This window comes from Crocodylus siamensis, chromosome 5 (genome assembly GCF_052110815.1).
Source record: "Crocodylus siamensis isolate JL-2025a chromosome 5, ASM5211081v1, whole genome shotgun sequence".
NCBI classification, from domain to species: Eukaryota; Metazoa; Chordata; order Crocodylia; family Crocodylidae; genus Crocodylus; species Crocodylus siamensis.
In genome coordinates this window covers 31,621,306-31,751,221 of record NC_143399.1, presented here as the reverse complement: position 1 = coordinate 31,751,221, position 129,916 = coordinate 31,621,306, and the positions used below count along the sequence as shown (strand labels likewise).

General features: G+C 42.3%; 1 protein-coding gene across 1 annotated transcript; it reads left to right on the top strand.

Annotated features, from left to right (window-relative positions):
- The first annotated feature begins 37,892 nt into the window (after window positions 1–37,892).
- Window positions 37,893–110,347, top strand: HFM1 (helicase for meiosis 1). The gene is made up of 40 exons (XM_090048596.1): window positions 37,893–40,676; window positions 41,813–41,873; window positions 42,250–42,351; window positions 42,738–42,850; window positions 46,979–47,225; window positions 48,024–48,292; window positions 50,337–50,384; window positions 52,150–52,220; window positions 53,782–53,914; window positions 55,214–55,365; window positions 55,718–55,795; window positions 55,945–56,106; window positions 61,395–61,595; window positions 61,674–61,762; window positions 63,502–63,545; window positions 63,635–63,736; window positions 64,723–64,868; window positions 65,906–66,000; window positions 68,514–68,647; window positions 71,764–71,811; window positions 74,279–74,359; window positions 74,852–74,943; window positions 75,822–75,928; window positions 76,016–76,063; window positions 76,303–76,400; window positions 76,481–76,612; window positions 81,211–81,296; window positions 85,613–85,696; window positions 88,147–88,304; window positions 91,370–91,473; window positions 94,413–94,568; window positions 95,424–95,522; window positions 95,894–96,012; window positions 98,708–98,790; window positions 98,958–99,064; window positions 100,403–100,639; window positions 105,724–105,814; window positions 106,109–106,220; window positions 107,483–107,637; window positions 109,762–110,347. Exons 3-40 carry the CDS (start codon window positions 42,281–42,283, stop codon window positions 109,826–109,828), a joined length of 4,419 nt encoding a protein of 1,472 aa, XP_089904722.1. The 5' UTR covers window positions 37,893–40,676; window positions 41,813–41,873; window positions 42,250–42,280; the 3' UTR covers window positions 109,829–110,347.
- Window positions 110,348–129,916: the final 19,569 nt, after the last annotated feature.

Here is a 129,916-nt window from a genome sequence, read left to right as displayed (position 1 = left end):
GAAAGATGTGGGGACATGTGGCTTTTCCCTTGCAGGGTGACAGAGTTCCAGCCTGTGAGGGGCTACTTGGGGGCCCCCCCATACCCTACCCCCTGCCTCACACACAAGGGGCAGGGGACAGTGGTTCAGGAGTGAGGTCACTGGGTCAGGACTGGCTATCAATGTTTACAAATGGGTCCTGAAACAAAGGTTGAAAACCACTCTAAAGGGAAAAAATGAAGTTTCTGAAGTGTGATTGTGTGAGGCGAGTCAAAAAAAGAGTGCAGGTTCCCTGCTTGTGAAGTACACAGGCCTGAAATCACCTAAATAGATTTTCCATGAAAAAAGATTATAGTTGGGAGCATAGGCGATGTGTAGCGGGGGGTAGTGTGCCCCCCACCCCCAGTTGGCCCTTGCTGGCTGGGGAGTAGGGGGTGATGGTTGGTGCCCCCTACCCCTCGAGATTGTGGGAGCACTAAGAGAAGTGCTGGCAGCACTTCCAGTTTTGCCACCTGCACTTCCAGTTGGTGATCGGCTGCTGATGCCCCCCTCCCCAATATCAGGAGCTACCAGTCACCTATGGTTGGGAGATAGTTGACAAACTTATCTGTCATTGGCAGAGGTATAGGAGCCTTATTTCCTTCCTATATTGTCTGGAACACCTGGCCATATGTTATTGCTTTGGCAGTATGTCAAAGGTGTTATATCTATGAAAATACACTTCAGTGATTAATAAGTGACATTATTCATCATCCATCAGCCTAAAACTAAAATATAACAAGGACACTTTGGTATGTGTTTATATTTTTGTTTGTTGTTTGGAACTACTGTCTAGTGACAAGTCTAGCCCATCTTTAACAGCAGCTTCAGGCAAATCTCAGTCATGCAAAACTCACGCCTAAAAATTAGATTGGTTTAAAAGCCATTAGAGTTTTTTTAAAAATGGTTTGCCTTGTAATTTGTTTCATATTTTTCTCAGTGCAAATGTGGGCTAGGTATTTATTTAAATTAAATCCGAGATTGTCAAGTACAGGCTTCCCTCACCAACCATGGGGGTTAGGTTCCTGAAGGTTCCTGTGGTTGGGAAGACTGGCAGGGCTGGAGGAACAGGGGCTGTGGGTGGGGGGAATGAGAGGCATGAGTAGGGCCAGTGTGGCCATAGGGGGGATTTTCCAAATGGTACCCCTCCACACTGCCTTCTCTAAAGCGTGGATACTCAAGACATGGTTGACAAAGCTGTGGTTGGCAAGGAAAACCTGTATTTCCTTGCATCTGGGAATCTGTGCTTTAAGAAAAACAGCAAGCATCATAAGATTCACAATAAATTCAGTAAAGTTGTCAGTAGGCCCTAAAATAATACATACTCAGGTGTAGATGTGATTATATGGACCATCATTTTTCCAGTCTGTGTGTTACTATCCCCAGCTAGGTAATAAGGTAATGATGTCACAGGAAAATTACCAAAACTCAGCATCCTTTATGACTTAGGTGGAATGAATTAGGGGAAACAAGGTTATATGGAGCAATCATATATTTGATATGCTGTGCCTATTCAAAATTTGTTTTAATAAAAGCAATTTCAGTAAGTTTATAGAGGGGTCATAATGGACAAACATCTGCAGGCAAGTGCTGTGCAATTATGTAATAATGATGGCTATTGCAATCCTTGGCTATGTAAAGAGGATAGCCCAGAGCAGGGGTAGGCAACCCCTGCACAGGTGTCAGTGTGTGGCTCTCAAAGGCATTTTGCTTGGCATGCATGCCTCAGGGTGAATGGCATGGAAGGGGCCAGGGCTGTGCTGCCACAGTAAGGATTGGGCCCTTCACAGCTTCCCCACTGTCCACCCCTGGCATGCCACCATCTTAGAAGTTGAGGTTGCAGGTGCTTTTGGCACCCTGCCCAAAACCATTGCTGACCCCTGATTCAGACTATGATTTGTGAAATTGTTTGTTCTCTGTATATGACATTAAAGAGGCCAATATAGAAATACTCCATACAGTTTTGGAATTTCTCTTTCCCTTGCTTGTTTTATTTGAGGTTGTTCTTTGAGCCTACAGAGCTGCAGTTTTCTTTCTTTATTCTCCAAATTTTTCCTAGTTTGTCATTTTTTTCCCCCTTGCCAACCTTCAATTTCTATTCCCCTAATGGGTACGTGGATAGCTTTTAGTTCTTGGTTCAATATATGACATGAGGTTGAATCTAGTAACCTTATTTACTTGGCAATTTCACTATCAGTGGGATTATTAACATGTGCAAAATGAGCAGGATTTGGCCCCTCAGTTATATATTTTATAATAAAAGATAAAATGAGATTTTAGGAAGCTGCAACTTATGGCCTTAATATTTATGACAGTGTCAGGATTGCTCTGTAAAAATTCATATGATTTAATTCTCCACTCTGACACTAAAGCATCATTTCATTTATATGCAAATAAAACTGTACTCTACTGCTGATTCTCTACTATAGAAACAGTTTGAATTATTCACATTTTATTACCAAAGCTTCATAAATAAGTATTTTTCCGCTCAATTGGTAGTGGCCAGAGGAAGAGAATCTATTTATCAGACCTATGAGCTTCATAACAAAATATGATGATTTATGGAGTATGTAATTAGTTGTTCTGTGGTTATAATGTAATGGAAACATTAAGTTATCCAGACAAACTATTCTTTGTAGAGGTGTTTTTTGGAAAATGGGCTAAAAATGTAACAACATTCTTCAAACTGTGTTTTGAAAGAAATTTTACCATCTACAACAATATATGATGACATAATTTTATATGACCTGTCTTTCAGTCTGTGGGTTTGATTTTCAAATATAAATCTGATGGCTACCACTCTAGCTTACCCCATAGCAAAAACCCTCAGAGCTGAAGGCATGATTACAGCTTAAGTCAGGCTCTCAAGCTGATGGCTGCCTCAGATCTATCTTCAACAGAACAGTTTCTTAAGACGCGCTCACCAGGGGTTACCTTAAAAAGATACTCGAGTCCTGTATTCTTGCCCTTCAGTTGGCAGTTAGGAATACACAGTAAACATTTGGGCTAGTGCAACCAGGATGAGATGGGTGTCTTAGATATCCTAGACAACAATCATATTTTGGGATAGTTTGCAAAGCTCTGATGTTATAAAGGAATTAGATGTAATGTAATTGAAGTTTTTTGAAAAGTGCTTTTGTATATTGTGTGCCTTCATGATCTGCAAGAACCTAGCACAGCTGGTTTCTGGCTCAAGTATTATTCCAGGACATTCTCTAGGTCTTCTTGTTGGGATGGGTTCAATAATAAAGATGTATAATTTTAATGTCCTGATCATCAATATTTCCTCCAAACTAATATCTAAGCTTTTCCTCATTCTTTTTGGTATCATAGACCACTTTTTGTGGCCCACCCTTCGATACTGAAGGAGTGAGGCAGAAGGGATTTTTAGTTCAGCCTCTGTCTGGGACATTATTAGTGGCTAAATGTATAGTGGAATAGCATAATTGTGTCCACAGCCAATAAAGAGTAGCAGGTGGATGGCTAATTATGAGTAACTGATTAGGTCAAAAGGGTTTTATCATCCAAATCATACTAATTTGATGTGGTTCTACCACACAGAGCTTTCTTCTTGCTATCTCTGAAATCCAAAGCAATGAAGTGGTATAAGTTGGGAATGGTGTCCTAAACCAGACTGGTTAAGCATGGAAACAGACTAGATTATGTCTCACTGTGAAATCTGGATAAGACCAATTGGGTATTCACTGATTTGAATGTATCTACAGGAGTGAAGGTGGCAGAAAACTTTCAACAACTCCCAGTCTTTAGAGAATAAGAAATGAAGTTTTAGGGTACTAACATTCTGATTGTATAAATATTACTTTTCAGAGTAAAATTATTTTTATACCAACTTTTTAAAATGAAATAAGGCATGCAATTCTGCAAGCAGCTGAGTACTCTGGCTCTGATCAAATTTAGCACTTAAGTATGCATTTAACTTTAAACATGCATGTAACCTTGTTGAAGATGCTGAACTAGCCTGTGCACTGCTGTCAGCAGCAAGTGCTAGCAGGGACATGGTACATTTGCACAGAAGAGCAGAAAAGAACATTCCACACTGATATTATAGAGCCTCCACTTTGAAGAATCCTATGCTGCCTGCAGAATTATTGTAGCAGAGGATGTTGTGGAAAGTTTCAGTTACACAAAGGCACATTATATGCATCTATTTTATGCTCATCAGATAGAACAGACTGTCCTTTCTGGTTGTAAGATAATGTAGAATTTATTAACAGATATTTAGAACTCTGAAGTCCTTTAAAAACAGTGACTGTCCTTGTAGTTTATATAACTGCATATTTGTTTATTTACAGGTATTTAATTTATTTTGGTAACACTGAACATACAAGCGCTTGTTTTGGAGTAACACTCTTTACTAGTCTTACTTGCATTTCCAAATTTCATTTAAAGAATGTAAAAACAAGTTCAGTGCTAGTTTGTTTCTGGAAACTCTTTCATGCATGTACGAGGAGAACAAGTGGAATCCACTGTCAACAAAAGAAGACTGCTGCTGTTATCTTGTGGGTGAGTACCTATTGCACTCCATGTGATCTATACAGAATAGATTGAGATTGAAACACAAAATGGAAATATATATATTTCTTTGGGATGTCTCTTAACAGCATTATACTATAAAATGGCCACCATTTACATTTTAGAAAATATTTATTATGGCATAAGTTGTGTTTGATTATAGATTTGGGTTCCAAATATTATAACATTTATGATGCTTTCCTTGGCAGAAAGGCACTAATGTTATGGTTTAAAGATAAACAACACCATAAAAGCATGAGGGATCCGAGAAATGTAACAAAGTATATTTGAAGAGCATATCAAATATGGTCGTCTTAATTCTGCTTGGCTGAAAGTGGAATAAAAGAAACAAACTTTCAATCATCTAGAAAAAAATGTTGCAGATGGTTTTACAGTGTCCCAGCAAATAATTGGCATTACAGGTTAGAAGAAATTCAGAAAATATACACATTCTGTAGTTCCATAATTTGACTAACAGAAATAGCTAGAGTAAATCTAGAATCTTGAGGCAACTAGTTTGTTCTATATGTTAAAGTTTTTAGGGAACTACTAGTATTTATTGAACATGAACTATGTAATAATTTTTTTTCTTGGTAAATGCCAGCAGCTAATATTTTTTCTTTGAAATCAGTGGGAATTTTGCATGGAAATTTGCACTTGATATATGTATCCAGTAGGATGAATCAGGGATATTCTTTTTTTGTTGTTGTTGCTACTATAGAAAATATTTCTTTAGAACATACAACTGCTTTTTGTGACGTGGGCGAATCTTTTAAGGCTGTTATGAAAGACAGAACCAAGACATGATAGTTAGGGACCTACTTAATTCGCAACAAGACAAAGGTTACAGTTTGGTCATGTCACAAACAGCCAATTTCATGGGCATTTCCTGGTTACCCTATGCCTCCCTGCTGACTGGCAGAGAGGCCGGGGGCAGAAGGCATGAGGGGGCAGACACCATCTTGGCTGCCGGCTGCCCTTTGTGTGGCCCCACCCCTTGCTGCTGATTGGAGGAAAGGCAGGATGGGGGGATTAGGAAAAAGGGGGTGACCATTGTCTTGACTGCTAGCTGCCCTTCATGCTACCCTGACAGCCAGCACCTTCCCTTCCTGAGTGGGCTGTGAGGCAGCATTTTATTTCTATTAAGTTTTTTTTAAGTTGACTTTGTGGACAGTCTCAGATTTCACAGTTTCCACAAAATCTGCAAAATCACAAATTAAATAGGTCCCTAGTCATAGTCTTAACTCTCCTTTGTTTTCTGTTCTTTACATGCTGGATGCACACCTGACACGGGTGGTTCAAGCAAGGAGGCGTTTGATCTATACCTTTCTGCACAGACAGGGCTAGTAAGGGATTGTCTGAGGGGAGAACAGAAATTGTATCTGGTCTTTAGGTAGAAAGTGCAAGGTTGAGGAGAGCTTTTTGGCTGTAATATCTTTCTCTCCCTGTTAAGTCATCTTTTGTTTCTGCATTACTATGATGTAGCAGAGCCCTAGGGTGCTTGCTACTGGTAATAGTAATAAAGGCAGCACAGGTGTGGGTTGCCGGGGCAACCAATTGTGGTCAGCTGGCCCGAAGGGGGCAGGGCCTGGCCTTTATAAGCAACCAGGCTGAGGCCAGAGGGGGTTCCCTTCTGGCAGCCTGAGGAGCAGGAGCTCTGCTGCAGAGCCGAGCCGAGCCACCTGACCTGCTGCATGATGATACGGGGTAGAGAGAACCCTAAAGGAGGTATGATGAAGAGCCAGCGTAGCGCGGAGTTTGTACTATAGCCAGGAGGCTTATCTTGCGTTATAGCCGGTTGGCGCATGGCTTTATGTTTCTCTTTGGTTGTTTGTGTAATACCGGGGAACCGGGTGAGGCTGTAGGGGTTGGAGGAGGCCTCGGGGGAGCTCCCCAGTAGCATGGGAGGTTCCTGCTGCCCTGGGAGGGCACAGTAAGCTGGTGCCAAAGAGGGCACAGCAGTTTGTGCGCTGGAGAGTGGCACTGCGTTTTGGGGTGTCCCGACCCCAGCCCAGTATGGGTGACATCGGGAGGAGCTAGTGGGGTGTCCCGACCCCAGCCCAGCAGGGCAGTATCGGGAGTAAAGCCCAAGCAGGGCATAAGACCCCTAAGGAGGGTCAGGGGGCCAGGCACGGCTACAGCCACCTGAGCCCCGACCACGGGAAGCGCGGGAGCTAGGCCCCAGTGTGGGCGGGGAGTGCGAGAAGTGCGAGCAAAGCCCCAGGGTGGGCGAGCATATTGGGAAAGCCCCAGGGGAAAGGGGTGAGCTTATTGGGAAAGCCCCAGGAAGAGGCAAGCATGTTGAACAGGCCTGAGAGGGCTAGTGAGTAGAGGGGCACTAGTCAAGGCACCAGTGAGGGGCGCCGGTTGCGTGACAAGCCCCAGGGGCGCCAGTCAGGGTGCAGAAAGAAAACTGACCAGTCAACATCCGGTACATCTGCGAGGCTTGGGGCGTGCTACAGGGGAGGTTGGAGGCATGCATAGCTCATAAGGCTGGGGTGCACCAGTCACCCCATACAGAACAGGGGACAGGATAAACATAGCACCGTGTCCAAGGGGACCAAAGGCAGCCTCCCTTATAAAATTAGACAACATCAAAGACATGGTGGGCGAGAACGAGGGTGCTGGATTGTCTACTTGGCACGGTAGGGGGCGTTAGAGAGATCACGGCCACTCCCAGGTCCCCACGCCGTGACATATGACTTTATAAATAAATTGGGCCTTGCTTCTCTTTGTAGCAAAATTATCAGGAAAGGTCATAATCTGTAGTAATATAATACAAATACAGAATGCACAAATGTCAATTAAAGTACTATTAATTATCAATCATACATGGCGTGCCGCCGCTATTCAGGGAAAAAACAGTAATGACAGATAGCATCTGTGGTTAGAAAATGCATGTTGTATAGAGTTCAGAAGAGCATGTTCCCTGAGCCAAATGATTGTTCCAGTGGAGAAATCTACAGCTAGAGAATGAACCTTCTGGAATATGTGGTAGCTACCTGGCAAGGTTCCTTTCCCATTGTCCCCTTTGAGAGGTTCTGAAGGTTGGGTTTCTGTAGCTGAGAACTCGCATGGCAACCAAGAGAGCGCAGGTAAATAGAGAGTGGCTCCTCCATGGATCATACTTTCTCCTTCATCTGCTTCCGCTGCCCCGCAAAGGCCAACTACAAAGTATGCATGCAGAACAGGTTTTGTGGAGAATAGAGTATAAGTGGAGACACTGCACCCTTGACTTCGATGCTGCACTTCCATTTTTCATTTTCTCTAGCCCCCTGTTGCTTGCACTGGCAATCAGACACATCTGCTCCCTCACTGAGGCAAACCAGAAACAGTATACAGTTACATGCATGGCCACATCAGAGCAAAGGGCAAGAACATTTTAAAATATTACTTCTAAGTAGATTTCTCAGAAAAATCCACTAAAAAACTATTATGCCCAGATTGAGATACCTAGTTCCTGTGGCTTCAAGCAGAAATAGGCATCTATTTTCTGTAGTAGTTTTTTTTTTTTTCAGGGTGGCATGTTGTACATTGGCTTTTCCTACATTCCACCCACATTTCCTTTAACCACAACACCATTTTAGGAGTTTGAGGATCTCATTCATATCCTCTGTAGGGAAACATTTTACTGCTGTAATTTGGTATGGCAGCATTCCAAGTAGAAGGTTTTGGCTTGCACATGAGCTTTCCAGGCAAGATTTGTATTAAGTTCTGATAGTTTCTTTACTCTGTGGTATACAAATGATTACAGAATATGGCACAAACTGTATAAATCTGTGAACTGTTTGTACAACCACTTTTCATTATAGAGATAAATACAAAAATGATAAATAAATTGAAGGTGATAGAGACTAGGATCAAGAATAATGTAATTATTCAAGAAAGCAACAAACAGACAACTATCTGTGAAAACTGAAATGTTACTGATACACATTTCCAAGATACTGGATTTAAAGGCAAATAAAAGAAATTAATATTTCCTAATTTCTAAACATATTTAATAAATAACCTAGAAAAGGTACTGTTATTGTTATGCCTTATTGGAAAAGGATTTCCAAGGAGTAGGTTTGAAAGCTGAGTGATTCTGACCCTGAAGTTTTAGTTTTAGATTATGAGAGGAGTAGGCCATCTAGTGGTAAGCATATCTGTTTTCTGAAATGGAGATTCTGAAACATTACCAGTTATTTGGCTGTGGAGTTGATAGATATGTCCTGACATATTAGTTCAGGGTACCTTTGTTACATAACTGTCTACTTTAACTTTCTTTTCTATAACTGTGGCTTAGCCATTCCTTTGCTACTGGTCATGTCTCCATCCAAAGCTTACCAGCCTGGCAACAGTGCCTTCAAGCATGCTATGATGCTTGGGCAGGCGGTTTCCTAAACTGAAAGAAATGTAGCTACATCTCTTTAGCACTTCAGTTAGGCTAACTAGCAGAGAGTACCAATTAGTTAGCTCCTATGCTAATTAGCTTGCCTCTAATGGCATGCAGATAGAGCATCTGGTTTAGGAGGCAGACCACATGAAGAGGTACAGCATGCTTAAGGGCATTGCTGTCAGGCATGTTTATCAAGCAGATATTGCTTTTCATGTTGCCTTACTTCTCACTGACTCACTCCAGAATGACCCCTGAGCATACAGGGTTCAGGGGTATTCAGAAGGGATGGAGCTTATGACTACAATGTGGTCCCTTTGTGACGAAGCAGCCAAGGGGGCCTAATTTTCTACTGGCTTGAACTTTGTGCAGTTATTTACATTAGTGGTAAGGTGTAAAATACATTTATTTGCACTAGTGTAAATATTTACACAAGGTGCAGGGAAATGGAAAATTGGGTGTTAGGATGATGAGACACGATGGGGGTCATGGAGGTGAGAAGGACCATTTTGAACTTAAATTAACAGAGCTAGTAGATAAGTTTGAGCATGCCAATTGTTTTGTACTGTAGATTCTTTTAAAAAAATGGTAATTCACTTTAAAGTGGCTAGTCTATATATTAAGAAGTATTCATGTTAAACATTTTAAAAGAGGGAAATGAGCAGCTGTAAGAAGGTTATGACAGAAATAGAACCCCAGAGGAGAACTTACCTGGGGGGAAAGATGAGTGGAGCCAGCGCAAAGCCACACCCAGCTGAAGGAGCGATGGGTGCGGAGCAGCAGGTCAGGAGAATGCTGTGCCAGATGGAAAAAAAATGCAAAAAGCAGCCAACCTGGGAGGAGCTGGGACCAGCCCTTGCGCCAGCGTAGGTGCATTTTATGGCCATGTGCCAGCACCAATTCACCCGCTGGCCCATTGAAAAGGGAATAAAAACCTTGCCAGACAGAAGGTAGGGGGAACTGGAAGTGGGTTCCCTGGCGGGCAATAAGCAACCCAGAGCGGAGCAAAGCCCCACTGAGGGAAAGTGGTGGCAGCCCCAGGAAGGGGCTTTTGGAGATAATTCAAGCCCAGAAGAGCTATATTACTTACCTGAAGCAGACCTGTGGACTCCTGACATCTCCCAACTTCATTGGAGCCACCAGGAACCTGCGGAGAGAAGAAAAGGCAGCTGTGCACACCACAGCAACTACAAGGAGAGTGGAACTGACACAGAGAGATAAGGGAGATTAACAGCAAATAGGTAGAACCCTTTTCTCTCCAGCACCACCTGGGGTGACAAGGAACAATGGTAATAAGCTGATGGAGAATAGGTTTAGGTTAAAGATCAGAAGGCAATTTTTTACAGTTAGCATGGCCAGAATCTGGAACCGACTTCCCAGGGAAGTGGTCCTCTCCCCTACTTTGGGCAAATTCAAGAGGAGGTTGGATGATCACCTGTCTGGGGTCTTGTGAACCCAGCATTCATTCCTGCCTGTGGCAGGGGGTCAGGCTAGATGATCTGTTCAGGTCCCTCCTGACTCTAGCTACTATGAAACCTGGAGTCTCAGGAAGAGGCTCGGCCAGTCCCACTATGGCCTAAGTAGAGCGGGACGAACTGACATCCGTATATGTGTCTTGGCCTTCTGAATCGGTATAAACGTATAACAATACCCTAACCAAGCCCAGAAGACCGGAACTGAACTTCATTGGTTGGTGTTAGTTGGGGTGTAGGGGAGGCAGAGCCCCAGAACGGGAAGATGGACAGGAAGATCGAAGGAGGGGACCAGGAGGGATGGAACATACATTTTCCTTCCTACTAAATACATTTATTACAGCAAAGACATGGCAGGAAAGAACCCCTGAGGATCCTCTGGAATCTGACTCAATAGTAGTCCATCTTTTCCTCGAGCAACAGCGACAACTGAAAAGCCTGTACAAACCAGATGCACTGGTGAACAGCACGGCCAATTACAGGTTCATGAATATTCAGATACATTTACAGTCTATCCGCTCTTTTAAACAAAATGTATATGTATAAAATGTCCCATTACTTAATTCATAAAAGAAGATTTCAGTGGAGATGGAGTCAAGGCACTGGGATAGACAGACAAAGCAGCAGGCATGGTGATGTGTAGATTTGTGGTACCTAGAGGTGTAAAAAGGGAAGGAAATTTCAGGGGTAAAGATGTAGTCAATCCTATGGACAATGGAAACAATGTTGAAAATCAGGACACATAATAAATTTGATTGTATGGATGAATTCTGATCCCATTTATATCCATGCAGCCTCTTTGGCAGTGTTTAACATAAACATCACTTTTAATATGACCTATCAGTGTACATGCTGTTTCTTATTTAAATGTTCCATTCTATTATATGGTTTTTAAACATTTATAATTTGACTGTTACAGTTATGTCCTCTTTGACCCTGATCCTGAACTTTCTTCTCTTCCATATCTTTTGTATCTGAAAATAAGCCAGTTTCATTTCTACAACATCTCTAAGGAAAAATATTCACTTCTCCTAGTTAAGGTTATTCTCCAAGTTAAAGTTTTTAATGAAATGTGGTATTTTACACAATATTATGTGGGAAAATATGATGTTTTACATACACATTTAAGGAGTTGTATAAATTATGAGGGAATTTTTACCTACTTCTCTTGACTGCTCATTTTTAATTTTTTCAATGTTTTTTAATGATAATGTTAAAATAATCCATATTTTAACTTCAGTGGCATAAAAAGGAGTAGTGAGTCGAGAATCAGCTCTATTATGTCAGTAAGCTGCAAAATTGACGGCTAGAAAGCTACTTCTTATAAAAACCTTTTAACTCTCAGTTTAACATTGTTTTCTTTGAAATTGCTCATTGCAATGACAAAATTACTTTGAAGCATCAGACTTTTTGTAGCATAGATAAGCCAAGCTGCTACCATTTTATGTATGTATCCATGTGTGTAGAAAGGTGTTTACCTTGAAGAGCAGGGGAAGTTAGGTGTTTACATTTTAAATTGCTAGCATGTTTTCTTATTATTGCTTGGCAAAAACTAATTTATGCACCATTTTTCAAATAGATGAAAACTAATGATAAACATTTCTAAACCATCTATACATTTCAGAAATGCTAAAACACATTACAAAGGCCTTAGTAGTTACACACTGTTCTTTTTCTTTTCACCCATAAGAAATTGCGTATCTTGCTTACAAACAGCTAAAAATGTGATATTTCACTTAAACTTACTATACAACCACTGACTTTGTTATTCTCTTATTTAAATAGATCTTACATCTGTTTAACCCCACTGACTTCAGTGAATTTACTCCCTTTTTATACCAGTGTAAGCAACAGCAGGATTAGGCTGTCTTCACTCATTAGACAGATGCAGCAAAGAGCAATAAAGGCACGATAGCTGTTGTTTTCAGTTTGTCTGCCATACTTTCAGTTCTAAAGAGCTACCAACAAAAGAACAAAGAATTAGAGTTCATAAGAAAACTGCTTCATACCCCTATACAAAAGAACAAAGAAATATATACAAAGAAAATTGTGCCTTACCCCCAACTCCAACAGGCCTAGCTGAGGTGTACCGAAGTCCCAGCAGGCTGAGGGAAGCGGTTATGGTGCCCCAAGCAGACAGTAATGTTGGGGCCCTGAGACAAAAGCAGTCCATCAAAGACAGAAATTTTGTACTGAAAGGAAAGTAATACACATATCACTTAAGGCATCTGGCTTAAAATATTAAAAAGGAGGACAGCGCAACAGAAAGGGGTTTTCTTTTAGAAAATTGCCTGTGGACTATATATTAATGTTCTGAAGCCGCTCCCTGAAGCTACTTTATACAATACCCAGTTTTCTCCTGTTTCAGAAGTACTAATGATTCAATGGATGCCGAATCACAGAAAGCTCCTGGACTCTGCTTATACCCCCCTCTACTCCCTTGAAGTCCTATTTCCAGCAACTGACTTAGAACTATATAATATTAAAAAGGAAAATAAAGACTCTAAAGTATTAACTGATACTTTATAAGGGTTTCATTTTAAACAAGATAAATTGGCTGCATTTGATTTAAATATTTTGTCTCTTAGAATTGGTTGAATACTAACTAGCTACCTGTCTTAATGTAATTGTCATAGTCATCTAATTTTTTTGTCTTTGTACCTGGTATCTATCCTCTGCTTTTACCATAGCCCTCACTTGTTATATTGCTATTTCTTGGATTTGCTTTTTATTGTTTAAAATAACTAACTAAGGAAGTGTTGAATACCTGATTTAGATTATCCAAAAAAAAAGTTTTAATAAAGAAATTTTAATTTACTTGGACAAAGCTTCCTAAAGCCTTTCCAAAGATATGGAAAACAATCCCCGTTGTAATTTAAAAATGTAATGGGCAAATGCAGTCTCATGCACATTGCAACAAAATCAAACTCTGTACATGCATACTATATTCTGTCAATGCACATAAATCATCATGGAAAAGATTGCTTGTTTATGACAGCAGAAAATAATATTGCCCAAATATCCATTAATATAAATAAAACTTCAAAAAAAAGTTGGTAATGCAAAAACAAAACAAAAACAAAACCTGGAATTACAAAAGAAAATGTACATTTGCAAGGTATTAGTTTAGCATCTTACTCTTTTCAAGAACCTGTTCAATGGAGACTAGAGTTTCTCAAAAATTGTGGCAGAATAATTTTCTCTTGGCAAACAGAGTTTTATCATAAGCAAAATATTCCACAGGATGGTGCCAATTTCAACAGCATTTTAATGGAAAAGTGTTGAATTGTTTTGACTTCCTTTTTTTCCCAGTGAAGTTGCAATATTTAGTTTTGATAAGGTACAAACATTTGTGTAGACTTTATTTTGCATTTTATTTTGATGTGTATATTATAATACTAATTTTAACACTTTTGTATTGTTTTAATGGGCTGACATAATCAAAATGTAAAGTTTTTAGTATCAATGAATCTAGGTCAGAATATCCAAAAATAGTATCCTAATTATGTCCACAGGATCGATCGATTTAGGTTATGTTTGTATCTACTTCCTGAGCCAGATGTTGGGCAGTCAGTGGAAGCCCTGCTCATTGGACATAGTAACTTGCAGATTCCTATGGTCTTAGCTAGGTGCCTGTCTGATTTTCAAAAATGCTGTAGACTCAGCAGTTGACAGTGAAGCCAGCATAGCAACTTTAACTGATGAAAACCAGGTAGGTACATATAGGAATCTAATTTTTTAGCCACTTTCTTTAAAAGCCTAGGCGTGTTGTAAAATCAGCAATATGATTGTTAGCTATAATGGAGAGGGAACCAGTGAGGCAGCAACTGTGTCTATCGGAGTTGTGCTGAGCAAGGGGATATATAGCAGGCAGTGGAGAAAATGTACTTGGAGGAACATAGGAAGGCATCTGGTACCTGTTCCCCTGTCTTTCCCCTCTTCTGTCTTCACTGGGTTCAAAGACAGCGGGAAACCTTGATCTATTGCTGATGCTAGTAAATGCTAGGTCACTAACTATTTAAAACAGCAGTCATCTTCAGCCTCATTCAAGATATAGTCACTGACCTTGCATGCATTACTGAGACCTGGCTGGACTTGGGCTGGTGGTTTTCCAGTTGGATACTCGGTACAGAATCAGCCTTGGAATGGAGGATGGAGAGGCAAACTGGCACTGGCCTTCAGGAAAATCTGACTCATAAAAGGTATCCAATTGCCCAGTTTGTCGAGCATCTTCCTTATGCTCAAAGGTAGGGATAGACTGGAGATTCTGCTGATATACCAACTGCCCTGCTGCATAGCAGATTCCCTGACTGAATTGGCCTCTGAGGTGATGTTGAGGATGCCCATACTTACTGTCTTGGGGAACTTCAACATCCATGCTCAGGCTGGCTTTTCAGGGCTGGAGCAAGACTTCATGGTATCTATGTCAATCATGGAGCTATCCCAGATAGTAACTGGGCTGATCCATGAAGTGGGACATATGCTGGACTTTAATGTTTTGTACCTGCCTAGATACAGGGGCTCTGAGTATCAAGGATGGTGTCAAAAAACCTCTGTCACAGTCAGACCACTGCCTTCTAACAGATCTCTGTTCTCTGTCACTGCCCCCCGACCCCCAACCCCAGCAGACTCATGGATCAAATGGGATTCCAGAATTCTCTGGAGGACATTCCTACTGACCTTGACAGCTACGCTGTTGACCTGACTGATCTGTGGAATAGCGCACTGACTTGGCCATAGACAGAGTGGCATCCAAGCATCTGCTCCTACTGCTGCAGTGGTACTGGACCTCCTGGTATGCAGAGGAACTGAGGCAGTTTGAGCGGGAAAGTAGGCAGCTGGAGGGCAAGTGGCTCTCAACCTATGCCAAAGCCAACTGATTGTGGCACAGAACTTTCTTAAAGGACTATGGTGTAGTAATGGCAGCAGCAAAGCTTTTCTTCTCTACTGCCATTAATTACATCTGGAAGGTGTTATCTAATAGGGCTGCATGAAATTTCAATGGTTGTTTCATTTCAAAGCTGTTTCGACTTGTTTCGAGCTTAAAACAGCAAAATCAAAATGAAACAAAAGGCTTTGAAACAGCTTCGAAACAAAACAAGGGCACTCAAAATGTTTCAAAAGTTTTGAGACAGTTTGTGTTTTGAAGCTGGCTTGCTTGCAGCTAAACAAACTAAGGAGATGGAGAGGGGAAGGACTGATCTGATATTGACATCTAGCTTCCAGTTCAATTCCCCAGCTCTCTGATCATTTCCCCAGCTCTTCCGGGGGGGGGGGGGGCGTGCAGGCCCCCAGTCTGTGTTGGGTTTCAGCAGGCTGCTGCTGCAGGCTGGGACCAGCGGCAGCTTCTGAAACCTGGTGCGCAGATCCGGGGGCCTGCACCCCCTGGGAAGAGCTAGGGGAATGATCAGAGAGCTGGGGGAAAGTTCAGGTCCCTGAACATTCTCCCAGTTCCCAGTTCAGTTCCCCAGCTCTCTGATAACTTCCCCCAGCTCTTCCCAGCTGCAGGCCCCCAGATGATGCAGGATAACAGCAGGCTGCTGCTGTCACCTGGGGATGGAGGCGGCTCTGGGCTATTTTTCCCCAGCCGGCAGCAGCAGTCTGCTGAAAGACCGTGCACAGATCTGGGGCTCGCGCCTCCTGGGAACAGCTGGAGGAAGTGATCAGAGAGCTGGGGAATCGAACTGGGAACTCTGACTGACACATGGAGCCGCCCCAGCTCCAGGACAGTGTGCGGCACCAAGTCGCACTGCACCTGTGCAATGGTGCAGCTGCTGTGTGGGCATTGGCGATGCGTAGGGGGGTGCAAACAAGTGCACATGCACCCCCTGGAAGCACCAAGTGCAAAACCCAAGTACCACTGGAAGTGCACTTCCAGTTTTGCCCGTTTCACCGCTGGCTTGGCGATCAGCCACTGGGGGACCCTGCCCACCCCATCAGTGATCAGGTACCTCCTCAGACTCTGGAGACACCATTCACCCATGCTTGTAGGTGCCAGGCAGGGAAATGGGGGGCAATCCCCACTGCCGTGTGCTGCATGGTGGGGATGAGCCCTCAGAGGCCCCAATCACCAGGCGCCAGGAATAACCCAGTGCTGGTACTGGTCCCAACAGGCAGCCTGCTGTCATCCCACATGCAGATCCAGGGGTCCATGCCCTGCCAGGGAGGGCTGTGGGGCTGTGCCAGACTCCTCCCAGGGGGAGTTGGCCCCCAGATCGGCGTGCAGGATGACAGCAAGCTGCCGGCACCAGCAAATGATATTAGTTTTGCTTTGAACAGTTTGAGGTGCAGTTTGACAAACCCCACTGCTTCTATTTCCTTAGAACTTGGCAGGCTTCATGCCCTCATAAAGGGCTACCATCCTTGCAGTTTGCATATGAATCAGGCAAGAAATGACAAAGTTATAGGCATTTTCATGATTCTCCATTATAGCCTATGGGCGAAACTATCAAAACAGAGAAACAGTTTTGACTAAACAAAATGGAACAGTGCTTCAAAACAGTGAAATGAAACACTGTCCCTGTGAAACAGAAGTCGAAATGAAATGGTGCTGTTTTGTACAACCCAGGACTCTTCTACGCGGTAAATGTCTTCCTTGTCTCTACCTCGAGACTTAGTCTTTTTCAGTTAACTGTGACGAGCTTTTTACCTGCTTTGTAAATAAAATCTCCCATCTCTGGCATGGCTTGGGGACTGCTTTTGCTGCAGAGTCAGAGTTTGGGGTTGAGAGCTCAGTCTTGTCCTGTTTATATGTATCATTGTAAATTGCTATCACTCACTGATGCTGAAGATGTGCTTGGAGGGATGTGGGCAACCAGCTGTGAACTGGTAGGGCTGTGCAAAGCTTTGACTTAATATTCAATTTGACATATTCGACCTTGAAAAGTGAAAGTCGAGTTGAATAGCAGCTGGTCGAATAGCTGTCAAATCAAATACTGGAAGTCAAATACTAACAGCACGGGTCGAATATTCGACTTGCCTAAACTGGATTGCCTGTGTGGGGGGAAAAGAAAAAAGGAAAGTAAGGGGATGGAGGGGGAGAGGGGGAAGGAGTGTTTTTATGACTGACATGTGTGGCTGGCCAGTGACCTGTCACCATTCTCTGAGGTCCTTTCCAATCTCAGTGCTCTGGGGGAGGGCCAGAGAAAATGCATAAAAGGCAGCAGTTTTTCAGCTCCCCTGATTTCTGCCTTGGGGTCAGTTTCTGAGCTGCTGGTGTTCTCCAGCACCTCTGTGTTCAGACCACAATGGCTGGAAGCCCTGATCTTCAACAGATTCCCTGCTTGCAACGCTAGCAACAGGGATTTCTGAGAACTTGGTGCTTTTATTTTATAACTACTTTTCATATTAGTTTATATTGGATATTAGTTTATATTGGATAGGGTTAGTAGTAGCCTAGGATCTATTCTATATATAGGAATTTAGTTTATATATATATTTTTTTATACATCATTCATTCTTTCCACCACACCAACGCTTCTCAATATATTATCTACACACACAAACACATTTACATAACATCCAGAAATCTAATCCATGGCACACAGAACACTTAGAGGTTCCAATTTACATACGAAGGAACACATGAAGTGGGGTGGAAAGGCAGGTGGCCACACTGGCGAGCCTGCACAAAGGGGAGCAAGGGGGGTTGTGAGCGGGAGAGCTGCAGTTTCTCCCCCCACCAAACTCAGACACAGCCTCTTTCTTCCTGCTACAAGGGATGAGGTTGCTACAGGCAGTAAAGAGAGGGGAGCAGCAGTGCCACCTGAGCCACTGCCTGTGCCTGAGACTCTCTCATGTCCAGACACAGCAGCCACAACCTCAGAAGAGGTTGCCAGAAGAAGAGCTGGCGCTGGATCTGGATCTCAGTGCCCTGGCAAGGGAAGTTCTGGGGAAGGAGGAGGAATCAGTCAAGTTTGTGCTCGACACCCCTCAGGTTTTTTCCTTTCAAGTCACGAGGTCTTTCCCAGAAAGCACTTCAGAAGGTGCCTGTGTACAGGTGAAGGCAAGCGGCTCAGCTGAGTCTGCTCTTTCTCTTGCTGTGCCTCTGACTGCTGAAGAGGGGGAGAGTTCAGCAGCATCCACAGATGCACCAGAGGGGGAGAGCCCAGTACCAGCATGGTCTGGGATCATTATGAGCTAGCAGATGATCCCGTGTTTGCTATCTGCGTGCACTGCCAAGCCAAAATCAGCAGGGGCAAGGGAACAAAGCGCATGACCACCTTGGGGATGCTGAATCATTTCTGCAGGTACCACCCCTTTGCCACAGGAATGCCCCCGCTCGCTCCACAGCCCCCATCCCCTCACAGCAGAGGCAGGGCACCCTGGAACATTGGGGGCAAAAGGGACCAGTTGCAAATGCAAGCAAGGTCACCCAGACCACTGGGGAGATGCTTGCTCTGGATGGCCAGCCCTTCACTTTTGTTAAGCAGCCAGGGTTCAGGCAGCTCCTGGCACTGCTGCCTCCAACCTACCAGATGCCCGCATGCAGCACCTTCAGCAGGATGGTGGTGCCCTCCCTATGTGAAGCATGCAGGGAGCACTTGAGGGAGGAGCTGCACAAGGCAGGTCTGCAAGTGACTGTACACTTCACCTCGGACATCTGGAGCAGCCGGGGCAGAGATCATGCATACCTCTCCCTCACAGGGCACTGGTGTGTGGCCAGTCAGGCTGTCGGTGGGCTCTCCTTCATGCCAAGGTGATAGATGAGTCCCACACAGCAGCAGAGATAAGGGGGGCCATGAACTGCATGGTGCAGGGGTGGCTGGGCGTTGGGCAGGCTGAGCTCACCTGTGGCTTCAAGGTCACTGACAATGGAGCCAATCTGGTCAAGGTAGTCCGTGATGCCAACTTTGCTGGTATTTGCTGTGTGGCACACAATTTACATCTGATTGGGAGGGATGCCTTGGAGGGGGACAGGGCTGCCAGTGATGGTGCCAGCAACACCAGCAGGCTCATTTCCAGATACAGGAAGGTGGCAGGCTACTTCCACTGGAGCATCAAGGGGGGCAAGATGCTACGGGAAATGTCCCACAGCACAGAATCATGCAGGATGTGGAGACTTGGTGGAACTCTGCATACCTGATGCTCAAGAGGCTGGTGGAGCAACAGAAGGCCATCCATGAGCTGGCCTTGCTCGGGGAGATTGGGATCAGCGGCCCCCTGACCAAAGCTGAATGGGATGCCTTCTCCCAGATCTTGCTGGTCCTCAAGCCCTTCCTTGAGGCCACTGAGACCCTCAGTGTTGCTGATGCCTTCCTCAGCCAGGTGGTCCCCATAGTGAAGGAGCTCCGCAGCCAAATGGAGAGCTTCCTGGGGGCCAATGTTCCTGGCTGGGGCAGGCCGCTTTCACCAGATGTGCAGGCACTGGTGAGGCGGCTGAAGGAGAGCCTTAGGAAAAGGCTTGAACCCTTGGGGTCCAACACAGTGCATATGCTGGCTGCCCTTTGTGACCCAAGGGTGAAGGGCACCATATGTGGCAGCAAGACACTGAGTCACTGGAGGGAGGTACTTATTAAGAAAGTGACAGAGGTGGAACAGCAGAGGCAGGGGGAAGTGGAACAGGGGGATCCACTGCCTGAACCCAGCCTGCCATCCACGAACCAGTCTTCCCCTCCACCACAGGTGCTGCCAATATGGGCTAAGGCCATGGCAAACATTAGGGGGTCCAGACCTACCAGACCCCAGGATCAGGCAGACAGCCCTTACACCGTGGTGTCTGCCTATCTTGCCGAGGCCATGAAGCCCCTAGACTGCAACCCCTTGGCCTACTGGGCAACCCGCAGCCCAGTGTGGTCAGATCTGGCCACAGTTACTTGGGAATACCTGTCCTGTCCACCGACCAGTGTGCCAAGTGAGAGGGTGTTCAGCATGGCTATGGATGTTGTGACACCCCACCGTACCTGCCTGAATCGTGGTTTGGTGGAATATTACTTGCTCTGCACAGCCCTATGAACTGGACCTGTGGGCATCTGGGCTATAAAACCCAGCCAGGAGAGACTGAGGCCGCTGCTGGTGGGGGTTGTCATCAGTGCCTCTCTTTAGAATGGCAGGGTACCAGACACTTAAGTCTACGCTTGTCTGGCCCCTGCTCAAGAAGCCATCACTTGATGCTGATTCCCCACCCAGTTACTGCCCTGTCTCCAACCTCCCTTTTTTAGGGGGGAAGATCACTGAATGGGTCCCAACAGTTCCAGGTGCGTTTAGATGTCATTGGTTTCCTAGACCCTTGTCAATCTGGTTTTCCTCCTAGCTATAACACTTGTGGCCTCAGTTGATGGGTCTTTGTCTAGAGATCAACATGGGAAATTGTGCCCTGCTGATCTTGATCTTTCATTAGCCTTTGATACAATTGACCATGAGGTCCTGATAAAGCATTTGCGTGACCTGCAGGATATTCACAGAACAGCTCTAAATTGGTTTTGCCCTTTTCAACAGGGAAGTCCCAGAGGGTGGTGATGGCTCTCAGGGATTCTGGTTTTCTCTGTTTAAAAATGGCAAATTCCTTGATAAAAATCATAAATTATCTGATAAAAACCCTAAAATCCACAATTAAAATGAAATGTCACTATATATATATATATATATAGGTATCAATTGAACACATAGGTATCAATTGAACACAGTGTTTTAGTGATATATTGACAAAGTTAAACCAATTTGGAAACCTACCAGTGCCTCAATCACTATAATAAAATTAATTCTATACTTATACATTTTGGTATATATAGAATATCAAATATTTGATTTCGGGTTTTTTATCATGGAAAATCAGAGCGTCCCCTGCCCCCTTCACTGACCAAGACACAGGTACAGGCCCCTAACTCCCCACCCACAGTCCCCTGGCCCTGCTGGTGCCCCTTACCCCCCCACTTACAGCCCTCTGTCCCCCCCAGTCCTGTCGGAGGCAGCCCCCAGCAGCCAGGGACCCTGGGCCCACAGTGCCTGAGCCCTGCCTGTTGCCCACAGGAGGCAGTGGCTGCTGCAGCACAGCAGAGCACAGAGTCCAGCTCCCTTCACTGTGGGTGGTGTGGCCAAAGTGGAGCCCGTGATGGGCACAGGTGTGGGCTGCCCACTGTGGGCTCGGGCTCCCCATCCTGCTGTCTTCCCCCTGGGGCCTCTGCAGCCTAGTGGGTGGGACCTGGTGTGGCAGGGCAGAATGGAGCTGGACAAGGAAGTTTTCTGCCACTGCAAACGCCACATCACCATGGCGAGGCACCTCCCACCCAGCAGCAGTGAGGGGCACAACTCCACACCACCAGCCCTACTGCTGGGCAGACAGGGGGCACTTTGCCAGGGCAGTGTGGGGCTTGCAGTGGGTAGGAGCTTCCCCACCTGGTCCTGCTCTGCTCTCCGGGCCGTGTCCCACCTGCTGGGCTGCAGAGGCCCTGCAGGGAGAGCAGCAGGGTGGGGAGTCTGAGCCTGCAGCAGAAAGCCCACCCCTACCCTATGCACAATATGCACACATGCCCCCCATGCACAAATATGAGGGGGGGGTGTCCCCCTTCCCCCCCCCTTGGAAGTGCACACCATAGCAGGAAGCCAACTGCACCCCACCAGTGAGTCACCGTCCTGCTCCACCCCAGGTCCTGCAGCCACACATTCCAGCCCTGGGCCCCAAGCCCCATGCACCACCTGGCTGGGCAAGAGTCCCAGCCCCTGCCCTACCCAATTCACTCCCTACTTCCCTCTCTATGGGGCCTCAGTCCTCCCTCCCTCCTCCACCCCCGCCAGACTTACCTGCACATGCACATGGTACCCCCTGCCTAACCTCCCTCCTCCCATTCAGCAGCCCCTTGCAGGCTGGAACTCTGCCGGCCTACAGAGAGCTCTTTGCAAAAGTGGAAAATCCATGCGTTTCTCCATTAAAATGAGAAATCATGTTTTTCTCAGTTAAAAGGGGAAATCCATGGGGGGGGCGCGGGATTGGTTTCTGTTTTTTCTGTGGGAAGTGGAAAACTCAGATCCCTGCTCATCATCCCATTGGGGCCTTCCTTGTGGATTCCCCCAGGGCTCCATCTTGTTGCCTCTTCTGTTTAATACATTTATGAAGCTTCTGGGTGAGATTGTGTAGAGATCTGGGGTGAAGTGCTATCAGTATGCTGATGACACCCAGCACTACCTTTTCTTGTTCTTCAGACCCTGGGCCTGCAATCTCAGTTCTTTCCCAATGCTGGGCTGCAACTGGGGACTCAGTACCAGTGAACCATTTGAAACTGGATCCAGACAAGAGGATGGTGGTAGTGGTGGTGGTGAATCCAGACAAAGTGATGGTGGTGGGCAGACCACATGATTTAGTGGGGACTGGGACACCTATCATTGATGGAGTGCAGCCTCTGTTGTCAGTCAGGTTCTCAGCATTGGGGTGCTCCTGGATCCCTTGATGCATCTGGATCTTTACGTGGAAGCTGTGGCTTGCTTTGCCTTTCATCATCTCATCTGGTAAGAAGGCTGCAACTTTTTTTTCAGCCTCTGATCTGGCCACAATAATCCACGCCATTATAACCTCAAAGCTAGATTACTGCAATGTGCTGTACAGCAGCCTGCCTTCTGATAGGGGTGGGTCACCAGAAGCACATAACTCCAGTGCTCCAGAGTCTCCACTGACTCCCAATAGCTTTCTGGGTGCAATTCAAAGTGATGACTTTGACCTATAAGGACCTGAACAGTTTGGGCCCTATGTATATAAGGGATCACCTTTATCCCCTATCGTGATCCCTAAAGTCAGCTAAGAGCAATGTCCTACAAGCCTGCTTGGCAAAAACGCACGAGAGGATTTTCTCTCCAGTTGCTTCTCAGCTGTGGAGCTTTCTTTGTTTTCAGCCTTGCTAGAACCCAAGCCTAGATATCTTTCAGAACTGCTGTAAGACCTTCCTATCTGGGCAAGCATTCACCAAACAACTCGCTTGAGATATTGTTTATTGGTCTATTTTATCTTGATGTCCTTTTAAAGATGTTTTGGTCCTCTTGTCACCCTCCTGTTTTTAATTTATTCTGTTTATTTTTGTAAGCTGCTCTGAGCCTTTGTTGGGAAGGATAGCATATACATTAATAAATAAATAAACAAACAATGCCTTTTCAAACTACATACACACAAAGAGTTAATTATAAACATCACACATTTGCATTAAATTATTTTCATGCTGGAAGGTGGTTTCTTGTCTGTACAGGTAAGCACTGCTATTTCCTTGTTCCTAGAACTATTCACTGAAAAATATTTCGTTTTAAAGGTGTGCATACATTAAAAAAAAATTGAAATTAACATAGGTGAACTATACTTTTTTTTGTCTGTATTTATTGTCAGAACTGTTTCTATTCTGTGTCTGATAGGAAGAATCAGATTGTATCAGATGGTGTGTCTGCTACATCTTCAACCTTTTGAAACATTTCTATCAAAAAAGCCCATGGGGCTGCTTCAAAGATGATAAGCAATAAGCCTTTCTGAAAAACATTACCAAATTTAGTAATCATTTCCCCAAGCTCAACAGTAGTGATTCAGTCTGGGGAAATGCATATTGTCTACTTCTGAAATATGAAACACTTATGAGTAGGGACCTACCTAAATCATGGCGAATGTGCGCTGCACAGTGGCTCTTTTAATCTTGCTGGTTTTGCTGCTGAGAGCCTCTGGTGGCCCCACCATTTGCTGCTCGCTGCTGATGGGCCAAGAAGCAAAAGCCACAGTTTTAAATATGTCGCACTTTTTGCTTCCTGGCTGATCAGCAGCAAGCATGGGGGAACTGGGGTCCCTCAGCCAATCAGTAGTGGGGTGAAAGGGACATGTGGTGAAAAGAGCAAGATTAAAGGAACCATATCTAAAATCACAATTTTTGCCTCCCAACTGATCAGCAGCAGGACAGCCAGGGCCCCTTGGCCAATCAGTGGCGGGGTGGCAGGGACATGCAGTGAAAAGAGCAAGATTAAAGGAGCCTTTGTGCAGCACACTTCTGCTGAGACTTAAGTGGCTCCTTACCTATGATCCATTAAGGGTCTTGGCATTAGAAACTTTTATGGGTATGGGCTTAAATGGGTTCTGTCACATGGTCAAGAAGTGCAGGGTAGTTTGGCATTTGTTCCGTGTTACCTCCAGGTAACATTTCTACTTTTTTCTTCTGTTACCCTTCTGCTGAGCACCTGTCAGCAGCAACAAGGGCCAGATTCAATTTTGGGGATACTAAATATATTTTATCTTGGCTCAAGCCCCTTCCCCCCCCAGTCTACCTGGGAAACACTAAATCACTAGGGTGTCTAAGAAAACCAACAAACCTTCCCTCACAAGCAGTATGAACAGAAACCCTGTTCAAGCAAAACAAATACACTGTCCTGGTTCAAAATATACCCAGGATCACCCCTACCCCTACTGGGGAGACTTTGACCCCAAGCTTGGCAGTTTGAGTGGGGAAGTCTCGATGCAAAAGAGGTTAGTCCCTGGGAATTTGGGTGTATCATCTCCCTTGCCATTGCTGTCTGCTGTGGGTGCTGGTCCCTCTACCTTGTAAAGGGCTCTTTGGTGAGTTGATGTAGCTCCACCGAGATTCTCAGGCAGGGGTGGGCAACATTTTTTGGCTGCACTGCCCTGCTGTCTGCCCTGAGGTGTGTGTGCAGTCACTGCCAGCACGGAGCTGATGCTGGGGCTGCGGAGCCCAGCGCAGCTTTCTGCAGCCTGCCTGCTGCTTGCTGCAGCTGCCCAGAGCCTAGGTTGGCTACAAATAGCTGTGCCAGGCTCCAGAGCCCAGTCACCAGCTCTGTGCTGACAGTGGGGGAGAGAAAGGGGTTGTGCTGCCTCAGGCTCCTCCAAAGCACGTGTGAATTCACGGGTACAGAGCTGATGCTGGGGCTCTGGAGCCTGGCACAGCTGTTTGTGGCCTCTCTGCTGTAGCCGGCCCTGGCTCTGGGTAGCTGCTGCCAGCTGGGAGCCCAGGCTGCTCCCAGCAGGCAGCTGGGACACTGCCAGCCCTGCTGGGAGCAGCCTGTGCTCCATTGCTGGTAGCAGCTACCCAGAGCTGGGGCTGGTCATGGCATGCCAAGCAAAATGGCCTCACTTGCCATGCTCAGCCTGTGTGTGGGGGATTGCCGACCCCTGTGCTAGGGAGTGCCAATCTCTGCTCCTGCCCTGGATTCCCGTTGATGTGACTCCACCAAGCTACTGTGGAGAGCTAATCTCTGCTCCTACCTGAATGGCTGTGGGGGTGAGCTACCAGCTCCTGCCCTGGACTCCCAGTCCAAATCCCACATGGCTACTGAATTTGAAACCCTGGCTCTCTGTACCACATGGCCTCGGGATCCAGCAAACATTCCAGTGTTCCTCCTCCGCTCCACAGGGGACCCAGAAGAAAAACAGAGAGTGAGCCTCTGAGCCCAGGTGGCCTGAACCTTAAATAATTTTTCCAACCTCATCACAGGGCCCCAGTCAAGGGGCAGCCTCACTGGAACACTGCTAATGCAGACCAATCAGTTCAAAGCAGGTCAGCACATTTGGCTGGTCACTAAACTGTTTTTACAGGTTCTGTTGAGGAATCTTAAGACAATGGTCTGGGTGGGATGGGGGTGGGGGTGAGGGGGTGGAGATGGGAGGTGGTCCTCTCCAGTCCTAGAGAATGCATAGTGTACAACAATCACACAGAAAACATGATTATGCTTTACAGCCAAATAAGATACACAGTGACATGAAACACACTTCATAGCATGAAATAACTTGCATATTGTGGGTGTGCTACACTTAGAAATGCTCCCATTTCTGTCTAATGACCATTGTTATATATTATGGCCACTATAATGATGATATAGTGCCTATTTCATGGCTTTTGAAAGATATTGTAGAGCATGAACTGAGGAACAGCAGACCTTGTTAGACTATGACAACAGATTGGGAACCATATAAATATATGCTATAAAATGCACAAACATTGAGCTTTGACTTGATGGTTATTTACTAAATTTTCCTTACTTGGTTCCTTATTTTCTATTGCTGCTGAAAGTGCAAACTCCATCTGCCAGATTGATGTTTAAGTTTGAAACTTCTCTGCATGCTGTATTTTATTCACAGAGGAATACATTTATTATCCATAGGCATTTAGTAGCTAGAAGGAACAGTTTGGCATCATGATTTTTCAGAAGAGATTTATCTTAACACTTTGTTTTCTCTGATTCTCCTGCTGTTGCCACTTCTGTTGCCCAAGGGAATGTTGCTGTCTTAAAACCCTCCTCAACTAAAGGCTCTGCACATACTTAGAATATAGGCCAAAGATCACCCTTTGGATAGGAGAAGAAGCAATGGAGAGAATAGGATACATGACTAAACACAATAAAGAGGTAACCTGATGCAACTTACTAACTTATTATATACAGGAGTCCTGATTAGATGAGGACTTGCCCTTCCTGGGGGGACAAGAGATGGTTGGCCCCCTTCTGGGGGGAAATTAGAGATGCTTGTCCCTTCTGGGCTTAAACTCTCTGACTGTGAAGGGAGGACAATACAAAATATTTTAAAGTCAAAGAAAGTGATCTGTCCTAACAGCAGACGGAATGCTGAAAATATCAGTCATTTTTGTTTTCAGGTGATATATTTTCTGGCTAATCAGTGACACTACACTCTAGAATTTTTTACTTAAAAATCCAGCAACCTTTTTAAATGAATGTAAACAATTAATAGATTCTAATAAACACATTTTAAAACAATTGCATTTTCTGGGTAATATATCATGGTAGTGCTTATAGTGATACTATAATAAAGGTTGAGCTAGCCATTATCTTCTAACCTGCTTTTTAGTTGTTAATACCATTAGTAAAAACATGCAATTAAGGTCATATAAAATATGAATATTCCTTGAAGTTAAAATGTATTCCACTAGTATTCAGTTATTTAAGCTTGCATAAACTGTGGTTTCCACTTGAAAATACGTTTCAACTTTGTTGGCTCTCCTTTAAAGTCTGACCCAAATTGTACTGAAATCACTAAAAAGACTTCCATTGGTGGGATGGTAGTTTGACTGGGCTCCTAGAAACAAATGAACTGAGTTTCCCCCATCCACAATTGGAGTGATTTTTTGTCAATTGACTTGAATGGGATTGCTTATCTAAGGATGCAAGATCGGGCCTTTTTTCATTAAATGTAAATGGAATTATTTTGTAATGTGAGCAGCAACAATGAATGAATCAGACATACACATAAGGCAATACTTCTAAGCTCTTGTGTTGAGTAAGCTATGAGTTACAATAACTATGTTGCTGATACTATACTTTTCAAGCTAAGCAGAAAAAGGGTTAATTAGTGACTTCTATTGAATATGCAAATCACAAAGTTTTTCTTCATGATTTCATATGAAAAAATGTTTAATAACTTGATCAATGTCACAGATGTCAGCCAGCATTTCTCTGTGAAATCCTGAAACTGTTCTTTCATCTAGGTTGTAAACACATCAACAAGTATGTAGAATGTCTTGACTGTGAAATGCTGTCACCTACTTTCTACATGGTTGTCAGCAGTCAGCTTGTTATAAAAATGTTTCGTTTTCAACTCTGTTCCTTTTGGTAGTGTGTCGACATACCACATTCTTCAGTTGTGTTCCTTGCAGCTTGCTCCGTTTTTATCAAAAATTTAGTATGACAGAACTTTCTCTCTTTCTCTGCAACATGTTGATATCTCAGGTTCTTTGCTGTCACCAAGGCAGTTGTGTTACTTTGAGGATAAGTTGAGAGTGTGTAAACTATCTTCAGCATTTTGTGCCAAAAGCACAGCAGGAAAGTGAACTCAAATGTTTATTTGATGATAAGAGGTCCCTAAGCTTCAGTCAGGTTCAGTCACTGGTTTTGCCTTTTAATTTGGAATGTTTCCAGAACATGCTTAATCTAATACTATGCTGATTCCTTACATATTTGCAACATGGAGTCCACTTCTTGTTGGAACTTGCACACCTGGTGACAGACAATTTCTGCAATGTGTGGGTACTCATGCCACTAAATCTGCTCCTTTTGTGGTAGCTTTTTCTCTTCATTTGAAGACTATGTGTCAGAAACCTGTACAATGCCTCAAGTGTCCCAGTTAACAGCTGAATGTCTGTGTGTAAGATGCAACAATAACTATTTTCAGCTTTAGATTATATTTGCCTCATAAGGATATTCAGTTCAGAAATGCAAGCAGACATTAAGTTGACACCAGTATACATTTGACTAAAACAGAAGGAAATACTTTGCTCAAATGCTCCCAAGATTTTACAGTTGAATTTCTTAAGTTTATAGGTGCTGATCAGTGCAACTCATGATTCATTAAAGTACATTCATTAACTGATCACATTTTGCTTGTATTGTATTAAAAACATCTTGTTGCAGTTGAAAGAGGGGTTCTGACTTCCAGGGTACATAACTGTAGTTGGATAGCTTGTAATGTTGATTTATAAACACCTAATCATAGCATTCCTTTTACTTTATTCAGAACAGCACCAGGTTTGTGTAGCTCTCTAGAAATTCACAGCTGTCCATCATGTTTTAAGCTAAATCAACTACTGGAGATGAAAATTGCATCTGTGTTACTGGAGGCCACTATGCCCTCTGCATTTTGCTAGGTGAGGGCAGCTTTTCCTTACTGTTTCTTATAGTTCTTTACAGTTCCTGATAAGCCCTGCTTCAGATACTCTCTGGGGGATAAAATGATATGACTCACCTCCCAGCTACCCTAACTACATGCTGGCCCTAGCCAGCACTAAACAGGCTTGCAGATCTGCTGGTCAGTAGGTGGTATCTGGGTAGGGAGGTGTTTTGGGCAATTGATATTAGGACTGTGCAAAGCTTTGGTCACTGATTCAATGTGGCAGAAATCTGGCCTGATTCGGTGGCCAAATCTCAAAATCTGAATCAGATCAGGAGACCCTTTAATCTCTCAGAATCGAATCAGAACCCTCCAAATCAATTCAGAGAGATTCGGAAAGATTCAACGATTCAGACATAGACACAGCTTTAAATGTTTTTTCTACATACCTCAAGGTACCAGGCAGCACATGAATGCTGAGATGTTGGGATAGATGGAGTGTGGGGCAGCAGACCTAGAAGTGGACCAGAAGCACTTCCAGTCCACTTCTGGGTCCGCCAGGGAGTGTGCAGGGCCCCCCCCCGGCTGATCACCGAGATAGGTAGTAACAGGGACCGCCCCCCCCCCCCGTGGGACGCTCTATCTGCCCCACCATCACAGCATTCACGAGCCGCACTGGTACCTCAAGGTATGTAGAAAAAACATTTAAAGCTGTGTCTATGGCTGAATCGCTGATTCTCCGAATCAGCATCGAATCTTCAGATTTGGATTCGGCTGAATGGAATCAGGGAAAGTGATCCAAATGAACTAATTGAATCACTGTCCCCGATTCAGGCCAAATCGGAATCCGAATTGAATACAGCCCATTTTGCACATCCCTAATTGGTATTATTTATTTTGAACAGACTTTATCTGTGGCAGTTTCAGGGTTAATCAAAACTCATGATGCCCATGCAGAAAATGGTGCATATTATTAAGAATTTTCTCCCTATCTAGTTGGAGGGGAAAAAGTCATAGTGCAAACAGTAGCCAATTTCCTAGAAGGGCCCCTGTCATGATAGCTTCTTGTATCAGTAGAATCCAAGTATACAGAAATATTAGGTGATTCTTTTAATATATGATGTGGAATCATGAGAACTGAATATTGCAATATTCAACATGTTTCATCTTACCCACCAGGATAAGAAATGTTTTCAATGATTATCATTATATTATTTGAATTGCAAATGTACCAAAAGGTCCTTACAAGGACTAAAACATATTGTAGTAGATTTAGTGTAGTATCTGTCCTATTATAAGCTTATGAAACATGTAAAACTATTATATTAGCAAGTTCCAAATGTTTTATTGATAATTATTAGATTAAAAGCAAGCAGCCCAGGAAATTGTTCTTTGTGTTCACAGACAATATGGTTCATAAGCAGGGAAGAAAATAATGCTTCATATTATATCACATGCTTCATATTATAGTAAGGTAAAAAGAAACCTCTTCATTTCTGCTAACGGACCACCAGGAGAAATCTTTCTTTCTTGTACCAGCGTTGATTACATTTCTCATAACTAACATATAGAAATATTCTCTAGTTACACAGTATGTTTCAAAACCAGCCTGACATGAATCAGAGATCAAACAAAATCTGTATACATGGACCTACTTTGAGAAAGCTACGGATCTGCAGGGTAGTCAGATCATACAGGCTATAAAAATTTAATTGGCACATTGTTGCTGTTTACCTCACACCTCACAGCACAGCTATATTGCTGAACTCTAGTGACAATAGCAGATTTAAGTTGTCTGTCTTCATGAGTAGGAAGGTTAACATTATCTGTTATCTCTAGAATAAATCCACAAATTGAGGTTAGCTGCATTAAACCTTTAGTAATGTTTCTTGTGCTTTTGTAAAATTCAGTTTAAACTTAGATTATGCTAACTCACTTAAGCAAGCTTTGTATGGCCAAAGCAGACATTCTGCCTTGTTTAAATTTGGAAACTCTGTACTAACCTCTATCTACTCTACCATATTCTATGACTAAATCAAGTTTAAGAAGATTTAAAATAGTTCATCTGATATCTTCATAGGGTTCATGGGCAGAAACCAATCATTAGACTAAGTTATAGATAGAAGATAAGTTAATGAACTGATGTTCAGTTCTAAAAGCAACCTGGAAGTGAATAGGCAATGAAAGGAGGATGAAAGTGAACAAAGATGTAACAATATGTATGCATCAGCCGAGCTCTAAAAGTTTTCCAATGGAAGCTGAACCAGGAGCTGGAAGGTCCAGGTAGCAAGATTGTAGCTGATGATATTCTTGGCATGGGAGAAGGGGATGATAAGGAAGAGGCGATCCATGACCATGATACGAAACTGCAACAACTCCTTAACAGATGCCAGGGGAGGAACATTAAACTGAATGCTGACAAAATACAGCTGAGAAGAACAGAAGTACCCTACATTGGACATCTGCTGACTTTGGAAGGACTACGGCCAGACCCGGAGAGGTGAGAGCCATTATGGAGATGCCCAGGCCACAGAATGTCAAAGGAGTCCAGCACCTTATTGGGATGGTTAACTATCTGTCCAAATTTTGTGCACACTTGTCTACTGCTTGTGAGCCCCTCAGGTTGCTAACACACAATGATGCAGCCTGGGAATAGGCACAGACCCAAGAAGAGGGATTCAAAAGAATTAAAAACTCATCAGCGAGACCCCAACACAACACTAAAGTACTACAACACAGCTGAGCAACTAGTACTAGTGTGGTGCATCAGAAGGAGGTCTGGGGCCCATAGCTTTTGCTAGTAGAACAATGACTGAAACCGAAAGGAGGTACACACAGATAGAAAAGGAGTTACTAGTGGTGCTGTTTGGCCTGGAATTATTCCATCAGTTCACCTTTGGACAGAGAGTAGATGTGCAATCAGATCACAAAGCATTAGAGATCATAATCACAAACCCTTGTTGAGTGCTCCTAAGAGACTTCAATGCATACTGGTAAGACTCCAGGCCTCTGATGTGAGTATAAAGTACTACCCGGGGAAGTTCCTACAAGTGGCAGATGCACTAAGTAGAGCATACCTTCCAGAGTGCAGCACAGATGGAACAGAAGATAAGAAAACAGAAGAACAGAAGATAAGAGTCTGTTAATATGGTACAAGACTTACCCATCTCCAAAAGCAGTCTCAAAGCACTACAACAGAGCATGGTACACAATGGTGTGCTACAAGCAGTTAAGTGAACCATCCTAGAGGGTTGGCCACAGCACAAGGCACAAATACCACCAGAAGTTGCCACATACCACCAATGGAGGGATGGACTATGTACTCAGGATGGAATTCTGTTCAAGGGAGACAGGGTAGTGACCCCAGTACCTCTGTGGCGAGACATCATGAAGTGACTCCATGATTCACACATGGGAATAGAATCATGCCTGAGGAGAGCACGGGAGTGCATCTACTGGCCAGGCGTGAATGTCCACTTGAGAACATACATGGAGGAGTGTGAGGTGTGCACAAACAGCAAAAAGAGACATTGAACCCTCATGACATCCCCTCTTGGCCCTGGGAGAAGGTAGGGACTGACTTGTTCAATGTCAGTGACAAAAACTATATGTTCACCATAGATTACTATTCCAATTTTTGGGAGGGGGATCACCTCAAAGACACTCAGGCAGGAATGGCGATCAGGAAGCTAAAGGCTCATTTTGCGCAGTGTGGGATACCTGACACTTTGTTCTCAGACACTGGCCCACAATACACCTCAAGAGAATTCAAACAGTTCTGCACTAGATGGGAATCCCAGCACAAAACATCATCCCCTGAGTACCCACAAAGCAATGGGAAGGCTGAATCAGTAGTAAAGACAGCCAAGAGACACTTGTTGAAGGCAAATAAGACTGCAGTGGATCCCTACCTGGCTCTACTGGACCATTGCAACACACCCTCCCAAGGAACAGACAGTAGCCCAACCCGAAGATTAATGGGCCAGAGAACTGAGACATTACTCCCCATGACAGACTGTTTGCTACAACCCCAGCGGGGGGAAGGGGCAACCGTACAGAGAAGCAGCTAAAAAAGCAACAAGCAAGTATCACAGTATAACAAAGGAGCCAGGGACCTGAGACCGTTGTGAAGAGGAGAGAAGGTCTGGGTACAACCAGTAAGTCCACATATGAAAGAATTGTAAAAGGCCACCATTGAGGGTGCAGTTGGAGATAGATCCTATGACATTTTCACAGATAGTGGACAGTGACTGAGACATAATCGGAAGCAGCTGTGGAGTGCTGGCAGAGCGGAAATACAACTGAGCAAGAGACTCCAGGATCAGGCCCAGGACAACTTTGACAACTGGTCAGTCATCAGTGAGCCCCAGATAGAGGAGAAAGATGCCATGGACTCCACAAAGGAAAGAGATACACAAGCAGAGGCCAGCCCCCAAAACAAAGACATGGACAGAGCAGAAGCAGGCGTAGCACCCAAAAAATCACACAAACAAGAAGTGGGAGGCTGGTACAATAACCAGCATACCTGGATGACTATGAGCTCTAAAGAACACAGCAAACCAGCAGTAAAGGCTCGGTCTCCATGGTGGGCTATGTGCTAGCAACCACTGTCCCAACCAGGGGAATAATTTAATAGATTTCAATAGACATTACGGCTGAAAGAGACCTCGGAAGATCACCAAGTCCAGCACCCTGCCCCAGGGGCAGGAAGTCAACTATTATACACATCACCTGCCAAAGTATTTCATCACTTATCAGAGCATTAACTCAGGCAGTGAGGCAACGGAAGGACATGTAAGGAAGAATGTACTGTAAAAGGTAGTATTATTTTAGGACTGTACACAAATCTTTGAGATTTTCATCAGTCATTTGAACAGATAGATGTCTGAGAGATTTTAAATCTTCTATAACAGTGAGCTTTTCATGTAGCTTTCCAGTACCAGAAAAATTATTTCCTAAAAATTTCACTTCCCAGCCTATTCTGTAACCTTTGCTTTTTAAACTGGCACTTCCTTTTTTGCTGCAGTGAATGGAAGCAGCAGTCTGACAAAGAAAATACTATTCAAATACTTGAAATCAGTTAGACTATAGATTTGATTAAGGAATATTCATATGAATAAGGATTTCAAGGATCAGGCACTTCTAGTTTTTGTGACAATCTGACAGTCCACCCTTGACTCTATAGGATCTTTGAAAGACAATAAGGATGGAATTAAATAATTAGTCAAACCTGGATACAACATGAAATTGATATACATGTATAATTTTAAAAGGTGGGCAAAAAGGTTGTTTCCATCCAGAGGCTATATACAGGTATATTTTGTAAACAAGAAGGCATAATAAGCTTGTGTCCCCTGTGCCTGTCCAGAGCATACTGAAGAATTATGGTCTCTAAAAGTACTTCATATTAGCTAAATTGTTGGAATTCCTCACAACTTAGTGAAGTATTAGAGGAAAAAGTTGTGTAAACCTATATTAATTCTGCAGATTTTATACTGCATATTTATGTAAAGTTTTAAATGTGGCTTTTCTATTTTGAAGGTTTCAAAAGAATTCTACCTATAACACTTGAATTATAATTTCCAATGTGAAACGAGAGATATTTACAGGGAAAACTTAACAAGTTGAATGAACCCTCATAGCATCTGGAATCCAAATGTCAGCCATCTAATACAGTTCCATAAAGTACATAAGATTCTAGCAGAGAAAGTAATAATTAATAAAGTGGAACACCATTTTGTTGCATGGTGCTTTTTAATACCTCTGTGAAAACTGGAACTCAGTAAAATATTTCTAGTTATAAGATACTTACAAACAGTACCGTAGCAAGGGAGGGGCAAGTGGGGTGACTACCCTGGGCTGGGTAGCGCACAGGACAGAACAGTGAGCTTCTTGTTTGGGGAGGGGATGGGGCAGCTACTGTGTGCACCCCCAGGGCAAGCATGGGCAGGGAGCATGTGCCCCCCTGGATCTATGCATGGGGCGAGGGCAGGCTGCAGTTGTGGGCTTGTCCTGGGCATCAAACTTCCTTGCTACAGCACTGCTTACAAACATTGCAAGTCATTCAGATACAGAATTGATTATATCACTAAACACTGAGCAATAAAGTAACATGCACTTTAATACTTGAGCATGATGAGAAATGTTAAGAATGGAAGCCTAATGCGAATACAGAAAGTTCTTGCTTTGTGCCTTTTGTTAGGATATTATTATCCAATATCATATTGATTTTATAAAAAAGCATTCCATAATGAACAGTGGCTATTCTGTTGAACAGCTCAAAGCAAAAATTCACAGTCACATATAAGACAGAATATGGCTGATACAGCAAAAAGAAAAAACCCCCGTAAAAATATATATAAAACTAGAATTACCCAGACCCTCAGGAAGAAGTGAACATTAACTCACATGCATTTATCTCAGACCAGCCATTTAGAAATCAGAGTTTAGGACCTGAGCTGCCTGGGTAGGTACTGGTTATGTTGCAGAAGCAGCAGGCTAGCTTAGCCCCTGGAGAAGAGTGCTTCGCATTACTTCTGGGAGATTCCCTCTGGCTGACATGCAGAGTGGTAGTGACAGGTTCCAGAGGGATCTGTGTTTAGCTCTCTTAAGACCTCTTACTCTTGCAAATACTTATGCACGTGAGTAACTTCAACTTGCATGAATAAGGTTAAGTTTTTCCAGGGTTTGTGAGATGTCAGGCCTCTCGTTGTCAATGCTTGTAACCATAAAATTGGAAGAACTCTCCCACGCTGCACCCTTCTTCTTCCAAAATGTATAATCTAATTGGATGAACATTTGCCAATATCTCGACTAGATTTTCTAATACTTTAAAATAATTTCCATCATGTATAAGAAGGCAGAGGTAATTTATTTCTCAGAAATCATAGGAGACGGAGGGAGCATACCTATGAGTCATCCTAATTCCATCTTGGTGCTTTTCTGCATCTAAAAACTGCTTTGCTCAATTTGTAACTTTCACAGAACTTCTGATGCTTTTAACAGTTTTATATTTGGTACAGCTATATATTATTCTACTGTTATATGGATCACTGACCAATGACTTTCTGGTGTTCTTGATTTTCTAGTCACATTGCTCCAGAACATGCAAGTTTATCACTTAGTATGTGATCTCTATGAGCTGGAAAGATTCAAAACATATGGCAGATCAGATGTTGGGCTTGGGGGAAATCAAAAATTAAACTGTCTCTGAGCTGTTGAGAGGCTCCTTTGGTATATATTTTATGTGATTTGTGTGTATGTGTTGAGGGAAATGCCACCTAGGGAAGGGAATCTAAGAAAAAATAGCTTTAAAAGTGAACTGTTTGTATTATTGCTTTAAACTTTCAAGTCTGGTCAGCTAAAAACAGATGTTGCAAACTATGATGGAAACTTGCCTGAGGCCAGAAAAACTGGATAAGGCGTTCTCTAATAGTAAAAAAGAAAACATTCTTTCTGAAATGAGAATGTATTATAAGCATAAAGTTGATATCCTTTAACTTGGTTTTCTATTCCTTGAATATTTAGATCACTGAGTAAATAATGATTTTAGTCTCAGAATTTGATTTTATGATTCATTAGCAATTTTGAGTGGATTTCTACCAACTTACCATAAAAATCTTTTGTGGTATTTTTTGGTGTCCAGTATCATATAAACATCATATTGGAATAGGAAGTATGAATGAGCTGAATTTTATCCTTGGCTACCTGCTCAGTTTTTATAGAGGTAGATGTGAGTGTGTGTGAAAACATGGTGTAGATTTTGGCATAATTTCACACAATACCATTTTGATGCAATGAGTACGTTCAGGGCTGAAGTTCCTATGAAGAAAATTATGAGAAATCTATGCAGGCATTTGGAAAATGGGTGTAACTTTTAATGTATTTTTTAATTTCACCAGTCCTCTAAAGTATCTAAGGATATGGTTAAATTACATGTACAAATATTTGTAAAGAATTTTAAATAGAAAGTAACGTATTAAACAATATTTTTAAGAAGGTGAAAAGAAAAAAATTGGATGATAAAAATTATTTGTGGTGAAATCATCAATCAGTATTTAAGAAAATCTTCAGTCACTTTTTTCATCTATTTATGTATGAGGCAATGTATGCTTACGGTATCTCCCTTGGTGTTATTTGTTGGATGTTAGATAGGTCCAAATCAGTTAAAAATATAGTTACCTTTGACAGTATTGCAATTAATTTTCCAGTTTACTATTTGGTATATAAAAAAAGCAATGCCCCAAGAGGAAGTGCAATCCACAGTATCTAATTAAGGAGGGAGGGAGGATCTGTTTTCATATCAGGTAAGATATTTTACCTGATATTGCTTAAATTTCATTAGAAAATTCAGAGGCTTTTTTTCCCTTTCACTTTCAGCAGCAACAAGAAAAAAATATATATATATACAATGCATGTTTTGTATTTTATATGGTATGTGATCTCTAGGAACTGGGAAGATTCAAAACAAATTCCCGAGTGATGTCCTATGTACCAATCTAATATAATCTATCCATCTTTTGATCACATCTGTAACCTATCCATCTTTTGATCAATGACGCTAAATAATGAACATCGTTGACCTAGTCTAACTTCATTTACAGGTGAGGAGAACCGGTCAGAGCCGGGCCGGGCCACGCCTGAACTGAGGCCTGAGCACCGTGTAGACCGGCCCGGCCCGGGGTGCCGGGGACCGAAATGGACACCAGCTTTACCTCAGCCCAACTCAACGGAAGCATCTGGTCCTCCGTACCTGTGTGATGGTACCGTCTCCCTGCTTTGTGCACGTGTCTTTTGGTTGGTCGTATCTTGTTCGCTGACTGTTGAGTCGGGCATTGTTTTTCAGGCCCCGGGCACAGGTATTTTTGCACAAAGGTGGATTTTAGACTTTGGTTGGGAAGGGAAAAGGGCGAGATATGAGGGCTACCCGGAGGCAGGGAGCTTTGCCTCCAGGCCCTCGGCAGCCCAGTCAGGCCGGCTCCGGCTAAACACCCGAGGCGCGAATCTGCAAAGCCTGAGGAACCGGCCACGGTCGCGGCCACGTGTCGCCTCAGCTCAGCCGCCCCTGGGCCACACCTAGCGCGGCGCTGCCGGCCGCCATCTTGTGCGGCGCGGGGGCGCCTGTTTCCGCAGGCTGCGCGCGGGGCGAGCCCGACCTGAGGTGACCGAGGTGCAGGAGCGGGCGGCGCTGCCAGGGCCGAGGCCGGGGCCGGGGTTGCCCTTGCAGCGCGGAGGCGCGGGCACCACCTGCGTCTTCGCGAAGGAAGCTAGACATCAAGCAGCCCTGAAACACGATTTCGCTGCGGATCCAAGCCTGGCCACTCCTCCTGCCGTCTTCCCCCCGTTGCTTTTCCTCTGCCGCAGGCAGGGCACGGGGAAGTGTCTGCCCTTCCGACCTAACCTAGGGCTGGCTGCCTTTCGTGCGTCCCCTGCAGTGTTCAGCCTATAAACGTCTTCCCTCCGAGTACAGTTTGGTAAGGGGGATCTTTGCTTCATCTTTAGCCTTCTTCTGCTCACCCAGCGGCAGACCTGTGTGTGGGCATGACAGGGTTGCACATCAAGATGAACTGGTTCAGAAGCATGAGTTTTCCTAGGCTTTGTTTTTGGCTTTGTGTGCAACCCAGGCTCCCAATGTTTCAGTGGGGCTGCTCCTGGGAGTGTAGTTAAGTAGAGAAGTATTTGCATCCAAAGGCCCATGTACTTTACAGTAAAATGTTGATATGGAACTTCATTTAACCAGAAGATTTTATACTGTGCTAACCAAAACAAATGTTATTTTTTCTTTTCTTCCCTGCCCCCGCATCCCCTGGACAAGCCTCCTGCACCTCCATCCTGCACCCCACCACCGCTGCCCTGGCTGTGCAGCACTTGCCTGTGCCCCAGCTCCACTCCCTCCCTCACCATGGGGGCTTCAATCTGCGCCCCATGCACCCTTTTACCCCAACAGACTTACCAGCCAGAGGCTGGTCTCCAAGCTGCCTGGCTGCATATCAGCAATCGGATTGGTATCAGCTGACATGGCTGGTCAACTATATCAGCCATTGGTATTGGCCCAAAAAATCTTTATCTGTGCACCCCTACTTGTTAGCAAGACAACTGTTTATTACACGGTGCTTTGAAATTTTAAAATGCCACAGTAATTTAAGTGGAGTGTGACAGTTACGCATTTAATCGTGGAACCAAAATAAAGGCATGTTTCTGTCTGAAGCAAAAAAGTTGAGATTATAGAGAAGCTAAAGAAAGAGGCGTAAGCCTTAAAACTGTCAGATGAGTACAACGTCCGTCTTTTAACAGTTTGACAGAAAGCAGTGCATCCGTTATAAACTCTGTCAGTCATGGACAGTGAAGGAGGATGTGAAGTGAGGAAATACATGAAAGGACAGAGAATGCTACACTGGAAGATGCAGTTCATACATGATTTATTCAAAAGAGTTTAGGGGGGAACCAATACCTGTGCCACTTTTGTGTGACAAAGCCCTTGAGCTAAATCAAAAACTCTGAATATCAAAGCCAGCACTGAGTGTTAAAATGGTTTGGCAACCTGTTCTGGCCATGGGCCAGAATGACCCACCCCAGGTCAGAGGTGGGAGGGTGCAAGGACCCACCTGCAGCTGGTGCTCATCCCTGCAGCAACTCAGGGACCTGGGAAGAGTGACTGCCGCTGAAGCCTCACATCTGTGGGCCAGATTTAATGGTTCTGCGGGCCAGATGCAGCCCATTGGCCGTAGGTTGTTGACCCCTGGATTAAAATATTTCAGGTTGTCTCTCAGATTCAGGGAACTGAAAATGCAAAGGGAAAAACTGTCAGCCAACCAGTAGTTGATTCATTCAAAAGGGTTTTTTCTGAAAAGTGAAAGATATGACAGAAACTGTTTACAAAACAAACAAAACCAATCTAAATTAGAAAGTTTTGCCTCAAAAGACCTTGGCCTCAAGGTGGGAAGCAACAGCTTGGGGGCATAAAGTAAGCAAAGATTGTATCAGTCATGATGCTTGCGAACTTATGCGGCTCTGCAGGTCTTGGATTTTTTATTGTTAAAAATTCTGAGGTTTCCTGGTACTTTTAGAAATGTTGCCACATTTTTGGTGACATACAGAAGTCACAAAAGTTCTTGGGTTGACAGTAACCGGTTTCAGGATTGGGGTGTAAACATGTTCATTCCAGAAGTTCCAAAGCATCAGAAAGAAACTGGAAGGGATTGAAACGTTTTGTTAATGTTGAACCATTCCGTCCATGTGAGGTGAATAAAGCAAATGAGAATTTCAAGGTTATTTTCCTCCTGTCAGATATTATGCTGGATCAAAGGGTGACTGTTTTCTAGCAGAAAACAGCTTCTGTGTTAGTTGTTTCTTATTGATGGTGATGATGAAGGAATTACTAATTTTACCAAAACATGGACCTAAAAGAAGCCTTGTACACAATAGCAGACACTTGGACACCAGTATAATGAGTCATATTGTTCTGGGCCTGGAAAAAACATGTGGCCACCTGCCATGAGACAAAAGTAATGATGATGCTAAATGAAACAGAGGATCCTGCCTTTATATTGGAGTCGATCAACATGTTAGGCAACTCTCAGTTGTGAAGAGTAGCATGAAAATGTAGATCTCCTTGATGCTGGAGATCCAGGGTCCAACCTAATGCTCTCAGAGGTGCTCTTATTAAAGTCCCCAACTCTCCCTCACTTCTGCAAAGCATGTGTAAAAACACCCTAAGTGTTCTGGATAATTCTTTTGTAAAGGGATTGGTGGGGTAAGTGAAATATAGGTTATTTATATATTTGTTAGAAGAATCATTCTTTTTGATTGTAAAAGGGCACTCGAAAGGTTTTTATTTGAAACACTAAATTTCATAGCTCTACAATTTGCAGATAGCTCTGACTGTGTGCTGCACCTACAGCATTGTATTGTGAAGTTTTCACATTTTACTAGAAACACTCCTGTGGTATGTTTTGAAGATTTGCAAGAAGGGCAGATGGAAAATAGTTTTCAAAAATGTTATTCATCACTGACAGTACACTGACAGTACACTGCTCTAGGAGTACTGTTAGAATATTAAAAGTGATTTTTTTAGAGATCTGATACACTTATTATCATTCATACTTGCTATCTTTTGTACTTTATATGAACAATGAAAGACAGTTTCTTTTATTTTATCATCTGATTTGGCTGTTGTTTTTCATGTACTTGCATAGTATTTTATCTGGATGTTCAGCCCATAAAAGTTTATTATTTTATTTTACTTCAGTTTGAGATTTGAACAATGGATGAAACACTGACCACATTGAAATTGATGGGAGTTTTGGCATTAAACTTCTGCAGAGCTAGGTGTTTGCGTAATAAAAGCCATTACATGCATAACACATTGTGTTTTTACTAACAACCAAAGTTAGTAACTAAATATGTTATACTAAACAATACGAACTATCATTAGCTCTTTAAATACAGTAAGGTGAGGGAAATTCTTTAAAACATAGTTTTATCAAGAAAACCTTTTTAACATATGGAATTTTAAATAGGCTATAATGTTGAAGAAAATAGTTTAAAAGTATGTATGTATGTTAAATAACAAAAATCGATCTCTGGACTTGAACTTTCAGACAAAACTCATTAAGGTTCTAGGATTAGGCCACAGCTATTTTCCAGCTATGCAAAGTGTTCCTGTGTAGAAAGATTCTGACTCACTTGTAACTTAAGAATTATACGCCTTAAATAATTGAATAGTTTATTTGGTTTTTTTTTTTAAAGGCAGCAGAATCTGGCCCAAAGACATTAGAGGGCCATTTGTAATTAAAATGAAAGAAAATCATATAATAGGAAATGTATAAATATATATTCCAATAAAAATACATAAACATATTTTTTAAAGTTTCCTTTTTATTTCCGAAGGTGACTTTTCAAAGTTCTAACTGCACAGCGTTTTTTCAAAAGAAGAAAAAACTAAAACCAGGTATGTTTTAGAAAATCCAATATTTGTGATAAAATGCTTTGTGCATATTGTGGAAATTTGGTTAATCACTAGAATACAGGTACAGATTGATTAGGCCTTTGTCTTGCAGGTCTTCAGTGCATACTTAAGAATGCCCATTGGTGTTTGTAGGATTAAGTCATTATTTTTTGTCTCAAAATTTTGCTTAGGAAAAGGGTTGCTTTTTTGCTTTGTTTTGTTTTTTGAAGCAAGACTGATGACACAGAAATCAGAGATGTAAAAGAAAATAAAGCTAATCAATACACTTATTTTTATTTGGTTAGAAAATATTATGGCTCTTCATATGTGTATCATTTTCTACTGTACCATTCCATTACTCATTGTACTGCTTTTACAGTCTAATGAAAATTCATATTTGATTTCAAACAATGCTGGCATCTACAAACGCTGTCTTTTCATTGGAAAGTTTATTTTATGAAACACCGGATACAAGGCAAAAGTAAGTCTTACCTTGTTGAATGTACATAAGTGTTTGTCTTCCTTTTCTGTACTTTGAGCCATTTTACAATAGAAAACAATTGTGGAATTATTTCCCCTGGAGTTGCAAAAAAAGGACTTGGAACTTTCAGGTTTAGAACCCCCATAATGTTTTGTAATAGTCAAAGTACACTGAATAGTGTGACTTTGCACTTATGCTTATATTGTATACAAATATTAATCTTAAAAGCTATGGATTAACCGAAATTTTACCTCTTTAAATTTACTGCAACATTTTAAAGGGAAAAATTAGGAGAAGAAATGATCAGTATGTTGCTTAAGATTAAGTTTTGAAATTAACTTGGAGAATGCATAAGGAATTCCTTTACTTTGTGTTCTTTGTAACAGGTATCTAGAAAATACAGGACCAAAAAATTGGTTTTTTGCTCCTGTTCCATCTATTGCTGAAATTCCAAGTGCTCAGGAGCTAGAGAAGGAACTGGAAAAAAATAACCATCTAGGTAAAATTTATGCAATTCATTTTTTATTATGCAAACAAAATTAGAAGATAAGTATCTGTATTCTCCCTTGCTCCATATGTGGAGTGTTAATGTGAAAAATGCATGCAAATTTAGAAAAAGAAAATCCCTGGTTCAGGGTAAAAATATTATTGTTCATGTTTTTATGGGGCAAAGGAAGTGGAATCTAGACATAAGTCTGCTGTGAATTTCGAAGACATGAGGTTGTCATGATAGTCATATACAGCCCTTGGTGTAGAGATTTGCAATGTGTGGGAATTGGCATTTTGGGAGAGGAGAAGCATGCCCATAACTTATTGGTTCTGGGATGTGGTACAGAAGCATAGGAGACTGTGAGAAGCAGCTGTAAGAATGTGATAATCCTCTTCTGGTCTATGGACCAGCACAGCATTCAGGAAATACAGAGATGATATAAATCAACCTTTTTCTGGCCATATTTGGTGTGAGCCTCGGAAGCTGTACCACTCATGAGGGACAGCTTAGCATCTGCCTTGATAACTTTTATAAAGAATAACTTTTTCAGTTTTATCCTTTGGAGTTTCCACTATGGGAAATTCTTCCCATGAAATGTTAGTGCTCCACAGTCAAAAAATAAACTTGTGCAGCTAAATAAAGTTACTTAGGCTTATGAAAATAAGCTCTTAATAAACTATTACGTAGATATCACAAATATAGAGACTTTATTTTTTGGTTACAAATATATGCCATTAAATTATGGGATGGTGACTAATTCTGTCATTCACAAATTACAGGCATAACCCAAAACTGTTGCATAGGGACTATAGCTCTTACTCTTACTAAGAACTTGAGGATTGATCTATGTTTTATAACGGGGTTGCTCAACTGGCTGCCTATGAGCTGCATGTGGCCCCCAAAGGGTTAAGCTGCAGCCTCCAGGCCTCTGGTCCGGACCACTCCCTCCCCACCACGCCAGCTGCTGCTGCTGCTTCTGCCAGTCTCCGCATCCCTCCTCCAGCTTCCATTTGTTGCTTCCGTCTTTGGGAGCAGGGCAGCACAGGTCAGAGTAGAGCAGCAGATGGAGTCTGCAGCCAAGGGACTTGGTGGATCCCAGAACTTTACATGATGTGAGAGTGCAGTTTAGCAGAGGGGTGCCTGCCACATGGTGGTAGGGGAATCTGGTGCAGTTGGGGCTATGAAGCATGAGTGTACAGTAGACGGTTGATGGCATGTCAACAGGGATTTAGCTTCTTCGACCATCGAGTGTTCTTCCAAGAAGAAGGATTGCTGGGAATCCATCTGATGAAGAGAGGGGGAAGAGTGTTTCTGCAGACAGGCTTGCTAACCTAGTGAGGAGGGCTTTAAACTAAGTTCACTGGGGGATGGTGACCAAACCCTGAGGTAAGTGGGGAAGTGGGAGACCTGAAGGAAAAGCAAGCAAGAGGGGTGTTCTCATACTTCCTGAGAAATCAGGGCAATCAACTAGTTACGTCAGGTGCCTGTACACAAACGCACAGAGTCTGGGAAATGAGTAGGAAGATTTGGAAGTCCTCACACATAAACCAGTCGGCCTCACCTCAGTCCCTGAAAAAATCATGGAGCCAGATCCTCAAGGAATCCATTTCTAAGCACTTGGCAGAGAAACAGGTGATTAGGAACAGTCATCATGGGTTCACCAGGGACAAGTCATGCCTAGTCAACCTGATTGCCTTCTGTGATGAGGGGACTGGCTCTGGATGTGGGGAGACTGGAGAATGTGGTATACCTTGATTTTAGCAAGGCTTTTGATACTGTTTCCCATAGCATTCTCGTAGGCAAGCTAAGGAAGTATGGGCTGGATGAATGGACTGTAAGGTGAATAGAAAACTGGCTGGAGCGTAAGGCTCAGCGTAATAATGGCTTGATATCTAGTTGGCAGCTGGTATTAAGAGGAGTTAGGGGTAGGGATAGGGGTAGATCCTAAGGCCAGTTTTGTTCAGTGTCTTCATCAGTGACCTGGAAGATGGTATAGAGGGCACCCTCAGCAAGTCTGCAGATGACACCAAGCCGGCAGAAGTAGTAGATACGCTGGAGAGTAGGCCTAGGATTTAGAGTGACTTAGGCAAATTGGAGTATTAGGCCAAAATAAATCTCATGAGGTTCAAGAAGGACAAGTGCAAAGTCCTACACTTAGGTTGGAACAATCCCATGTACCGGTACAGGCTGGGGGCTGAGTGGTTGGGCAGCAGCTCTGCAGAAAAGGACCTGGGGGTTACAGTGGACAATAAGTTGAATATGAGTCAGCAGTGTGCCCTTGTTGCCAAAAAGGCTAACGGCACACTGAGCTGCATTGGTAGTTGTGTCAGTAGTTCAAGGGAAATGATTATTCCCCTCTATTCATCACTGATGAGGCCACATCTGGAGTGCTGTGTTCAGTTTTGGGCCCCTCACTACAAAAAGGATGTGGACATATTAGGCAGAGTCCAGCGGAGGGCAACAGAAATGGTGAGGGGCCTGGGGGACATGACTTATGAGGAAAGACTGCAGGAATTGGGCTTATTTAGTCTAGAGAAGAGAAGACTGAAAGGGGATTTAATAGCCTTCAACTACTGGAACAGGGATTCGAAAGCGTATGGAGCTAGATTGTTCTCAGTGGTGGCAGACATTGGTGATGCATAGGAGGTGCATGCAGGTGCATGTGCGCCCCCTGAAAGAAGTGCTGGCAATGCTGCCAGTGGCGCCTGCGGGCAGTCGCTGCTTGCCACTCTCCCCTTGCTGCCGACACTGCTGGTGGTATCTGCAGATGGTCGCTCATCGCCGCTGCTGGTGGTGCCTGCGGGCAGTCGTCACTCACCACCCCCTCGCTCCCCTGGTTGGCAACACTGCTGTGGCCGCCTGTGGGAGCTCCCCGCTCACCACTGCCACCACTGCCTGTGGGCAGTCGCTGTGCTCCCCCCAGCCTCCAGGGACATGCAACTTTGGCTGGGATGATCTAGTTGGGGCTGGTCCTGCTTTGAGCACAGGGTTGGACTAGGTGACCTCCTGAGGTCCATTCCAACCCTAACTTTCTATGATTCTATAATGCAGTGAAGGAGTGGGGTGTGCTTGTGCACTGGGCATGCCTACATGGTGCTACACAATGGCGTGTGACCTGTGGTATGCAGCCCATCCCCCAAGCCTCTTGGCCATTCAGAATTTGGACAGTCCTGTTCTACAACATCCCATTTCTAGAATTTCCTCCAAGTTTTGGAGGTGTGATTGGGCCTGTGAGCTACTACTATTCACTGTAATATCGAAACTACAAGTTTGAGAGCATTTATTAATAGCTAAGGCTGTTAATATAGAAGTGCTGTGACCCCAATTGCATTACAGTTTGTCCAATTTTTTCAGTAGCCTGGTATCTTTTGTTTGTTTGCTAGGACAAGTAGATTTTACAAAGAGAAGGGTAACCTGCTAAAGATAGCCATTAATCCATGCATATCGTAACTTTTTCACGTATGAAGTTTCAGTTGTCTTTGTGACAAGTGGGAAATGACTTGAGGGCAGTCTTTTTCACCTGTGTAAGTTCAGAATATATATGATCATCTCTGCTTCATATAGCAGAGTGTCAACTGACCTGATTTTTGGGAAGCTTTTGGGTGACTGCATGCATCTGTCTTGAATAGAAGGTTGAACTAGATGATTTCCTGGAGTCCCATGCAGCCCTACTTTTTCATGCTTCTATGATGCATAGCAGTGGGTCTCAAACTTTTTTTTTCATGGACCGCTTGAAAATTGCTGAGGGTCTTGGCGGAACACTTAAACGTCTTTGTTCTGCAAATCAAAGCACACAACTCATATTTTAATATTAGTAGTCTTACCTTACAAGTACAGATATTCTTGAATGTTTTGCAACCTTTCTGTGGACCACCTGAATGGATCTCGTGGGTCAGTGGTAGTCCATGGACAACAGTTTGAGAACCTCTGATACATAGGATAGACATTGAGAGAGTAATAGAAAAGTACTGCTAATATGTATAATATATATTAAATTGATCCTATTTTACACAGAGATGTAATGATCTAATCAAATATTTTATAGTGTGTATTTGTTGGGTTATGTTGATATGATATCACAGCAGATTAGACCCCATTTTATGAGAACTATTAAAATAGAAACTTATAAAATTTCAGCACAAATTCCTTTTGACTTGACCTCTAACAAGCAAGAAGTACTTGAGTTAAGTTTAGGAAAAGGAGATAAAAGTCATTTGCAACATGAAAGTCTGGAAGTTGTTTCATCATTTCCATATTCTGACCATGAAAAATATAAAAATGAAATCAGGCCTTGTCAACAACCTGATAGAAATATTTCAGAAACGAGAAAATTAATTAATTTTCCAGAAGATGATGAAAGTACCAACTCAACTTTCAGAAAAAGGTATGTGTTTTAAGTCAATCATCATAATTCATCAGCTATCAAAATCATATTATTATTTTAGATGCATTTGTCAAATACAGAGTTTTTGATCCTTGAAATGAAAGTACTTAATAGGGCTCCAGGTACTAATGTCGGGTTTCTTTTGAATGTAAGAAAAAACACATATTCCCTCTTGGCAGTATTTTAGTACAGTAATTAAATTTGCCCTGAGCTCAACTGCTTCTACAAGAAAGTTAGGCATGGGGTTTATTTTATTATTTTAGAGAAAGTACTGAGTTGCACAAGCATTCTTAGATGCTAAAATGCATCCATTTGAAAGAGAGCTAGAAGACAGAATGCCATTTACATGTTCGGAGATCAAGTGAGCCAAGACTGCCCAGAGAAACCCTCTACATGGTTTCAATGCTGCCTAAAAAGAGAGGTCGTAAATAGAAGCACCTCTTTGATGTCAAAGCTATTACTAATTGTCACAGCCTTTTAAACTTCATTTTTTCAGTTGTGCAGTGTAGCAGTTAATCTAGTGTTAGGATCTAATATCTCTCCTGCATGGAAGCAAAGATGAGTTTAATAGTCTGCCTATGTGAAGTGAGTTAAAAAATAAAAACTTTTCTAGGTAGAACTTCAGTTGGATCAAATAAAGTAAGATGTGCACTTGCCTAGAAAAGACAATTTTAATTTTTGTACTTAGATTTCCACAAACAAAATATATGTATCAAAATGTATATTCTTTGAAAATATCAGGGGAAATATATGATATATAGAATAACAAATATTTTTGTGAAAATATGTCTTTTTCAGCTTATATAAAACAACTGATTTTACGTATGCAAATATAGAACATAAAGATAATTTCCTTCATGGCAGTGGAACTGACATTTCTTGTAAGATAATTAAAAATGTAAAAGAGACTAAAAAAGAAGTGTTATGGAAAGATAATAGTATGCAGGTACTTCAGTATTCAGATTTCAATCTGCATAGTGTAAATGATGTGTTTTCTGCTTGTGAAAATGAAAAAGGAGTCAAAGTACAATCATTTCTTCATGGTTCAGAGACTTCAGATGTGGAAGGTGATTATAACTACTCTTCATAGTATTTCAGAAAAATATTTTCTATGCTGTTTTGATGTGATATATGATGAATATTCATGTTCTAATGCGAAGGAGGATTCAACATATATGTACAATAAATGTTACGAATTGTTGCATAAGATGGAGTAGAAAGACCGCCAAGTCAAGAAGTAGCTTCATAGTTGGTAGGTTTGGAAGGGACCTAAGCAGATCATCAAGTCCGACACCCTGCCATGGCAGAAAAAGAGTACTGGGGTCAAACGACCCCAGCAAGGTGTTCATCCAGCCTCCTCTTAAAGACCCTGAGGGTAAGAGCCAGCACCACTTCTCTTGGAAGTTGGTTCCAGATCCTAGCTGCCCTGACAGTGAAGTAGTGCCTCCTGATATCTAGCTTAAATCTACCCTCTGCCAGCTTGTGACCGTTATTCTTGTCGCCCCTGGGAGTGCTCAGGGGAACAGGGACTCTCCCAATGCCTGTTGGTCCCCCCTGACTAGTTTGTAAACGGCCACTAGATCCCTCCTCAGCCTTCTCTTGTGGAGGCTGAACAGGTTCAGGTCTTGTAGCCTTTCCTCATAGGGTCTGCTCTGCTGCCCCCTGATCGTGCGAGTGGCCCTCCTCTGGACCCTCTCCATGTTGTCCACATCCCTCCTGAAGTGCGGCGCCCGGAACTAGACGCAGTACTCCAGCTGTGGCCTAATCAGTTTCGCATGGAGGGGGAGGATCGCCTCCTTGGACCTTCTTGAGATGCATCTGTGGATGCGTGACAAGGTGTGGTTGGCCTTCCTGACTGCATCCCCACACTGCTGGCCCATGTTCATCTTGGCATCAATGTTGACTCCAAGATCCTTTTCTGCCTCTGCACTGACAAGAAGGTAGTTCCCCAGCCTGTAGGTATGGAGCTGGTTCTTCCACCCCAGGTGCAGTACCTTGCACTTGCAGTGTTGAAACCCATCCTGTTCTCATCCGCCCACTCCTGTAACTTGTCTAGGTCCGATTGCAGCCTATTCTTCCTGTCTAGTGTGCCCACTTCCCCCACATCTTAGTGTTGTCTGCAAATTTGAACAGTGTGTTTTTTACCCCTTTGTCCAAGTCACTGATGAAGATGATGAACAATGCGGGCCCAAGGACCAACCCCTGGGGAACCCCACTGCCCACATCCCTCCAGGTCAAAAATGACCCGTCTACTCACTCTCTGGGTGCAGCCCTCCAGCCAGTTAGTGACCCATCTGACTATGTAGGTGTCGACGCACAGTCCTCTAGTTTTTTAATGAGAATGAGGTAAGAGACAGTGTTGAAGTTCTTCCTAAAGTCCAGAAAGACTACTTCCACTGCTACCACTGCGTCTAAGGATTTTGTGACCTGGTCATAGAAGGCCACCAGGTTGGTCTGACAGGACTACCTCTAATGAAGTAGTCATTAGCAAGCTTCATCTAACTCAGATTAAACATACAGGTTTATTATAATTATATAATCTCCATGACTGGAAATTACATCATTTAGGGAATACCAGTATGTTAGCCAATCACCTGGCTGGGATGGTGTAGACAAGGATTTCCTTAACCAAGGATGGTGGACACCAGGGAGGGTATCAAACAGGGGACAGATCACTTTAGATGTATTCGGTTCAAGGCTGTCCCTCCATAATATCTATTTCTCCTACCGTTAGAGATAGGATACTGTGCTAGATGGTTGGTCTGACCCAGTGTGGCATTTACGTTCGTTTTTAGGGTAGTTCTGCCTTGAGCAGGGTTTGAATTAGATGACCTCCAGAGGTCCTTTCCAGCTCTGTTTTTCTTTGTTTATATAATATAAAACTTTTTGTTCAGAGGTATTGGAAGTGGTGGTGGTATTAGCCTCTCTTTGTACAAAATCAGTTGCTGGGGTACTTCAACCAGAGCTGTCAAATCCTCCCATATCACCCCATGCTGAGTTATAAGCTGGAAACTCCAGTGAATCGTTATATATGATTGTATAATGCTATTTTGAAGGATATTGTTAGAAAACATTGATACCTATTTTTAATAATGTTGTTGCTTTTTTAAGGAGCTGTAGTAAAAAAAATGGAGGTCCTGAGAGCTGTTACAGAAGTCCGTATCTTTTATATATTTATTTTTATTGTTACAGTTATAGTACAACTATTTTACATTTACAAAATAAATTTTCATTTAAAATATCCCGTTTAGTTTCATTTTGCCCATGGGAATTAATACTATTTACTGTATAGCTTTTGTTTCATAATAAGCTATGAATCAAATTAGGAAATAACTCTTACATGTGTGGCATTCAAAACAGTGAAATAGGACAAATAAACATAGTTGAACATTCATTATCTAAGCAAATTTATTCTTTTTCATGTATTCACATTTTTGTCTTCATAGAATCATTTGTTAATAAACGCAATAGATTTAAAATGTCAAAGTGAAAATATTTACCTAGCTGAAATATATGTATTTCAAAAACAGCTAATGTAAATTAGCATTTAGATTAATCAGAAACCTGAACCTCATTTTTTGTCACACTCTTTAAGTAAAAACAAGCTATTCAAACTTCGTTTGATTCAATACTTATATCACCATGTGGATATGATATATTCCCCCCCAAAATTTTACTCTAAACATATTTTAACAGGCTTGCTCCCCTTTCTACCCTGAAATCCATACTATACTTACCTAGCCTTCTGTTTTTGCCAAACTTTTGTTCCTTTTATGCTTTGGATCTGTAGTATTTTGTCATACTGTTAGGTTAAACATTATGAGAAATGAATAGCGAAAATTACATTCCTAAATTCGTATTTAAGTGTGTGACCTGGTTTTCCTAAATCCAGCTAAGTATGTGACTTGGTTTCTGTAGCTCCAAAGATGTTAATGGATCTTGCTAGGTCATCAAGTACATTTAAAACAAGCTGATTGTTTAGTGACCTACTTGGAGACCTACAACACTTTTACAGCAGAATAAAATAACTTTACTCCATAGTAAAAATGGGGCATACACGTGATGCACTGAGTCAGCAAGTGAAGAATTAGCTGTATAGGAGTTTTATGTCCCTTTGTTTGCTCTCCTACTCAGTTTCACTTTTGGGATAGCCCATTTGTGCAATACAGACTGACTCCTCTGCCACCTAGTTGCCAAATGTGTTAGCACCTACTTTGGATAGCTTGAAAAAGCTGGTTGTGTTACTTGCTGAAGTCCAGGGTAAGTTACTTTGTACTAATCTTGCAGTATGTCTGTCCTGAACAGAGGCACTTAATTTTGCAAATTTTGGTCCTTGTTATTGCAAGTGCACACTCAGCAGTACATACCCTTTGTGAAGTCTAATTAGTCTTGCACATAACTTGATGTTTTCTTTTCATTGGAAGAAAAGTCCTAGTATGACCATTTCATTTGTTTGTTACAACAGCAAATGAAATAGCAAAGCAGAAGTTTTAAAACATTATTTTTAAAATGTTTATTGGCATTTAGCCCTCTTTGAATCTGAAGTTTTTTGTGTTGGCAGAATAGGTATAGTGCAGGCAGTACTCCAGTCTGCCCTATTAGACCTGTTCTGTGGAATAGAAGAGAACTTCATTTGTGCTTCAGGGGGACCAATTAAGTGTTTTGTTTAGTCTCCATATCTGCTGCTTTGCATCTCTTGAGACTACCATTAGAGACCTTAATTAAAGCATCTTGAGATGGACTACTGTCCATAAGGAACTGAACTGAAACCATCAAATCATGTAATAAGTTAATTTTTGAGAACTGTCTGACAACTCTGTATCTGTGAACAATACTTATTTAGGTATAAATATATTTGCTATAGTTCTAAGGTAAAATAAGGATCTGTATTACATTCTTAACTGAGTTATTTGATGATGTTTAGCTCCTCCATTTAGAAATATTTTCAAGGATTTTCCGTATTTTAACTACATACAATCCAAGGCTTTGGATGATGTAAGTATGGACTCTTATTTAATTGTATTAGCAAGTAGTACATAAAGCATTTAAATTAAGCATTTGTCATTTGTAAGTAATACACAGAAGTGGCAAATGAGGTACACTATCTAAGGACTATAACTTTCAGGGACAAATGAGGAAAATAGTAATGAAATTTATCTAGAGAATGGTTCAGGATGAAATAAGCACTTTTACACATTTGGGTGTACTTATTTCAATAAATATTTATGTTAATTGTGATTCAGAAAACACTGTCACTTGTGGTTGAAAATAAAAAGCTTTCCCACAGCAAGTGTAAGAATCAAATTTTGGCAATTGAATAACATGGTTACATTACACGAAAGTCCAGTCTTTTTTGGAAAAGCCTTTCTTACCCTTTATTTGTCCCCCAATATGTTCCCATTCTTTTATTCTCCAAAATTCAAATCTCCGTTTTGAAGCAACAGTCCTTCCATTTGTGGAATACTATTTGGTATTCCGGGAGGCTAGAGCAAGCATAGGTGTATGTATTAGAGATAGCAGACCCTGATTCAGCATAGCATTTAAGTCCTGTCCTTTAAACGGAATTGGAGTCTTAGGAGATTCTGTTTTGGCCTCATACCCATTAAATAACATTTTCCACAGAGAAACTGAGTGTTTGGGAAAATTAAAGTTACAGCCCAACTTGTATGTCTTTAAAATCCCTCCATATACAGATGAATAGTTTTCATGTTTATGATGCTTCCTCTCTTTTTGTTCTCTTTTCTGTCTTGTACATTTATTTTCTGCATACCAGTCCACTATTTCAGTAAGGAAACTATATTGATTAATTCTAAGTTTATTTAATTTATATATGAAAAGTAATCTTTGATTTTCATGAAACAATGAAAAAAATCTTGCTTGTAGCTATCATTATTTTACAAACAGAACTGTGATTTAAGGCAGTGGGATTTTATATAACACCCATTAATCTTCAAGTGGTTCACAAGGTACCTAAAATGATTCAGTTACAAAATAAAGTTGCTGAAAACTTAGAATTCTGCTTATGATTTTATTACCAGTATTAGTATCTGTAGATACATAAATTACAAAAGACAACTACTGCAATGTCTTTGAAGTTTTTGTTACAGAACAGTTAATACATCTTTATAATGAGCCTGTATTTAATAGCAGTTGGATATTGACAATGGTTCATCTGTCATCTAAAACTAGAGACTAGCATTTTTGTGTAAATCTGTCATCTAAGGCTAGAGACTGGCATTTTTGCGTTTATGACGACAATGTAGACATCACTGTGCAATCACGAGATGTACAGTACCTCTTTTATAAATGCTTCTGTGGCAGATGGGCATAGGGAAATGCATTCTTTCTTGATTGCTCTTTTGCCATTATTTAAACTTCATATCTAATACAAAGTATCTAGTCTTTAGAAAATTCATACCGTCATACCAGCTGTCATTCACTGTTGCATATATCATTTTAATAATCATCCCTTTTGTGCATTTCTTCTTGAATAGTTCTGTTAGAATGCATGAATAGGTGTATTTAAATATCTTTTTTTTTTGTAATTCTTTCCTAGCTTCTTTACACAGATAGGAATTTTGTGATTTGTGCTCCAACTGGCTCTGGAAAAACTGTAATGTTTGAACTAGCTATTACCAGGCTACTAATGGAAGTGCCAATGCCTTGGTTAAATATTAAAATTGTATATAGTAAGTATTAGACTAAGTTTACATAATTCAGTTTTAGTGGCAGTGATAACAAATGTTTTCGTCCTTTGCATTCCGTTACACACATTTATTGGCTTCTTTTAATAAGCTTGAAGTCAAATACATAAAGACAACATTTACTTTGTAAGACTCTTTCAGGATTTATCACTGTTTATTGTATTGCCATAATAGTTATTACAGTTAATGCTTGTTAGTAGAAACATGAAGGCACTTCAGTGCTATGTTGTTCCTACTGGCTGTTTTTGTTGTAGGTAGTCTTCTCTGAATACAAAGGACAGAAATTGTTCCCCAAAATGTTGTTTGTAAGAAGGGTATTGGTCTTACCAGTTATTGCTGTGAATGAGTTTCACTTGTACTGTTGTTTAAAACTTACATTGCATAACTGAGATTGGGGCCCCATTATACTAGGCTCTGTATACACAAATAGACAGTCCCTGCTACAAAGACTTTCAATAGTCAAAGGAGACATACCCCAAAATGGAGAGTTTGTAAATTAATAAAATATAATTGGTGTAACAGAGGGCAGTCACATGCATATTGTTGTCATCTTGGGGTTTTTGTTTCTGAAGAATGGAATTAATATCCTCTTGCATATCAAGTGAGATGGGTGATTTCATGCTAGTTTTAATGTGTCCATATTTTGATACCACTATAAAGCTTGACATAATTGAATATATTTGTCATTCTTACACATGGTTGGCCTGTTTTACAAAAGTTACTATTTAAGTTAGTTTAGATATGAAATCTATGTATTGTAAGCAAAGAAAACCTGTCAGATATTTGTACTATAATTCCTTTCAGCAGATGGGAAACGAGCACTTGAATTTATGGTTATGACTTCCTGTGCTGTTAAAGGGACTTCCTTTGTCAGAATTGACATAAAGTGACCTGAAGCTTGTGAAAGTCTACCATTCAAGAAGTGTACTTTTTCTGTGTTTTCTTGTGATTGTGGGAGAAAGTTATTGCCTGGTCCTATTGTCTGTAGGTTCCTGTGGGAACCAGAAACAACTGAAGATTATGTGAAGGCACAAAGAATATTCATAGAGGGAGATGTCTGACAGAGGAATGTTCAAGTATTCAGATTCCATTTGCTGAATGGGGAATGGAGAAACTATGGCCTACAGGTCAAAATTGTTTTTTTCTTTAACGAGCAAAGCTGAAATCTGAAGAATTAAGTTAAAAAAACTTCGAGGCAACTGCCTTGTTTAGCATTTTAAACAATACAATTGAAGAGTGACAAAAAAAAGTCCTTTACTTTTCTCAATTTTGTGTTGTTTTTAGTGGCACCCATAAAAGCTCTGTGTAGTCAGCGATTTGATGATTGGAAAGAAAAATTTGGACCTATTGGGCTTAGCTGTAAGGAACTGACAGGAGATACAGTGGTGGATGATTTATTTGAAATACAACATGCTCATATTATTATGACCACACCAGTAGGTTCCATATGCAACTTGCTATTCCTTCTGTTTTTTTGATTTTTTTTTTAATTTTGAAAGTTAAAATTAAAACTACTAGGTTTTTGTATGTTGCCTTGAACTTTGTTTTGTGACAGTCAGTAACTTCGAAACACTTTAAGATCTGTTTGTTGACTTATATACTAATAGTGTTATATGTAAACAATAATTAGTAATAAACTGCTACATGAAATTTGTTGCATTAGCTCAGAAGAACTTTACTGATTTTATGAAAAGATTTTGGTCACATTAAGGGGCTGTCTGCACCACTGCTTTGGGCATCTGTTGCCTTAAAATATCTTTCAGCTGTTCATAATTTTTTTTCCACTAGGAAAAATGGGATAGTATGACTAGAAAATGGAGAGACAACTCTTTAGTCCAGCTGGTACGATTGTTCCTCATCGATGAGGTAAAAAAAAAGATTTTTATTACTTGTTTTTTCCTTGAAGATAAAAGGAAACCTTTTAGAAAGTAGAACAGAATGTCAAACATTTATTTTAATATATTTCTAGATAAATGGAAGAAACAGGTGATCTTATTCTACAATGCTTTTAATAGGTACATGTTGTGAAAGATGAAAGCCGGGGTGCAACACTTGAGGTGGTAGTCAGTCGGATGAAAACTGTACAATCTTCCGTTTCACGTAGCTCAGAGAATCCCAACACATTTCCTTCCATGAGATTTGTGGCTGTTTCTGCAACAATCCCGAATGCTGAAGATGTAAGAATGCATTTTTAATTATATTCTTTAAAAAATATGATTTAAGTAGTTGTTGCTCGTTTGAGGTCAGTTGTAGAGGCCGAAATTTAAGTAATGATATGGATCCCACTGTAGTTCCTCTTGTGCTTTATGCATGTGAAACAAGATTCTTTTGGCTGGCTGTCTCTCTCTAGGATGTATATGCACTGAGTAATCCATTTCTATAGTGTTAACTCCTGCATAGCCTTCTCATCTTTCTGCAGATAGCCTGGATAATGGCTGGAGGAAAAACACTAACAGAAAAGTCTTTTCAACAAGTTCAAAAGCTCATTGTTAAAAACAGGAATGCTTATGGGCAGCTGAAAACAACATGAATTTGGTGGAGACTCTAACTCCAACTATTCTAGACTGTATTTTGCTCCTGCAACAGGTGGGATTGGCACTTAACCTTGGAGTCCACCTGGCAGGAATATCACTATATTATATTCCAGTCAGATTTCAGTTTTCTCATACCCTACACTGTCAAAATTAATCAGAGGTCATCGTCACACCTAGTTCTCTGTCATTAATTTCTCTCTCATCTAGGACCCTAATGTGGTCTTCCTGCAACTCATGGAGCCTCCTTTCAATTCTCTGTCCGAATGTTCTTTATACCAGCATTTCTCAACCTGAGGGTTCTGACCCAAAAGTGGGTCACAAGAATATATGAAAAGGTTGCAAACAAACTTTAAAAAATAGATCAACAAACTTTAAAAATGGATTCTCTTTTACAGGCGAAAAGTGTGGGAAACCGTGGGTTTCCCCTTGCAGGCTGCAGAGTCCTAGCCTGCAAGGGTCTGCTTGGAGCTGGGGGGAGCGGAAGGAGGGCAATCAGGCAGGGCGCACCATGTGTACGTGCATGCACGCACATGCATGTGGCAGCCTGGCAGCTTGAAGAGCAGCTCCTGCAGCTCCCCTCAGATAGGTTTTTTGGGGGGGGCGGGGGGGCCGACACAGACAATGTGTCAGGTGTTGTGGGGCACAGGTAACACTGCCTACCACCCTACCTCCTCATCAGGGTAGAGCCGTGGCCTGAGGGGAGCGCGGCAAGTAGGCCATGGTGGTGGGGAAGAGCCGCAGCGTGGTGCACAGGCAGCTGGCTGCAAAAGGTGAGGGCAGCATGGTCCCTTTCTTCCCTGCCCGCATCTGTTGCTACTCACACTGCTGGCAGCATGGCTGGCACAGAGCTTCTGGTGACAGTGGTCGCAATGAGTCTTACCTCTCTGCTTTGCTCTCCCGCTCTGAAGCCCTCCCACTGGGCTGTGAAGGCAGCTTCTGCGTGTGCCAGTCCAGCCAGGCTGCAGCCCTGTGCCCACTGTGGATGCACAAATCTGGGGGAGTCAGATGCCCCACACTCACCCCTTTCTTGCATATCCACTCTTTTCCTCGTGCTAGGGGACTGGGGGTTGAGGGCAGCAGGCCAGGAATGAGAGGCACTAGCAGGGCTAGACAGGTGGGGGGCTGTGGGTTGGGAGTGAGGGGCACTGGCAGGGCTGGAGGGGCTGTTTTCTACTTAAACTATTTACTGGGTTGGGACTGGCCATCAGTGTTTACAAATGGGTCCTGGTACAACAGAATTTGAGAACCACTGCTTTATACCATTTTACTATCAAGGGGTCATTCTGGCGGTCATTCTAGTTGCCATTGTGAGTGGGATGGGCAATCTTATCCTTGACTCTCCTTTATACACACCTGCCACAACTTGGATGAACAGGAAAATAAAGGAGGTTAAGGTCTTAGTTATTCTTGGACAAAATAATGCCAATTTGATGTTAATTGCTCACAGTGTAAGTTTTATTGTAAGGGTTAACAGTGCGAAAATGACTGTGTTCTTGCCAATTGCTTCATTGGCAAAGTAGTTTTTCAATCAGAACCTCTTTGAATTAGTTACTTGGTATGCGCAGGGTAGAAACTCTTCACCGCCAATTACCTCATTAGTGGTACACGCCCTCCGCTTCACTCGTGTGTGTGTGTGGTCCAGGGGCAGTCTCTGGCCATTCTCTCTCCCCCAAACATTTTCCACTCCTGGTTTCCACGGTCCCACTGGGAGCCAGTCTTGGGGTCAACCCCAGTCACCTTCAGTGAGGGCACAATCTCTCCTCCTGAACTTTCTTGGGGAAGTCGTTGCTCGGTGTTTCAGGCTTCCCCTCCTCCATACTCACTGGATCCACAGGAGTCACTGGCAAGGCAAGCCCGTTTTGCTGCACCTCTCAGGAGTCCGTTGCCTGGCCTTTCAGACTCCCCCTGCACTCACTGGCACCATGGGAGCCACCGGAAGTACAAGCCTCTTTGCTGCTGTCCTGCCGCATCTCGGGGATTCGCCATCCGGCGTCACAACTCCTCCTGCCTGTCAATTCAACCAGGTTCCCAGTAAAGTAAACCTCATTGGCACTGACTTGCCGCACACTTCGGGAGTTTCACTCTCCTTGGAGTTTTATTCCTCTCCACAGCAAGTCTCCTTTGCCTTTTCTGCAGAGCGCCGCCACTCCTTGCTCCATCTGGTGCCTGAAGGCAAAAGTCTTTTCGCCACTGCCATTTTTATGCTTCGTATGACAGGCTAATCTCCTGATTTTTTCCCAGGTGTGCAATCCCTTCCACCTGGCAGGGTTCATCTTTGGGTCAATCTGGCCCAGTCTTGTCTAAGTAACAGGGCTCTTGCCTGAGTCTCTGTTATAGCCATCACTTTAATTCAGTGTTGATAAGATCTAAGCCCCTATGGAAGAACCTAGATCCATAAGCCTTATAATGCAACTGTAACCATTATATCACAAGTACAAAGTGATGAAACTGCATCTTAAATTCATTCCCAAAATGGTCTCAGAATTCTGAATCAATCAGTCAAAAATCTTCCTGAAACCATGCTCCTCATTGAGAAAAAAGATGTGATAGACTTTAGACATCTTCAAAGCTCTACTTTACTACTTAGCCCAAATAAAGCACTTCAGATACCCTTCTGATATTTTTGTGGCTTATTCAGTGTACTGAGAAGTCAAACATTCTCATTCCAAAGACTTAAATGGGTGTGATCCACCAGTTGTCAGCTGACTAGCAAGCCCTACTTGTAACTTGCAATTAAAACAAGAGTGGGCAAAATATTGCCTATGGACCAGATTTGGGCCATGGAGGGACTTTGTCTGGCCTATGGTAGGTCCCGTTTGGCCCAGGCATCATCCAACCCATGGTGCGTCCCACCGCCCTGGGTGCACAGCAGGGTTTGGGCAACTCTGCAGCTGGACTCCAGCCTCGGCTCCATGAGGACTGGCGGGGACCCAAGTGCACAGCCATGGCACTGGTCCTCCCTGTACCTACCCTGTACCTGCCCCAACTGAAGCAAACCAACCAGGACCTGTGTGCACAGCCCCAACTCTGGCCCAATCCACGCCTGCTCTAAACGCACCTGCCCAAGATGGGTGGTGGTAGCAAGGCAGAAGCTGCTGCTGGCTGCTAGGGAAAAGCGGCTGCCTCCCCCTTGCCACTGCCGGGCCCTTCTTGCTGCAGCTGCTTGGATCCTGCTCCTGGGCTGCCCTGCAGCTCCTCTGCCACCACTACCAGCACTACCTTTGGGCTGCCCAGCAGGGCAGTGGTGGCAGTGGAGGGGAGCCACAGAGCAGCCTGGGTGCGGGCTCTGGGCAGTTGCAGCACAAATGGCCTGGCAGCTGCAAGGAGGAGGTGGCCATTTTTCCCCCATGCCCAGCAGCAGTTTCTGACTGGTTGTCAGTGCTGCTCATCGGGGGTAGGCCAGGGTCAGGGCTGCATGTCTGCGTCCAGCTGGTCCACTTCGGCTGGGGCAGGCCCAGGTCCAGAGCAGGTATGGGTGGATTGGGGCTGGGGCTGGGGCTGGGGTTGTGCATGCAGGTCCCCACCACTCCACATGAGACTGAGGCCTTACACAGCAGGGCTCTGTGCTCAACTGCTGCCATGCACTGGTGGTGGTGAGGAGTCACAGGGTGCAGGTGCTCCAGGCTGTTGCCAGGATGGTGGGGAGAAAAGGGTACTGACCGGCCCACAACAGCTCCCCAAAACTACCTATGTGGCCCATGGGCCCAAATAATTGCCTGCCCCTGGTTTAAAGCATAAGTAACATCCTGCTTCAGCAATGTCTTTGCAGCTTGCAAGGCAGCCAGAAGAAGTAACCAGCTGATATGATAGGTGTCATGAACTGAGTGTGGCAATCCACATATTCCAGTTTAGAAGGGAAGTGTCTGTTTGATCAATGATGGTTCCTCAATTTTACTGTATTGGGAGTGGATGCTGATAGGAATTCCTTTATAGTGGAGTCCTCCCTGACATGCTCAAAGAATAAAATGGTTACCCTACCCGACAGTAACTCTGGTTCTTGGAAGTGGATCTGCCCTCGATGCCCTAATTCAGGAGCATGTGCAGTTTCAGGGTACGTGTGCATTTTTGTTGGAAGCTGTTAGGTCTTATGCATATGAGGTGTATATACACCTATGATATGATTTGCAGTAACCACAGTATCTCCGAGAACTTCAGTTACTGTAATATAAGTAAAACAGCTTCTTTTGTTTCTTCAGTTCATTTCAGTATCCTGAAAGTTTGGATAAATAAGAGTCAAAAGAAGTTGTAAATTCTACTTTAAGTGAGTTCTTACATAAAGCTGTCATTTCTGAACTGTTGGCTGATGGTTACTATCTTGATGAAAACAAATATAATTTATGATACAGCCATACAGAAGTTTTAGTCTAAAATTAACAAAATACTACAATTCTGTATTTTTATCAGTGTATTTGGTTGTAAGCACAAATCTTAATAGGTTGTGGAAAGATTTTGATCTTAATTATACCTGTCCGATTTAAAACTGAATTTGGCTTTTTTAATTACAAAATGGGCATATCTACATGTGTTCCTTTGGTGCCATTGTTACCGTGCCATTATTTAGTACTTTCAAAAGGAAGTACTAAATGATGGCACAGTAACAGGCAGCACTGCGCGCTGCACATCATGCAGTTATTTTTAGTTGCTATGCCATCATAGCAATGCACTATAATGAGGGAGCATGTTGCTATGGTGATGTAGCTGCAGTGTCACAGTTTGTGACTGCTGATGCTATGGCGTCATAGCGTGTTGCTACGGCGACATAATGTCACATGTAGATGCTTCCAAAATGTATTTTAAAATGTTAATACTTTTGAAATGGCAAGAAGAATTTAATCAGTTCACTATTATCTATATTGTTAGAGCACAGCATAGTTAATGGCAGAGCTATCATTTTCAAGCATTGTTTTAACATACTTTCTTGTTCTTTAAAGATTGCAGAATGGCTGACAGATGGTAAGAAGCCTGCTGTATGTTTGAAAATAGATGAGAATCACCGACCAGTGAAGCTTCGCAAAGTTGTTCTTGGATTTCCCTGCAGTGGCAACCAAACAGAATTTAAATTTGACTTAACTCTTAACTACAAAATAGCAAGTGTTATACAGACATACTCTGAACAAAAACCAGCACTTGTGGTATGTTTTTCTCTTACTGGTTTTAAAAGTGTTTGTTTCATAGTACAATTAATTCAGAAAGTATTCCCTTATTTATAGTTTTGTGCCACAAGGAAAGGAGTACAGCAAGCTGCTTCTGTTTTTGCAAAAGATGCTAAATTCATAATGACTACAGAACAGAAACAAAGGTATTTTAAATATTTGTTTTAAGTTAGTAATAGGTGTCTGATATTCTAGCCAATCTTATTACTTATGAAATGAAAGTTGAGGGGATTAGTACAGTTATTGGTAAAAAGTTGTTTGTCATAAAATAATTATCACAAAAAGGATTCTTGAAAAATCTTACTAGGGTCTATGGACTATGGCTATAGAGACCTTTACTAGGACAGTTGATTCTTTCAGTAGTGGAGATAATCCACCTGCAGGAAATCCAACCTTTGCTTGTTTCTTCTAAATAAAGGAAATTATTCTGCAGTAATATATTTTGGGTGTCTTTCATTAACGTTAAATTCATTAAATTTTTTCAGTGCAAAATTTGCACATGTGATAGTCCTATGTCATATGTGGTCCTGTTGGACTGTTCACACCAAGTTGCATTAAACACATACTTAAATTTTGCAGGATCAAGTATTTTAGTAAACACTGCTGAGATTTTTGTTTATGATTACTTACTTCATCAGGGAATTATATCAAAGTATTCTCTCTGCCAGGGGTAGGCATCCCCTGGCATGAATGCCGAAGTCTGGCATGTGAAGGCATTTTGCTTGGCACTCACACTTCAGGAAGGGACCAGGGCTGGGCTGCCACAACAAAGATTGGGCCCCTCGCAGCTCCCCTTTCATCTGTCCCTGGCACTCCAACAAGTTAAAGGCAGGGTTGCAGATATTTTTGTCACCCTGCCCATAAACATTTCCCACTCCTATTCTACGCTACTATTGGGGATACATTTTCAATTTAATATATAATTTGTTTTTACCAATAAGAACATTCTTTTGTCTAACTGAATCCAAAATGTTTTCATTAAGGTTCAGTTCAGGACATCATATCTAGATATAGGTGTTTAATTCCCATTTACATCAATGAAACCTAAGTACATGATTAACTGTTTTCCTGAACTGGGATGGACATATGCACATACTTACATGCTTTATTGAACCAGGGCCTTTGTGTTTACTTCAGTATTAACATTAAAGTTTATAAGCCATTCTTAAATCGTTCTAAAACAACTCTTGAGTTAATCCATAATTTTAGGTATTAATAATTAAATGCATTTCTGTCTTCTACATTTCAAATATTATACCAAACAGTTGTAGTCCTCATTTCTTCTTCTAGACCACTCTTCATTAATAAGAAACAGACAAAACTCTAATTGAAGTAAGAGTTCTTTGAAGGCATGAATAGGACTTGGAGAAGTACAAGATAATGTCCATAGATACTTTCTTCTATTGGTTCAAATTTTCCACATCCTTTTTATGTGATAAAAATATTAAGATTTACAAACAGGCTTTTTTTTCTTAAAGAAGATATTGTTTATATTGTGCAAAAATAGATTCAAATCTACAATACTTATTCAAAACCAGATGCTCCTCTTCACTTTCAGTAATAGTGGAGAAAAACTTTCACAAATGAATGGGGGAGCAATGGGAGTTCTGAAGTTCTATTCCTGAACTTCTGGACACTTCTTTGTAGAGGTGCTGTAAGGATTTAGGAGTATTGGTGAGGAGGTAGTCTGATATGATGGAGCTGGTGAGCAGTTACATACTGAATTGAAGTTTTACTGACTTAATGCACAGAAGTCCAGAGCATGTCAGTGGTGCCTTAATAAAATATATTTTTATCATTACATATTATTTATAAATGAGGAAGTCTGATATGTAAATTGTGTAATTTAAAAAATACTAATAATTTTTATCTCTCCCTTGTACAGATTACAGAGGTCTGCAAATTCAATAAAAGATTCCAAACTAAGAGGTAAATTGTCATTTTACCATTTTAAGTCACAGGACTTAACATTTGCTTGAGTAAATTTGTGAAGATAATTCATAGTATTTCATTTTCAGATCTCTTAATATATGGTGTGGCTTATCATCATGCTGGTATGGAGTTATCTGATAGAAAAATAATTGAAGGAGCATTTACTGTGGGAGACTTGCCTGTACTTTGTAAGTAAATTTAAACTCTGAAAGTCACAATATTGTTCCTATGTTTGTTTCTTTTCGTATAAGATGAGAAGATTTACATTTGATAAAAGTAAATATGATTCAAACATTAATATTTATTCTTAGGTTAGTCTGTGAAAACAAGCCTTTGTATGAACAATCCATTTGCTTTGATAAGTAATTAGCACAATTTGAATGCCGTCATGAGTTAATAGTAGTAAAACTCCCATGTACCTGCATGATTGGGCTTGTAATTTATGGTTGAATCCTGAATTTGCAATGCATCTATAACTGTCATTAACTTCAGTTTTTGTTTTCCCTTCTAAAGAAATAAGTTCATAAGAGTAACCTACATATATGACAAAATATGATAATGATGTGCATGGTGCTTTACAGGCAAATAAAAAAAATAGTCGTTAAAGATATTGCTATTGCACAAAAAGAGGAACTCATGACTGTATTCAGACAGTGACTGGATTTGAATGAACAGCAATTACTGATTCAGTTTTGGTATCCAGGGAATGGTATACAAAGAATTTTATCTGTAAATAGCAGAAATATTTAAATACAAATGTGTTGGATGAATTCAGGTTTTAAAATAGTATTTGATAGGACTTGATATATTGATGATCAGATATAATGAAAAACTGTATATCGGGGTGCTGGGGCTGGACTGGGGCAGTGCTGGGCCTGATTCATGTGCCAATCTTGCAAGGTATCTGGCCTGCGGACTGGCTCTGAATCCCTCATCTAGCCCACCAGGCTGAAAGTTTGAGCATCTCTAGTGTGTTTGTGTATAAATACATATAAAGACTATGGGCACATTTATGGGCACCAAGTACCTTAATTCCCATTGCCTTTATTAAAAGTTGGGCATTCTTGCCACCTCATAAGACTGAGCCATTTATTTACTGTGCTGTATACAGTTTTGCTAATATACAGAAATGTTGATACTGTTCATCATGAGATTAATCTTTAATCTGATACAGTTACTACTAGTACCTTAGCTATGGGAGTAAATTTACCTGCACACCTGGTTGTTATAAAATCCACAATGCATTATGTTGGAGGAATGTTTCAAGAATATAGCGAAACTGATATTCTGCAAATGATTGGGAGAGCAGGAAGACCACAAGTAAGTTAACTGTGTTTTGTATACATGTTTTCTAAAGATGAATTTGTAAAAACATATAGAGGAAGAGGTAAATGTACCCACAATTTTAGAGTAGCATTTGCTTCTTAAAGTTTTTTGTGATTTGTACCTGAATTATTTTTGAGTTTAAAGAAATATTCAGGAAAGGAGTCTGGCTTTCAGTAGATTACTTAGTGAAGATCTCTCCCCAGTGTTTGTGGTAAAAAAATAATAAAGATGCTAACTTGCATAAGGAATAGGATAGTGGAGGATATTATAATGTCTTCATAGAAATTGGTGGTACAGTCTTGTGTGCAATAACTTCATGCAATAATGGCATTCCCATCTTAAGAAGAATGCTGAAGAGCTAGAAAAGGTTGAGAGGTGGGTCATAAATAATCCAGGACATGGAACAGTCAAGTAAAGAGAGATTGAAAATATTAGGTTTGCCCCTCTCAAATAGGAGAGAGGACACAAAAGAAGTTTATGGAATATTGAATGTTATAGAAACACAACCCCAGATTACTCCACATCTGTCTTCTGCAAAGGGTTCAGGAACTTCCTCTGAAGCACCTAGTTCTGGCCACTGTTGGAGACAGAAAAAATGGCTAGATGGGGCTTGGGTTTGAACCAGTATAGGAATTCATATGCTATTCATTTTGTCCATTAGAAAAAAACTACACAAGCTTACTTCACTAAAAGTTCTGATTTAGTAAAGTAAACTTTGAGCAAGTGCTTAAGTTATATTGACCATACTGTATTGTATTGACCCTATTATTCTCTAATGTATGTATACATTATAATTAATAATTAGGATCATGAGCCAACTGCTAATAACTTTTTAATAAATCAAAGTGCAAATGAGTTTGTCAGGGCTTGCCTTTCAGTTATTAAAGAATTTGCATTTCTCAATAGATTAAATGCACATTTTATAAATTAATTTTAATTGTCTTAAGATGTGAGGGGTGTGCATGTGTGTATGGAACAGTCCATATGTAGGATTCCCAGCTAAATCTTAGAGAATGTATGTTTTTTTTCAGTTTGACACAACCGCTACAGCTGTTATTATGACTCGCTTAAGTACAAGAGAGAAGTATGTACAGATGTTAAATGGTGCAGATACAATAGAGAGCAGGTAACCAAATAATTTGCCAGAAGGATGCTATGTGAAAAATAGAAATGTTACATAGACCCAGCAGCATATATTTGCTTGTTCTTTTTGGTTTGTTCAGAAGAAATTCATTTCAGTGAACATAAAAGATAGGCCCGTGGGGAAATCATACAGAGCTACACAAAGATGGAAATTTCAATTTTATATATTCAGCATCTCAGAGAACGCTAATAAATAAGAAAACCAGCTATTTATCTAGCACTTTTTACAGCAATACAATCCCATTTTTGTGTTAATTATATTTTAAAAATAATTACACTTTTAATTGAAAAGAAACTGTTGCAACAAGAAAAAAGAGAAACATTTTACAAGTAGAGCTCTTCAACCTAGCAGTAAGGTGAAGACAGAGACTCACTGGGTGCTGGAGTTGCAGAGTTATCAGTTATCAAATTGTGCTTTGTCCTGTCTCTTGATGATGTGATCGAGGTAGAGTCAGAATAGCAGTTCTGATGATGACAGCCTAGAAGGAGAAGGCAGCTTAGATGACGCTGAAGCTGGGAATAAGATAAGTGCTGGGAAAGGGAAGACATGGTCTCGGTTCTGAAGCTTTAGCAGATCATGGAAGCTGAGGTTGATAAAGAGGTTAGATACCACAAGCGGCACACTCGCTAATAAAGTTTGAGTGGATAGGGTAGTGATATGTGATATTCAATAAGACCCTATCCCTGCCTATTTATTTATGTATTCTAATTCACATAATCCATATAAATAATTAATTCATATAACTATTCATATACATTCTTATAAATAACTACTGAATTTGTGATCCATCTAATAAATAAAAACACCATATAAGAACAACTCCAAAATATTTATCAAGCATCCACTTATCTGTCCATTGCCTATTTAGCAGTCCAAGAAAAAAAGCTGGGCTTTATAGCACTCTTACAAGTTTAACATCAGTGCTGCTGCTCAGAAGTGGATCCAGGATTCTACAGATGTGGGAGCAGTGACCACTCCTGTAGGGGTGGCTATATCCCCCCCTGTTCCCTGCTTCCTCCCTTTCTCTCTGCATGAAGGCAGGCAGATTGTACCATGGGAGCAGCAGCAGGCACTTCTTTAAATCCCCAAAGCATGCAAGAATTTCCCCCCTTCCCCTTTTCCCTCCCTGTTCACAGGCATGTTCCCTCCCCATCTCCTGCCTTCTCTGATGTACCTACGGTCCTGGAGGTGAGGGGAGCTCCAGCTTGGCTGTGCAGGGACTGGGCTAGCCCATGGGACAGTGGCAGTGGGCGGAAGGGTCCCCCGCTTCCCCCAGCCTACTCCCAGGCTGATGGGAAACAGCCAGGAGAACCTGTCTGCCCACTGCTCCTGTCTTGGGCTGAACCCAGTCTCTGCACAGCCCAGCAGGAGCAGCTGTAGAGCTCCTCTCACCCCCAGGAAAGTAGGCACAGTGGGGGCAACAGATGGGGAAGAGGGAAGGAAAGGGGACATGCTTCTGAGCATGGGAGGGGAAGGGGATGGGAATTCTTACCTTCTCTGAGGACAATAGTCCCTGGCTGCTTCTACCAAGTGGTCAAAAAGGGGGGATGCAGCTGTGTCACTGTACCCCTTTAGATCTGCCCCTGTTGCTGCCCCTTAAAACAGATGTGTGAAGTGCTTCGTAAGGACTTGTTAATGTCAACTGCTTAATATTAGAGATGAGCGCTCAGAAATTCTTCTGGTATATAGTTTCTGCTAAAATCAACTGGTCAGTTTTGTTTGTAATAATTATGTTCTTATCTACCTAACCATTCTGCTTCTGTGTGTAGCAGTTTGTTCTGAAATGTATCCTTGTAGATATATAGATACTCGGGAAAGTGCAAGTTTTGTCTTTTGGTAACCAGCAGTTTAAGACTGAATGAGTTCAGTCTAAATATATTTTCTATCCATTGGGATGCTCCTCATGCATTATGTGTAAAGTGACTTAGTTCTTCCTTAAAGTGGTCAAGTTAGTTGCAAATATGTGTTGAAAGACCAGAAACAATGAGAGAAAAGACAAAAACAAAACAAAAAAATAGAACTAGGCTGTGCATTGAAGTTTTACACAAGAGAGTTCAGAAGACACTAGTTTATAGAACCCACTTGATATGAACATCTACAGAAAAAGAGATATATGGGAAAATTAGAAAATTCAGAACCGTGGCAGAAATTAAAAGCTAAAATTGAAAATCTAAATAAAATCTAATGCTGTCTCTTGAATGGCATTCAAAATATCAAGAATGTGATGTAATCTTTAAATATAGACAGTTTTGTATACTGTTATATTGAGCCACAACAGTCAAAACCACATCTCTCTCTCTCCTGCTGAATTGTTGAGATGTTATGTTCAAATACTGTGGGGGTTTTCATATTAAGTCCTTTAAAAAGATCAGCAATAAGTGGAATATTTCCTATAATACATTGTATAATTGTTCAAAAATAAATGTTGGTGGTTTTTATACCATTACTACATATTTAAATTCTATTTATAATTTGCTTATTTTATTTCTTACTAGTTTACATAAACATCTTGTTGAGCATTTAAATGCGGAAATAGTGCTACATACCATAACAAATGTGAATATAGCTTTGGAATGGATAAGATCAACTTTCCTATACATCAGAGCTTTGAAAAATGCAGTTCATTACGGTTTGTTGCTTTTAAATTGATTAGTCTAAGATAGTGGATTAGATTATGCTATGTTATTATGTTATGTCCAAGATAAAGTAGGTTATAGTAAACTGCATTCATTTTTAGGAGTAATAATTTTCTGCTTGTAAGAAATTATATTAAATTAATATTAATTTTCTGTTATACAATGTTATTTCAGTAGAGATTAAAAACAAGCTATTAAATATAATTTGGAACATTTTAAGGAAAAAATAATTCTGACCCTATTAACCTAATTATTAGGCCGTTCAACATAAAGTACTTTTTCATTAACTGATATAAAAAATTTCAGTTTTAGGATTACCCACTTCCCACTGTTGAGAAAGCACAGCCCATACTAAGTCAATAATATATTACTATCACTTTTCAGTGCTGGGTATCTACCTTTGAGGTAAAGGTAAATCAACTTTTATTTAATATTGAATACTTTTTCTAAAGGCTTTTAATATCCTTATTTTATAGAAGATAAAATAAGAATATTAACATTCATAAAGCTGCTTCATATAGAATAAAAACAGATCTATCTTTTCCTCCCAAAGGCAGGTTTTCTGTTATGGCACTGATCATAGAACCTTTTGACACCACCAGCATATACATTCTGGGTTGTTGAACCAAGTGGGAAGTCAGGGATTAATAGGTGCATGAAGGACCTAGAAAAGAAATTATAGATATAAGAGCATTCATTAGCTTTTAGTGTAATGCCTGACTTTTTTTTATTATGATTTTCTTCATTTTAAAAGTTTCAAGTTTTCAGTTTCACAATTCAATTAAAATATAAAATATTGTAGTGATCACAAACCCAAGGCAATTATTAGGTAAGGCTTGTATTGTAAAGAACAAAAGACTTTTGTACTATTATGATCCAAGTAAACAAAGCTCACCAAATGTTTCATTTTTTTCCTTCCTGTTTTGGTAGGAAATGGAAACACCATTTAAGTGATGCTCTTAATTTGTTGGGAGTAGGGAGTAGAAAGAGGTTGTATGCTGTTGGAGACCTGCTAGGTAAACACTTCTGGTAGGAAGCAGTGCTTATTTTTGTTTATAGTTGAATACTGTTGTTTCATGGGCTGTTTTACAAAGAAACAATAGTCCAGCAACAGTATTTAAGTATTTCCATTGTGTCATGAGGAGAAGAGTAACAATTTCATGAAGTTAATGAGAGCTTTGGTTACTTTTTGAAGAGTGGTAATATAACTCTAGACTGCAGCCTTCAGATTTAGTGTGTTGAGTAGCAAGTTACTTAGTATAAGGAGAGAAGTAGTGACAACTAGGTCAGAGTGACTGGGGCAGCTAGCATGAGTTTGGGGGCAAGGAAGGTCAAAGGAGGGCTACTGGAAGTCACTGCTGCCCTGTGTGTTGGCTGATTCTTACTTCTGACCAAATTAGGGATTATAAATACCTTGTACTAGTATTGCGTGTTTTATTGTTAAAATAACATAAAGGGATAGAGAAACTGAAACTGAAACGAGCAGTTCCATGTTCTCGCTTTATGTACTTTGAAACAGCAAAGTCCTAAATTTTATCTAATGGAATGTCTGTGTTAGTAAAAACACTTGAATAAATGAGTGCATCTTACAGTGCTTTATAATTTAGTGGTTTGTTAAATGAACTGATTTTCCTCACCCTGTTTAAATGGTCTATTGTAAAACAAGAAGTTGTGATTCCTGTTTTAACAGGTACTGAATTTGTAATTTCTTTTTCTAAATTGAGCAGATTTTACATGTTTTTCAGATGAACAGAAAACAAACAGGGTAACATGTCTAGGATAGTAATGTTGTTGTATAATCTAGGGCAGTGTTTACATTATTCATGCAAATGCATAGCAAACTATACTTATTATTTAAGTTGAAAAGATTTTGCTTTGATTCAGGGTATGTGTTACACTGTGTATCTTTTTGGTTATGCATTCTTTTGATTACTGTGGCCACAGACAAGTGTTCATTCTTGTGAAAATAGTTTCTCTGAAATTCTTATGGCTAGAAAAATAGCCCAGGAGCTGAAGCATACATACATTTGAGCCTCCTGCCTGGGGGCTGCTCCTTGGGCCACCACCACCATTAGGGAAGACCATTAACTAGCAGCCTGTCTTCTCCCCTACCTTGGAAGAGGGCAGGATGTCAACAGGCAGACCCTTGGCTTTTAAATCACTGTAATGTGCAGCCCAATTTGAGCCTCCAACACCTACCTGGCTGGCATGGGCAGCAATGGGAAGCCAAGTAGTTATTACTAGGGCACAGGCTTTCCCCAACCTGGGGTCCCTATGCCTCCAGCTTACCATAGGTGCCTGTGATGCCCAGCTGGCAATCCTCAGTCTGGGGAAGAAGTGGGGAACAGCAGACCGGACTGGGAGGAGAGTGGAGCAGTGTACAGGCATTCATTCTTTCAAGAGAAACCCTCTTTCAAGGGAGATCTTCCAGGGTTCAACCTAGTACAGTGGTCCTCTCAACATTTTGGCCCCACAGACTAAATGAATGGGACAGGGCTAGTCTGTGGGTTAGATCAGACCCTGCACAGCTGGATCAAGCCTGCAGGGAGTCCCACTCCCCCTGCACACCTGGATCAAGCCTGCAGGGAGCCCTGCAGGCCTAACCCAATGCTGGGGGCTGGATCTGACTCATGGACTAGAGTTTAAGCATCCCTGACCTCCATCTTTCTCCTGGAGAAAGCATGTTTCCTGTGGAAGAAATGGAACGAGTGTTTGTATGCATCTAGTTTCTGTTGGAAGAGTGACTATTTTCTCTGTAGAAACGTGTCTGCATGTGGCCTAAAATATTTTGCTAGGGAAAGTTTCCTTATACAAAGAGCTTGTGCAGTCTGTTCTAGGCTGCTTAATTTAATGTATTGTATTAAAAAATGTGTCATGTATCTTTGGTATTATGGTGCTAGTCACAAAAAAGGAAAATTTTCCTTTTCCTATATAAGCTCAAGAAACCTTGATGGCAGTAAAAATACTACAGCTTTGCTGTGCATGTCTTTTGCCCAAAACAGGGTACACTTCTGCAGATTCCAGTTATACCCCATTCCTACATGCCAGTGTTACTTAGAATTAAATGTAAGAATATGTCAATTTCAAATGCCATTTGTTTTTTCTTGAGGTTTTTCACCTGGATTAGACAGAGTTGGAATTGAAGCAAAGTTACAAGGTCAGTAATGTTTCACCTTTTTCAATGTAAAATTGTATTTCCTACCAGATTCTTCCACTAATTTCAGTGGCATTATTCACAGAATGAGATATTATTTATTATGAATCGGTTGGTTAAATCAAGTACTTTGTGACCTGTTATTTAAATAGCCTTATTACTTTCACTTACTTAGAATTCTTTAATTATAAGTACTATAAAGATATCCTTGTAATACAGAAAAACAAATACATACCTTCTGTTCAAGCATGTGCTTATATGTGTCAGCTTTTTTATGTACATTAATCATAATAAAAAGTTGTACACAGACAGACTGTCTATACTACTTCTCCGTAAGACAGACCTTTGCATCAGTCCTTAACAACTTCCTGAGGAAGCTGAGAGAGGAATTTTGGACAAACAGTGACTGTAGCAGATCATGTTAAAGTGTTGTGGGTTCACTAATTCAAAGCAGTTGGCTGAATATGTTACTCCCCAAGTTGCTTATGTTTGTGGGTGTGATTTGGCTGTTCAAGCAGTTTGACTTGAGTATTCCCTTCTGTTAGGCCATGGTACTTACCTGTGGAGCAAATATATATTCTTTAATATATACTCTGCTCCATTGCCTGATATTTGCGCTTATTTCTTGAATTATTCATGTTGTTTAGGTATGTCAAAATAAATCTTATACCCTTTGCAAAATCTGTATGAGTGGATATGATATACATATGCATGTCTCAAACATATTTGATATATCAGGTCTTCTGAGAATTATTTGCTATGGTACATTTATGCCAAACTTAAGTTTTATATTTACACATATATAATGCAGTTATATATGTTATGCATACAAAAAGATCACTTATAGTCAGGATTTTGTATAGAACATGCTAAAAATTACCATAAGCATTTTAAAGAAGTTAATTTGTTAGGACTTTAACACAAGATAATTATTTTTTAGAGCCTTTAAATATTACCTCTCAGTTTATGGCAATCCCATAAAAATAGATTAAATAAAATAGGTTAAGTGTCAGTGTCTCTTATTTTTACAGTATAAAAACAAAACATACAATGTTTTATTTTATACTATTTCAATTTAAGATTTTTATTGATACAAAATAGGTCCTTGCTAAGATTTTTTATCTGGTAGTTCAATTTTATTGTTCTTATATACACTATAACTTACCTTCCTTGCATACATGAAGTATTTTGTAGTAATGTATACTACTAGTACTATCTTTATATATTTTGCATGCAATATGGATAATTTTTTGGTTGCTGTGGAAACTATACTTTTGAGTATCTTGACACATCTGCATTTAAAATCTCAACATTGTGTTAATGTCATTCTTGCATTTAATTTTCTTAGTTTTGAAAGAGAAAATAACAATAAAACACTTTGATCATCATTCTCATTCAGATATCCAGTGCTAGTGTCTAAATCAGTTCATTGGAATGTGTAACTAATGAAATATATGCCGATGCATTTAGTATAGTGTGCAAATTTCCTTTTACACACTTACCAACACACAAAAATATTTGAATCTTGTGTAGTATGTATTTTTCAGGCCTGTAATTGAATGCTTAAATTGATATGCTAATTTTCTTGCTATAGTTTCTTTCATATTTGTTAGTATTTTTAAAGTTAAGACTTTTATGCTGAACTAGCTAACTGCCTGTCAGGAATGATGGGAAAGGGGGGAGGGGACGGGTATGGAGCGCTGCCACCCACCACTCCGCACTGCTGCCATCTCCAAGGGGAACCTTGCCCTGCCATCCCCTTGGCCAGCACCCTGTGCCAACACTGCCTACTCTGACCGCTCCGTTGCTGCCTCCTGTCCAGAATATTCTTGGAGCACTCTGAATTGGTTGTTTCAGACAACCAGAGTACGAATAAAGTGTTATGGACCGACAGACATACAGACTAAGGCTTTGATAATGTTAGAATATTTATGCTAAGTCTTGAGCCTTCCTTAGTGATATGACAAGAAGTGTTTTCATTGAGTTCACCATTTAGGGTATCCATTTAGGATAGAGGCACTTAAATTTCTGGCCCTGTGGGTTGGATGAGTGGTGATGGGCTGGTACACAGGCCTGATCCAAGTCTTCATGTGCCAGCCAGGCCCAGCCCCTATGCACCAGCCCCATCTCTCACTGGTGTGTCCTATGGCCATGTCATCCAGCCCCCAGGGCCCTCCATTCATCCAGAAATTTGGCAGCAGGGGAGCAGCAATTAATGCAGCCACTGCTTCAAAACCACCAAATTTCTGGATTTGTGGGGAGACCCACAGGACAGATGGCATGGCCTTGCAGGCTACATCTGGCTAATGGGCCAGAGGTTGATCACCACTGCTTTAGGAGATGAGCTGAGTTTAGAACATTTGCTTTGGTTGTACATAGTTGCAAGTTAAAGCATAAACTTTTGCTTGGTACATGGAAAAATATAGTAATTTTTTATGTATTAAATATGTATTTTTTAAACTGTGGACAGACTTGAGTTTGAAGAATGTGAATGATCTAGCTTCTCATGACTTGATCAAGATGGATGAAAAACTGAATTTCAGACCAACAGGTAACCTTTATTTTTTAAAGTAATTTTGACTAAGGGCTATTGAGTCAGTACTGAAAAATCTTTTTTTTTTTTTACCTTGTAAGGTTTTAAAAATATATATTACATGTTGCGGTTATCATAAGAAATTCTTATAGATGCAGCAGTTAGATAATGAGAAGAAAATCATATATTTGTACTCGGGAACACCTGTGTGTATCTCCGTTGAAAGTAGGACATATAGCTGAGGGCAGGATCTGGCTCAGATTCAGATGAGCTGAAGTTTATTGATCAAATGACAGAAGTTTTATTTTCCCCATGTGAAAACCTGTGTAAATCCTCTGCATTGATGTCACTGGAAATTTGGTTGCAGATCAGGAGAAAGTATATCTGTCACTAACACCCTACCATAAGAACATTTAAAAAATGCAGTTCTGTTGCATAAAAGAGGCAGGAACACTGTATCTCATTAAAAAAAACAAATGAACTAAAAAATCTAATATCTTTCTTCTACAGAAAATGGAAAACTAATGGCTTGGTACTATATTGCATTTGATACAGTGAAACAGTTTTCTACAATTAAAGGAACAGAGACTTTATCCGAACTGGTAATTTAATGTTTCTGTGAAAGTTTGTGTGTGTCCTGTTTAAAACAGAATTGAATATACGCTTCATTTGGTTTTCTAGTTACTCCAGCAAGTTCATTTTTTTTCTGATGTGTAAGTTTCATAAAATGTATCAAAATGAATCCCAATATTAGTTTTTGTATGTGTTATCCTTTGAGATCTTTCAATTCTTATTGTTTTCTTCCATCAATGTTGCATTATTTCATCTAATCTCTGGATGCAAGTTGCTGAATTAATTTTGATTCCTATAACATTACATTGCCCTGTCTTCTATTATTTTTACTAGTACGAAAAATTGTATGGAAATAAGATTTATTTTTAAGAAAACATCTACATCTACTTTATTTGTTTCTGATCTCTGTTATTAACCTCTCTTTATTATATTGCCATTGTTTGTTCTAAAGTTTATAAGGTCACAAAGGAGTTTCTGATTTCAAGTGAAGAATAAGCATGTACAAATTATTTGTGAAGTAAAGTTCCTGTTTTCACACAGCTATCTTCACTACTAAAATGAGGAAAGAAAGTAATGGAAATATGTGAGGCACACAACAAAAATTGTTACTATGTAAATTACATTTCATAAAGTGTCAACAGTTTGATAAATCTTAGATAAACCCAAATGGAATAACTATCTTTCAACAGTTAAAGCAATATTTTCACTTTGCAAGTCACTTAATGCCTGAGTATAAAAAACAAAAAAATGATGACTACAATCAACAAGAACTGTTTGATGATCTTTTAATTATAATAGTACAAGGGCAAATGGAAATAATTTAATAGTGTTAAAAGAAATTGGAAAAATAGTGGGGGGAAAGGAGAAAGTGATAATGAACTAATAAAAACAATTACAATTGTTTCAGGTCACAAAGATATCAAGCTGCACTGAATTTTCAGATATCAAGTTAAGAACAAGTGAAAAGAAAATACTGAATGCTTTGAATAAGGACAAGAACAGGATAACTATCAGGTCCCAAAACTAAGTGTATTAGTGTTAAAAAAGAAAGCATTTTTTTTACTATTCTTTGTTATTCATTTTAACTATTTTCATGTACAGGTTTCCAATGGAAGGGAAGATAAAAACAACAGAAATGAAAGTAAACTGGTAAAAATGTAATTGTGTTACATCTCATTGTCTTGAAAGTAAATGTTCTGATCCTGCAGGCATTTAAATCATCGGTAAAACTGTTAACTTCATATATGCAAGATCAGACCCTATATAAAAAAATATTATTGCTTTTATCTTTAACTGGACTTCATTTTTTCATTGGCATCATTGGCTGTTATTGTATTATTGTTTATTAAAATTAAATGTATACTAATAAATACATTTTTCTTGTTCAGTCTTATTCAGGCTCAGCTAGGATGCATTCCTATTCAAGACTTTACTTTGACGCAAGATATAGGCAAAATTTTCAGAACTGGCATAAGAGTTACTAAATGTATGGTAAAATGTATTTCGTTTTTTAGTATATTTAATAGTATATTGTATTATATTTTATTAACTTTTTTTTCTTTATAGGGTTGTCTGACTTTCTGGCATCACAGAGAAACAGCTTTTCTGCACTATTAAACTCCTTAATTTTAGCTAAGTGTTTCAGATGCAAACTATGGGAAAACTCACTGCATGTTTCCAAACAGCTGGAAAAAATTGGTAGGTCCCTAGAGTGTAAAAGGTGATACTAACTTCACTGTAAAATTTAGAATGTCTGTTTTGAGAACTAAGTAAGTCTTCCAGCTTTTCATTTGCTAAAATCATGGTTTCTTTGCAACAGTATAATGACAATTTGTTGACAATTAGCTGAATCTATTCAGAATCAGTAAATTCTTATGGATTATTAACCAGTAGCTGCCTGGTAGCTTCAGGTATGTAGAAAAAACAGTCTTGAAATAAGAATCAAAATATGTGGCATCAATACCCAGTGAACATTACCCAGAAACTACTCCATGTAAGGTTCAGATACTGTAGTTTTAAAATAAAATTTTACCTAGCTCTACTCTTGGCAAAAACATAAGATTAGACCTTTAAAATACTGGTAACTTATGCAAAAAGAGACTTCAGTAAAAATCCAACTTTTACTGCTTTATTAATGACATAAAAAATCCTGTCCTATTAGCTTCTTGTTTTGCTCAGCAGTATAAATTTTTTTTTTTATTAGAAATCTATACATTTGGGCCACTTTCTTGGATAACATATTTATGATGGGTATCTGAGATAAGCTATTAGGTAGATAAAAACTTAAGCAATAACCTGCAGAGGAAATTCAGAACAAGTACTGCCATTTATTTAGCCTTTCTGACTGTATTTGTAGCTGATCTCTGGTTCTTTATGAGAGATAAGAAGTGCAACAGTGAATAGTGGCTTGTAGAAGTGTATCCCTTAACACCTCATCTGTTAAGTCCCTTGCATTCCCTAACTGCACAATATTTAATAAGCATTGTGCTGTAATTTAATATTTAAAATGTTTTAAAAATTTCTTAGATATCTTACATTGAATTCAATAAGCTTCAGTCAAATCCATGCATTTTCTACGTTTGATTTTGATCCCATTGCCTAGAATTGCAGTCCTTGGACTTCCATCACATGCAAATACAAACTTGAAGTGATCACAGATCTGATATTTTGACGTGTCAATCTAAAAAGTTGCTAAATTGTGCTGAGATGGTCAGCTCTCCCAAGGAAAAAGAAATAAATTTAAATTTGATTCTCACATATGGAAGAACATTTATATGGTGTGCTAGCTTTTTTGCTCTGATATGCTTCTGTCAGCTTCTATGCTTCTTTATCATTTAATTCATATCAGTGCAGAAGGTGGGGCAGAGTAGTCCCTTAGGGTGCCTAGAGATGTGCAGGATGCCTGCTCCTATGCACTGTAATTACAGTGCCTTGAAGCAGACTCAGTTACTTGAGTCTGCTGAAGCATACTAATTAGCGTGCTCCAGCAGCCTCAACGTCTCATGTATTCAGTGTCCCTGCACTTCAAAATGGTGTCCGGGGTGCTTTAACTAAAGCTTTTGAAAGAGCTTTAGTTAAATTCCCCCACTGCCATTTTGAAACTGGGGACACTGAATACACAAGATGCTGCAAGCACTTCAATTAGAGCAGCTCCTGAGAGCTGGTCTAATTAAAGTGCTTCCCAGTCCTGGAGCACACATAAAGATGCCCTGATAGACTAATTTGCTCAGGAAGACACCACTTTGCCCTGTCTTCTGCCTATGTCAGACTAATGCAGCTAACTACCTATCTGTGTTCATATTACTGTTTATTTGTGTGCAAGAATGCAACTTGTGCTCTCTCCTTTTTTTTTAAGATAGGCATTCTTAGTAACTTTGGGTGTAGGTCTTGATGTTCAGTTTACTAAAAGGGCCCTTTACAATCCATTAGCAGTGTAAATGATAGTAACTTTGCAGTGTAACTTTACAGGAGCTTTTATTAAAATGAATATCTGTTCCACATTCTTTCTAGAAATTTTCCTCTAACTAAAGCAGTGCTTATTTACATACATTTCACCGTACTCCCAGTGTCTCTGAAAATTCTTTTTTATTCAGGGGATATACATAGAAGTGCTTGTTTGCCTGTCATTTTCTTATAGCTTCTGAAAGCTTTCTATGATATTTTCTTTTGAGCTGTTTCAGTCCTCTGGTCCTGTATTTTTAATAAGGGCTCACAGTGCTTTTCTCGTGTTCATGTATACTTTTACTGGTTATTTGGGTCATCTAGCTGGGTGACATCAAGCAGAGGATATGCTCTTAACAGCATATCTGAAGTTACTAGGTGATGTCCTGAAAGGAACTACAAGGTCATATTATTTTTTTGTAATTCAGAAGTAACCATGCATTCTCCATGTCACACCTCTAAGTCCTTTCTTGTATATTGCATTCAGCAAGTAAAGGTCAGCTTCAGCTTTTCAGCTACAGCCCTACTAAAAATCGTGATACCTTGTATTGCCTCATAAAAGGCCAATATAGTTTGCTCTTTTAATTTGCTCTTGCATTTTTTCTGCTGCTCTCATAATTCTTTCAGCAGATACTACAGGACACCATCTATTTATGCCTCTAAAGCAGTATAGCTTTCAGGCTCCTTTGAAGTATGTGAGGATGGTTTGATCTGTTTCAGTGGGTCAAGCAGTTGTTAAACTAGTGCTGGTGTCAGTACATCCTGCAGATTCTTGTACTCATGCTGTAGCAGCAAAGCTCATTCTGTAACTTTGTGAAGTTAGATGAGTTTAAGTTACATAGGTATGAATTTACTGATGCAGTTCAGTCTGATTTGCAGCCTCTGAATTTTCTTTTATTTCCATCTATATATGTTGCAGTTTGAATTTTAGAAACATTAAGCTGGATGGCCAGTTTCTCTCCTAAGGGGGTTATTTATTTATTTATTTTGATTGACATTTACCCTTGTTCATTTTGGCTAGGTGTACAAACAGTCAAAAAGCCCAAGGGTGAATCAATTCAGTTTTTGCAGGTTAGTCTAAGATGCACAGATTAAATTGAAACAGAAGTGAACAGACATTTACCTTTGCTTGCGGTGGCTCCATCCAGAAGTGAGGGGATACTAGAGCATGGCTCTCAGGCTGTGTTCTCTTCCTTTTTCTGCTGTCCTTGAGGTCTCTGGGATCTGTAGTCCAGAATTACAGCAGCAGGACTCTGCGGGGTTGCTTATCACATCCTTTTCCTGTTTCCAGGTGCTTCTGGGATTTGTAGTCCACAGTTGCAGCCAGTAGTAAGTTTGAGCAGAGGAAGGGATGTTTAGCCCCCGTCCGTGGCCCCAGACTCCAACCAGGGTTTGCCTAGGGGGGGTGGAGGAGTAATTCCCCTCTTCGCCCCCTCAGACTAAGCTGCATCCCCAGCAAGGCCCCCCCCCACCAGTCAGCTAGCTCTTACTGCTTCAGCTAGGGACCAGAGGGGTGGGGCCAGCCCTGCTGTCTGTAGCAGACAGCCCAGACCAGGGTTGCAGACCATGCTGGCATGCCAGGGGATTGTGATTTAACTTGAACCAGGAAGGGGTCTGGGACAGAAGTTTCATAATCCGGTTTGACCCAAATCAGATAAGTCTAATACTATATTCAAACAGGTTTATCTTAAACCAGTTTCAGCCATTTTTAAACTGGTTTGTGTGCACTGAGCTTCTGTTCTGTTACAAATTTAAACCAGTTTCTGATCATTTAAACTGGTTTATGTGTAACTTCTGCCCCTAGCCTTTAAGGCTGTGTCTTGTCTTATCACTGACCAAAATTACCTCTGATGTTCAGTAGTGATGCTGCCTCTTGTTGTCATGCCAGATGTTGGATTTCTCTTCTTTTTTTCTAACAGGGAGGATGTTAAGCAGTCACTATCCAGAATTTATTTTCCTTCCCTATTTCTTCAGTTTCTCTTGACCAGAGAGAGAAAACTAAAAAAAAGGGAGGAAAACTCATGCATTCAACTGTCTCTCCTGCAAAATTACTGTTTCCTTCCTTCACTGACAGAAAATCATCTTCCATTTCAACAGAGCAAGGCATTAGTGAAACAATTTTAGGCACTGGGACAAGTAGAGCTAAATAGGGAAAGGAACTCATTCAAGAGGGCAGGGGTCTTGCTGATGCAGCAGCAAAGCAATGTCATGGCTGATACAGTCTCCAGCGTTGGAAAAATCAACCTGCAAGAGAAGTTTTTCTGCTGGGAAGAGAAACTCTCCCCAGGTCAGACTCAGAAGATTCTCCATTTCTTCTACGGAAGAGTGATCTCTCTTTCTTGGACCCATGACAAGACCCTTTTCCTTGCTCAGTAAACATAGAAATCTCTGTGAAGTTTAGTATCTGCTGAAAAGGGTCCCCTGGATAGGGAATACGCATATTTTGCTAAGAAATTATTTTATTTATATGCCATTCTGTTTTTATAGTTGCTTACTAATTCATATTCAAGTTAGTTAGTTCTAAGTTCTTGGCAGTTTTCTTCTGTAAAGCCTGTAGGAATTGGTCCTTGATCTACTTTTCTTTGATTTCAGAAATTAATGAAGAAATTGTCATTCTCAAAGTTTTCATATTTCATTTTACTGAATTTATGTTTTCTTATTTCTGTTGTAGCAACTGAATTAATATCTAAATAGAATGACCAACCAAAAGGAAATCATATGGAAATAGACAAGACAGTTGATTTATATATGTTTTATATTTACTTGTCACAATGTAGCTATGGAAAATAGTAACTTGGAATTAGGAACTGCTATCTGTAAAAATTAACCATATAAAAATTTTCAATTTTCAACAGGTATGATGCTGTCAAATGCGATGGTAAATTCAGGTCTGACATCATTTAAAAAAATAGAAGATACAAATGCAAGAGAACTTGAACTGGTATTTTGAAATTTTTTCTTTGTATATTCATATGATAAAGAAAAACACTTAACATTAATATTTAATGAATTATGAATACGTTTTTACATATCTAATTTATAATCAGTAGATTCAGTTGTTTTAAAAGTTTTGTTTTCAAACATTTATCAGATTAAAGTAATATACATTTATTTCACAAAATGGAAATTGATTAGTTGGATTATGACATTGATATTTTGTTTCTTTTTGAGGACATTTTCAGTATTAGGAAGATAACAGATCAAATTCAGAAATGTCATCATCTCATGGGTAAAGAGGACAGTTAGTAAATTTGGATTTTCTTTCTGGGAATGTGCTTTATCATCTCTCCTCTTTGCCCATCTTAATGATGAAATTCTGGAATTTAAGCAATTATTCTTATAGTAGTAGATATCTGTAAAGTGAAATCCTGGCCTCACTGTAGTAAATGTAAAATACTCCTTTTTATCTTTGGAACCAGAATTTTACTCCACATGTGGGAGGCAGCCACAGCCCCCTCCCAGCTCTGCTGCTGCCTCTCACTCCTGACATACTGCACCCCACCCCCCAGCCCTGCCTGTGCTCCTCACTTGCAACCCACAGCCCCTGCCCCCACAGCTCTGCCAGTGCCCCAGCCCACAGCCCCTGCCCCCCCCCCCCCCGGCTTGCTGCCCATGCAGGTTGCACGCATACACACGTAGGGAACAACTCTACATTATAACTTTTATCATAACAGATTCAGTGCATGAGTCTGGTGACAAAGACATAGGCAGGCAAGGTTCTTTGGGTAGATGTGATATCTTCTATTAAACCAACTAAATAGTTGGAAAAAAATTCTTTGCACGCTTTCAGACATATTACCATCCTCAAGACTGCTGCTGTTCTGAGATGATAGAAAAGAACCTGTGAAAATGTAAATAGGTGGAAGTTTGAAAGACAATGAGTAGAGATAGGAGGGAGTAGGGAAGGGAGGGATAAGTGTGACACTTCATGTCCTGATGTTCCAGGCTGGAACCTCATGTCCTGTGGCACAACCCCTTTAAAGGAACATTGTTCACAGATGCACCTGAAATGGGAAAAACTGGTAGAACAGTAATTCTGGTAAAAAAACTGCAGGTCAACTTGGTGACTTAAATGTTTTCTAATTTAAACACATTTGCAATCATTAATCTGGCTGTTTTTGAACCAGTTCTTTATATACAGAATTAATTAATTTAACTACAACTGCTCCATTTCTCACCCTTCTTGGGTTAGCCAGTAGGAACTAAATCAGTAGATAAGTCCTGAGCTTGCAGTTGTATTGTGTAAGAATCCTGGTACATTACTCTAGAGTTCATATGAGCAAAAGGCTCTGTCCATTTAGATATGATTACAGGTTTGGGGCAGGGGAATGGGAAGGCATGGGTGTCTCACAGGTAGGTGAGCAGAAGATTGATTCATGCCAGGCTGAGCTGCTTACCTGGTATCTGAAAATAATTACACAAAAATACAAACAAATTATAGGTGTCCTCTTTTGTCTCCAGTCTGCAAATCAAAGCGGCATCTGGTGGACAAAAGGGGTGAACTACAAAAAAGCTGCAGAGCCATCTGGTGGGAAAAGAGGGTCATTTACATGTCTTTGAGTGCCTTTGTGTTTGCACACAACGAATCTGTGGACGTGACACTTCAATTCCCGGCAAGCCAAACTAAACTACGTCTGAGGAGTTGTAGTTTAATGCACCAGAAAGACTTGTAAAGTGTCCCGAAATCCCACTCGTGCAAACAGGCATGCTGCTGCAGCGCAAGAGAGGGCAAAAAATGTGGCGTGTACAAAGGCCCTGGAATTCTATCTCAGCCATCAGACTATTTTTTCTCTTTCTGCAGACTCCTGCTGCTTAGTACACATCTTCCATCTTCTACATAAATAAGGCAAAGCTCCTGCAGATAAGTCTCCTTCACTACATAATCCTGATTTAGTTGCCTCTTGTGCACTGAATTAAGCAGTGGGCAGAAAAAAATAACATGATGATGATGCATTTTGCTCTGTCCTTTTCTTAAAAAGAGCTAAACAGTTTTGTCTGAAATATTCCAAAAATTCAGCCTTATACAAATGCCCTGCAGAGTGTCCATAGAAGATAGACTTATATAGGACTCAAGTTATGATTACACTTCAGTACATATACAGGCAACCCCCGCTTAGTGCTCTTAATTGGTTCCTGAAAAACTGAGCGTTAAGCGACACAAGTGTTAAGCAAAACCAAAAGTATTTGATGACCCCAGATGATGACCGCAGTTGTTTTTAATGACCCAAGATGGTGACCACGAGTGTTATAATGAAATTCGCTGAGCACTAAGTGAAATCAGGTATCAATTTAAAATGAGTGTTATAGTGAAATAGTGCTAAGTGAAACAGTGTTAAGTGGGGGTTGCCTGTATAAGTGCATTTCAAAAACTAGCAGCAATTTCAAAATAAAACCATTCTGTGTGTGCAGTGACGATTTATTGGGACCACATCACTTTCCTACTTAGTCAGAAGGGCTGGGTGCACTCAGCAATGCTGCCGTAAGTGTTCTCTGCTGCTATACTGTTTTCTACTGTCACAGGGCACTTCAGTACCCTGCTCCTATTGAGGGTACAAAGAGGTACAGGTGCTGGTTGCCGGGGCAACCGCAGTTGGTCAGCTGACCAGAAGGGGGAAGGGCCTGACCTATATAAAGGTGATCTAGTCTGAGGCCAGGAAGGCAGTTCCCCGCTAGCAGCCGAGGAAGAAGGAGGTCTGCTGGAGTAAGCAGAGTAGAGAAGCCTGATGGCCTGAGCAGCTTCTGCTTGAGGATACCAGGTGGAGGAAGCCCTGGTAGGGATTTGAATGATGGTTAGCCAGTTGGCTTAGAGTTTATGTTTGTAGCCCAGGAGCTTGAGTTTCTGTTCGTAGTTTTATAAGACCGGAGGACTGGGTAAGTCTAATAGGGGCTGGAGGAGGCCTCATAGGGGCTCCATGGTAGTGTGGGGACCCCAGCCCTGAGAAAGGGTGCAGAGGATTGGGGGCCAGGTAAGGTCGAGGCTGCCTGAGCTCTACAGGAACTTAAGACCTGAGGAGGGGATTTAGGGGCCAGGCACGGCTACGGCCACCTGAGCCCCAACTGTGAGAAGCCCCCAGAGCGGGTGCAGGCAAGAAGCCCCACGGGGGCTCGCTTAAGACTCAAGGAGGGGATTCGAGGGCTAGGCATGGCTACGGGCACCTGAGCCCCAATTGTGAGAGGCCCCAATGCGGGCATGGCTGCAAGAGAGGCCAGGGAGCATCCGTGGGAGGATGCAGGCAATTGAGACAAGCCCAGGGAACCCATGAGGGTGTGGGCAATTACAAGAGGAGCCAGAGGGTGCCCACGAGGGTGCAGATAGGATTGACCAAACAACGTCCAATACATCTGCGAGGCTTGGGGCGTGGTACAGGGGTGGTTGGAGCCACGAGTAGCCCCTAAGGCTTTAGTGCATGGAGTCATCTAAGACGGAGCACAGACTTGGATACATCAGGAGTATCATGTCAAAGAGGACAAAAAGGCAGCCTCCCTTAACACTAATAACATCAAAGATGTGGTGGGTGAGATGGTGAGGGTGCATTGACACCAACTTGGTACGGTAGGGGGCACTCGGAGAGATCATGGCCGCTCCTAGGACCCCACCCCGTGACATCTGCTTTGCTCCAGACAAACAGCATGGGCAGCTATTTTGCTATTATTTCTAAAACACCATCATACTATGAATTTTTTCTTTCAAACTGTCCTTATTCCTGATTTGTGGGGTTTTAGTCTTACTCTGATTAGTGTAGTTTATCAGATACAGTTGTCTGTGGTCTGATCTGCTTAATGGGGCAGTCTTTATTAACAGTTTCATCTTTTGGGGGTAGGGTGGGGAGGGAAGACATAAGGAGTATAATAAGTTCCAGATTCTTTGTGTTGAGGATTGAGGTCAACGGTATTTTTTGAGAGACTAATCTGCTAGTGGCTTATCAGGTTTTGTATAGTATTGAGCAACTGGTATTTTCTTCATGTCAGATCTTTCCTGGTAACTTGAAGTAGTAACTGCCTCAGAATACAGCATTTAAAGGTATTATACTGTCTTGAAAAATAATGCATGTTTTAAGTTTAGCTATAGTATTTGCAGATCATAGGCCAAATCTTAAAGATATTGAACACTTAACTTCCTTGATGTCAAGGTAGTTGCAAGTGAGCAAGAACTGTTGGTAACTGTTCATTTGCATTCTCTTATTAAAAAATCTTAATTTGAAATTCACTTTGCTGATTTCTGTACTATTATAAATTATATAAACTAAATATTTACAGATCTTAAACAGACACCCTCCTTTTGGAAACCAAATAAAAGAGTCTGTGATACACCTTCCAAAATACGCACTTGATATTGAGCAGGTAATTGCTTCTCTTAAATTTATTGGATAATGCATTTATGTTTGCTTTGTTTTGTATTTATGTTAGCATGGTAAAAATGAATCATTTCAATAAAATATTACTTCATTAACTGATAAACACTTATTCACTCTTCTGAAAGTGGGAGTCTTCTGTGGCCCCAGCTACTCCTTGGCATCCACACTTCAGAAAGTTTTAGTGTAAAAGACATAAAGGAAGGATATCTTGAATCAGTTGTTCTCCACAGTGCATCTGCTCTTTTTTTCCTTTTTCTGACTGCTTCTGCTCACTGGCAGGCTTTTATATTAAAAACACAAAAGTTGATAACACTACCTGTAACTGTGAATATGTAAAGAAAATCCTTTCTTACCATGCCAGGTAGCGGTGCCTTCAGACACATTACACTGCTCTGCATAATGTGCCTCCTGAACTGGAAACTGTTGCTGTGTTTACATGGTACTTGGGGTGGACCAAGTAGCACAAGGGTAGACTAATTGGCACTGACATTCAGCAATGCTAATTATCCCATCTGCAGCACTGTGCAAACATAGCTTACACAGTATAGCATGGTATATTTGAGGGTTCTTCTGTCTGGTTCAGTAAGCGTGCTGTGTAGACATCTCTAAGGCTGAGACCTTCCATCTTAATTACAAAAGTTATGGTCAAAACAAGTTCAGTGAGAACTTATTTAGCAACTTCTATACTTTTGTGTATCAAACCTAAAAAAAAAATAGATTATTAACACACAGTTAATTGATTCTGTGCACGTCAGAGGAGAGGCATGTTCTAGTGATTTGACTGCAAGCATGGGAAACATGTTCTGATGCTTGCTCACTCTGTGCCCTTGGACAAATCCTGTAGTCATTCTGCTTTGACTTTTTCATCTGCAAACTGTGGACAACAAAGCTTCAAAGACTTTCAGAATTCTTGTGAAAATTAGTTACATTTGGAAAACACTTTGAAGTAAAAGCTTCCAAATAAGTTTGAAGTGTTATGACTATTATTATAACAATGATCAATTTTTATTCTTTTATTTTGTAGATTGGCACAAGTCCTTAACTTGTTAGTGACTCTAAATGTGTTTTCAGAAGGCAGATTTAATAGTGATAAATGCTTCACGAAGAGCTGCCTGAGTTGTTAAAAGTTTTCCTTTTAAAAATGAATCATGAAGTGTCTATAGTTTCCTTGCTGTGCATCCCTCATAGAATCAGATTTCCATTCTCCCATTACAGTAGACGAAGTTTTTTTTTTCTGTGCTGTGTTACTCTACACCTCTGGTCAAAGATGATCTTAAATTCTGAACATTCAGTTAAACTTAACAAATACACCATAGATTACAGAGGCAAAACAGCTATTTGCTCAATTGAAACTGCACTTGTCCAAATTAGGCATGTGTGTATGTATACAAGATCTGTTCAGAAAGTATCGAGATTGAATGTGTATTTGTGATACAAAGTATTGGGTGGTAGGGTGTGCCTTTGCTGAACATGTCTGGGCATGATGGGACTCCTCTGGGCAGGCTCGCAGTTCATGGTGTTTCCCCAGTTTTCTGTGGCCAACAGTTGAAATATGATCGTTTGTGTCTCATGTCCCCTTTCATTATGTCAGAGTGTCCAGAACAACGCGCATGCATTAAATTTTGCATGAAAACTGGGGAAATGGCAGGTGAAAAATTTGAATTGCTTAAAATAGCATTTGGTGATGACACTATGAGCCATGCAAGAGTTTTTGAATGGTATAGTCAGTTTAATGAAGGACGATCATCGGTCGAAAATGATGAGTGTTCTGGGATACCCTTCAACATCATGAAATGATGAAAATGTGGCAGCAGTTCGCAGTTTGGTTCAAAATGATAGGTGATGGACTGCCCAAGAGATAGCAGAAGAATTTGGAATTTCTGTTGGTTCATGTCATTCAATTCTAACCGGCAGTTTTGGAATGAAATGACTAGAGAAATAACCAGAAAAGTGGGTGTCCGACTCGGGTACTTCACCACAGCAATGTGCCTGCCCACTGAGCACAGCTTGTGAAGCAATTTTTAGTCAAATTTTAGCCAAACACCATATCCCACAAGTGCTGCAGCCTCCATATTTGCCTGATATGGCCCCATGTAACTTTTTTCTCTTCCCTCAACTAAGGAAAACCTTAAAAGGAAGAAAATGTTGTGATGTGGAAACTATAAAACAAAATGTGACTGAGCAGCTTTTAGTGATTCCACAAATTGCTTATCAGAGCTGCTTCCAACAATGGCAGAAACATTGGGAGAAGTGTGTGGCAGCAGAAGGAGCATATTTCAAAGGAGATTAAGCCGAAGCCCCTGTAAATAAAATATTTTGTTTCCTACAGTATCAGTCTCAGTACTTTTTGAACAGACCTCGTATTGTATACAGATGTATGAAGTGGGTTATTTAATGTTTTTACTGGTTGTATCTTATATATATATTTTTTTCTAGGTTTCAAAATACAGTGATACAGTGGCTGAAATCTTAGTGACTATCGTATTAACAAACTTCAAACAACTGCAGACAAGGAGAACAGCACCAGATTTCCATTATGTAACCTTGATAATAGGAAATGCTGATAATGAAGTAGTTTTTAAACAAAAAATTATGTAAGTCAGGTTGCTTAAAACTTTCATAATATAATATTTATAACATCCATGAAGAAAATCAATTCTGTTTTACTCTGTACTTCATGCAGTTATTTGTACTAAAACAAAATGGTTAAAAAGTGTGTCCACGGTGTTTTTAAAAAAAACAAACAAATACAAAAACAAAATCCTAACACAGGAGTAATATACAGGAATTGCATGAGATTAGAGTTATTACTTATCAATAAAAGAAATATATTACAGTTCTTATACATTATCACTTGTACTATCAATGTAATGTTTATACATGCAAATACAACAGTTATTAATAGTCAATCTAAATAAGAACACTGGCTTGCTGGCTTTTAAATAATATTCATATATTATGTTGGGTGCAACTGCCTTCACCTCCTTATAATATAAAAAATAAAACGTATCTAGATTATATTTGTTCTACTTAAATACCTGCAGTATTGTGTTTTTCCTGTCTATTCTTTTATACATATTTCCCTAAAAATATCTTTAGTTACCAAGCCCCTGGTCCTTTCCCTCATAATTTACCCAGTCCAATTTTGGATCCCCAAACAATCCTTATTTTTATGTCCTTTGCCCTTTAGCCCCTTCCTCCTCTGTTCTCCACACCCTCATTATTTATCCAGGCCAATTCCCATGCCTTTTGGATCCCCAAAGGATCCTTATTTGTGTTCTTTACCCCTGTCCTAAAATGTGGAGATTCACCCTAAGCCTCACATAAAAAAGAATATTTAACTCCTCCACTCCTGAGTAGTGAACTTCTACTTGGGTGGTTCCTGACTCCCACCCAAGAGGAATCATGGCATTATATCATAGTTCATCAGATACTGTTTTCTCAAGGGAGTATCAGAAAATTTCAGGCCTTCCACCAGTCTTTTCCCATGTTACACTATATTTAATATACCTCTCCATCATTCATTTAATATCCTCCCTTACCCTTTGCTTTTAAACATAGAATGTGTCTTTACTTCCTCATTTTCCTAACTATTGTGGTTCCAAACATTGCTATTTTATGTTTTCCCCGCTATGGTATTCTCCCTTCCATTTTTAATTTTTTTTCTCCCTTGTATTATTCAGTCCCACTCAAATCTTCTTGAATGCCTCTAGCTTTGTGACTTCCCTAAGACTTTTTTTGTCCTTGTACTTGGATACCTTCATTCTCCTGGGTTTAAGAGTTTGCCATTCTGTATTATGGTGTTGCTTTTCTTTTGCTGTCTGTATAAGATTCCAGGGTGCTCCCTTCCAAGGAGATCCCTGAGTAGCTAATTAAGTTTAGGTACTCAGGGATCTTAAGACCTTATTTATCCTCCTTTATAATATACTGCTGTTGTTTATGTGTAAAGATAAGTCTAAAAGGGAAACCCTGTCTATATCTTGTATTTGCTTCTCTGAGAGATAATATACTTTCATTCAAGGCACAGACAGAAGAGCAGCTCCTCATTGCAACTCATAGCACTTCTCTAGCAACATCTCTCCCCTCTCCTAGCCCTGGCACTGAAAACAGCAGAAGAATTCGCCCTGGCACTTTTTTCAGAATGGGCGAGAGGGGTTAGTTCTGGGGTTGCCTAGTTGGTGCTGATAGGTGGGGTGGATTAGAGCCCCCCAACCTCAGTGGGGAGGGGCTTTAATCCACCCACTCCACCATCCAGCACCATCTGAAAAAACCTCAGACCTAACTCCTGCCACTCCCTTCTCTCTCTCCCATTCTGAAGACAGCACTGGGAGTAGGGCCAAGCTGCATCAGCCCAGCCCTGCTCATGGTGCATACAGACGCAAGTTACTGAAGGCGCTCCATTTTGGTTCAGATTGCTGTGGGATTAGCCCCTTATAAAGCCCTCTGCAGCCATGCACTTGTTTGGTCACATCTGTAGAGCACTTTCAGGGTCCGGATTGCACAAAAGTTGTCACTTCTGTCTGCATCTTCATTTCTTTCATTCTCCTTAATGTTGCCTGTGACAAGTCTTGAAACACTTGCATTTTATATCCTCGTGGAGTAGGATCTCTAACCTTCTTCAGAATTGCTCCTCTTGTTCACAACAGAGCACAAATTTACCATGTCTGTTGGTTTGTTTGAACTGGAAGTTCAGTGAGCTCTGTGTGCTCTCTCTACCAGGACTAGTTTGGTTTTTTTTCCCAGCTGTAGGAAGAAGTAGAATAACTGCTTTAAATATTCAGCTGAATCTCCCTTCTGAATACCTTCTGGGAGTCCTTTTATTTTTTATATTATTTCTTGTCTCATTTACTATAATCTTTTTTTTGTTGTTTTTTTTTCCATGCAAGCTCCTTTTCTTTGTTTTCACACATCTTAATTTTATTTTTCAGATGTATAGCTAATTGCAGGTTGCCTTCCACCTTTATCTCCAATTCTGCAACCCAGCCTCTGATTTGTTTTATTTCAGCTTTGATTTTCTCAGACTGTGCCTCCATAAAATATTTTAAAGCTCTGATTTCTGAGATTAACTCATCAAAGTCCTCTCTCATCAAAGGGCATATTTGTCTTTCTCCTTCTCTGTTCTACCTTTTCTTTTTCCCCTTGCAGCAGCCATCTTTTACTCTGCAGCCCCTATAAGCTGTTCTGTATGATCTTCCAGCAAGTTGTTTCTTGGAAAGTAACTTTTCAAATTGCCCCCCAGCCCCCTTATGTGTGTGGTAGGCATTATATAAATAGGGTAAATACTTTGGGGAGTCAAGAAGGTCGGGGATTACCAATGGACTGTGCTGTCTCTGCCCCCGGGAGGTCTAGCTTCATGCAGCCACTTTCGTGATGTCAAGTGAGCCTCATCCATAGTGTTATTTAGTTACTAAATGATAACCCAATATGCAGGTTAGAAGTTCTCTTTTACATATTATATCATTCTGAATATCAACAACAGAATCAAGACTGGTCTACAGTCTCTTTCAATGCCACACTACTACTATCACAACTGTAATTATTTTAATGAAATAGTTACCTCTATATATTCCATTGTGTATGCTTAATATCTGTTTACAAATAGTTACCTCTGTATATTCCATTGTGTATGCTTAATATCCATTTACAAATATTGTTACAGGGATTTGGCTTTGCTGAAAACTGGAAATTGGACTAAAAAAATTGAAGTGAAAAGAGCTCTCAGGTCAGAGGAACTTAGCATAAATGTAATCAGTTCTGACTATGGTAGGTTAATTGGTAAGATTAAGATTTAAAAACAACAGTTACTGATTTTTAATGAATAGTAAAACCAGTGTCATTTAAATGAAACAAAGCATATAAGAAAAATGAACTAATTTAGAAATGTTTAATTGTGTTGTATATTGTTATAAAAGTAGTGATTATGGCTGTCTAATCTCAGCATCATAATTTAGGAAACACCAAATCTTTTATTAAAGGAATAAAACTGCTCTATTCCCACATTTTTGCCACTTCCTGAGTTGAATCACTTCCTGGTGATTGACATCCAGTATAATAACTGAGCTGTGATCTGGCTTGCTTACTTGGGGAAGTGAGTAAAATAGTTGGCTGTTGCATTGCAGTGTAAACTCATTGCTTAGTTGTGGACTCGTTTCTGTTTCAGATGTAGTTGCAGGGCCATTTTTGGCTTGTACTTATAGTTTGTGATTCTCTTCAAGGTATGCTTTGCATGTGGACCTGTCCAAATGACAACTAAGTCTACTCAGTAGAGTGGTATTTATATGTCTAAGGCTTCTTAGGACCTGAAATTGTAGCTGGCCTAGTAGCAGGAGAGAAAGGAGGAAAAGGACCACCTTCTCATATTAGAGTCCAGTAAGCTAGGGGTAAGGGCACTTTGCCAGAAGTGAGGTAGACCTTTGTTTTAAGGGCTCATCTCCAGTGAGAATAGTGCTGTAATCACCAAGCCACAGGTGGGCATTGACCAGACCCCTCTTAAGTCTTTTATTTGAAATTGTCTGGTTAATCCAGAGGGTGTCAAACACATGGCCTGCACACCTGATCTGGCTTGCAGAGCTGTTCCATCTGGGCTACCAGAAATTGGGGTGTGGCCAGCTGTGAGCGTGGCCTACTGTGAAATTTGGGGCCCCTGTGAAAATGACCCTTGGCAGCAAGCCGGTGAGTGAAAGCTAGCAACACAGCAGTTAGTTGCCCTTCAGCTGCCTGGCCTTCTACTGCTTGTGTGCCTCTACCACAGCAAGTGGCTGCCTGGCCTGCAGCCACTTCCCCAATGCTGCTGAAATGATCATTATCAGATCTGGCCCATGTAGTTCTGTGGTGTGGACCCAGGGCCCCACAAGAATTTGGAAGAAAACAACCAAAGCTTATTGTGGGATGAAGTTGCTGTAGATGGAAGGTGCCCATGAGTTCTAGCCTAGTTGCTTGTTACCAGTTTGGCAGAAGGTTTCCCACGGTTCATTTTATCCAATGAATATTAAGTAGAAGGCACAGTGGTTCAGCTTCAAGAGCAGGGTTGACAAGGGGACTAGACTAATGCCTAATCTGTGCTCTGGAAGCAGCAGATGAAGATTCAACCCCCCTCTGAGTGAGAGCAGCTTAGAGTATAGATTTCCTACTTCTTGGGTGGTACTCTAACCACTAAACTATTGGACTAAAATAGGGAGATACCTCTATCACCACCATTTTATTTTTGGCAGGTAAATGCACAGCTATGTAGGGTGAGTCTGTTTAGTCAAAGCGCAGAATCTGAAATTGTACCTGAGTGCCAAAAATGGTGCATAAAGGAAAATGAGTGCCATAGCGTCTGCCTGGTCTACAGAAAATTCTTCCCTTTTATACTTATATCAACTCTACCCTCAAAATTATTCTGGATGGTCCTCTGTCTCAGATTCTCACCGTTTCAATTGCTAACATGAGTGATTGGTACCACCTGAGTTGGGGGGGCACTTGCCCTCTGGCTGGACAGAGACCAGGGGGCCCTCCCATGGCCAATCCTGCAGACTAGGGTGTGGGGGTCCCCCCATGGCCGATTCTGCCAGCGGGGCGGGTTCCCCTGTGGCAGCTGATCCTGCTGACCCACAACTGGCAGCAGCATGTCACGGCCACTTCTGGGTCAGTGGGATCGGCCATGGAGGGACCACTTCTGGTAGTCTCGGGGGGGGGTGGCACCAGTGCTCTCACCTGCCTCCCCCCCACCCAGGAACACTGGCTGATGGGGTGCACCAGCACTCTCAAGGGGTGCATGTGCACCCCCTTGAGCATTGCCACTGGTTGCTAATAATTTCCATTTGCCCCCCCCCCCCCCAAATAAATCCACTACTCCTTCTCAGACAAATGATTCCAAAACATTCTACCCTGTGTTTATGCCTGTCCAAACTAAACCTCTTTTTAGTCCCTTCTCCTTCATGTCTTGGCCACATTAGCAACTCAAGTTCTATTTCAGATTTGGCTATCCTAACATTTAAAGCCTTAGTAGTGAATACTTCCTTGCATATAATCTTGTATATATATTTTGTTGTCTAAAGCTGAAAATATTATTAGTATCCACTGCAAGAAGTGGTATTAACCTCTTAGTTTTGCTTATGTCAATGGAAATAGTGCTACTAGCATTCCCCAATGGCAGCTTGTGGTGCAATTCTCAGTGGAAACTGCAAAATAACATTAGAAATGCACACTTAGAACACAGTAGCAGTTTAAACAAATGCAAATATAAATGGATTAAAATAAACACCACATTCTTTACAGTGGTGGGGGCTAAGCTTTTTGGAAAGGCAGACTTACCTCCCTGAGAGCCACTGATCCCCTTCCCATGTCTAATCCGCTGCCCTGCTTTCTCCTTCCTACCATACCTGCTGCTGTGCTGCCTGCCCCCTTCCTGATCTATGTGCCCTACACAGAGGCTGCCCATGCCACTTGTGGCACATGTGCCACAAATTGTCCACGTAGCTAAGTGATTTTTACAGGAACTGTATTTAAATGTCCTGAATTGTCTGTGTTTAAGATCTCAACCATAACATTCCACTCTTATAGTATTTCCACAATTGAGAAATGATACTATCAAAATCCCGGGGGCCACGTTAATAGCTACTGTATACTGTTTCCCCTCATTGTGGAAGTAAATGATAACATAAGAAAATATTTTAAAATGTATTTTAAGTGTTTTTTGTCTTTGTCTTTATCTTTGAAAGTTGGGCTTGATATTCAGCAAAACTATACAGCCTTTTACTTCAGAACAAAAAGGTTTGGAAATCAAGTAGTTGTACACAGAAAATCAGATGCTAAGTCTTCACTTGATGTATATCACACATCTTCAATAAAAGCATCTTCAGCGAGAATAGATACGGGTAAATAACACACTAATAAAGAACCACATCCTTTTCTTATTGCTCTTATCAATGGGAGCTTGGTCACTTTCTTCAGTAGAAGATGATTTGGGCCCTATATTTATTCATGTCTCTTCGTAGTCGAGTAATATGTTGCATGATTCATGCAAATAGAGTATATTAAGGAATTTAGGAATGACTACATGGTAAACTTCCTACTGCTGGTAGCAACACCATCAAGGTCACTGCAGTGTTCTAGGGAGCGCTGCTTTTTAAACCAAGAGCAGCGTAACCATCTCTGCATAGCACTTCAGTTGGGTTAATTAGCACTGCTGAATGATGCTGTCAATTGGCCTGACCCCAAGCCAGTTAGCTCACCAAAGTGGATATGTCTATACTGTTGCAGTGTTAGAAGGCAGCCTGCCTAGAGCAGCTGAAAGACATTGCTACTAAAGACAGCAAGTATATCAGACATAGTCTTTGTATGTTGTCATTGAAATTGACTTGATGTTAACAATCAAGTCAATTTTCATCAAATACAGCTGGAGCACTTGTTTCTGTAAGGATATGTTTCTTTATGGATTTGGATTTGGGAGCACTTTTCGATTTGGGATACTTGGCACATGTTGAAGGCTTCAGTGGGGATGCTTGCAGTATTCAGTGGGGATAGCTATTGGTTGCTAATGAAATAGTCTGACCAGCCCAAAGAAGTTTTTCTGGCTGACAGCCAGCAGATGGAGTTTTTGACCCAAAAGTTTTGAGGGTAAACAAAGATCTAGTATCATATATAAGTTTGAGCCTTGTTTTTACTATATGAGGTACTATTAATATCAGTGAGCTTTAAAAAGTCAATATTTATTTATTGCACTGATTTAGGAGGAAGCACCTGTAACCAAGAGGTCTCCTACACAAGATCTGGGAACAGAGAATGCAACCATCACTGTAAGAATAAAGATGCCTGTGGACATGACTGTTGTAAGTTTCATTTAAACTTCATTATTTCCCGTATCTAAATTTGGAGGGTCCTACTTTCTTTTTTATTACACAAGGGCAAGTTAAGACAAATTCTGTTCATGCCAGTAGTTGCATTGACATAAAAACAGCATAAGTAAGACAATCCTGTTTAGAGTGCTAATCGGATGCAACCTAAAAAGAAAAAGGTAAAAATTCTCTGGGTAATAAAATGCAATATAATACTTTATATAACATATCTAGCATTTAATAGCAATATTCAGCTTTTCATAAGTTTGCATAAACACAAATGTATCAATAATTATCATAAAGGTGTTTTTAGTGGCAAAACTCCCATTGACTAAATGGAAGATTCTTTTCATTCCTTTTCTTAGGTAAAATTGGAGTTTCTCAGAAGTCTGAGTTGAAGAGAGATTCAGAATTTTCTTCATACCTATCTGACTTAAGGAATAGAAGCTCAATTTCATCTGTACCCCCAGTGAAACGATTAAAGGTTCGTATGACAATATTGAAATGATTCTTTAGTCATTTTAAGTTTATATGTAGGTTGGAACCATGTTGTTAATAAAAAATAAACATGCACATAAGCAGATCCCAGATTTCAGAAAGAGGGTGTAGCAACCTGAGTTGCAGGGGGGCTGCATCCTGGCTCCCAGACTTCCCACCCCCCACACTAGGGGACAGATCGTGCTGCAGGAGCAGCAGGAGGGGTCGTTTTTGTTTTGCTTTGTTTTCTAAGTCCCTCAGGCAGGTAATTATCTTCTTTCCCCCTTCCCCGTCTTTCCTTATCCTCTTTTCTTCCACTCCCTGCTCAGCTGCACATCCCTCACCTCCTATGCCCACCACTGCCGCTGTCCTCAGCTGAGCTGGGAGTGGCTTGGGAGATTCAGAGCTGCTTCTGCCCCTCCCCAGCTGGGCTGCAAGTGGAGGCAATCTTGGATAGAGACAGTAGTGGCAGTGGGGGGTGGACAAGTTCCCTTCTCCTGCACCTGCTCCTGGACTCTCAGGGAACACCAGTGGTATTGGGTAGGGAGGAGGGACCTGCCCGCTGCTGCTGCTGTCCCTGGCTGCGTGGAACCTGGCTAGAATTGGCAGGAGCAACCAGTGCTTCCCAGAATCCTGTAGTGGCCCTTTCTACAAATGCTGCCTTATCTATACTCAGCAAGTTTAGGAGAATGTGTTGGACTTAATAGAAGGGACATTTGGGAACCACCAGTCTATGTGGCAATATATGACAAGTGATTTAGTCATGCTGCTGGGCAGGACTGCTTTGGTGCACAAATGCCCAGAGATCTGCAGGTTTGAGAATAACTTTCCTCTTTAGAGTATGTTCATGCAGCATAAAGCACTGCTTTGCAGAGAAACAAAACTAGCTCCAAAAAATCTAGTTTGCACACCAGAAACAGTATAGCATTCTTAAGGCAGCACTCCTACCAGGCTAATTAGTCTGTTGAGGGAGTGCTGTGCTGACGTTATACTGCTGCTGATCCAACCTAGCCGGGATCTTTCCACACAGCAGTGCATATTCTCTAATTCTGCAGTGTTTCAGAGTTTGCAGTTGCCCTTCTTCTCATCCTGATAAGTTTGCAAACTCTTTTTCCTCTAGGGAAAATGCTACCCTTAAGTTTTTGGAACCCATTCTTTTCTCCCTATAGAGCTTTCTACAGTGTAGGATATTGGGTCAATAGATAATATGGTTAACGGGTTAAGGATAATAACCAGCCTGAGCTTGCTGAGATGGGTGTATAACAGAAATCTCACTGGTTCAGTTGATCATTTTATTCAACTTTTCAATTTTTTTTAAACCTATCCTATCTGATAGTCGTATATTAAATCATTTAATGTATAATCTCTGAAATGTGAGTAATACTTTTATATATACATTGGCTTCCGTATTTCTGGCAAACAAGGTTCTTTGGATAGATATGATATCTTTTATTAGACCAGCTAAATAGTTGGAATTTATTGGAAAAATTGTTCTTTGCAAGCTTTCAGGCACAAACACCCTTCTTCAGGCAATAGGGAGAATCTGTTGGTGTTTGTGTGCTCTCCTGGATAAAATGGAAGCCAATATGTAAAATGCAGGTCTATGAAAATGCAAATGTGGGACAGTAAGGATCAGAGGAATGGCAGATGATAGGTGGGGGAATGGAGAGGAATGTAGAACTAGTGATAGAATGTAGCTGGTAAAGTGCAGACAGTTTACCTGGAGTAATTTGATGTTAGGCAGGTTATGTGCCATAAATCTAATGTCTATATGTAGCCCATGATTTTTTGTATCCAGTAGATTTATTAAGTTAAATTTGTAGGCTTGTCTATGAAAGGTGCTTTGTAAATATGCTTTGAGGATTAGAACTGAGAGATTGGAGAGAGTGGTTGTCTTGTGAAAAGTGTGCAGCCACAGATAATGGGGTATTTTTGTCTCTGATAGATTTTTTGGTGTGTGATCATTATGGTATGCAGTTGTTTGGTTTCTCCTACATATTTTCTATCAGGGCATTTAGTGCACCGGATGAGTTTGCAAGTTTGCATACCAGAAACAGTATAGCATTCTTAAGGCAGCACTCCTACCAGGCTAATTATATTACATTTCTGGAGGTCCAGGAATGGTGATGGTTCTGTTGTGGTATAGTTATTATGGGAGTGGCAGAGATGTGTTGGCAGGTTTTACATTTCTTGTCATGGCACAGTCTGGATCCATTCAGTGTAATGTGGGCTATAGAAAGTTTGCTTCTGGTGATGAGGTTAGCAAGGTTCAGTCAGGGCCAGATTAATGCATAGGCAAACTAGGCACATGCCTAGGACTCTGAGCCATGAGGGAGCCTGGTTCTTCCCTGCGCAGCAGCAGCAGTATGAATGGCCCCATCCACCTCCCTTCCCTTCTTGTTTGTTTGCCTAGGCCCACTAAAGGATTAATCCAGCCTGGGTTTGGTGCTTTTTTTTAAAGGCTAGGATGGGTGGTTCTGGAAAGATCTCTTTGAAAATTGGATCTTCTATTAGTACGGGTTGCAGTTGTTCATGGATTTTCCATATGGGTTCCAGGGAAGTATGGTACATCATAACCAACAACCCTATATTCCTCACAAGGCACTAGTACTGTGGTCCAGATTATTAAAATACAATGAGATGCCACATATATCTTTCCTCTCACATGTACAGACATTGTAATAATTTTGTTTTGTTTTAAGATGCAGCTATTGAATCAAACTCAGAATGTGGATCTTAAACAATTTGTTTATACACCCAAATCTTTGCTGCCAGCATTGCCAAGGTACCATATTGTTATGATTAATATAAGAGAAGCCACATCCTATATATTTCAAATCCTTTAATTTATCTAAGTACTCAAGGGTTATTTTCTGAATCAAATTAGTTTTAATTTTTAGCCGCCTTTTGACCTGTGTTTTCACTGATTTTGTTTTATTAATTTGTATGAAGATCTGAATATGTAGAGTCTCCTGCATCATCAGTAGATCAGTGTGAAAATGTTGATAACCTTGGAAGATTTGAGAAACAACTACAACAGGAGAGCTATGAAAAGATTAGTAAGTTAATATTAATATATGAGGCTTTATATGATTTTTCACTGTCTTGATTTAACTTGAATGTTTATTGTAAAATCAGACCTGTTGAAACCAGTAAATCAACATAGCAATGCAGGAAACTGCACATTTTAGATTATACAGTACCCTCAATACATTAGTTTTCTTTCTGATATCAGTGGAAATTACAAGAGTAGAGCTACTCAAATAAGATCCTTTAAAGGAACTCTTTAGAGATTAGTTCTAATACAATTTAAATCTAATTATGTAAATACTACTGGGTGTGGTACTTGCAACTATGTGTATTTACATTGAAGCCAAGCAGAAGATAAGGAAGGGTGGCCTCGTGGAGACTAACTGGTTCAGTAGTGTATCCTCTATCTTTTCCCTTTGCCTCCTTTTTCATAGTAACTGAAGAATCTGAGTGAAATTTTAACACTCAGTATGTGTGGTAGAAAATTGGCCTCTTAAGTTCACATTTTGTAGGACATCTTTCTTTGTATCTGTAGTAGGAAATGATTCTGTGTTTTAACACCTCTCAAGGTTGTAAATTTTCCATAAATGTATGTGTAGTAATAGAAAACATTTTCCCCAATTCTTCTAATCACTGTTTATGAAGGTACAAATGTTATTACACAATATGCAGTGTATGTAAGTGCAAAGATATTAATTGTTCTTAATTTCTAGTGCTCCATTATATTTTATTTTTAGAGTGATATAGAAAACACTGCTTAAAAAGAGTGTAAATCTCCCGAAGTATACTGCCTCCATATCTACTTAATATTTTTTAAAATTTTGCTGCCTTGGTGAATGTTCTTAACTCTACCTCTACCTAATTGTCACTGTAACTGATTATAGTTCTTTGGACCTGTAATAAATTCATTATTAATTTTATATTTTATGTAGTATGTAATTTTACAGAACATGTCATACTCGATAATTAAATATAATGTAATAAATGGCAAGTGTTATAGATAAGATATATAATTAAAGTTTAAAATAGGAAATGCAAGAAATTACCTTTTTTAAAAGAAATTACATAATTTTAAGTGCTTTACCATTCAGATTTTAAAGTGTGTTAGTCCATTGTGATTAGCTCTTGGGGAAATAGTAAATAGGAGAAAACAGTGCAGAGAAAAAGGGACTGGGTTTGTAAATATTAAACTTGCTCTCAGACCAGAATTTTCATACACTCACAAGGAAAAAACTGAAGCTCAGATGATTTAGAATATGCATTAGAAGGGTCATTCACTGGAATCTAGAATGAAGAGGACTGTTTCTTAAAATAATATTGGAAAACAGTGCATATCTAAGCCATCTTTTTTAATGAAATCACTATAGATTTATCTTGGAAACATTCTTCAAATGTGGGTGAGAAGACCCATCAGGCAATGATGTCAAACAAAAATCTTGAATCTTCAATGCCTAACTTGACTGATGCAGATAGAAGCAGCTCTTGGTTTTCAAAGGCTCTGAATGTGAACTTTGAGTTGGGAGATGAGGTTTGGGATGATTTTGATGATGAGAAATTAATATATGCTTGCAGCTTTTCCAGTGATGTGGCAAATAAAGATTTAGGTAAGATTATATTTTTGTAACATGTTTGTTATCATTCTTGCTGAATGCTTACAGAATAGACAGTGTACCAGTTAGACTTCCCTAAACCAGCTTTTACCCTGTTTTGCTATAAGTACTTAGAGTTACAGAATCATAGAAGAGTAAGGCCTAGATATTTTTAAATCTGCAGGTCCAGATGACCTCCACCGAAGAGTGTTGAGGGAGCTGGCAGGGGTCATCACAGAGCCCTTGGCTCAACTGTATGAGCATTCGTGGTCATCTGGCCAGGTGCCGGGGGATTGGAAACTAGCTAATGTTGCAGTTTTCAAGAAACAGAGGAAGGAGGACCCAAGTAACTATAGGCCTGTAAGCTTCACCTCAGTCCTCGAGAAGATCTTGGAGAGAATCATCAAGGAGCACATCTGTGGGGGGCCTGCAGGGGAGATCATGTTCAGGGGCAAACAGCATGGGTTCATCAAAGGCAGGTCCTGCCTGACCAACCTGATTGCCTTTTATGACTGTAACTAAATCCATGGATGATGGTGTTGCCGTGGATGTAGGTCTTTCTAGACTTTTAAGAAGGCCTTTGACACTGTCTCTCACCCCATCCTCATCAATAAATTAAGTGACTGTGGCATTGATGCCTGCACAGTTGGATGGGTAAAAAAATGGCTGAGGGGGCACAACCAGAGAGTAGTGGTGGATGGGTTGTACTCAACCTGGAGAGATGTGAGCAGTGGGGTACCCCAGGGCTCGGTCCTTGGGCCTGTACTGTTTAACGTCTTCATCAGCAAGTTGGATGAGGGGGTAGAAAGCACACTGTCCAAGTTTACTGATGACGCTAAGATGTGGGGCGAGCTGGACACATTTGAAGGGAGAAGAGAGGCTGGAAACAGATTTAGACAGACTACAAAAGTGGGCAGATTAGACTAGGATGGGGTTCAGCATAGACAAATGCAGGGTGCTGCACCTTGGAAGAAGGAATCCACAGCATACATACAGGCTGGGAAGTTCCCCTCTTGAAAGCACAGAGGCAGAAAAGGATCTCGGAGTCATTATTGACTCCAGGATGAACATGAGCCGCCAATGCCAGACTCCAGCCAGCAAGGCCAGCCATACCTTGTCATGCATCCAAAGATGCACCTCAAGCCAGTCCAGAGAGGTGATACTCCCCCTCTGTGTAACTTTGATCAGGCCGCAGTTGGAGTACTGTGTCCAGTACTGGGCACTGCGCTTCAAAGGGGATGCGGCCAGCCTGGAGAGGGTTCAGAGGAGGGCCACCCGTTTGGTGAGAGGGCAGCAGGACAGGCCCTACAAGGAGAGACTGAGGGACCTGAACCTGTTCAGCCTCAGCAAGAGGAGGCTGAGGGGGGACCTGGTGGCTGCCTACAAACTCATCAGGGGAGATCAACAGCAAATAGGCAGAGCCCTTTTCTCCCCAGTACCACCAGGGGTGATGAGGAACAATGGTAATAAGCTGATAGAGAATAGGTTTAGGTTAGAGATCAGAAGGCAATTTTTTTACAGTTAGGGTGGCCAAAATCTGGAACCAACTTCCCAGGGAAGTAGTCCTTGCCCCTACCTTGGGCAAGTTCAAGAGGAGGTTGGATGATCACCTGTCTGGAATCTTGTGAACCCAGCATTCATTCCTGCCTTGGCAGGGGGTCAGGCTAGATGATCTCTTCAGGTCCCTCCTGACCCCTAGCTACTGTGAAACCATGAAACTATAAGGCATGAAGGGAACTCTGGAGGTCATTTAATCCAACCTCCTGCTTGAAGTGGGATCATCCCTAACTAGACCATCTCATACACATCCTTGTCCAACCTATTACCAAACCACACAATCAACCCTGTCACACAGCTTAACCTGCCACAGGGAAAAAAGGAAGACAATGACAGTTTGTGGCCTGCTGCTGCAAATAAGGTTATTAAAATGTGTGCTAGAGAATTAAAGAAGAGGACCCCCTTCCCCCAACAAGAAGGCAAATGCCCCTACAGCCCATGCCTATCTTACTATGGAGTAAACTTCCTTCCTAACACCAAACATAGGGCCCTAGGCATATGCCTAGTTTGCCTATGCATTAATCCAACCCTGCCAATCACTAAGTGAAAAGGGGACCCGGTTGTGCTTATTTTACGCATTATAATTATTGAGTGAAAAAGGTAATATAAATATACAGTATTATATATACAGGGGCCTATGAGTTTGTTTGCCTAGGGCCTACTAAAGGGTTAATCTGGCCCTGGAGCTCTGTCTGATCCTGAGCAGAGGGACAAGACCCTCTAGCCAGGAACCTCTGGGTTTTTATACCAGCAGGAGAATTGGTACCCCAGTCAAAATCCCTAGGCTTAGCTGCAGCCAATACCCAATGCTTCTAAGGAAGACAAGCCCCCCAACAAGTGGCAACAGGCAGGGAAAACATTCCTTCCTGTGGCAACCAGCAAAGCGCAGTAACATGGGAAATATCCCTAGCATAGCTTAACATAGGCATAGCTACTTCTAGATCATCACTGACCAATGCTGATCCAACCTCTTCCTGAACACCTTCAATGATGGAGATTCCACAACTTCTCTGGGCAGTCTGTTCCACTGCCTCACTGTTCTAACAGTGGAAAAGCTTTTCCTTGTGTCATCTCTTACAACTGAAAAGTGATTGGATGTTTGTTAAATTGATCAGCAGAAAATATTTTTTTGTTAAGGTTATCAAATCGGTGCAATTCATTATAGCCTTTATCAAATAAGTGTAACCCTGGGCACGATACTAGCCGCGTCTTCACCTGAATAGTGGGATCCTGGGGTACCCACTAGCCAGTGGCCCCGCCTAGCTCCCTGGGTAGCTAGTGCAGGGTCCCCGAACAGAAAGCCTCCTCTTACAATCAAACAACCTTGCAGACTGTTATGAAACTATTTACAGAATTTAATTATTTACAAGGTAACATATAACCAATGCAATAGAACAAATATTACACTGCATGACCTGGTGATGGTGGCTTAAGGGTTAATGCTTCTTGGATACACTTTACACTAGGGGAAAGTATGCAACTTATCCATGATGCATAAGGAACCAATACATAAATACATTGATACTCCAACTAGTAAACCATTAAGAACTTATTTGCATAGTCTATAACTCATACAGTGTGTACTGAGGACCCTGTGTGCACTGCCCCTGGCTTGGTATCTCACGGAGCAGGGCTGTCTCTGCCCCTGCACAGGATTTGTGGGTGGTCCCTGGTGCTGGCATTCCATGCAGGAGCTCCAGGGGTCTTGGTGCAGCAGGCAGTGGCTCTTCCCCTGCAGTCTCTGCAAGAAAGCTTATTCCTGCCCAGGCCCCTTCCCTTGGCTCAACAGGGAGCAGTGTCTGGGTTGCAGGTTGTAACAATTTCCCCTGCCTAGCACAGCCTCACAGCACCCAGCAAATGCGGCTCCTCCCTGCCTTCTCTGCTCACAGAGAAAAAAAACCAGGGCAGTCTCCAGGCTCTTCCCCTGGCCCTGTATCCCCCTCCCCCGCTGTGCTCACCCAGCCACAAAGGGACTTGCAGGAGGGGCTTCCCTGGCTTGGAGTCTCCTCACAAGCAGCTCCTCTCTTAACCTGGCCTGGCTAGGAGGGGAAAGGAGGGAAGACACTGTAGCACTCTTCCCTGCAGCCTCTGCCTCTCCCTGCTACTTCTGCAGAGCTCTGCCAGGGGCTCTCACATGGGGAGATCTTTTCCCTGGTCTCCAGCCTGTCTCTTTCTCCTTTGTTCTCCCCCTGGGAAAACTCCCCCCTCTTTTAACCAAGCCTCTCAGCCAATCCCAGGCCAGGGCTCTTCCCTGTCCCTCTTTAGCTAACCTGTCTCATTCAAACCCTGCTGGGGTTACATCACCCCTCCCACTTCCAAGAGGGCTACCTCCAAAGCAGCTTCACTCGCCCTCAGGCCAAACAGTGTTCCTACTGGGACAAGCCCTGTCTCTTTGCACTCTGTCCCTCTGTGGGGCAGTCATTATTCCTTCAGGTGGGTCCATTTTTAATGCTGCTACATAAGTTAAAAACTTTGCATCAATGGGTCCTTTTCAGTTCTCATAGAATTATACAATTTTAAGAGCAATGGATATTTTTTATAGTAAGCTATTTTTCTTTTCCAAAGACTGTAACGTACTCTTATAACTGTCAAAGATCTTTATCTCGTGTTACCTGAAGTACAGCTCCCATAACTTTTTCTTCTGCGTATGTTATGTAATACCATAATCAGGTTTATAGTACTGACTTCAGGTATATTATTTCCTAGGATCTTTCATGGTCAGTCTGAAGCAATCTCTTCCAGATTTAGTTCCAAACCAAAATAGAGGATTGAAAGAACAGCAGTAACCAGATAGGACTCAAATTCAGTTTTGTTAACATTCATAGTTCCTGTCCTTTCTCTGAGCAACATTAACATACACAGTTATAAAATCACCTGCTTAAACTACAACTTCCACCACTGCAGTGTCTTGAAAAATTGCACCAGTAGTGGATTCTGAGTCTGGTTTCTGTTAGTGTAAACAAATCCATAGGACCGTATTCTTTGTGGTTGTTACTATTTGTAACCTGGAGCCTGCAACTGTAACTGGACCTTGATAATTCAGTATAAACTCATACACTAATCTGTACGGGCTCTGGCCTGCAGCTTTTGTACTTCATATAGGCAAAGGGTGGTGGCAGAAACAGATATACAAAGGGTAGAGTGGAATTCAGAGTAACACACCAGGTTAGTGGTAGAGCCAGGAATAAATATAGTAATATCCGCTCCCATTCAGAGCCCTATCCATTCAGTCACACTGCCTGTTAATAGATTCAGCGATGTCAGGGATTTACAGAAGCAGATGTGGTGCATTGAACTGAGGCAAGACTTCGTATTCAAGGAACAATGAGAAAATAGCTTCCTGAGTACAGAAATTTTTGCTAGTTTGACTGTTTACCTCAACATTTAACGTTAACCAGCAATCCAAACAAGCAAATATGAAAAACTTAAACAATATTCAAATCCCTGCCTGACACTTCTACTCTTAGAAATCTAGGAAGGATTTACAGGGATCTCACCCCCAAATGTTTTATGACTATCTTAAAACTATCATCCTTGCACAGGATCTGGAAGCTCCTGCCTTCAAAATACAACACAACACAAACCACTATTCCAGAACACACAATACGAAGTCATAAGTGACACTTCAGGAAAGTAAGTTTTGGATGTTCAGTAAAAATGTATCATCTGTTCTTGAGGTGGGCACATGTATAATGTTATTGGCACAATGCTGTCCATGACATTTTACAGAATTGTGGGGACTAGGTAAATTGGAATGTGAACTTTAAAAATGACAGAAGTTTGAACATTAAAAAAGACAGTTGTTATTTATTTATTTTTCAATTTCATGTAAATGCGGGGGAGTAGAAATTAAAACCATTACACTTCAGAGAAAACCATTTATATTTATTCTGAAATATCTAAATTATCCAAATTTAACATTTGCAGTGTTGACAAATTGCAGGATAAGATGGGTGTTCATCCACAGAATTCTCTCTCTCCCACATTAAATGCACCATCAAAAATGAAATTGCCAACACAGAACGAAAATACAAATGAAGTAAGTAGATAAATATTCATAATAGTGTATCCAAAAGTGCAGTTAGGTGAATTTTTTGTCTGTGATTCAGTTTGACCATTTTCAGTTTTCTGTCAATATTTGAAAGACTGATAATTTTTGTGACACTACCTCCGTTGTTCAGATACAGGTATTCGTCTATTTTCAGCTTTATGCAGAAAGAAAAATAGACCTACAAAAAGAAATAGATGTGATTTTCACTCACGTACTGCATTATGTAGCATTTCAACAAGCCTTTTGCTCTCAAGCCTTGATTTAGCGAAGCGTCTGCACATATGACTGAAGTTCAGCATGTGCTTAGGCCCTTCCTGTGAGCTACCAGACTCTAGGTAATAAATATGGATTCTACGAGTGCACCGGTAGAGATTTTGGGGGCCAATACCAATAGACAATTTTTAAGGAGGCATATCGGCCAATACCAATCCGATTTCTGATACAGCTGCATGCAGCTGGTAAATCTGTTGTGGTGGAAGGGGAGGAGGGAGGGAAGGGACTTGGGGCCAGATCAGTGTCACCTGTGGTGGGGGGAGCGGGGCAGGCGCTGCCCAGTCAGGACAGGGTGGGCATGGAATGGAGCTGATGTTCGTCTGGGGGGGGGCAGCTCCCATCACTGTGTGCACCCCACGAGGGCATGAGGGGTGGGGAGTGTGTGCCCCCAGATCTATGCGGAGCAGGACAGATGGACTGCAACTGCAGGCTGGAGCTGCGGCTGTGCCGGGCTCTTCTCAGCAGGGGCTGGGCTCAGGGTGGGCGGCAGTGGCACTGGGAGGGGGGCTATGGCAAAATTTGGGATCATGGGGCAAATGCCTCCCCCCCACCATGTCCTCCCAGGGTACACGCAGTAGTGGGAGCTGCCTCTCCCCTGCACCCCCAGATGAGCTATGGCTCTGTCCCGTGCTTTGCCCCAGCTGGGCAGCTTATGCCCCTTCCCTCTCATTCCACCCCTCTCCTTCTACCACAACAGACTTACCAGCTGAACACAGCTCTTCAAGCTACCAGGCTGTGCTCCTCACTGCCTATGTGCCATGCTGCAGCTACACACACGCACGGGCATGTATCAGCAAAATTATTGGCCACGTCGGGCTGAGTTTTGATACAGCCAATTTTCTTTATAATGATGCTGATCTGATATCGGACTGATGTATTGATGCACCTTTAATGGATACTATGAAGTACTATAGTATGGATGTTTCTTCTTAAATTGGCTTTTTAATTGTGGTTATTTTGTAACCTTTACATTTCAGTTCAGCTTTCAAGCAAAAAAACATCCCAACCCTTCTGAGGTGAAAAAAACATTTTGTTCTTCAAACTCAGGAACAGTCTCAGAGTCTTCTAAAAGCAGTGAAAAAGGGGATTTTTTTATTTGTAATAAAGAAAGAAAAAGTGAAATTGATCTCAGGTAACAAAAATATTTTTTTATGAGTCCGATGCTTCAAGGTACTGAGAGCATTTAATGGGATCTTGGTCTTTAAGGCAGGGGTAGGCAATGTTTTTGGATAGAGTGCTGAAAAAAAAGCACAATATCTACCTTGTAAGGTGATGAAGTGCCAGCATGCCAGAAAAACAAAACTGGGGTAGGGGGTACATGGCAGGACACACTGCATATTAACATAATTATCATAAATGCTTCTCTTTTTACAGTAAATAGCAGATTTTCTAAAAATTCTAAACCTGGTGACAATAAATAAAATTTCATATGCTACATGTGCACACAGAACCAGACACATGCATACATGCACACTACCAGACACATGCACGGGATGCGGCCAAGCTGCTGGGCCACAGAACAAAATCCAACCCAACAATGCCCTGGGCCCACCACAGCCCCTGTGCTTCCCTGGGGAGCTGGCACCCAGATTGCTGTTTGGCCTACCAAGGTCCCAGTCTATCAGCCAGTTGAAGGGGTGGTGCTAGAAGGAGTTTGGGGGGGGGGCCATGGCGACTCCAAAATTTGATTTAGCTCCCTCTCCCCAAATTTGCTTTAACTTCCCCCTCCCCAGTGTGGCTACCACCTGCCCTACACAACTAAGCCTGCAAAAGTGTGGCATTCCCAGGTGGCGGGAGGGGAGGCTGGGCTTGGACTGGGGTGGGAAGTGCTGGAGGGGTGGCTATGGGGGGTCCTAAAATGAACCTTGGGGTGGCTGTAGCCCCCCTAGTGCTGCACCTGTTGGCTCCAGACCCCAGCTGGGCTTTGTGCCAGCGGCTGCTGCTTGAACGCCTCTGGGCAGATAATGGCTGAGGGGCCTGAGGCAGTGCAACCCCAGCCCCTACTCCACCATCCACTCTGAGGCGTGCATGCAGTTGCTGCCGGTGTGGAACTACTGCCAGGGCTCCAGACACCCAGATCAGCTCCTCGCTGGTGGTGATTGCAACACATGCCTCAGGGCAGGGGCAGCGCAGCCCCAGTCCCTCCACTGCCATCCACCCAGAAGTATGCATATGAATGCTTCCCTGGTCCCTTGGGGCCAAACCAGCTGGGAGCCTTCAGTGCAGCGGCCCTCCTCAGTGCCTGCCTGGCCCCTGAAGGGGAGCTGAGGGTGGGCAAGACTGGGGCCTAGGCAGGCCGGTGCAGCCACGACAGCTGTTCCTGAGGCCCAGGGGGCTCTCGTGGCTGGGCTCTTGCACCAGGGGCAGCTCTGCCCCACTTGCACTGTGCCTGGCATGCAGGGAGGCCAAGCCTGGAGCTGGAAACACCCTGGCCTGGTGTCCTGCCCTGGCCAGGCAGTACATCCCCTTGCGGCCATTCCTGCAGAGCTGTGCAGGCCAGGCTGGGCTCCACCTTGGGTGCCACTGGGGGTCCCTACCTGCCGCAGCCTGAGCCAACGAAATCCTGAGGCATCTGTGCTTCCCACCCAGCTCCTGCCTTCCCATGGGGCCAGCCAAGCTGGCCTGCCTGCAGTGCATCCCCCTGCACCTGATTCTCTCTGTGCTGCCTGGACACTGCCCTGAGGGCGTGGCTCTGGTGCCCTGGTGCTGCCCCTACCTGGGTGGGACAGGGTGTCCCTCTGTTCAAGTCCCAGGCTCGGGCTTGCCCATCCACTGGGATCCTCCTGTGCAGCACCTGCCTGGGCCCTGGCCCCACCTCCCTGCACTTCCCCTCTAGAAACAAGGCTGGGCTGGAAGGTGCAGCCTGGGGACAGGGTCCCTGACTCTGCCCCTGGTGCTTGCTGCAGCACTGGAACCTGTGGCTGCTCCATGTTAAAAACGTATTTGTTTGGTTTTTTTAAGCAATTTCCTCGCCTGCCTCCTGGAGTACTGAGGATAATGTCTCCGTGTGCCACTAACTGGCATACATGCCAGGGGTTGCCGATCCCTGCTTTAAGGCAAAACCTTTCCATATGACAAAATACTTTATAAAGGTTATGACTCCTTATTTTATTAGTTGTAATTAACTTTTCATATGAAGAAATGGAATTTAGAATTATTTGGTAATACAGCTGTTTCCTAGCTGCACACTGCGTAATTTCATAGGTTTTATATACTCTAAATAATGTAACTTTTTGATTTGCTTCATTTTTACTAGATATCTTCCAGATGATGAAGCCAATGATGCTAAGCCTTTTCTTGGAATATTTGATGGTATTTTCTAAAACATATAAAAACAAGATATATCGTAAATTCTGAAACATGAAACTCTCCTTTCCAGAATGAAAACTCTTCAAATACAGTTACAAAATTTATTTGATAACTGTTCATTAATAGCCAACTTTGCTGCACAGGCTAGATAACAAAAACATTGCTAGCTAATTTACACAATTCCATGTATGTTTTTGTCTTTCTGAAAGTTATTTAAGCCTCTTTGTTAATATAACTTGCTGTTTTCAGGATTATAAATAAAAGTATTTGAAAGTACTTTCTTGAAGCCAGGATAGTTCTTAAGCACTTCTAAATAAGGTAAAATAAAATAAGAGCAAAATTGCTTTCTATAATGTGTATCTGCTTATATAAATACATATCTGAGTAACTGCAGTGTTCTTTACTTACAAATTACCCATGATTTTTGTTTGATGTCTGTTAGCTAACCAAATTAAGGGTTACATAAAATATTAGCATTGTGAAAAATTTAAACAATAAAAGTTATGAATACAATTTAATAGAATAAATATTTATTGTGCACTCTAATTGGAATTTGTAATGTATTGGCATTAACATTTTCTGTAGAATCTTCTTTGTAAGTATATTTCACAGTGTTCTACATGTCTGATTTAAAGACTTCATAAGAATGTCCAGAAGCTATACTTGTTGGGGTGGATCCAGAGGGGGTGAAGTGGCACACCTGCACCTACTTTTCCAACCATGCCACCAAAACAGCAGCCAGGGATTTACAGCTCAAAGAAGGTAAGTATGTCCCCACTTCCTTCCCCTCTGGCCAATGCTGCTGCTGCAGTTCCTGGTGAGCAAGCCCCACCCCTCAGCCAACTGGAGTGGGCAGGAGCTCATCTTACTCCCAGGACAGCACCTGGCAACAGCAGGCAGGAGGAGGAGGGGATGGGAGAGGAAGGGATGTAGAAGAAAAGGGAGTGAACTTGTCTCTGAGCATGGAGAGGGAACAGAAAGTGAGGAATGCTTACCTTCCTAGTGACTCAGGGCTGTAGGAGCAGCAGCTGAGAGCTTGTCTGCCCCAGTGTAGACAAGCAGGTGGAGGAAACTGGGAGTGGGGAGTATAGCACCATACCCCACTTTACAAAATCTTAGGTCCACCTCCGTATATTTGGGTATTCATGCTGCTACTTAAACTCATAAAGTTGGCATTTATTTGACCATTCAAATCTAGTATCTGGATGGATATTCAAATCCAGTATCTGGATGCCTTTATATTTAGGGCACAACTTTATTTATTAATTTTAACGCATCTGGAGACTACTGGCATAATTTCATAGTTTCTAGGGTCGGAAGGGACCTGAGCAGATCATTGAGTCCGGCCCCCTGCCATGGCAGGGAAGATTACTGGGGTCAAACGACCCCAGCAAGGTGTTCATCTAGCCTCCTCTTAAAGACCCCCAGGGTGAGAGTCAGCACCACTTCTCTTGGAAGTTGGTTCCAGACCCTAGCCGCCCTGACCATGAAGTAGCGCCTCCTGATATCTAGCCTAAATCTACCCTCTGCCAGCTTGTGACCATTATTCCTGGTCACTCCTGGCAATGCTGGGGGGAACAGGGACTTCCCCAGTACCTGCTGGTCCCCCCTGACTAGTTTGTAACAGGCAACTAGATACCCCTCAGCCTTCTCTTGTGGAGATTGAACAGGTTCAGGTCCCATAGCCTCTCCTCATAGGGCCTGCCCTGCTGTCCCCTAATCATGCGAGTGGCCCTCCTCTGGACCCTCTCCATGTCCATGTTGTCCACATCCCTCTTGAAGTGCAGCTCCCAGAACTGGACGCAGTACTCCAGCTGCAGCCTGACCAGTGTCACATAGAGGGGGAGGATCACCTCCTTGGACCTGCTTGAGATGCATCTGTGGATGCATGACAAGGTACGGTTGGCCTTCCTGACTGCATCCCCACACTGCCGGCCCATGTTCATCTTGGAATCAATGATGACTCCAAGATCCTTTTCTGCCTCTGTACTGACAAGAGGGGTGTTCCCCAACCTGTAGGTATGGTGCTGGTTGTTCCTCCCCAGGTGCATCACTTTGCACTTATCAGTGTTGAATCCCATCCTATTCTTATCCGCCCACCCCTGTAACCTGTCTAGGTCCGATTGCAGCCTATTCCTCCCTTCTAGGATGCCCACATCCCCCCACATCTTAGTGTCATCAGCAACTTTGAACAGGGTGCTATTTACCCCCTCATCCAAGTCACTGATGAAGATGTTGAACAGTGCAGGCCCAAGGACCGAGCCCTGGGGAACCCCACTGCCCACATCCCTCCAAGTCGAAAATGAGCCATCCACCACTACTCTCTGGGTGCAGCCCTCCAGCCAGTTGGCGACCCATTTGACTGTGTGGGTGTCGACACCACAGTCCCCCAGTTTCTTAATGCGAACAGGGTGAGAGACAGTGTTAAAGGCCTTCCGAAAGTCCAGGAAGACTATGTCCACTGCTACCCCTGCATCTAAGGATTTGGTGATCTGATCATAGAAGGCCACCAGGTTGGTCTGACAGGACCTGCTGCTAATGTTGATTGCCCCTAAGCATAATCTCTCCTGCTGGCCCCTTGTGGACATGTACCAGAATAATTTTCTCAAAAAGCTTGCCTAGGATCGAGGTAAGACTAACTGGCCTATAGTTTCCCAGGTCCTCCTTCCTCCCCTTTTTGAAGATGGGAACCACAGTGGCCCTCTTACAGTCCTCTGGCACCACTCCAGAGCACCACGAGTGCTCGTAAAGCCATGCCAGGGGTCCTGCAATGACCTCAGGCAATTCCCTCAGTACCCTAGGGTGGAGATCATCTGGACCAGCAGATTTGAATACATCCAGTCCTTCCAGAAGTTCCCTAACTAGTTCCTCACTAACTCTTGGCCTAGGTGTGCCTCCCCTGGGGTCTAAGGGGGGCCCAGAGGGGGGGCGTGACTGTTTCGGTCCCTGCTCAGGAAAATGGAGGCAAAGAAATCGTTAAATATGTTGGCTTTGTTGTCTGGTGTGATGACCAAATTTCCTAGCATGTTCTGCAGGGGCCCCACATTACCCGGAACCTTCTTTTTGCCCCCTATGTATTTAAAAAAGGACTTCTTGTTGTCCTTGATCCGGGAAGCTAGTCCCAGTTCCATCTCCGTCTTGGCCTTCCTGACTGCCCCCCTGCATCCCCGAGCAACTGCAGTATAGTCCTCCCTGGTGATGGCCCCTCCCTTCCATTGGGTGTACGCCTCCCTTTTAGGTAGGAGACATTCCCGGATGCTTTTGGTGAGCCATGGGGGTTATGTGCCCTCCTGCTGTCTTTGATCCATGTTGGAATTACCTCCCTTTGGGCTTGGAGGACCATCTCCTTAATGAGTGACCACTTTCCTTGGACACCTGGCTCCCCTCCCCTCCAGGACTTCAGTGCTTCCCCGACTATTCTCCTTAGCTCATTGAAGTCCGCCCTCCTGAAATCTAGGGCTGCTGCCTTGCTGTAGGCCTTTGCCACCTTGTGCTGGATGGTGAATTCCAGCAGGTGATGATCACTGTCGCCCAGGTGGTCGAGCACCCGCAGCCCCCTCACCAGGTCGTCACCCGCAGCCAGCACCAGGTCCAACAACGTGTCTCCCCTGGTGGGGCTGTGCAGCTCCTGGGTTAGATGGAGCTCCTGCATTTTGGTTAGGAACGTATGTGAACGGTCAGACGTGGCTGACTGCTCTTCCCAGCAGATGTCTGGAAAGTTCAGGTGAGGGTAGTGCAGGCACTGATAGGCTCTGCTTGTGCACCTGGGGCTGCGGCAGATGCTGAGAGGAAAGGCAGGGTTTAATCCCCCCACACCATGCAGCAGTGGTTGGGGCACTGGCACAGGGCCCTGGCCTGTGTCTCTCGGAGAAGTGGCCAGCCAGCCTTGGGGAGCAGGGATGTTAGCTGGCTGCAAGGTGGAGAGGATCTGGGACTAGTTATGGAGCCCGACTCACTGATGCTTCCCACTGTGGCACTGCAGCCTGGACTGGGGCAGCCCCAGGGGGCAGGAGTCAGCACCTGCTGTCTCCTATGTGCAGCCCTGAGTGGAAGCTGTGGTTTGTAGGTGAGCAGCAGTTGCGGTGTAGCTCCCTGCCTCCTCCCTCTCCTGGTGGCAGTGGAGTAAAACGTCGTGGCAGGTGGAGGTGAAGCACCGCTCCTCTGAGGGACTTGGCGCTTGGCCCAGGTGCTGCAGCGCAGGCCCTACATGAGGGGATCTTCAGCGTGGGATGCAGCCAGGGCCACGTCAGTGCTCCTGCTGCTGCTGCCTGCAGTGCGGGGATTAACTCCCCCCTTCCCCTCAGGCTTCTGCTGTCTGGATGCTGTGGCCCTGGGTGCATGAGTGAAGCCTATCAGTGTCCCCCTCACAATGTGAGGATTAAACCACAGCTTCCCCTCAGTCTACCAGGGTCTGGCTCCACCCCCAAGCAGTGAGGGGGCTGGGGGCACCTGACAAGGGCTGCTGCTCCCCTGCGAGGCAGATCCAGCAGCACTCCATTGCAAGATTTTGCACCCCCACCCTTTCTCAGGCAACAGGAGCAGTGATAGTGCTCTAGGTAGGGAGGAGGGGGGTGGGGCCAACCCTGCTTGACTGGAACAGACAGCACAGCTCAGCCCAGCCCAGCTCAGGGCTGCAGAGCCTGATGGGATGCTGGGGAACTGATTTAATTTAAACCAGGAAGGGGTCTGGGACCCAAGTTCCATAAACCGGTTTGACCTCAATCAGTGAAGTCTGATACTACATTCAGCTAGGTTTATCTCAAACTGGTTTTGGCCATTTTGAAACTGGTTTATGTGCACTGAATTTCTTCCGTTACAGGTTTAAACCAGTTTCTGATCACTTAAGCTGGTTTATGTGTAACTTCTGTCCCTAGCCTAGGTGGTTACAAAGTCCTTTAACTTTAAGTTCTTTATTTAGTTCTGAGTTTTGATAATGCATACAATCACATTCTGATAATGGGAGAGAAAGAAAAAAAATTCTAAACTCAGAATTGCCTAGACTGAGAATCATGGCTACCTTCCTTATTAGAAGGCAGTCATGCTTATGGAAAGGAAAAGAATGTAACTTAATGTGTTACCAGGCAGATCTAAATGGGCAACAGCAGTTCAAAATACATTTTCAACCTACAAAAACTTAAGAAAAAAATCTAGGCCTACCTAGTTACCCTTAACTATAGAAGGAGTTGCTCCCACTTCAAGGATCAATTTAGTGAGCTCTGTATGGTCCAGACTGTCGCCCCATTATTGTTGTTTTACCCCCAGGATGAAATAGCTTAAATTTGACCTTTTATACTTAAAGTCTTAAATGACTTAGTGTCACAGGGGGATCCTGGGGTGGCAGCTGGACCAGTAATCCTGAGTCCCAGTCCAGTACTTCAAGCAGAACACCAAGTCTCCTTTATAGACCCCCATTTAAAGTCTATTGAAGTTGAAGAGGAAAAAACTGATTCTAAGCACTCTGGATTAGACCCCTGCTAACCAGTGATGATTCTTACAGCACTAGATGCCTTCATTGGGGTTTGCATGCTCAGGAAAGCTGATGACCAATAAGGTCACATGTGAATTTACAGTGTCACCATGGATATGTCTGTGTTGGCGCCTTGTTGGGCCTGGGGTTGCTCCGAAGAAGTAATCCCCTTCCAGTCCATATGTGCCAAAGCTTAGAAATTAGGCAGTAGCCAGCTTGTGCTGGATGGTGAATTCCAGCAGGTGATGATCACTGTCGCCCAGGTGGTCAACATGGTCAAGAGTGCCCAACCCAGTATCACCTTCAGGTTCTCTGTCTCCAAGGTGCTTCTTGGCATGTGCTAAATCAGCTTTACTGACTAATTTCTGAAATTGACTGTGCATAGAATCAATGGAATTGGGTGGGTGAGGTTTACTTCTTGGCAGTTTTCAGAAGCCCAGCATGGTGTCAGGGTAAATGTGATCTTATTGAGTGCTGCATATGAGGTAGCTTATTCATTTTTCAGTATGTTACCTTGCTCCCTGGGTGTGCTAGCAATGTCCACACAGGGAATTAGTATGCAGTAAGCTCTGGAGTGAATTGGCAGTGAACTGATTACACCTCATCAACTTGTAGATAAGCCATTAGTGTCATTTCAGTCCATTATGGCCCATGTCTGACCATGCTTTACTTTTGAGATCTGTCACAGATGTAACATACCATAGAATGGCTATAATCTGGCTATAATACATGTATTACAGATTATAGAAGCCACTAATTAAATTCAACTGGTGTGAATAAAGGTAATTTCATTAAGCTATTAAAATGTATAAAACGAGCACTAGAAACACAGCTGAAATATAGCTAAAAACTGCAAGTCACAGCACTTACTTTTTTACATTTATTTTTTATAAGGAAATGTTACAAAATAAGTGGTTGACCATGGATAAAAGGAATAGAACAACTGAGCCTCCATGGATGCAGCAGAAAGCTGCGGTCATTAATCAGGGGGAGATTCCATATAATTTACATTAGAACAGTACTGTTTCCTATCATGAAACAGTGAAAAAAAAATTCAGTGCGAGAAGAAGGACTATGTTACTGTCTTCCTAGTTTGATTCTCTGTATTAAAATACATGCTGATACCTGCTTTTAATTTAACTTCATCCATATGTGCCTCCTTGTCCTATTAGATATATTGATTTCAAAATATAAACTCAGGTCAGCAATATCAACACCTGAATATTAAGAAAACAAAAGAACTATATTATGTACTTGGAAAGCACAATTCTCCAAAATGATAAGTAGGAAAATGTTTAATGCCTGAATGCTGGCAATTAGATACATTTTTATATTATCATGCATGATAAAATTTATAAATATATCAGGAATCTCAGTTTCATCTGTGTGATCTTTAAATTATTATTATTATTTTGATTTCTTGGTGTATTTTTTTAAACAAAGAGGCAAGTTAGAAATCTGGTATAAATCTAGGCATAATTTTAATTAGTCACACTTTTATGCCTAAACTCTTTAGCTCAGGTGTACAAGAATTGCATTTGCAAGGCCAGGCAGCATACAGCCAAACAAGGAAAAAAGCAAACTGATGCAACTGTATGGTACCAATAGCCATTGGGCAAAATAATTAAAATGACACCAATCATTTGGTACAGTACAAATGATGCATCTCTTAAGGTACTGTTATTACAAATCAGTGGCACCTCTTAAAAAAGAATAATCTGGCTTTGTGCAGCATTTATTTTTGATCAATGTTCTCTCTGCTTTTTTATCTAGCAGTGGGATATCATCATCTTGTCATATTGTTTGTTCTATTGCCAGTATCTGGAAGTGGCATTGGAAGGTGTATTAATATGCTAGTTTCTCTGAAAATAGCACTGCCTTGCTCCCTTGCTTGTTTCCTTTTATTTTTAGGAAAAGAAGGGGCTTCTAAAGGGAAGTTCAGACACTGCAGGGCACAGGACAGCATTGCATACACTTATTCCCATCAAAGCCCTCAAAGGCTTTGTGTTGGCTCCTGCAGGAGCTGGATTTCATCACTATTGTTCAAATTTGGTGGGATCAGGTCAATGGATGCTTAGGCTGTGCTAGTTAAGAATACAGTTGTGGTTTTTTGAGGTGGAATGTCAGATCCCAAAGACCAAATTACATGCTTATTGTCCTGGAGCCCTTTCTTCCACAAGAGTTTTTACTACACACACCTGTGATAAAACCCAGGAATTCCTATGAGTTCCTGATGAGTGCATCACAGTAAAAGAGAAATATGAAGCATGATGGGGAACAAGGACTCTACCTTCAGCTTTGCTGTCTAATTTCTGAAATTGACTGTACCTAGAATGGAAGTGGGTATGTGGCGCTTACTTCTTAGCAGCTTTCACAAGATCAGCAAGGTGTCAAGGTAGATGTGGCCTTATTGAGTGCCCTATGTGAGGTATCTTATTCATCTTTCAGTGTGAGTTACATGGATTATATACCTGTTCAGCTACCTGTTCTCTGAAGGTGAGCTGGGTGAGAGATTCTCCCTCACTTTCCCGTTAACCTGGTTGCATGTTGGATGGAAGAGTTGTACCACCATCACACATTGGTGGTGGTGGTGGTACTCCATCAAAGTCAAGAATGAAGTCTGTCTGGCTCAATGGGTCCTCAGGTGACTGAGGAGCCTGATTCTGGGTGCACACATTCTTTGGCAATGGAGGCATGTTGTGCAGAGGAGTGGAATTCGCAGCCCTGGGTTGGTCTCCTTCTCCTTCCACCGCTGCTGCTGTTCCACCTCGGTATCGAGTCGTTGGGCCTCAAAGTGGCATGCACCTTGGTGGACCAGGTGGCACCACACTGAGCAGTCAGCAACTTGCTCCTCCTAGCTATTGGTGTCAATGCCTCCATGCTTGAGGGTGACCTTGTGCATGTCTTTGTACCATTTCCTTTGGCCACCCTTTGAGCATTGGTCAATGGAGAACTGGAAGAAGAGAACCTGGCCAAGGAGGTGGTTCTTGGACATCCGGATGGAGTGGCCCATCCATGAGTTTATTTCTTAAGATCAAGGGTTTGATGCTGGTGGACACAGTTTCATGGAGGACGCTCACACTTTTCCGATGGTCTTCCCATTTGATCCCCAGGATTTGACGCAAGCACTGCTGGTGAAACCTGTTAAGGGTCTTAATGTGGCATTGGTAGATGGTCCAGGCTTCACTTCAGTAGAGGAGAGTGGTCAGCCTCATAAACTAGGAACTTCATTGACTTCTGAAGATCTCTATTTTCAAAGTCACATTGAAGTCACCTTGAAGAAGGTGGCACTGGCGTAGTTGACTCAGTGCTGGACATCTTCATCGATGGTAGCTCATTGAGAAAGGTGGCTGCCAAGATACAGACAGTGCTCCACATACTCCAGAGCCTCCCCATCTAAGTAGATAGCACGAGGGATGTTCAGCAGGCCTAGGGGATTGGTGGAGAACCTTTGTCTTGGTGATGTTCAAGGACAGGCCAAGTCTCATATACAAAGCATTGAAGAGATCTAGGGTCGCTTGCACATCCTGTGCAAAGTGAGCCATCACGCAGCAATTGTCCACAAACTGAAGGTCGTGGATGTCCTTAGTGGTGAGTTTCGTTTTTGCCTGGAAGCGCCCAAGATTGAAAAGCTTCCTGTCCACTTAATACTGGATACTGATGCTAGATGATAGATCATTTCAGATGAGGTGGATGATGATGGTCAGGTAGATGGTGAACAGGGTGGGGGCAATTACGCAACCTTTTGACCTTAGGACACAGAAGGCATCAGTTTTAGATCTTCCACTCAGGACAGTGGTGGTCATATCATCATGCAGGAGTCTCAGCATAGTGACAAACTTCAGTGGGCAGCCAAGGCATTGGAGGATGGTCCACAGACCTTCGCAATTTAAGGAATTGAATGCCTTGGTCAGGTCAGTGAAGGCAAGGAACAGTTCTTGATTTTGCTTCCGACATTTTTCTTGGATCTGTCTGGCAACAAAAACCATGTCTGCAATGCCCTGGGATGGTTGGAAGCCACACTGGGTTTCTGAAAGGATCTCGGTGATGGGACAAAGCTGGTTCAGGAGGATGCAGGCCAGGATCTTACCCTCAATGGACAGGAGGAAAATCCCCCCTGTAGTTCCCGCAGTCGGATTTGTCTCCCTTCTTGTAGATGGTCACAATAGTCATATTCTTGAGATCCCTGGAGATGCCCTCTTTGTCCCAAAGGCAGAGAATAAGCTGGTGGAGTTGTGATGTGAGCCAGAAGCCACCAGCATGGTAGACCTCTGCAGATATACCATCTGGCCTGCAGGCTTTGTTGGTTTTCATCTGTTGGATAGCCTGCTTCAGCTCTCTAATGGTTGGTGGATTGCCCAGGGAATCCACCACCGGATGTTGCAGGATGGTCTGGAAGGTCTCCTCCGATACAGTGGACTCTGGTTAAGGAGGAGTTTAAAATGCTTTTTCCAGTGCAGATGGATTGCATCATCATCTGTGAGGAGCTGGGAGCCATCTTGTCATTGGAGGCGGTTTTGTCCAATGAAGCGGGGTCTGTAAGTTGTCTTGGTAGCCTGGGAAAAGTTACACATCATGCTGGTCAGCATAGCCCTGGATCATGCACACGTTCTCCACCTACCAATTGCTCTTTATGTCACAGATGCGTTGCTGGACCTCAGTCTACAGCTTGTGGTGCACTGCCATCTTTTGCCGAATTTGTGAATGGATTTGCCAGGTGATGAAGGCTGCATGCTTCTGCTTGAGGCAATCACAAAGTTGAGCATCATTGGCGTTGAACCAGTCCTGGTTCCATCGTGATCCAAACCCAATAGTCTGGGCACAGGTGTCTTAGACAGCGAACTTGAATTACTCTCAGTGTGCCTGGATGGAGACATCATTAGCAGTAGTGCTCCAGTGCACTATACAGCTGGGCCTAGAACTCCTCCTTCTGTCCAGGGTCGTTCAGAGCTGTAACGTTCAGCCATCTCTGGGCAGCCTTCTGGGTCTTCCAGTGTCTTGGCGCCAGGCAGATGTTCATCACCAAGCGCACAAGTCAGTGGTCCAGCAAGCAGTCTTCAGATCCCTTAATGGTCTTTGTGACGAGCACGTCCCTCAGGTCTCTACCTCAGACGATGATGTAGCCCAAGAGGTGCCAGTGCTCTGACCTCAGATGCCTCCATGTAGTCTTGAGCCAGTCTTTCTGGTGGAAAATGGTGTTTTCACGATCGGGCCATGTTGGGTACATTTGGTCAGGAGCAGGATACCATTGGCATTGGCATTGGCCTTCCCCACGACATTCTTGCCGATAGTTCCACTCCAGGTTTCATAGTTTCATAGTTTCTAGGGTTGGAAGGGACCTGAGCAGATCATCTAGTCTGACCCCCTGCCATGGCAGGAAAGAATACTGGGGTCAAACAACCCCCCAGCAAGGTGTTCATCCAGCCTCCTCTTAAAGACCCTGAGGGTAAGAGCCAGCACCACTTCTCTTGGAAGTTGGTTCCAGACTCTAGCTGCCCTGACTGTGAAGTAGCGCCTCCTGATATCTAACCTAAACCTACCCTCTGCTAGCTTGTGACCATTATTCCTGGTCACTCCTGGCAGTGCTTAGGGGAACAGTGACTCCCCCAATGCCTGCTGGTCCCCCCTGACTAGTTTATAACAGGCCACAAGATCCTCCCTCAGCCTTCTCTTTTGGAGGCTGAACAGGTTCAGGTCCCGTAGCCTCTCCTCATAGGGCCTGCCCTGTTGTCCCCTGATCATACGAGTGGCCCTCCTCTGGACCCTTTCCATGCTGTCAACATCCCTCTTGAAGTATGGCGCCCAGAACTGGACGCAGTACTCCAACTGCGGCCTGACCAGTGCCGCATAGAGGGGGAGGATCACCTCTTTGGACCTGCTCGAGATGCATCTGTGGATGCATGACAAGGTGCAGTTGGCCTTTCTAACTGCCTCCCCACACTGCCGGCCCATGGTCATCTTGGAGTCAATGATGACCCCAAGATCCTTTTCCACCTCCGTGCTGACAAGAGGGGAGTTCCCCAACCTGTAAGTATGGTGCCGGTTTTTCCTCCCCAGGTGCATCACTTTGCACTTGTCTGTGTTGAAACCCATCCTATTCTCGTCTGCCCACCCTTGTAACCTGTCTAGGTCTGATTGTAGCCTGTTGCATCCTTCCAATGTGCCCACGTCCCCCCACATCTTAGTGTCACCAGCAAATTTGAACAGGGTGCTTTTTACCCCCTCATCCAAATCACTGATGAAGATGTTGAACAGTGCGGGCCCATGGACCAAGCCCTGTGGAACCCCACTGCCCACGTCCGTCCAGGTTGAGAAGGACCCATCCACTACCACCCTCTGGGTGCGGCCCTCCAGCCAGTTGGCGACCCATTTGACTGTGTGGGTGTCTACACCACAGCCCCCCAGTTTCTTAATGAGAATGGGGTGAGAGACAGTGTCAAAAGCCTTCCGGAAGTCCAGGAAGATTATATCCACTGCTACCCCTGCATCTAATGATCTGGTGATCTGATCGTAAAAGGCCACCAGGTTGGTCTGACAGGACCTGCCACTGATGAACTTGTGTTGGTTGCCCCTAAGCATGCAGTCCCCTGCTGGCCCCTCCTGGATGTGTGCCAGCATAATTTTCTTGAACAGCTTGCCTAGGATCGAGGTAAGACTAACCGGCCTATAGTTTCCCGGGTCCTTCTTCCTGTCTTTTTTGAAGATGGGGACCACGTTGGCCCTCTTCCAGTCCTCCGGTACCTCACCAGAGCACCACGAGTGCTCGTAAAGCCATGCCAGGGGTCCTGCAATTACCTTGGCCAATTCCTTTAGGACTCTAGGGTGGAGATCGTCTGGACCGGCTGACTTGAATACGTCCAGTCTCTCCAGAAGCTCCCTAACTAGTTCCTCACTAACCCTTGGCCCAGGTGTGCCTCCCCTGGGGCCTGAGGGGGGCCCAGCAGGGAGGTGGCTGTTCTGGTCCCTACTTAAGAAGACGGAGGCAAAGAAATCATTAAACATTTTAGCTTTGTCATTTGGTGTGACGACCAGATTTCCCAACGCGTCCTGCAGGGGCCCCACAGTCTCTGGACTGTGACCTGGAGCTCCTCCAGCTGGAGTGCCAGAGACCCCAAAAGGGAGCAGACCTCAGAAGGGGAGGTGGCCATGCTCCCAGACCCCAGAGGCTGAAAAAGTGACAGGTAGCCCCTGGAGCCTAGAGCCAGAGGCTCTGTCTACATGAGCCTGGAACCATGGGCTCCATCTGGGTAGAGGCCTCTGAGTAGCCAGAGGGGGAGGCCACAGACCCTGAGGGGACCCTTGGGTTGCAGCGCATGTCCATCCACATCATGCCACTGGAAGGCCAGCTATGGCTGGGAATGCCTACCCAAGGGGGCACGCAGGCAGGGCCTCGGGCCCTCCTGCTTCCCCTCCTGCACAAACTCATGTCCTGGGCAGACGAACGCGCCTGTTTGCGCAGCCTGTTTGCGAGGTTCTGGTCACGTGGCTCCCTAAGGGGCTGGGTGAAGTAGGGGTTGGGGCACAGTGAGACCCACCCCGGCCTGGGGTTAGCCACCTCCTCTGGCTGCCTGGTGTTAACCCCCTCTCACCATGGACCCTGCTTACGTCTGGCTGTGCTGGGGGGCTTTGGGGGTGCAGGGGCACGGTGGGCTTTCACCTGAACATCTCTCGCCACTCCCAGAGCCTGACAGATGTTGTGCCTCACTAGCTCCCAAGCCGTGATGGCAGTTTGTCTTTCTGGGAAATTGCTCTTTGTGTTGTCGATGAGCATTCTCACATTCCAGGTTCCAAAGTTTAAATTTTTCTTATTTCAACCGCAGAAATGGTGATCCTGCTGGGTGCAGTTCCCATCCAGGAGAGATAGGACAGCCTATTTTTGGGGCACCTTTTCTAGCCCCTCCCCATTGGGGTGAGCAGAGGGTATCCTAAAAATGGGCTGTTCAGTCATGGATACAGCTGCTGAAAGACACCCCTATCCTGACACAGGTGCCCAATAACCATTGCGCATTCGCCGTCTGTGTGCAGATTCTTGGCTGGGGGCCTCCAGGTATCACAGCCCTGCCCCCGTCGCCAATCCTCCATCGCCACAGGGCTTTTGGACCTGACGGTAGCCTGCACATGTCATATTTAGCGTGGAGACTCCGGTGCGCAGTTGGGTCCACATGGTCTTGGCAGTTGGTGGCCGGTTCAGTGGCATGGTGAACCACAATGACTGGGACCACTTCTCCATCGCAGCCTTCTTCCACTTTCACAACCACTGGGGCCACAGCCTTCCTCTGCCTGCTCTGCTGTTGAGGTCTTCTTGGATCATTCGTTGTCTGGAACCTCCCCCTCTACCTTACCATCATGGGTAGCTCTACCAGGAGCATGAGCTCCAGATGGCATCGCTCTCAGGGTCATTGGAAGATGCAAGCCTCTCCACCACAGCAAGGTGATGATCCTCAGAGAGGCACCATCACACATTTCACTCATGGTGAGGGAACAGTGCAAGAGTCTCTTAGCTTCTGCTTTTTTGGTAGTTTCCCACAACTGAAGGGAGTTGCTTTCTAGCCCATCTGAGCAGCTCCACTCCCATTCTTATGTTTTGCGGGAGAGGGTGGCCTTTGAAGAGTAGGATAATGACACTTATTGAACCTGCCTTCCTGCAGACTGTCACTCAGTGAGTGTACACCTTTTTCTTTTTACATTTGCCAGCAACAGTGCAGAAGACCTGTCTGATCAAAACAGACTAATATGAAAATTGGGGTTGCAGAGGGCTCAGTATCATCTCAAAGACATGTTCCACAAGAAGAAACACGCCCATGCATGCCCCTGCGCACGTGTTCTGGTGCGCAGCAAATTGCCCTGGCTAGGGTAGGGGGACCTGACTCTAGCAGCCTTACTTGAGTCCTGGGAGCCTCCCAGGGCAGCAGAAGTAGTGATCTGGCTTCTCAGTGCCTGGCTGGCATAGCTCTGGCTGCCCAGGCTCCCTTTCCAGTGGCATATGCTGCTGCTGTATGTGCTGCGCCACTTTTTCTTGTGACATTTTTTTCTTGACACTGGGATCTTCTGGTCCAAAAAACCCTGCTGCACTGATAATTAGCAGTGAACACATGCACTGTGGGCAGTTTGCATTGCTGCAAGCTGCACATATGCACTCGTGGGGACATACCCAAAGTGTCAGTACACAGAGTTGCTGCACATCAGGTAAGCATAGGAGCTGATTTTCTGAGAATAAAAAAGTGCATGCAGCATGTTAGCAGGACTTTGTCTAGTGAGTTCCTCTGAACGTGCACTACATGTGCTAACATGTACTGATCATACTGTGTGATTCTTTCTGTGAATATTTAATGACATTTTCTATATTTGTTCAAGGATTTTCAGTATTCCTCAGCATAGACAAGCAAGCAGATTGAATCTTGTATTGGAAGGTGGGGGGTCTTTGTTTGGATAAATGAAACAATGTTTCTTTTGTAACTGTGAAACTTCCTATTAAAGGATGCATATAACTTCCAAATAATAATAAAAAAGCTTGTAGCTGCAAATGGATATGATATATTTGCTGCTTCCCCCACCCCATTTAGAGGCAAAGCCTATTTATGAGGCTTTATTAAGTGCAAATAATTCCCATGGCTTCAGCTGAGAAGAAACAGCTGCAGAATATAGGCTCATTTGCATATAAATGACATAATTTCAGCTCTGAGAGGAATATTGAAAAATATACATTTCTACAGTGAAAGCCTGATAGTCATACACATTAAGGTCAGATTGTGTAATTTTTTTAAGCTGCTGCATGTTGATATCTGTATCGGATCACACTTCCAGCTAGATTCAGGCTGCATCAATTTCACCTACTGCAAAATTGTGAATTTTTAAATATGAACTAATTATTTTACCACTTTTAAAAATAGGTTTAAGGACATTTAGGTCAATAATCTCAAACCATTTATAAGTGGTTAGACTATTTAGTTAATCAAGTTTCTGACTGCAAACGCTGCATTTCCTTTATTGCCATTCCTACAAGCCTGTGGTGAAAGGGAATAGCTATTGTTCAGATTAGATAAAAGAAGTCCTGTCAACTACTTCAGTCACTGCAGTGGATTGCAAAGCCAATTTTAAATGGGCAGAGAAGTATTCATTTTAGTATCCCAAACAATTTCCTCTGTATTTCTCTTACATCAAAGATAAGTTGATGCCTGTTAACATTCCTTCCAAGCAGGCTCAACAGTTGACTGGGTGACATACCAGGCCTAATAAAATTCCAGTGTTTCAAAACTAAAGTTACAAGTATTTGATTGGATAAAACCTCTTATTTTGGTTGTTCTGCAACCCTAATACCAGCGCATTAACATGGATGTCCACACTGTGCAGAACGAAAAACCTTGTATATAATCCTAGGTGGCATATACTGCATCTGTGGACGGATTTTAATAACTAGAGCCATGCTGCTGTTGGCTAAGTCCTCACTGAGCTGTTCAACAATGCATGCAGAGAGACCTTGGCAGCATCCCATGTTTCTTCAGTACTGACTCCTGCCTAGAGTTTAGATGCTAGGCAAAGCAACTTTCTGCAAAAGTATCTGATGGACACTTGTGGCGCCACATGTGGACAGCCATGGCCTGGAACTCTTGCTGGGCTCTTACCTCTCACTGCAGGCCCCTTTAGGCAGGGAGCTGGGCAGGGCTGGGGGCCTGGGGCCACAGTGCACAGCTGCAGGGTGCCAGCGGGGAGCAGGATGGGACCATGGGTAGCTCATCTGGGGAAGGGGGAAGGCTGGTTTCCCGCTGGTGCATGCACTCAAAGGGGGCAGGGTGGACTTGCAGCCCCCCAGATCTGGGTGTGGGTGAGGCGCAGGCTGCAGGCTCGGGCTCCTATCCTGCTTCCTTCCCCAAAACGAATTTTGGATTTTTTTATTAGAGAATGTGTGATTTTTTTTTTACTTTTTTTTATTTTTTTATTTTTTTTAGCGTAGAAGTTGGTATTTTTTATCAGGGAAAACCAGAATCCCATAGCATAACCCATTTCAGTGGGGTACATGTGGAGTGCCTCTTGAGATCCATCCTAACCAAGTCACACCTCTAAGTCAAATAAGTGGGAATTTGGGGAGAACATGAAACCCCAGCAGGCAGTCCAGACCAAATATGCAGATCCTAGCTTGAGAATGCCTTTCTGAGCTGAGTGCTATTGATGGAAGCCAGAGGCTACAAAAGAATTAATCAGTTGTAGCAAAGTCTAATTAGGTTGCATCCATTATGATAACTGTTAGGAAAGAAACAGATAATGGAAGGCTGCTTGCTTAGACACTGGCAGGTGTGGAGTCACATAAGGTGTTCTCTTCCTGTTCTTGCTTTTAGGATTAGTTTACTTCAAGGGAGTATGGCCAAGAGGAAATTTAGGATTGTAGTTACTAGCAACAACTACAAAATTAACTTGAAATCTGATGACCAGATTATTGGCTGCTTCAGTTCAGCCCTGGATCAGGTGAGTGAGGCCAGTATAGTAATGTTTCCATGTGTCTTCCATTTATTGCATTTAAACAGAGAAAACCTTCCGTACCTTGTGATTTCCAGTGCCCCACCTACCCCTGCCCTAGCTGCACCCCTCTCAAGAGCTGCCAGTGCAACTTCAGGCTAGGTTGCTGGCTCAGCCCTGAGGCAGGGGGCACTTTCAGAGGCTCCTATGTGATTGAGTTTTAGGCAGCTCTGAAAAATGTAATGTATAGATCCAAAGCATCACTTACTAAATCATCACCATGTGTTATTAAAATGATTCTGTTTCCAAAAGATGCCAGAAGAAATTATTAGCAAACTGTAGCCAATGAAACAGACATGGTTAGATTTGTGACATATTGCAAAGATGCATTCCAGAGTCAGAAGGCTTCTTTTGGAAGAAAATCCTATAATAGGAAGATAAGAGGCCCAAGCTAATGCCTCCCTTTCTCTCTGGGGTATGATTGTCAGACAACCATATCAGCAGAGGATTAGACACATTCTCACTTCCTGGAACAGCTTTACTGAAATGACAACGTATATTGGAGATGACCGTGATAAAATGGACATTGTATTCTGGAAAAAGATAAAGTTGTCAGTTTAGATTGTTGAAAAGCAGCTTCAGATAAGCTTGTTGTTCAATAGACATTAATCTCTGCACGTAGATTTTACACCAGCCAATCAGAAATGCTCTTCCAGTTCAAGCAGTTAATAATATCTCAGTGCTGTAGCTTAAGGGATACAATTTTCAAAATTATTGTAGTGTGGGAACGATAAATTCCAGCATGAGGAAGCTGTATTCCATATAATTTATTTTAGATTTCCATCTAGGGTACATTCTGGCACTCCACATGAAAGTCAAATTGTCCATGTAAAATGTTTTCCAGGTGATAAGTTGACCCCTGGGGTTCTAGTAAAACAATAGATTCAGAGTTCTATCTGACTCCCACAATCTATAAAGACTAGTTATCAGCTTTTTGAAGGATTTGAGAAGAAGGAACAAAAAATAGCTTTTGTATCCTGACATTTTTCTCATTAATGGGGACAATGTAAGAACCACAAACTCCTTCTGGACCTGGCTGTAAATACTCCACTGACATATGTTTGAGAGGCTGCTGCTCTATATGAGTAGGATCGTGTTTATCTAACCTTGCACACACTGTAATAGGCATATGGAACCTGTATGTGAATGTCAGAAATATAATGTTCAAAGGAGGGGCACTTGCTCTGCATCTGTCTGTCAAATTTAAGGTCATCACCATTTTAAAATATAATCTAGCAGTAGTGCCTACCCTCGAAGCTTCATTAGCGTATAATCCTCTTATGATGACTGGGAAGAGAAAAATATTTCCTTCAGGAGAATAACAACACTTCCCTCTCCCCAGCACACAAAGGGAAAATATAGAATCTAGCAGCATTTTCCTCAGTGCTTAAATGCAGCACTAGACAAAACAGTTTTTCTGAAAAGGAACCTGGCATCATTTCAAACTCAAATTATTTCAAAGCTGGGGGGGTAGCACAGACTGTGACTTGTGTGTTAGTCTTAGATTTTATTTAAACTTTAAATGTGTTGTTTTAACAGTTCCCACAGGTAGTCACCAGGGTAGTCATGGCCAATTCCATGCTAAGCCTCTATCATTTATTGGGGGATGTAAAGGCTGAGGCATTTTAATTAATAAAGATGTAAGATGCCATAAGTAGGTAACTAAAACACTAGGGTTTTCAAGTATAACACAGACACTTATGACTACCCAAACAAAGACACATGTGAGGCCACTCAAGAATTGGAACTATGTGGGTAGAAATTAGGGCTGTGTGAGGCTTCAGATCCAGGCACGCTTTGGATGCTTTGGCATCCGAAGTAGCATGCCTAGAGTGAAGCGCGGGCTCAGTTAAGCTGTCCAAAGTGGTTTGGAAACGCTTTGGATGCTGAAAGTGAAAGTTAGAAGAGGGGGAGTGGGAGAGAGAGGGAGAGTGGTGGGGGGAGAGGGGGTGGGGGGAAGACTGACGTGTATGTGGCCAGTGAGAAGGATTTCTCTCTAGCTTCATTTCCAGTGACAGCATCTCAGGGGAGGGACCTAGAAACAGCATAAAAGCCTCTGTTTGGAGGCATGCTGTGCCTTTTCCTAGCTTGTTCCCTCTCAGGAACTGTGTGAGAAAGGAACCCTCAGACTCGAGCACTTCAGCTTGCTTGCTTTACTCAGTAGTTGAACTTGCCTGCTTCTTTTTGTTGTTAGACAGGATTGGGTAGGATTTAGCTTATCTTAGGTTAGCTATTCAATTACTATTACTATTCAGTTAATTTCTTTGAATTTATATTTGCTCTTTTTTTTTTTGGAAACTTCAAAAAAAGAAAGCTGTGTTTTTCCTGGCAGTATGATCCATCACTGTGCAGAGAGGCACACAGATTGCATACATACACACACACACACACAACATATAAAGAAGAAAAATCAAATATTCAAAGGAGAAGAAGACAGACAGCACACAATTTTTATATAACAACACTGAAGAAATAAAAAAAAGGCCAGTGTACACATGCAACAGGGAATAAAACACACAATATAAAAGGATTGACACACACAGACCTTTTTGCAGCACAGGAAAGATCAATATGAAGCGTGCTGGGAAGGCAGGTGCCAGGTCTTCTGGCACGGGAGGGAGAGGGGGTAGGGAAGAGCTAGAGCTACAAGCCCCCCCACCCCAAAACACAGACACATTCTCTTCCCAAGCAGCCATGACATCAGTGCTGCCAGTGGAAGCAAGGAGGTGGGAGTAGTGTTTGCACCTGCACCACCTCCGCTCAGTGCAGAAGTAGGTACCGGCAGTAGAATCACTGTCTCCACCCCAATTTCATCTCTTCGCATGAGCTTCCCACTGCCAGAGGAGGAGCTGGAGCTGGAGCTGGAACCAGGGGTGCTGAGCACGCTGGCTCAAGCAATTCTGGGGGCTGAGGGGGAATTAGAGTTTGTGCTCCACACCCCTCAAATTTCCCCTAGACCCAGGTCTCCTCTGGATGGTGGATGCTTAAAAGCAGCACCTCGGAGGAGACTGAGGTTGTGGAGGCAAGTGGCTCAGCTGAGGCAGCTTCTCCTGCTGTTGAGCCTCAGCCTGCTGAGTGGGAAAAGGCAGGTTCCTTACCCTGAACCCAAAAGCAGGGGAGTAGT

What these genes read in the sequence shown, in the direction of transcription:
- HFM1 (XM_090048596.1), top strand. Translation starts at nt 42,281, where the DNA reads ATGCTGGCATCTACAAACGCTGTCTTTTCATTGGAAAGTTTATTTTAT. An exon ending in GATTGTTCCTCATCGATGAG is followed by an intron (nt 55,796 to 55,944) that starts GTAAAAAAAAAG and finishes TGCTTTTAATAG; the next exon opens with GTACATGTTGTGAAAGATGA. An exon ending in AACAAAAACCAGCACTTGTG is followed by an intron (nt 61,596 to 61,673) that starts GTATGTTTTTCT and finishes CCTTATTTATAG; the next exon opens with TTTTGTGCCACAAGGAAAGG.